This window comes from Amia ocellicauda, chromosome 2, assembly GCF_036373705.1.
Source record: "Amia ocellicauda isolate fAmiCal2 chromosome 2, fAmiCal2.hap1, whole genome shotgun sequence".
Lineage (NCBI taxonomy): Eukaryota > Metazoa > Chordata > Actinopteri > Amiiformes > Amiidae > Amia > Amia ocellicauda.
Window position 1 is genome coordinate 921,242 of NC_089851.1, and position 131,259 is coordinate 1,052,500.

Consider the following 131,259-nt stretch of genomic DNA (forward strand, 5'->3'; position numbering starts at 1 on the left):
TCCAAGACATTGACCTTTTTGTTTTTAAGTCTTCTCCCAGGTCTCTTGCAGACTTGGTTGCTTGCAGCAGGTTTTCTTCCAGGATTTCTCTGTACTTTGCTGCATCCATTTTGCCCTCTACCTTTACAAGGTTTCCAGGCCCTGACGCATCCCCATAGCGTGATGTTGCACCACCATGCTTCACGGTGTAGATGGTGTTCTCAGCATGATGTACGGTGTTAGGCTTGTGCCAAACATAGCGGTTAGCGTTGAGGACAGAAAGCTCTATTTTGGTCTCATCAGACCATAGAATCTTCCTCCACTTGGTCTCAGAGTCTCCCACATGCCTTCTGGTGACTCTAGCTGAGATTTGATATGAGTTTTTTTCTCTCCCATAAAGGCCTCGTTTGTGAAGCACCTGGGCTATTGTTGCAGTCTGCAGTGTCTCCCAGCTCAGTCGGGAGACTGGTATTCTTTAGAGCTGCCATAGGCCTCTTGCTGGCCTCCCTAACTAGTGCCCTTCTCGCCCAGATACTCAGTGTTTGAGGACGGCCGGATCAAGGCAGATTCACAGTTGTGCCATATTCTCTCCATGTCTTAATAATGGACTTTACTGTGCTCTGGGGGATATTCAATGCCTTGGAAATGTTCTTATAACCGACCCCTGATTGGTGCTTTTGAAGAGCCTTATTCCAGATTTGATTTGAATCTTCCTTCGTCTTCAGGATGTAGTTTTTGTTAGGAATTGTACTAACCAGCTGTGGGACCTCCCAGAGACGGGTGTACTTAACCTGAAATCATGTGACACACCTTCATTGCACAGAGGTGGACTCCATTCAACCAATTATGTGACTTCTAAAGACAATTAAGAACATAAGAACATAAGAAAGTTTACAATCGAGAGGAGGCCAATCGACCCATCGTGCTCGTTTGGTGTCCATTAATAACTAAGTGATTCAAGGATCCTATCCAGTCTATTTATAAATGTTCCCAAACCACATCGCTGGGGAGCTTTTTCATATTGTGACTACTCTCTGTGTCTCCTGTTTTCCATTTTGAATGCCTTGAAGCCCAATTTCCATTTGTGTCCCCGGGTGCGTGTGTCCCTGCTGATCTGGAAAAGCTCCTCTAGTTTGATGTGGTCGATGTCTTTCATGATTTTGAAGACTTGGATCATGTCCCCACGTAGTCTCCTCTGTTCCAGGGTGAAAAGGTTCAGGTCCCTCAGTCTCTCTGTAGGACATTCCCTTCAGACCTGGAATAAGTCTGGTTGCTCTCCTCTGAACTGCCTCTAGAGCAACGATATCTTTCTTGAAGTGTGGAGCCCAGAACTGTCCACAGTATCCAGATGAGCTCTAACTAGTGCATTGTACAGTCTGAACATCACTGCCCTTGTTCTCAATTCTACACTTTTGACAATATACCCTAGCATTGTGTTTGCCTTTTTATTGCTTCACACATTGTTTGGATGGAGAAAGTGAGGAGTCCACATAGACTCCTAGGTCTTTCTCATGCATTACTTCATCTAGATCTGTTCCTCCCATAGTGTAATTATAGTGGACATTTTTGTTACCTGCATGTATTACCTTGCACTTGTCCACTTTGAATTTCATCTGCCCCACTGGTTCCTAGTTTAAATGATTCTCAATTTCACTGCACATACGCTTTTCCAATGCATTAGCCCCCCTTCTGTTTCGATGTAGACCGTCCGGTTTGTACAGGTCCCATCTATCCCAGAAGAAAGACCAATGCTCCATAAACCTAAACCCCTCTTCCCTACACCAAGATTTCAACCACGTGTTAAACTTTCTAATCTCTGCCTGTCTCCCTGGCCTGGCACGTGGTACCAGAATTATTTCAGAGAAAACTACCGTGGAGGTTCTGCTCTTTAGTTTTGTTCCTAACTCTTTAAATTTGTCTTGCAGAACCTCTGTCCTACCTTTTCCTATGTCATTGGTTCCAATGTGAACCATGACCAGTGGATTCCCCCCGGCTTTGGCCAGTAGCCCGTCTACTAGTTTAGGGAGATCTGCAACCTGAGCACCAGGCAGAAAAGATACCATGCGGGTCTCCTTGTCACTAGAACACACTGTGTGATCTACACCTCTAAGAATTGAGTCTCCTACTATAACTACCTACTTCTTCTGGGGGGGAGTGGGCACCATGATGCTCTGGTGCTCAACTGCCCTCCCATCACCCTCTGAGCTGTCACTGTCCAACTCAGTGTCCAGCAGTTGGAACCTGTTGGGCAATTCAAGCTCTTGGGGTGTCTCTAGGTGTTGTGCATGCCCTTTTCTGCGCTTACGACCTATTGTAACCCAGCAGTTCTCTACACTGTACTGCTCTGAGGTCTGAACTCTCCTAGGTTTTGGCTGCACACCATCTCTCTCATGGGCTGATTGACCAATTCTTCTATATCCCTAATACAGCGCAGATCGACAAGCTGAGCCTCAAGATCATGAACCTTGATCTCTAGGATTTCAACCTGTCGACAACGTTCACAGATGAAACCTTCTTGGATGAGTTCATCCAGGAAGGCAATCATTCTGTAAACCTGACACTGTAGTGGCCACATGCTTCTAAATGGGTTGTGTGTTGTTGTTGTTGTTGTTGTTGTTGTTGTTGTTGTTGTTGTTGTTGTTGTTGTTGTTGTTGTTGTTGTTGTTGTTGTTGCATCTCTTGGTTCCTGTTCCCTGGTCAACTGCTTAACTTTTTTTGACCGAGAAACAGCGCAGCTCTTTCTCAACAGCTGCTTTAAGTAGCTTTTGTCTACCTGCCCCAATTCACACCTAACAGGCCCCACCTGGCTCCTCCTGCAACAAAATTCCTGCTAGTCCTAGACAGAAACTCCCTTCTACAACCTGTTTACTTTCACCAACTCAGCAGCTGAACTGAATTGACTTCAATTTAGGCAAACTACAGACGATGCTAACTTCAATTTAGACAAACTTAAAACAAAATGAGCAATGCTAAGTCTGAAACTAGTCAAACAACAAGATGGCTGCCTCTCACGTGTATTCTCCTTTTCTCTCTCTGTGGCAACTTGTAAATACTTCTGTCAATTTTATTTCACCACAGCGCAATCAGTTGTGTCAGTTCTTGTGTTCAATTATTTTCTGTTTTGTGTTTGTAATTAATTTAGAACAATTTGCAGATTATATTTTTCACTTGATGGACATTTTCTGTGTTGATCAGTGGCAACAACTCCTGATTAAATCCATTCTGATTCCATGTTGTAACACAATGACATGTGGAAAAGTGCAAGGGTGTGAACAGATATTTGATACACTGAGACATTAAAAATATATATATTATATTATATATATGTTAAGGGTTATTATAATCTAAATGATGTGATGTCAGCTATCAATTAACCTCTTTCAGCTCTGAGGGTATAGACAATAGAGTAGAACAGAGTTAAATCAAGAAGTTAATGTTGAATGTACTTACTCAGCAGGGGAGCCGAGTTATTTCACTTGTGACTGCCTATATAATGTTATTGATAATGATAATAGAAGAAGATTAACAACATCAACAATAATAATAATAATCAATCATCATCAACATCATAGTAATAATAATGAGATGAGTTTTAAACTCTATTGGTCATGGAGGAGAATTAAGGACAGACAATATTTGTTTTTACTGAACTGTGTGTTTTACTTTCTCTTCAGGGACGTATGATGAAATCCTCACTATACTGAGCACAGGGACTACATGCGGTTTTTAATTTGACACTGGTTTGGGTTTCCCACTTAATTTTTCTTGCTTTGCTCTGTTTTATTTGTTGTGAGAGAACTGCTCTTTAAACACTTAAAATAATGAATGTATCTTGATACAGGGACACAAATGGAAATTGTGCTTCAAGGCATTCAAGACAGATAACAGGAGACACTTCTTCACACAGAGAGTCACAATCTGAACAAACTCCCCAGCAATGTGGCTGAAGAGACAATTTGGGAACATTCAAAAACAGACTGGATAGGATCCTTGGATCACTCAGTTATTAATGGACACCAAATGAGCTTGATGGGGCGAATGGCCTCCTCTCGATTGTACACTGTTATGTTCTTAATCAAATCCGTTTTAAAGTCTGAACCTGCCATGTGAATTTATATTCCCCAGTCTGTTGAATTGCTAGTCCCCACTGAGAGGTGCCCCAAGGGTTTGATCTGTCTGCTTGAGCTGTAATATGGGAGCAGTTTCATGTCTGTGTCTACAGCATCCCAGGTGACTGAGAACGGGCATCAGACACTTGTCAAGGGGATTAAAAACACACCATGTTGCACACTGTTGCTCTATGGGCACTTCCACTTCCACATGATTCAAATAATAAGTTTGATAGAACTACCAGAACTACATATATTTGTGTTTGTTACAGATACCTTAAAAAACAACATGGATATAAATAAAGATGAATTGTGATGTCACAGGGGACCAATATCATGTGAGTACTGAACATTTGCCAGGGGTCTTCAGGACCCCACCCCACATACAACTCAGATCAGACACAAGCATTGCCAAAAACAGTTTATTACAGCACAAGGGCTGACAGTGAGTGACAGACAGACAGGTCCACCCAAGCAGGTTCCTCGACAGCAGCGTCTCCCCCCACCTGTCTCCTGCCATCTCTCTCTTCTCTCTATTCCCTGTCCATCTCGCAGATGAATGGCAACGTGTGACTGCAGTCCTGGTCATTCCAGGCGTGGTCGTCTGAAAGGTGAAAACATCTCTGTTAAGGATAATGTGTGTAAATATGAATATGAATATTGTAACACTGAGGGGAATGGAGCCACAAGCTGCACTATTTACTGAAAGGTAATGGACGGTCAGGAGGCAGTGATTGGTGGCTTCTTGATCCCCGAACCCTATTCCTGTTCATGCCACAATATACATATTATCCTTGGAACCGTTGTTTTTCCCACTTGTATAAACTCTGTTTGGAATTATTTGAACAATAACAAATAAAGAAGACAAAAAATAAAATAATGCAACACTGATATAACAACCTTCAAAACCTGTGTATTGTCCTAAAGAACCACTTCTGAGCTGTAAAATACAGAAATAAGAATAACAAAAAATATTCCTCAACACCTTGGATCTTAACTCTCACTGCACCTCTAAGATGCTTCAGTTGCTTAAAAACATGAAAGGATTTCACCCTGAGGGCAAGAATGACCTGCTAATGTCACAATGCCTGCCAGAGCACAGCCAGATATGGGGGGGCGGGGGGCTGTTGAGCGTCTTACTGAACAAACACAAATACATTTAAGAATAAAATCAAAGGATAATAATGGGTGAGATATGAAAAGACTCTGTGTCTCCGCATGGCATTCACTACTCTTTCCACTTCATAGTCAAAGCAAACTCTCTTTACCTCCGAAGTTCATTTCCAGGCAGTCCTGATGAGCCTCGAGGTTATTGGGCTCTCCAGCGCTCCAGTGGGTGTATTTCCACACGGAGCCGTCGGTCCACAGCCACTGGCCCTCCTGCACAGTCAAAAGACAGAGCAGGGGAAACAAGGCACAGTGGTGTTGTTTTCTGTTGTTGTTCATTTGGTTTGCTTTCTAATGCTCTGTCACATCTTCTCACATGCTAGACTTAGTGGTTTCAATTTCAGCACAGGGTTGTGTTTCTGAACCAGCTGACTGGGAACGAGTCGGAGGTGTTTTGTGTGTAGGGTTTATCATATTAAACAATCAGTAATGCATTACAGTTTATCACTTCCATTGCCACGGTCAGCTGATGACTTTGATTAACAATGTCAGGACCGCGCTCTGGATACTGGGCTGGACATGAATGAGAGTGTGTCTGGGTGACGGGGTAACTGAACGTCTACTTTCTGAAGTAGTAGTAGATTGATTTCTGTGCACAGTCCCAGTACACAGTCGTTCATTATAATATCTCGCTCTCATGACCAGAGCGTGTTTCTTAAGGGTAAATCTGCTAAGCTCAGCAATGTGGTTGAAGCCGGCAATTTGGGAACATTTAAAAATAGACTGGATAAGGATCACTTAGTTATTAATGGACACCAAACAAGCACGATGGGGCGAATGGCCTCCTCTCGATTGGACACTGTCTTATGTTCTTCTTATGTTCTTAAGTCAGCTCTCAGAACTGGTTTTGAAATATGAGAAACAGTTACAGAAGATCTACACAGAGCCAAAAAGTGTAGAATCCCACCATGACAATTCTGAGGGTGCATTCTGGGTAGAAAAAGGTCACGTAAAAAGCTCTTGGCCGTATGTGTATGGGAGTGACCAAGACCCTGCTACTGAATCTGAAGTGGGTTTGGTTTCATGTCACCCGGGCTACTGACTCACAGGATAACATTACCTGGTAATGGTCAGAGCCACCCAACCAGGCCTTGTCGTTGCTGCTGTTGTGGTGGTGTAACTCCTGCAGTAGGAACTTGTACTCCTCCTCAGTGTGCACTGAAGCCAGGTTGCCACCTAGACCTAGGCAGTGTAGCTGAGAGAGAGAGTGTGTGAGAGAGAGAGAGAGAGAGAGAGAGAGATACTGTAAAAATGCTCTCAAGAGACTATGCCTTTTTGTAAGTGCTTCTCACATATGTACAGACATTACTGGCTTGGACAGTGGTACCTGTGTGTTGAGTGTATGTGACCAATGAGAGGAGAATGCAGGGCCAAAGCTGTGACCCTCCACAGCCCCAGCAGTTTTAGCACTGCCTGCACCTGGTGTGAATCCAGAACTGATAACAATGTCGCCAGTTCTTCCGTTTGACTCAGTATTCTTACTCATGTTCAGCCGAGGAGCATAAATAAGTCAGTGTAAAATGTAATGTCTTATAAATCGATTAAGGTTTATGGATGGGTTCTACTAAAACTTTCAGTTAAGAACTCGTCTCCTTTCAGATGTTGCATGTTGTGGCCACTATATTTGCAATCACTGAAATTCTTTCAACTTCATTCTTGTTTGTCTCAAGCTAAGATGCCACTGATGGGAAACATTGCAATGTATGTCACTTTTAGTCTACTTGTAATTACCTCAGCATCGAGCCAGGACTTCTCATGATCAATAAATTCAAAGCATTGGTCCTTAAAAATTGTCCATTCCTCTGGACAGCCACACTTGCTGTAATCAGCTGTGGAACAACACACACACAGAGGAGCGGAGTGAGACGGGGCTCGTCCACATCTGGAGTTAACCTGCAGTCAAGGTAATTCAGAGAGAGTCTCGAACCCACTGGTGCCCCAGTTACAATCGCCCCTGTGGCTTCTGACAACACTGTGAGCTGTTTCTCCATAACTGGGAAATTACCAGTGAAATTGGGACAACAATGGTGATCCAGAAACAGGATTTTTTTCAAATAAGGAGAATTGTGAGAGTAAACAGCAGTGAGAGCTGGGCTGTAAGTCTGTGCTGGGGTCCCTCATAAACAGTAGCAATTAAATGTGATTCTTCTGCAAAATATACAAGACTGACTGGAGAAATGTCTTTTATTACCATTAGTATGTTTCCCATACCTACAGGACCACATCCTTCTTAAACAACCCTGCAACCTCCCCACCAGCCCTGCCCTTCAGGAAGAGGTGAAGAGACCGAGAAGCACTAACCTCTATGAAAATGTCCTGTAAAAATGAATTCAAAAGTAAAATTACAATCTAACAAATTAAGTAAAAATGTAAGTTATGTAATTAAAGTGAATGAGTCAAAGGTCAGTCATTCAGATGCAGCAGTAGTTAATTAACATGTCCTTTAAAGTGGGACAATGGGAGGGATGAAGAGAACCGGTACATAAAACAATCAACTGCCACATAAAACACGACCTGAGCAATTACAGGCAAACTGTACTGAGAGAAGGGGTGGCCTAGTTACAGACATCTTCCCTCTGCACAACCAGAGAAGGCGCTATAATGGAGCAGCAGCACTGGGTCCTTCTGGAGCCACAGCAGCACAGCCGCACTGAACCCCCTATCAGACATCACCCACAACGCTGTCAGGAAGAAGGAGACCGAGGGGAAAGCTCTCACCTCTATGTCTGTGTGATAGGCAAACTAAGAAATAAGATTAAAAAAAGTTAATTATAAGTTAACTACATAAATTAATTAATGAATTAGTAGTACAAGTACTAACCTGGTTGAAAAAAGGTAAAAAAACATAGGATTGATCTACACTAAGAGTTTAAATAACATAATTATGTCGTTTCGAGTGATAGCCCTTCTTCATCTGTAAGTTATGGCTTTAACCTCCAATGTCCTTTTTGTATCTATATACATCTCTCGGCATAAGATAGATACATTTATTTATTTTTAACAGTAAAAGCTGACAGACGCACTGAACCCCCCATCAGCTGCCCTGACATCAACGACACAGCCGATCAAGAACAATGAGACTGAGGGGAAATATCTCACCTTTGTGTCCGTGTCCATGTCCTGTGCCAACAAGGAAATAAGAAAGTCGTTAAATTTCCTAAATGGTTAAATTATTATACTGAATAAAACACTGAAACATGCAATTAAGAAACACACTAACCTGGATGTGCATCCCCTGTACAAGAAATGAGACAAAAAGGAAATAATGAGAGAGAATAGAGCTTCCTAACCTCACCCACACCTCCAGTCAGGAAGAAGGAGACCGAGGGGAAAGTGCTCACCTGAGTGTCCGTGTTCGTGTCCGTGTCCGTGTCCGTGTCCGTGTTCTGTGCCAACAAGGAAATAAGATAAAATAGAGTTAAATAGAAGTCAACTGATTCAATTAGGAATGTATTCACTAATTAGTTGAATAAGTACTAAAGGGCAAAGGGGACTAGACCAAATAAAAACTGATTGATGGAACTAAATGTGATTCTTCTGCAAAATGTTCAAGACTGGCTGGCCAAATGCTTTTGTATCCATTGCTATGTTTCTCATGGTTCATACCTACAGGAGCACATCCTCTTTAAAACAATCCCTCAACCTCAGCCATTATCAGCAGTGCCCTACAGGAAGAGGGAAAAAGACAGTAATACACTCACCGTCATGTCCGTGCGCTGTGACAACACAAAAACAAACAAGGGAAAAGTGAATATATAATCACCAAATCACTACATAATGTAAGTGAATGTTGATGAAACAGATTAAGGGCAAGACCTCATTAAAACTTATACCCACCCTTAAATCGGGAAGTACAAATCTGCACCCTTCTGTGGTTTAAGTTATTGTTAAAAGCCACTTCATACCATTTAGAAATCAAAACACAATGGGGTACAACTTCCCATTTTGTTATGCGCTGTAGGGTCAATGTTTTGATTTGGTTTAGTCCAGCAGCATCCAAGTCTTTTCAATACTGGGTTGCGTGATCTGAAATCCATATGTGTGTGTGCCACATTAATTAAACTTCAACAGCTCAAAATAATGTAATGAATTACATGCAGCTTCAGTTACAATTACTTATTGATCAACCCTGCTGTCATTACACCTGGCAGCAGTCAGTCACACAATAGAAGCGACGGGCAGGTGATTCGACCGTACTGCACAACCAGAGCATGTGTGCCCACTAATCAGGCAAGAAACAAATTGCTTAAAGTGTCAGCTGGGCCTCATGATGGAAACCCTTGGTCTAGCACTGAGTATGAATTAATTATACTGAATCCCATAAAGAAGAACTATATATTTATATATAATTATATATTGCAGTTTAGTTTAATATATTTGAAATATATATACAGTTAGGACCATAACGATTTGGACAGTTACAGAATTGTCATCATTTTGGCTCTGTACGCCACCACAATGGATTTGAAATGAAACAATCAAGATGTGCTTAAAGGGTAGACTTTCAAATTTAAGTTGAGGGTAGTTATATCAAATTTGGGTGAACGGTGTAGGAATTACACCCATTTACACATAATCATGAATTAAATTGTGAGTTTCAATACTTGGTTGCAAATCCTTTGCAGTCAATGACTGCCTGAAGTCTGGAACTCATAGAACCCAAAGAACATCTTGATTGTTTCCTTTCAAATCCATTGTGGTGGCATACAGAGCCAAAATGATGACAACTGTATTCTTGTTCAAATATTAATGGACCTAACTATGTATTTTAAGATCCATGTATTTCTCCACTTAAATGTGCCACATATGATGACATTCGTGAAACGAGTAATATACAATATATGAACACAAATGCTTTTGATTAATTTGAAATATTAATTTGAACATAGATTTTTGTATTTGACAAAATATTTGTGATATTTTAAATATATTGTTTAAAGTATTTCCATCACAGTCTAATTTATATGGGCCATGTCTTAGACACCAATTGCTAAAAGTCTCAGCTGGGTTGTATTTGGCCCGTATATATATATATATATATATATATATATATATATATATATATATATATATATGTATTTCAATGCCCATATATTTTTCCAAATTAACACAAACGCTTTTGATTAATTTGAAATATAAATTTGATTGTTTCTGTGTTTGACTAATATACCTATCCATGTATATTTTCATCCATCAACTGTATATAAGTTTGTGATATTTTAAATATATTGTTTAAAGTATTCCCATCACAGTCTAATTTATATGGGCCATGTCTTCAAATCTATGCTTTTCCATATATGGTTCTTCTGTAGGGGATGAAACAAGCAAATGTACTTCTAGTACAAGTACTGACCTGGATGATCACCCTCTGTAAGTAAATGAAAAGAAATAAAAAGGTCAAAGGTCAGTCATACTGATGCTGCAGTAGGTTAATAACATGTTGTTAATTCAAGTGAAAGTGTCCTGTGGGACAGTGATGGTGAATGAGAATCAGGAAGTGTTTCAAATGGGAGGCATGAAGAGAACTGGGAGAGTAAACTGGCACATAAAACACGACCTGAGCAATTACAGGCAAACTGTACTGAGAGAAGGGGTGGCCTAGTTACAGACATCTTCCCTCTGCACAACCAGAGAAGGCGCTATAATGGAGCAGCAGCACTGGGTCCTTCTGGAGCCACAGCAGCACAGCCGCACTGAACCCCCTATCAGACATCACCCACAACGCTGTCAGGAAGAAGGAGACCGAGAAGAAAGCTCTCACCTGCGTGTCCGTGTCCTGTGCCAACAAGGAAATAAGAAAGTCATTAGATTTCCTAAACGGTTAAATCATTATAGTGAATAAAACACTGAAATGCACGTTTAAGAAACACACTAACCTGGATGTACATCCCCTGTACAAGAAATGAGACAAAAAGAAAAAATGAGACAGAATAGAGCTTCCTAACCTCACCTACACTGCCGGTCAGGAAGAAGGAGACCGAGGGGAAAGTTCTCACCTGTATGTGCGTGTTCTGTGCAAACAAGGAAATAAGATAAAATAGAGTTACATAGAAGTCGACTGTATCAATTGATTAATGAATTAATTAGTTGTACAAGTACTAACCTGGATGTGCACCCCCTGTTGAAAAAAGGGAAGCAAGGAGAGAGAGCACACAGTTATCCACAGAGAAGTGCATGCTGGGACTGGCAGGTATCAATGGTATAAACAGAGGAGGCCATAGTCTCTCCATACGCAACATCAATATCTTTAATATACAGCACTAGTGATGTGGTGCCTCATGTACAGCAGATGCTGAATGTGATCCTACTGTGAGACATACAACACTGACCGGCCAAAAACCATTCACAGCTATTCTTACATTTTTCAAGTTTCAAATTAAGAGTTGTGGAATTGTAGAAAACAAACATATTTGAAAAACTGAATCAGTAAATATTATTTGTGAAGAGAGCTCTCTCTCCCCTGTCTACAGGAACATCCAGTTTAGGTTCCCAGGAGCACATCCTCCCTAAAACAACCCTTCAATGTCCCCACCATTATCAGCCCTGCCCTTCAGGAAGAGGGAAATGGACAGTAAAACACTCACCGCTTTGTCCAGGCGCTGTACAAAACACAAAAACAAAGAACAAGTTACACAAAGTTGAGCAAGTACAATGTACAGATTAATTACAGTAAATCCAACACTGAACCTCAGTAAGTGCCCCCTGTGAGGACACTCGTGCCAGTGTTCCCTTAGGTGGGAAATGACTCAACTGAGTCACGTGTATGAGGAATTACACTGGCTACATACAATACCAAACTTACATTGAATTAAGACACACAGGCTGTGACCCTGTGATTTTCCCTGGCAATACAGGAATTGGCTGAATAACCAGTGGGTCTCTCTCAGCATTATTGCCACTGCGGTTCATTGAGAAGGTAGAGAAATATGGTCACTGACCTGCGTGTTCGTCGTCTGCACAACACGGTGAATGCAAGAGAAGAGCAGAGGGAACACAGGGTGAGTGACAGAGAGACAGACACTGGGACAGCAAGGACAGCTGTCTCCAGCAACTAATCCATACTCCATCAGCACAGCTCCACCCCAAACAACACAGAAAACAAGTATTCGCAAACGTTTACTTATCGCAGTGGCATGACTTTTCATGTCCATAGTCAGATGCAGTTCAGATATTTCTAAATCAGTGCTGGGAGCTGGTCTGGCAGACTTACAGTTATAGTGCATGCTGTTAAAGTCTTCAGCCCATATTGCAGTGAATTTTCTGTGCACCCAGACTGTGCCCAGAAAACTGTGCTCCAGTCTCAGCAGTGCAGACATCCAGTTATCCTGCCACCCTCCCAGGCACACGAACATTAACGCCTATCCCAGCGTCCCGAGCGCAGTCCTTACCTGCCAGCGCACTGAGCGTGAGGGCGGCGCAGAGCAGGGCTGTGATCAGAGCTCTCATGTTGACGGCCTCCTAGAGGAAGGAGAGACAGGAGGAGAGTAAGCGCAGGGTGCAGGGCAGCCCTTTACAGCGGGGAACTTGTGCACCCGATGGACCATGTCTGCTCCCCTCTCCCGCTGATCACTGTAGATATAAAACACACGGGAGAAGCAGGACTGACTCGTCTCTCTTACCTGTAGAGTGTCTCAGTGGTTGTCTTTGTGTCTCTCTCTGTGTCTCTCTTTCTCTCAGCTGAGCTCTTTATCACAGATGGGGGGGCGGGGTGAGGAGGTTGCTGGGCAGCACTGGCTGGCCATGTCTAATGATCGTCAACATTTCTGGACTTTGTTGTTTAATTAAGTTTTTTTTGCTTCAGCAATATTGAACATTGGATTTATTTTCCCTCGGTTAATATGTTACTTTTAAAACCTGAGTCTTTCAAGGTTATGGTCAATTGATCGTTCTGTTCTCTAGGCTGTGAAATAAATTAACGTTAAATTTAAGATTGATCTGTCTATATTTATTACTATATCAGGACAATTAAACTTTTTTCACCACTGACTTAGGTACACTAATTGAATCCCAAAGACTCAAAATGCTTGCTGACCTTGGTGAAACATTAGTCCAGATTTAATATGTTCAATATTCAAAACAACGATCTTCAATGGCTTTAACCTTGGTCCTATAGCAGTAATAGGTAACCTCTGGGTTATCTTTGTTCCAGACAGCTTTGAAATGCACGTTCAACACGTGCCCAGAACATCAGTCCTTCAGCTCAGAAATATTTCTAATTGAAATTAAAATGTTTTTTTCTGCTCTTTGTCAGATACAGAGAATCGAAAACAGGCCTCTGGCATGTCTGCGCTAGATTACTGTAAATCAGTTATTTTGGGTAGTTCCAACTGTGTCCATCTTCAGTCTTCAGTTTGTGCAAAATGGTCAAATAAGCCACCAGGATTTGAACATTAACAAACAAATATAATCACATTACTCCAGCTCTGGCGTCCCTTCACTGGCTGCCAGTAAAATATAGCATAGACTTGGAAGACCTACTATTAAAGTGCTAAATGGGTTGCACTACAAGTGATCTTATTATTCACCTGGTTCCAGGATAGCAGTAATCTTGTAGTCCCTGAAATTGGTATGAAAATTACAGGGGCCTAATGTTCAGCTAAAGGGCCCCTGAGCTGTGGAACAATATACCAGTCCATGGTAAAGATGCCCTATTGGCATAAGCCTGCAAGACACATTTCTTAAAATTATTTTCAATTCAATTTCTTTTCTATATAGCGCCCTTCACCACGAGTTGTCACAGAGTGCTTTCCCAGATTTAAAACAGTCAAGGACATCATGATGCTGTCACTGGGAGCACAAGAGCCAATTTATAACCATCAGACATGGAGGAGAAAGAGATTAGTTTCCACAGGCATCACACAGCTGGTTTCAGCCGAAATAAGTGTACATTGAGGTTCATTTGTACAATATATACATAATATATCACATGTTTATCATACAAAAAGCTCAGAGTACTTTGAGTGCATAACATTGAGATGCAATCTTTTATTCAACATTCAAAACTATTTTTTTTTTTTAATGCAAAACATGAATTACATTACATTCCTTTCAAGACCTGATTGTTATCACTAAATGACAAAGCAAAAACGGGTTATCACGGCAGCCTGTCAACTTCAGAGATGAATACATGGAAAATGCCCAGATGTTTCTATATATTAAAGAACTGGGACAGGGGCTTTACAAAAGTCATCTTCTGTTTACATTGGCTGGGTTCTAGTTTGCCCAGCCCTGTGAGTGAAGTTCAAAGACTCCCAAAGCTGAACTGGACTGATGCCCGTGTGCAATCAGCGAACTGCTGCTCTGAGGGAGGGGAGCCGGTGGTGCAGGCTGGCCTCTGTGACCGCTGTGCCACACTCGCAGGTACGGGAGGCTGGGTGGAGGATCAGCACGCTCAGAGAGCCTTTGTTTAATCGGTAAACAGAGATGTTATCTGGAGGCTCTTTGAAAAGAATCTAGATTTCTATAGAAATTAGACGGGAAACAATCTTTACTAATTAACATCCCAGCAGTCACATTTTCTTATGTGAACACATTCAGTGCTCAAAGTGTATTTTTAAACATTGAGTGCCTTCAGCAGTACAGCAGCTAATGTGTGTTAAACGTTCACATCAGTATAAAGAAAACCCTTGATCATATTACAACAACTCAACCGACCTATAAAAAAATCACAGACAAGCAAGGCCTGTTCAGGGAAAGATACAGAGTAGAGAGAGACACAGGTGAATGTCACTCGCAATGAGCCAGTTGAATTACAGCTCACACTCAGTGTTTTGATATTGCTTCATTTGTTCTACTGTTATTCCCATTCCCAGACTCTTGAAATTAAGTTCCCTCGCCTGGACAAACAGGACCCCTCAGGCAGGTGGGATGGGCGTCCCATGTGCCAAAATCAAGGGACCATGGCACTCAGAAAAAACCCATTCCAAACTAAGGTAACTAAAGTCAAACAATATTCAAACACCTCCACATACGTCATGTTTGGTCTCGATTGAAAAGGCATTCAACCAAAGAATGACTAAGTAAAGGAAGACTAGCTCTCACATTTTTACTTCCCTCTATCTCTTAAATAATGGACTAAACAAACCCTAATCACCATCGCTGCCACAGTGTAACAGAGGCTCTCCCTCTTAGGAGGACAAGAAGACCCCTAGTGCCCAAGAGAAGGAGGACACTGCAATAGCCCTTAAATGGAAAAAAACGGACTTTCTTTTTAAATTCACCTATTACAATTTACCAAGATCGAAACCCTGCCTAGTATGTATATGTCTGAGGTCCAAAAGGGAGATTCTAAAGATAACACAATCTAAAACAGCTGGAATCTAAAAGCTAAACCTTTACGATGTCAAAACATGCCACCTTGTTCAATCTCAAATTAAAGAGGAGAATTTAAAGATCTCAAAAATGTAAAAACTAACCACACCATACTCATACTCAGAAAGTTATCCATAAAAAAACTATTCAGGGACAGTATCTAAAACTCATGAAGGCTGTAACTTTCAAATATACAGCTTAGCAAAAGGAGAAGCAGACAGCCAGGCAACAGGCCATCTGAATTTTATGACACCCAAACCAACCAATCAGAAATTGGAGCGACAAAGATTAAAATCTCTTTGTCTAAAACATATAAAAAACATGGTTGGAAACTAGCAATTTGGAGAAGAACCCAGGAGGATTGGAAGACAGTGAAGTGGAAACCCAAAAAGAAATCCGGACCAGAACTTCTCTACCAGATGAGATGGTAAATGACTGCTTTCTAACTCAATTTGTCAGGGAACCAACCAGGGAGAGCGCATGCATTGACTTGATATTTTCAAATGACCAAGATAGAGTCAGAGGTACACTAGTTAGAGAACAAAGGCAAATTGTGATCACAATATGGTTAGCTTTGTATAGTATAGTATATTTTAAGAATATACTACTTGAGGCTCAGGAGAAATTTGTACCAAACTTAGCAAATTGAGGACCAACAAACACTGGCCAAAATGATTTAATAGAAGTATGCAAAAAAATATCAAGAGAAAGAAAATGGTTGTATAGCACATCCAAAAGGGATGGAGATGAAGCAAAATACAAAGAATATGTTGAGCTGCAAAGAGATCATAAGAAAGGGATCAGGAAAGCAAAGAGGGAAATAGAAAGAAACACAGCTCTTGGAGCTAAAACCAATGCAAAGAGCTTTTTTCAATATTACAACAGCAAGCGGTCAATAAAGGAGGAGGTGAAACAGATAAAGGGCAAAAATGGAAGTATCTTGGAAAATGAACAAGATGTAGCAAATATTCTAAATGAGTATTTCACAGAGGTTTTTACAAAAGAAAAGACAGATAACATGCCACAGGTTGACAATCAGTCCAGTCAAACCCTAAGAGAGATCAGGATAAATGAGGAGGAGGTACTAAAGGGACTAGCAGAATTAAAAGCCAACAAATCACCTGGGCCAGATGGGATATTTCCAACAGTACTTAAAGAATTGAGGGAAATTATTTATAGGCCACTAACTCAAATATTCCAAATGACACTTAGAACAGGGGATGAGCCAACTGACTGGAAGACAGCAAATGTCATAACTGCAGCTGTAGGTCACGTGAAAGCATATGATATGATATACTTAGATTTCCAAAAAGCTTTTGATAAGGTTCCACACCAAAGACTGATCTTCAAATTGGAAGCTGTAGGCATTCAGGGTAATGTAAGTAGATGGTTTATGAACTGGTTGATGTCTAGGAAACAGAGGGTGTTGATTAGAGGAGTCGCTTCTAACTGGAGTGAGGTTGTTAGTGGAGTTCCACAGGGATCAGTACTAGGGCCTGTGCTTTTTCTAATCTATATTCATGATCTGGACTCTGGGATAGTTAGCAAACTTGTCAAATTTGCAGATGATACTAAAATAGGTGGCTCAGCAGATACAATCTCAGCAGCACAGGCTATTCAGAGGGACTTAGATAATATTCAGTTGTGGGCCGACACCTGACAGATGAAATTCAATGTGGACAAGTGCAAGGAAATACATGCAGGTAACAGAAATGTCCACTATAATTACACTATGGGAGGAATAGAACTAGATGAAGTAACGCATGAGAAAGACCTAGGAGTCTATGTGGACTCCTCACTTTCTCCATCCAAACAATGTGGGGAAGCAATAAAAAAGGCAAACACAATGCTAGGGTATATTGTCAAAAGTGTAGAATTGAGCACAAGGGCAGTAATGTTCAGACTGTACAATGCACTAGTTAGAGCTCATCTGGATACTGTGTACAGTTCTGGGCTCCACACTTCAAGAAAGATATCGCTGCTCTAGAGGCAGTTCAGAGGAGAGCAACCAGACTTATTCCAGGTCTGAAGGGAAAGTCCTACTGAGAGACTGAGGGAACTGAACCTTTTCACCCTGGAACAGAGGAGACTACGTGGGGACTTGATCCAAGTCTTCAAAATCATGAAGGACATCGACCACATCAAACCAGAGGAGCTTATCCAGATCAGCAGGGACACACGCACCCGGGGACACAAATGGAAATTGGGCTTCAAGGCATTCAAGACAGAAAACAGGAGACGCTTCTTCACACAGAGAGACGTCACAATCTGAACAAACTCCCCAGTGATGTGGTAGAAGCTGAAAGTTTGGGAACAGTTAAAGACAGACTGGATAGTATCCTTGGATCACTCAGTTATTAATGGACACCAAACGAACACGATGGGTCAAATGGCCTCCTCTCAATTGTAAACTTTCTTATGTTCTTATGTTCTAATCATGACAATCCTTTTTTTTTAATCATCTTCATTATTATATACAACTGACTTGTCAGATGGATTCTGCAAAGAGAAGTCTTCACTTTAAAATAGATTTTAATAAATACCACAATGTATTGAGCATTATTTTCAATTGGCAAAATGTACTAGACTCGTAAAGGTCAAAATCTGCCCCCTCAGGTGATTGACAAGCATTTAAAAGAAGTTCACTGAAAAATCAATTGGAAAATTAAATTGATAGATCACATGGCAAAGAGCACAATAAATTAATGAATGTGTAGATTACACAGTGTGTCCTAGTGACAAGGAGACCCGCATGGTATCTTGCCTGACTGGTGCTCAGGTTGCAGATCTCCCTAAACTAGTAGACGGGCTACTGGCCAAAGCCGGGAGTAATCCACTGGTCATGGTCCACATTGGAACCAATGACATAGGAAAAGGTAGGACAGAGGCTCTGCAAGACACATTTAAAGAGTTAGGAACAAAACTAAAGAGCAGAACCTCCACGGTAGTTTTCTCTGAAATACTTCCGGTACCACGTGCCAGGCCAGGGAGACAGGCAGAGATTAGAAAGTTTAACACATGGTTGAAAGCTTGGTGTAGGGAAAAGGGGTTTAGGTTTATGGAGCATTGGTCTTTCTTCTGGGATAGATGGGACCTGTACATACCGGACAGTCTACATCTAAACAGAAGGGGGACTAATGCATTGGGAGAGCGTATGTGCAGTGAAATTGAGAATCATTTAAACTAGGAACCAGGGGGGCAGGGAGCTCTGACAATGGGAGATGTTCCACTAAGGAAAGAAAACCAAAGGAAACTGCTAGTAGGAAAGTCCTGAAATGTGTGTACCTCAATGCCAGGAGTATAAGGAACAAGATGTTAGACCTAGAAGCCACAGTGCTGGCATGTGACTATGATGTTGTAGGAGTGACAGAAACATGACTTACAGAAAATGATGGGGATGAATACAAGTTGAAAGGATACACACAGTTTAGGAGGGACAGGCAAAATAGAAGAGGTGGTGGGGTAGCATTATATGTGGAAAATTACATTGAAGCAGAAGAACTCAAATTAGAGCCCAGTAACAGAGCAGAACCTTTGTGGGTGAAACTTTTTAACAAGAGATCTGGAGGATTAGTGGTAGGAGTGGGTTACAGACCACCCAAGTCAGATATTCAGAAAGATGTTGCATGTAGCAAGGATGTGGCTGTTATAATGGGGGATTTCAATTTCCCAAACTTAAACTGTGAAAGCCCAGTTGGAACTACAGACACAGAAATAGAAATGGTTGAGATGGTAAATGACTGCTTTCTAACTCAATTTGTCAGGGAACCAACCAGAGAGAGCGCATGTATTGACTTGATCTTTTCAAATGACCAAGATAGAGTCAGAGGGATACTAGTTAGAGAACCAATGGCAAATTGTGATCACAATATGGTTAGCTTTGAGGTACAGTATACTTTCAAAGAACAAGGACCAAGTCTAACACAATGGTTTACAATTATAGAAAAGCAAACATTGAAGGAATGAAGCAGCACTTAGAAGAGGTAGACTGGAGCACACTGGATACAGATTCAGTTGAAAATGGATGGTTATATTTTAAGAATATACTACTTGAGGCTCAGGAGCAATTTGTACCAAGACATAGCTAAATGAGGACCAAAAAAACAAAATGGTCAAAATGGTTTAGAACATAAGAACAAGTTTACAATCGAGAGGAGGTCATTCGATTTTCAGTTTCTACCACATCGCTGGTGAGTTTGTTCAGATTGTGACGCCTCTCTGTGTGAAGAAGTGTCTCCTGTTTTCTGTCTTGAATGTCTTGAAGCCCAATTTCCATTTGTGTCCACAGGTGCATGTGTCCCTGCTGATCTGGAAAAGCTCCTCTGGTTTGATGTGGTCGATGCCTTTCATGATTTTGAAGACTTGCATTAAGTCCCCACGTAGTCTCCTCTGTTCCAGGGTGAAAAGGTTCAGGTCCTCAGTCTCTCAGTAGGACATTCCCTTCAGACCTGGAATAAGTCTGGTTGCTCTGCTCTGAACTGCCTCTAGAGCAGCGATATCTTTCTTGAAGTGTGGAGCCCAGAACTGTCCACAGTATCCAGATGAGCTCTAACTAGTGCATTGTACAGTCTGAACATCACTGCCCTTGTTCTCAATTCTACACTTTTGACAATATACCCTAGCATTGTGTTTGCCTTTTTTATTGCTTCCCCACACTGTTTGGATGGAGAAAGTGAGGAGTCCACATAGACTCCTAGGTCTTTCTCATGCGTTACTTCATCTAGTTCTATTCCTCCCATAGTGTAATTATAGTGGACATTTTTGTTACCTGCATGTATTACCTTGCACTTGTCCACATTGAATTTCATCTACCAGGTTTCGGCCCTCAACTGAATATTATCTAAGTCCCTCTGAATAGCCTGTGCTGCCGAGATTGTATCTGCTGAGCCACCTATTTTAGTATCATCTGCAAATTTGACAAGTTTGCTAACTATCCCAGAGTCCAGATCATTAATATAGATTAGAAAAAGCACAGGCCCTAGTACTGATCCCTGTGGAACTCCACTAACAACCTCACTCCAGTTAGAAGCGACTCCTCTAATCGACACCCTCTGCTTCCTATACATCAACCAGTTCATAATCCATCTACTTACATTACCCTGAATGCCTACAGCTTCCAATTTGAGGATCAGTCTTTGGTGTGGAACCTTATCAACAGCTTTTTGGAAATCTAAGTATATCATATCATATGCTTTCACATGATCTACAGCTGCAGTTGCGTGTTAAAAAAACTCTAATAAATTAGTAAGACATGATCTGCCTCGTCTAAACCCATGTTGACTATCCCCAAGAATATGGTTTTCATTAAGATGCTCCTCTGTTTTCTGTCTAATCATTTTCTCCAACATTTTACAGGTGATGCAGGTGAGACTGATTGATCTGTAATTTCCTGGCTCAGTTTTGTCCCCTTTCTTGTGGATTGGTATGACATTTGCTGTCTTCCAGTCAGTTGGCACATCCCCTGTTCTAAGTGTCATTTGGAATAATCGAGTTAGCGGCCTATAAATAATTTCCCTCATTTCTTTAAGTACTGTTGGAAATATCCCATCTGGCCCAGGTGATTTGTTTGTTTTTAATTCTGCTAGTCCCTTTAGTACCTCCTCCTCATTTATCCTGATCTCTCTTAGGGTTTGACTAGGTTTGTTAATCTGTGGCATGTCATCTGTTTTTTCTTTTGTAAAAACCTATGTGAAATACTCATTTAGAACATTTCGCACATCTTGTTCATTTTCCAAGATACTTCATTTTTTCCCCTTTATCTTTATTTATTTTCTTTAATCTCTATCCCTTTTGTATGCGTTATACAGCATTTTCTTTCTCTTGATATTTTTTTTGCATGCTTCTATTAAACCATTTTGGCCAGTGTTTTTTGGTAAAAATTTCTCCAAGCCTCAAGTGTTATTAACAGACCCCAGTGTATTCAGGTTTCTATATAGGGTCAAGAAAACATTTTTCTCATTGACACCATGTCATTAAATACATTATTTACAGTATATTTTAGCCCATGGACAAATTAACTGTGTTTTAGATAATGCTTAGTCAGGCAATACCGCAGGATGTACTATAGAGGTATCAGTTGTTTTACAGATGTGTACATTTTGTTGTCAAAATGACAGAAAAAACAATAGGGTGAAAAGGATGCTTAAAAATAGAATGATTGCACTTCAATCTATTTACCTAAAAGATATATTTTTGGCAGAACTGATTTAATGAGGACTTGAGTGGAGTGCTTTTGATGAAAGTATCTTTGTATTATGCTGTTGATTTGTACATTGTAGTGGTGCTGACACTGGGGTGAGTCTCTTTAAACCCATTCTGCTGGGAGTCGCCACTCACCAAGTATAGTTTGTCTGCTATCAGTTTCTAATGGTTTATTTTTTCACTTTCAGGCACTGAATGGATGTCCTTTATGCAACACTTTCGACTGCTGGCAGCCCAGATTTATTCCTACACAACGCACTCTGGATACAGATAATGGTCAGTAGACTAATCCACTGGGGATTTGTACAAAGCTCTTTTCCTACTATACCACACCGATGACATGTCTAATTTTATTGTATAATTTCACTATTGTATAATACCCTGGGAAGAGAATATTTGTTCCTTGTTTTGTGACAAATGATGATATTCAAAACAAAAGTATTTGTGTTGCTTTCAGAGTTGCTGAATCAAGAAGCTGAACGAACGCAGTGTGGTGCACTACGCCACCAGTGACTCTCCCCCAGACAGAACCGGCTTCCTCTATAACAAAGGAGAGCGTAACACGGCCTACCACTGGCGCTGGTTCATCCTGAAGGGTACATGCTGTTCTGCTTCAAGGACAAGGATAGCGTGATCATCCTGGAGGGCTGCACGGTGGAGCTGTGTGAGTCTACCGAGGACTATGTCTTCGCCGGCTGTACAAGATGCTGCCAGAGAGCCAGGCAGGCATGCAGTCCTGGGTGAAGGCTCTGTTGTGGGCCAGCTTCGACTACATCCAGGTGGTGCGGGAGCTGGAGAAGCAGCTGGAGGAGATGCAGGCGGTGCAGGGAGGCCCAATCGGCAACAGGGCCCTCAAGAAACAGGCTGGTCGCAGCAAGGCCACCCCCTGCCCCACTCCAGGCCCGCAGGCCGCATACGGAAGGATGTGCAAGAGTGTGTTTTTTTTCCCTTCACTTGTTACAAGTTTACAGCAGCATGGCAAGAAAGATCATAATCCACTTCCTCTATTTATACGAGTGGAAAGGTGTATTATTGCTTGAAAACTGGTCACTTCTTCTCCCTGGATATTAGAACTGTTGGATGTTGAAAGAAACCTACCAGTCAGAAGTAGCAAGGTCATGTGTGGCTTCATACAGAAGCTTTACTTTTATTATGCCATGCCAAAAGGTGCCTTTTTGTCCCACCAAAGGCACATATTGTTTTATGTATTATTTGTTTTACAACAAGGGTTGGTGCAGGGAAAGCCAGCAAAAACACAGAAACGCTGCAGCTGAATAACAGCTGAAACAACACGGAGCTGTATGTGCAATCAGCATTATCCACTATAGAGATTGTATTTCTATTGAAAAACTAATGAAATGAAGGGCACTGTGAACTGTAACAGTCATAAACCCAATTTCAGAACAGTATTCAGTGCTGGGGATTGTATGGGTCTGACTCAGAGGAAAGAGCTGACAAAGAAAAGTTGTTTTGAATTATATACTGTATTTCACTCCTGTTTTATAGTGTTAGTTCACCTTGAAGGTCAAATTGGACTGTGGGTTAGTCTAGTCTTTAGTCAAAGGCCATTCATAGGCCTAACATACGTGCATCTGGGGTACTGTTAATTCCCATCCTCCTAATGCCAGGAATGCACTAGACCAATTTCATAATCCTAACATCGCTGATCCTCTGACATTAAACTACTGTCTTTCCTGTTGTTTTTTTGTCTTGCCAAAGTCAACCCTCAACCCCCACTTTTCTGAATCTTTGATATATTTTGACACTTTCTGAAAATGTTCTGTTACAAATTGCACATGTAATTTGGGGGAAAATAATAAAACAACAATTAAAGTTAATTAATATTGCCTAACAGAAATGTATAGGATATTAAAAGGTAAGATTTGGGACATATTTATTTTTCATCGGTGGTTCATTTTCTACTGCAGCCACCCATCCCATGCAACTTCCAGAAATTGGGCCTCCATCACCAAACATTGGGAAGCCCTGCTCTAGACAATGTGGCATAGACTGGGGGGTCATACATTACACGATTCTGCACTTACTCCTGTGGATTCTCGCTACCACTCTATCTCACGATAACAAAATGATGGATGGTATTTGTTGTGGTGTTGTTCATGTGGCTGTAACACCAATACAAGTTCCTAGCAATCACTGTGACAGTTCCCTGTTTCTGGTGTTTATTTACCCCCCCACTGTCATGTCAGGAGATGTCATGAGAAGAGGACCCAGGTGCGGGGCTATAGCTGGTCATGATGGGAAAAGGACTGAGAAGCAGGCTATAAGGGTTTAGAAGGGAAATCCAAGAGACTTAGTCTAAAAAGGCTGGCAAAAGGTCAGTCAATCAGCAAACAGAGTTCTAGGGGAAATGCAGGAGTCGTAAACCAAGGCAGAAGCAAGGTCAGGTACACAGAGAGTCATGAAACACTGAAAAAGGGCGTGGAATAGATTCACTAACGAACTCAAGACTTCACAATAACTGAGGGAAGAGAGGGATATATATAGAGAGAGCACAGAGGAAGCACAAAGCAGAGCAGTGGAGTGTTGATCCAATGGGAGGGAAGAATGTCAATTAATCAATCAATGAATCAATCAATTTTTATTTGTATAGCGCCCTTCGCAGGGTAGCCACAGAGCACTTTACAGACTAGTAAACATACAACAAATGTACAGCAAAATAAAATAATACATAGATACAATAAAGTAAAATAAATATAGACCTGTAAACATTTTACATGATCTAGAATAAAGTGAGTGAACATTTAAGTAAATAAACCATTTAGGCAAGGAGTAGAGAAAAACAAACACTCCTATGGATGGCATGTAGGAGAAAATGAATCTCTGGGGGTCCACGGCTTAGGGCCCAGGCCTAATGGCTGCCTCCCCTCCAGGCAGTATAGTTATTACAGCAGCAAGGAGATCAGAAAGCTCTTGATTGGTGCTGCTGGCTGTGCTCTTCCTCTGGAGGAGGCCTCTCGCTGGCCATCGGGGGTGGGGGGGTTGGACCATCAACAGACTTTGGGTGGCGATGGCTCGTCAGACCTTGGGTGTGGATGCCCCATTGGCCCTCCAGGTCGTGTTGAGTTCAGGATGAATGGAGTGTTTCTGCTGGGTAGATGCACAGTCCTGACGGGCAGGCTGGGCCAGTCGGTGGGCAGCAGGGAGTCAGTGGGCTCAGGTCTCGTGATGCAGGAAAACAACATCCCGGATTCTGCGGCTGACATCTGTGACTGTGTTCTGCTCCTGTGGTTGAATTTCAAAGGCTCTGTGTGTGTGTGTGTGTGTGTGTGTGTGTAATTATAACCCAGACTATGAAACACAATCTGCTAGACATGCCTGATTATTTATTGGGAACTGGATGTTTTTTGGGAAAATGCAAAACAATAACAACTGCTATTATTCTATTACAAAGAAATATATACGGTTCATAACTGCTATCACACCACAGTCACCCAACCCTCTTTGGTCAGTATAAAAGAGCTGGGCTCCGGGCACCACTAACCAGAGAGAAAGAACCTCTGACAGACAGACTGTCTCCACTCACCACTGCACCGACCCACTGACTCACTACCTACAGGTAAGAGAGACACCTGTCCTACATGTTCTTTTCCTTCAGAAATCCTGATTGATTTGAATCCACTATTAATATCTTTATTATACGAGAAAGGATCACAAATATTCAGAGTATAGTTAATAGATGTTACAAGAGAACGAGATACGAGCTGGCAGGAATAATGAAGCCAAAACTGCAGAACTGTTGCAGAATATGTGAATGGATTAATGTGGAGAGACATCTGGCAGAGATCACCGAAGCCACATTAATGACAAATAAAAGCAGACCGTAGCTGCAGTCCTAATGAAGATGAGTTTGATGATCTTCAACAAGTGTGCTGTGCTAGTTGAGGTGATGACGTCACTTCCTGCCCAGCTGTGTCCAACTGGTGACTCTCTTTCTGGGGGGTTGATTTTCCAGCTATTGCTCCAGCTGCTGCTGCTGCACTTGAACGTCGACACTGAATTAATCTTGTTAACAGGTAAACTGAAAGTGTGAAATGGGCACAATTAAACAGTGTTACTCATACACAATGCATGAAAAATTAATAAGAGTTAAAACATGATTTTAGTGTGAAAATGTAGTCCGCATGCTCTATTCTCTATCTGTTCTCTTTGTTCTTTTAATTTGAGAGAAACTCAGTTTGTTCTTCAGTCTAGTTATCAATGTCATCACTAATGTCTGAGGTCCTCGGGGCGCCTGCACCCTGCCCTGACTCTCCTCCTCTCTCTCCTTCCTCTAGGAGAACGTCAGCATGAGAGCTCTGATCACAGCCCTGCTCTGTGTCATCCTGTGGTGTTCAGGTATGAGCAGAGTGTGGAAGGAGACATTTTCACAATGGTGCGGCTACTAATGCAGCTCTGAGGAGCTGCTGTTGTGGACTTTTTACAGTGTTATGGTTCGTGATCTCCATATTAGACAGATGGGATACACTTGGTTGTGCAGTGAACTGTGGAGTCTGTGTGTGGAGCCTTACAGTGACTCCATCCCTATTCCTTGAATTATAAAGCACATTGAGAAACCAGCCAACCACAGAGCAGCATTTTCAAACATTCCTATACTTGTTATCTTGTGTATAAATGTCATCCCGTTCAGAGAATTATCAGGATTTTATAACTCTTCAGTTACCAGCAACATTTCAGGACACTTAATGCTAGCATAGAAACACAACACAGATCAGCTACAGTAGATCAGTTACAGCGGATCCTGGATCAAAACATTTTTAGATGGTGAGACAGGGGGGTGATTGTTAAATTTAACCAAATAAATGTAGTTTTTTTCATTATAAAGATATTTTTGTATAATCCTTACATGTGTGATTCATAATAAGTTTAAAGGTTGAATAATCTCTCTTATGCACCGTTTCCACTGGCGGACGCGTCCGTGTTTTGTGGAGGTTAAATATCTAATGCTGGACGCGTCCGTAAGCGTCCGTCCCACTGAGGACATGATTCACTTTCAGGATTGGAGGTGTGTGTTTGACTTGAGACACAGGGAGGAGATCAGAGACATTGTGTCATTGCTGTGTGCGATCTTGAAGAAATTATTAGCAGCATGGAGTGAAATCCACGTACAGAAACAATGACTGCTTACAGTTAATATCCGAGTGCATTAAAAACGTGGATTTCACAGGACCGGTGCAGCGCTGACCAGTTACAATAAACTGAAGGATAATAATGGTATTAATATTGTATGACAGCTGGCCGGTGTTCAGGCTGTGTGTGTGAATGTGTGCAGGACAATCCAGACACAGTCCGTGTGAAGGGACACGATTCAGTTAACGAGTCCATTTACAAGATAAATTAACGAATAAATTAATACAGCAGATCTGGGTTTCCTCTAAAACATTAAGGACTGGTTTAATAAATGCGTCCATAAACGCCATGACTGAGACGCGCGCACTTTAGTTCAATTATAAGCTGCTATATTGTATCTGGATGATTAATCGTGAAACGTGTGTATTTTGTTTCAGCTGTAACTTGCCCTGGTTAAGGATCTGATAAATACATTATAAATAATACTGCAAATAGTATCGTTTGCAGTTACAAATCTGTAGTAAGAGTAACACGTTAAGGGAGTCACGCTGTGCCGTTTAAAATACATATATACTATCAATACATATTCGCTATTTATGTTATTGTTGCGCATGGAACCGTATTCTTATGTGAACATGCGTGTGTGAATATAATGTTGTCTCTACACGTTCAGCTCTTCCTAATATCTCTAACAGAAACGTGTGTTTATTACGCTGTTTATAATCATGTAACGCACAAATAATAAAACAGACACAAAGTCCTGTCCAGTCAGGCTGTCGCTCGTACTGTTTCCTGTCTCTGTTTGAACCCGAACACAAACCCAACACACAGTCGCTGCTGCTCATCAGAGACGGATCTCAGCGGCTGGTTACACAGCAGCTCTGGACGGCACGACACGGTGGAACCGAGGCATTAGTCATTCTGCACAGTTTGGGCAGCCAGTTTCCTCTCAATCAAACTGCACTGGATAACATGTCTTATACAATAAGAGACACCCTTTACACGACGTATGAACGCACAGTAATATAGTCAGTTTACTGGTACACGTCCTGCTGTGACGCCAGTCTGTCCACCAGCTTGCTGTGCCGTCACACGCTATGCAGTCCCCCCCACGGACACTACCCCGGGCGCGTATGGATCGGGCATCGTGCCCAGGGGCTGGGTCTCTTTCAGTGGCCAATGCTTCAGGTACTTTGGAGAGCAGAAGACATGGGCTGAAGCGGAGGTAATTGTCAATAGAAAATATAGATGGGTAATGCATCACTGTATGTGCCTTTTGCTCTGCTCTGCATTGACCATCTGTAATTGCCTACCACTGAAACACTGCCACATTGGCCAGCTTTATAGCACCATTATGGAAGCAGTGATTATTGGAGAGGTCATGTAGTCATGCTGCATGTAAAGTAAAGTCAGGGACTGAATATTTCACACATGCTCTTAAGAAGTGACTTTCCATGTGTTCCCTCTGCGTTAAACTATCTCTGCTTAAATGCAAATGAATTGACAGACTTGGCTTTATTTAAATTATTGGGAGATACAAATACAATTTATTGTGCAGCTGTTGCCGAAATTGTCAAAAATAAGAGGCAAGAACAGGGACCTCACAAGATTTCCTCCTAAATCTGCATTGTAACTTCATGTGAAAACAAGCAAGCAAGGAAACTGACCCTGTGTTCGTTGTTTCTGATTTGTATTTCATTACTGTTTGTATTTTTCAGGAGTGTGCAATTTGATCATATTATTCATGTGTGTCTCCCTGTCTCTTTCTCTAGAGTTTCTGTACCCAACTGGGTGGGAATCTGGCCTCGATCCACAGCTTAGACGTCCACTCTTTCTTGATGTACTACACCAGGACAGTCACCTGGGTGGGAGGGACAGACTGCCAGCAGGTACAGTACTTGTCATGTGTAGCGTGCTCTCTGGATGGGGAAGCAGCACTGAGGGAACCAGTGTGGCTGAGACATCTTTCACTAGAGCTACTAGCTAGTTAACCAACTACAGACACCTGCCTGACTGACTCTCAGCTGACCCAGGCCATGCGCAGGTCCCCCTGGTAGTTGACATCAGACCCCATGGACATTTGAGCAGACTCCAACAGGGAATCATTTACTTCTGGCTGAAAATACAGTTTCCCCAGGGAAAGTAATTTGAAAATAAACTGAAAATAAATGTATTTTTATTTATTGTATCTATGCTATTTCCTGGTAACATTGTTGCAAATGCAAATTATAATGACAAGACCTCAGGAAAGAAGGCTGAAGGTTCTTTAAAACATCTTGGAGTCCCAACAATGACTACATGTACTGTTTAGCACAGAACAATACTCTTGAGTTTCATGCTGTCCTTCTGCTCCACAGAACGGAGTGTGGATGTGGAGTGACGGCTCCAAGTGGGGCTACAGCAACTGGAATAGAGGAGAACCAAATGACTCTAACGGAATCGAAGGCTGTGTCCAAATCAACTATGGAGGTGACATTTACGTGCTACACATGATCTGTTAAGGGCCCTTGGGGCAGCTTCACTTCTCTGAAAGTCAGGTGTGCTGTGTGTTGCCTAAACCATCTACTGCGGATGCCAGTATGTAATAATATATTAAATATTATACTGAGGCTCTGAGTCTATGTGAACAAGAATGCAGTCATTTTAATAATTATGAAGAAGAACACTATCCCTGCTATTTGATTCAGTATTGGAAATGTCTAGAAAGGTTGTACTTTGGTTGCATTTCTTGTTTTGACAAAAAACATTGCAGAAGTGTACTAAACGCTAAACTTCTTGTAAATATTTAATTCTCTGTATTTCTATATTTGCTAGTACCTGTTTCTCCAGAAGCAAGTTATATTAATATACATTTTACATTGCTGTTACAGCATCGCCTGGAGTTTAGAAATATGTCTTGCCACAAGGTTACAGTTCTGTGTTCACTGTATTACAATGTTGCCACAAAGTTATTTGGTAAGCTGAGCTGTACTGTATCTCCTGAGCCTTGACCTTGGATATAAGGCAGTCTATCATTGTAAAGCACTGGATTCACTTTCCCCTTTAACTTCTTCAGGGACACAAGGATGGAATGACGCACCTTGTTCTTTACGATATGCATTTGTCTGTGGCAAGAGGATGTGAGAAGAAGACTGAGAAGTTACTGAATAAGAAGAAGAACAAAACCATGTTTGCCGCCCAATCAGCAGCAGAGTGCTTGTCATTGTTGCAGTATTTCAGAAAAGTGCAGCAGGGTGGCTGCAGATTACCCTGGTTTTCTTATGTAAAAGATGAAAATCAAGTAACTTTGTGAAGGATTGAGAAGATTGATGAGACTGCTTTCAATATCTTCTGAGTAGTTATATTTAGTTTGATTAGAGAGATGACACATGTATTTGTTTAGGATTGTTTTAATTAACTTCTGTCTGAATGTGAACTCTTTTAAATAAACATTTTTTAACATTCACTTTGTGTAAGATGTGTTTGTCCTGGGGGTGTCTGTGGCAGTAATATGTACAAAGGTGCTCTTTCACATTTGTCTCAGTTTGAACTTGGAACAGTATTGTGTCCGACAGGCAGCAAGGCAGCCCCAGCTGGCTGACACAGGGCACAGGACTTTAATCGCCCACCCAGAATTACCACCTGATGCCCCGAGGTCAAGGGAAGTCACCCTGCAACACTGGGTTACCATCCAGATGTGACCAGTTGACACTTAATTTTTCAGCCAGCTACTCGACTCAGCTGCTGGTCCAGTCACTGGTCCTCTCCCGCCTGGACTACTGCAACTCCCTCCTGGCCGGCCTGCCTGCATCTACTACCTGCCGCTCCAGCTCATCCAGAACTCTGCGGCTCGTCTGGTGTCTCTCTGCCACGATTCACACACACTACTCCACTGCTCCGCTCCCTCCACTGGCTCCCGATAGCGGCACGCATTCAGTTCAAGACTTTGACCCTCACCTACCGCTGTCTGGACCACACTGCACCAAGCTACCTTCAGTCACTCGTCTCTCCATACATCCCCTCCAGACCACTGCGCTCCTCCAGTGCCAGAAGACTAACTCTGCCTCCTCTCCACTCTCCTTCCTCCAGAGCTGCTCCTTCTCATCCCTGGCCCCTAAGTGGTGGAACGACCTGCCCACCGAAGTCAAAACAGCGAGTCCTTGACCTCATTCCGGCGCTTACTCAAGACGCATCTCTTCCGACAGCACTTGTAATATTAGTCCTCTATCCCTGCTAGACAGCACTTCACAGTTTTATTATGCTTCTCACATTCTTGATTGTTTTCCTCCTTGCTCCCTTTCCCGTAGCCCCTGAGTGTGACCCTACATCTTGACAGCACTTAGCTTTCACCGTACAGGATGTAGGACCTCACTTACTGTACTTGTGTAAATTGTAAATTGGAAGTTGTAAAATGTATTATATTTTGAATTGCTATGTTTAATGTAAATTTAATTTGTAATGTTTGATGCCTTGTACTTAACTGTATTTTTGCACTTTGTTTTGCACTTATGTTGTAAGTCGCCCTGGATAAGGGAATCTGCCAAGAAATAATTTTAAATAATAATAATAATAAAAAAAAAAATAAAAAAAAAAATAATAATAATAATAATAATAATAATAATAATAATAATAATAATAATAATAATAATAATAATAATAATAATAATAATAATGGTAAGGAGGAGCAGGTGAGGTAATTGTTGCAATAAACAGGGATGATAATTCAATAATCAGGTGGATGGGAAACCAGGGAAAAACAAGTCCAAAACTGGGACAAGGGTGACATCTGGCCTGAAATGCTTGTACCTCAATTCCAGGAGTATAAGAAACAATATGTTTGACCTAGAAGCCACAGTGTTGGCATGTGACTTTGAAGTTGCAGGAGTGACAGAAACATGACTTACCGAAAATGATAGGGATGGATACAAGTTGAAAGGATACACACAGTTTAGGAGAGACAGGCAAAGAGGTGCAAAGAGGTGGTGGGGTAGCATTATATGTCAGAAACGATGATGAGGAGAACTCAAATTACATCCTTCTAACGTAACAGATTCTGGAGGATTAGTGGTAGGAGTGTGTTACAGACCACCCAGCTCAGGAAGATGTTGCACTCTATAATGTAATCAGGACTGCATGTAGTGTAATGGTTGCGGTTCAGTACCACAGGGAAACAAGGCTGCACACCAGCTGGATCGCTTCTCCTTAGTTGTGTTATTTGTACATCTGGTAATACATACATCAAAACAGTGTCAAAAGGCAACTCCCAGTCTGAGCATACGATACAACTTCCGTCATAATACACTTTTTACAGATTGTACAGTATTTTATGAAATAGTTATTCACACATACATATAAACTAAAAGTAATAATAGTAGAATAGTGTGCGAACAGGGCCCAGCATACAGTGCATCCGGAAAGTATTCACAGCGCTTCACTTTTTCCACATTTTGTTATGTTACAGCCTCATCCGAAAATGGATTAAATTAATAATTTTCCTCAAAATTCTACAAACAATACCCTATAATAACAACGTGAAAGAAGTTTGTTTGAAATCTTTGCAAATGTATTAAAAATAAAAAACAAAAAAAGCACATGTACATAAGTATTCACAGCCTTTGCCATGACACTCAAAATTGAGCTCAGGTGCATCCTGTTTCCACTTGATTGGAGTCCACCTGTGGTAAATTCAGTTGATTGGGCATGATTTGGAAAGGCACACACCTGTCTATATAAGGTCCCACAGTTAGCAATGCATGTCAGAGCACAAACCAAGCCATGAAGTCATAGGAATTGTCTGTAGACCGCCGAGACACATTGTATCAAGGCACAGATCTGGGGAAGGGTACAGAAAAATGTCTGCAGCATTGAAGGTCCCAATGAACACAGTGGCCTCCATCATCCATAAATGGAGGAAGTTTGGAACCACCATTACTCTTCCTAGAGCTGGCCACCCAGCCAAACTGAGCGATCGGGGGAGTCAGGGAGGTGACCAAGAACCCGATGGTCACTCTGACAGAGCTCCAGCATGTCTCTGTGGAGAGAGGAGAACCTTCCAGAACAACCATCTCTGCAGCACTCCACCAATCAGGTCTGTATGGTAGATTGGCCAGACAGAAGCCACTCCTCAGTAAAAAGGCACATTACAGCCCACCTGGAGTTTGCCCAAAGGCACCTGAAGGACTCTCAAAATTGGCCTGAATGGCAAGCGTCATGTCTGGAGGAAACCAGGCACCGCTCATCACCTGGCCAATGCCATCCCTACAGTGAAGCATGGTGGTGGCATCATCATGCTGTGGGGATGTTTTTCAGCAGCAGGAACTGGCAGACTAGTCAGGATTGAGGGAAAGCTGAATGCAGCAATGTACAGAGACATCCTTGATGAAAACCTGCTCCAGAGCGCTCTGGACCTCAGACTGGGGCGAAGGTTCATCTTCCAACAGGACAACGACCCTAAGCACACAGCCAAGATAACAAAGGAGTGGCTACAGGACAACTCTGTGAATGTCCTTGAGTGGCCCAGCCAGAGCCCAGACTTGAACCCAAATGAACATCTCTGGAGATATCTGAAAATGGCTGTGCATCAACGCTCCCCATCCAACCTGATGGAGCTTGAGAGGTCCTGCAAAGAAGAATGGGAGAAACTGCCAAAAATAGGTGTGCCAAGCTTGTAGCATCACACTCAAAAAGACTTGAGGCTGTAATTGGTGCCAAAGGTGCTTCAACAAAGTATTGAGCAAAGGCTGTGAATACTTATGTACATGTGCTTTTTTTGTTTTTTATTTGTAATAAATTTGCAAAGATTTCAAACAAACTTCTTTCACGTTGTCATTATGGGGTATTGTTTGTAGAATCGTGAGGAAAATAATTAATTTAATCCATTTTGGAATAAGGCTGTAACATAACAAAATGTGGAAAAAGTGAAGCACTGTGAATACTTTCTGGATGCACTTGTAAGATATTTGTTAGAATATATTTTTCTATGGGAAATTCTATACTGGTTTGGTAGAGGAAACAGACCTCCTCCCTTTGATCTAAGTTCCCTGGTAGCCCTAGTAGCCCTGGTAACCCTATCTTTATGACCAGAGACCAAAAGGGACCTGTCCTCTGATTGGCTCCTAGCCAAATTCGAAATGACCCCCACTTCTAAATTACTTTAGCATAAGGCACCCAAGTCATGGTGGTGGCAAAATGCTATTGGTTGGAAGGAAACCTTATAAAAGGGAAAACAAAGAGAATTTGAGTTCTCTTAACTTCTTCATCCTGCAACGAGACACAAGACAGAGCTGGAGGGAGACAGAGAGCGACACACCGCTTCCTGCCTGACCAGACTGGCTTATAAGCTGTACTGTGAGGAGAAAGAAGAAAATGGGTATGATCTGTTTCTTACTGTAATCCAGCAGAAGCTTAATATTACTTATTTTCAGTAATATAATTGAATGATATTAGTTTCCTATTTTTGTCCAAATAAATGATTATTGCACATCTGTGACTTGACCGCATCTTCCCTCTAAAAAGAATCTTAAAAGAGAAACCAATTGACCTATGAGTTTTCAGTTCAACTATTTATTTAGATTGACTGAAAAACCAAGCATATCTAATTCTCTTACATGCTGTAATTTTTTATGACGTGTGACGTCACCTTATGAAATATGCCTACGTCATATCCGAAAGGAAGTGTACACCTATTTCGCCCTCAGCCACAACGCTGCCCACCCCTATCCCCCTCCCCTCTCCTTCTCCATTGAACAGATAGTTTCTTAAAAGACTGCCAGCTAAAGCCAGCACTCAAATAATGATTTAAAGCTGTAAACATCCTAGGGTTCAAACTTTAGACTTAAACACTAAGACAGGGTCCTAAAACAGTGAACAGAAATAAATCTGTTAGATTGATGGGCATTTTAGATCTTTATAGTTATTTTCTTGGTCCAGGGTAATTTCTACCTCTTATAAATGACTGAAATAGTGTTAGTGTTAGGGGTCTATAGGGCTAGATGTTTTATTTAATTTCAAAAGTTTTTATTTTTTCATGGCCAAAAGGTTTTAATACAAGTGTCGGGTTGAGAGGAGAGAGGACGGCACCATCTTGGCGTCTAGTTGAAATTTGCCACGATGCAATTTTATTGGTTGTGGGGAGGTGACCGGGGCGTTGCAAGGGGGTAGGCATCCTAGGCCATTGCCTGGGGCCCCGGGCTGAGGGGGCCCCCTCCCCCCCGGCTCTCATGGAAGAAAACTCTGCCGTACCCGCCCCCGGCATCACTGTCGGGAATTATTTTGCCTGGAGCCCCCAGATACCCTAGAATCGCCTCTGGGTGGTGATATGTTAAATTGTCACTCAAATTCTGGCCCAGAACAAAGACTCACAAACACCCCAGCACTGTTCCATAGGTATAAGTATGAGGGCAAGGGGCTTCCGCTCAGCAGCCTCATAATCACATTTCAATTGAATTGAAGACCGTGTCTTACTGAAGATCCACAATGGCAGGAAACAGCATCAGAGATTTTGATATAAATGAGTTTTTCGGTAAGTCTTCAGATTCATTGCATTGTCACAGCATGAATTATGTACATGTTTTGTAAATAATGCTATAACATCTGTTTTAAGCTCTGCAACCTTATTAATTCCAAATGCCGAGGAGATTATCTGGAACACCTCTGTGACTAACGCAGGTAAGCTTTTTCTGTTTGTAGAGGTCTGTGTATGAAATGTCTGTGCGTGTGTGTTTTTAATCATTTCTTTAGAGTTTTTAAATGTTTTAAATTCTCAGATTATATATATATATATATATATATATATATATATATATATATATATATATATATATATATATATATATACACTCACCTAAAGGATTATTAGGAACACCTGTTCAATTTCTCATTAATGCAATTATCTAACCAACCAATCACATGGCAGTTGCTTCAATGCATTTAGGGGTGTGGTCCTGGTCAAGACAATCTCCTGAACTCCAAACTGAATGTCTGAATGGGAAAGAAAGGTGATTTAAGCAATTTTGAGCGTGGCATGGTTGTTGGTGCCAGACGGGCCGGTCTGAGTATTTCACAATCTGCTCAGTTACTGGGATTTTCACGCACAACCATTTCTAGGGTTTACAAAGAATGGTGTGAAAAGGGAAAAACATCCAGTATGCGGCAGTCCTGTGGGCGAAAATGCCTTGTTGATGCTAGAGGTCAGAGGAGAATGGGCCGACTGATTCAAGCTGATAGAAGAGCAACTTTGACTGAAATAAGCACTCGTTACAACCGAGGTATGCAGCAAAGCATTTGTGAAGCCACAACACGTACCGTACAGCCTTGAGGCGGATGGGCTACAACAGCAGAAGAGCCCACCGGGTACCACTCATCTCCACTACAAATAGGAAAAAGAGGCTACAATTTGCACAAGCTCAACTAAATTGGACCGTTGAAGACTGGAAAAATGTTGCCTGGTCTGATGAGTCTCGATTTCTGTTGAGACATTCAGATGGTAGAGGCGTAAACAGAATGAGAACATGGATCCATCATGCCTTGTTACCACTGTGCAGGCTGGTGGTGGTGGTGTAATGGTGTGGGGGATGTTTTCTTGGCACACTTTAGGCCCCTTAGTGCCAATTGGGCATCGTTTAAATGCCACGGCCTACCTGAGCATTGTTTCTGACCATGTCCATCCCTTTATGACCACCATGTACCCATCCTCTGATGGCTACTTCCAGCAGGATAATGCACCATGTCACAAAGGTCCAATCATTTCAAATTGGTTTCTTGAACATGACAATGAGTTCACTGTACTAAACTGGCCCCCACAGTCACCAGATCTCAACCCAATAGAGCATCTTTGGGATGTGGTGGAACGGGAGCTTCGTGACCTGGATGTGCATCCCACAAATCTCCATCAACTGCAAGATGCTATCCTATCAATATGGGCCAACATTTCTAAAGAATGCTTTCAGCACCTTGTTGAATCAATGCCACGTAGAATGAAGGCAGTTCTGAAGGCGAAAGGGGGTCAAACACAGTATTAGTATGGTGTTCCTAATAATCCTTTAGGTGAGTGTATATATATAGTCATGGTTCCAAGCCCTTACCCTCTTTCCCCACTAGTGGCCGCCAATGTTCCCTTGCCTTTTTCTTCTCCCTTCACTGCTTTCCTTTGTCACTTGTCACTTTGTCATTCCTCCACACTGTGCACTTCTGTTCATTTCCTCTACTCTTATTGGTCCTTCACCTGCCTTCCTAGTTTCGGCTTCCCTTTATAAACCCCTCACTGCCCTCACTCAGGGTGAAGTGTTGTCAGTTCTTCCTGTGCCACCAAGCGTGTGCGTGTGCGTGTGCGTGTGCGTTCCACCCTATGCCTGCTGGGATTGGCTCCAGCTTCCCCTTGACCCTCACCCGGATATACAGTTTTGAAAATTGATGTAATAGTTATTGGAAATGTTCCTTTTGTCTAAAGAAATGGGGCTTCTTTAAAATCAACTTGACTACAAGCGGGGGTGAGGTGGTATTGCAATGTACCTTCTGCTTTGAGTGAGTTTTCTCAATTTTTTTTAACTTGTTAGGCATCCAATTCCTGAAATACACATCAGGAAACAAAACAATAAATCAGAAACAAGTTAGAGAATGAAGTCAAACATCATTCACACTGATAATTCCCCTGGAAGGAAATATCAAAAGTGTGTGCAGTGAACAAGGATTGAAAACGATTGCATAACATCTGAGTTCCAGGAGGATTATGTTGCCTCAAGTGTAGAGTGCAGAGACACAATCCAAAGGGAGAAAAACATTGTACAGCAAAAGTTTGAGGCCAAATGGAATGAGTTTCAAAAGAGCATGACTTCACAGAGACAAGTGCAGGAAGCGGAGAAGCGGGTTATGTCACGGAATTTAAGAGTGCTCACAGAAGAGATGAATAACCTGCAACTGAACAAAGAGGGAGAAATACCAGAAACTAGAAGTGTCTGAGAAGCAGCGCAGACAGCAGGAGGAGAGAATGAGGAAGGTGATCGATGAACAAATCACCCGAGAGCTGAAAGAAATCGATGATCGATACCGTGTCGACTTGATTACAATATTAGGAAGAACAGATACCTAAAACCGTTAGGTTAGGTGCCAGAGCTATGGGTGGTGCCTGTCAGGCATGGGCTCATTGGGTCCGGGTGGATCATTCAATGGAATGCCATTTTTGATTGCAATGTCGTGGAGCACAGTGCAAGCCTTGACAAAGTTGCAAACCTAAAAAGGAATTTGCACATTGTATTACATTAATGTAATGGCATTGGAAGGAATGTCATTTCAGAGGCAAACCTTGCTAGGCTGGTATTGCAGTGTGCCTCCTGTCCCAGACAAGCACAGCCAACGCCCTTTCAGCAGGCCTATGGTGCGCTCCACTGTTCTAGTGCGTGTGTGGGCTTGGTTGAATCTTGCCTCTTGTTGGTTTGAGGGGTTTGTGAGGGGAGTCATCAGCCATGTTTTTAATGGGTAGCCCCGGTCTCCTGCAGTTATGAACACAACATTCAGATATTGTTTTTCAGTAGAGGTCTAACATAATAATAATAATAATATTTGCATATAAAACATAAGTCACTTACCAATAAGCCATCCATCCTCAACAGCTCCTTCCTGGAGGTTAAGGCAGATTGAATTGTTCTGCACAATTAATGAATCATGTGTGCCACCTGGCCATTTGGCCACTACATTCAACAAAGCCAAATGTGAATTTCAGATGACCTGCACATTGACAGAATGGAAACCTTTTCTGTTGACAAAGTTGAATTCATTCAATGATGGTGCTTTTATTGCGATGTGAGTGCAGTCAATTGATCCAATGACATTGGGAAATCCAGCTATGGTATGGAAATCCCTTTTCTCTCTGGCCTGTTGCACAGCAGTGTACGGAAACTGTATGTATTGTGGGGTCAATTAAATAATGCCATGAAGGACTGGAGGCAATATTCGGCTCATGGATGGTCGTGAAATGCCAGACCGATCCGCAATCTCCCTTTGGAATTTTCCAGTGGCCAAAAATCTCAGGGTGGAGGGGACCTGGGTATGCACTGAGATGGCATTGGTGCATTTCATCTCCCTTTCTAATACTGGAGAGAGTTGGTCGCAGAGATACAAAAATATGCCTTAGAAAACAAAATCTAGTAATAAACCAAGCGTTGCTCTCAGCAAAGAAATCTGCACGCTCATTGAAAACGCTCCCTGCGTAATGCAGCTTGTGCCAGATCCTACAGCAATGCAAGATCTGCCGTTTTGGACAAGTCACAATGCCTCAGTGTTGCCTTTTATATTATTTAACAGGTTTAACTAAATTGCATTCAACCTTACATTCCACTCTCTTTCTGTTTGACTTTATTATTCAATTAGGCTTAAATGGTTTCATGTTCATGAATTCGATAGCACCCTGAGAAAATTAATAGTAGTAGCTTAAGTGTCTATAAAAGAAATACATGAATAAACTATTAATGCATTATCTTTTTTCTTCATAGTTCATGATTTGGTCCAGTATGTCAGTCCTTTCTCCATTTGGTGGATGTTATTTCATTAGCAGTTTGACTTTTCTACCACAAGCTGCTGTGCGTACGCATGGTCAGAGGTGTGCTTAAATTTACACACATTCTCAAGTATAAGTACAAATTGATACATTATTATTATTTTCTACATCCCATTACAACACAGCACACCGACTTGTGTTTCTCCATACGATGAGCAATGGTCTTGTACCCCGACAGGACAGAGGCCCGTGGGGCCAGAGTTGACAGACTGCTGTGATCTGGTACGTGGTCATCCTCGCCCACTCTGCTCTGGTGAGGGACTGATTTGAAGCTCCTCTGCTCCCCCAGTGGAGTTCCTCCCACTATAATCTACTTTTTCTGACTGTTGTCAAGGTGTGTTCTGTAATTGAGTAGTTTATTCCCCTGTGTGGATCAGCAATTTCATGTGATATAAAGTTTTCATCAGCTTTTACATTGCTAGCACTCGTGTTGTTTATTTCGATTTCCCCTGAGCTCCGAACTGTGATACCTTGTCTGCACTCACCTTGTCTGTGAGCTTTTACAATCTAGGATGTAGGATTTGGATTTTATACTAACTATTTTCCTATGCACTCCTGTAATTTTGGACTTGTAATTGTATTATGTCTTGATCTGTACTTTTATACTGTTATTGCACTTCTGTATTGCTCTTATATTGTGTAGGTCGCCCTTGATAAGGGCATCTGCTAAGAAATAAATAATAATGATAGCAGTCTCAAATTACTGTGTCCTTTAAATGAGTGTGTTGACCGGTCACCTGGTCTGTGAACCGAGTTTGCATGATTTTATAGCGCATGACCTTAGTTAAACCTAGCAGCCGTGGGGTACAGAGTTACACAGAAGAAACGCAGCTGGAGACTTTTTGAGTAGTCGGAGTGAGTGATACTGGCCAGTGTTGCGCACTCACAGTTTCTCCCATATGAAGTATTTTACGAATCTAATTTATTTTAACATGTTATCTGTTTAATTGTGATTTGCACATTGCCATACAGTGAAGGAAAAAAGTATTTGATCCCCTGCTGATTTTGTACGTTTGCCCACTGACAAAGAAATGATCAGTCTATAATTTTAATGGTAGGTGTATTTTAGCAGTGAGAGACAGAATAACAACAAAAAAATGCAGAAAAATGCATTTCAAAAAAGTTATAAATTGATTTGCATGTTAATGAGGGAAATAAGTATTTGATCCCCTATCAATCAGCAAGATTTCTGGCTCTCAGGTGTCCCAGGCCGAATTGGATCTCAAACCCACATGATGCCGTTGTAGCCCTAGCAATGCATATACAATCGAGGTCCCCTGCGCGGGCTTAGTAATTAAATGCCATGGGGAGTCTGTAGAATGGAAAACAGCAGCGTATACATAACATGATTCATTAGTATATTGTCTAGCAGTGAAGTTACATATCGTCCACCACGCATTTCTTGAATGCAGCAAATGGTCATCAGGCTGAAAGTCTTTGTGGATCTGCAAAACTTCCATTGTTTTCTCTTCAGGGAGGTGGAGCGGCTGTTATTTGTGTCCCACCGTGGGACTGTGGTAGAGTTGTTGGCATTCAATTGAGCTGGATTGCTCTAGTCCCCGGCCATCATCGGGATTCAGCGATGTTCCTTGATTGGGGCGTAGGTGTTTCTTCTGGTCAGGTGGCTTTGTTCTCGCTGTCGAATACTCTGCTAAAATGGGTGACAGTCCTGCTGGGCTGGTTCAGTCTGGGTGACTTTCACCTGTGAATGGACAGCTTCGAATGCATGTGTTAGACCCAATCAAAAAATAAACAACATAGCATCTTCCTTACAGACAATGGAGGAGTGACAGAGAGTCTCATAAATCATCCCATAATAATCTAATTTGGAGATTGTTTGGATTCGCGGATGGCCTCATTGTCATTAGGACTATAGGAAGGGCTTCTGGACATTTGGGCCCTGTTCGCACATTTTAACCAGTTTATTCTTTAGCACCCCTTAACAGTAATTTTGCTACATCAGCCTTGGTACAGGGATAGGCTTCAACCCAATTTAGAAAACATTTACATTATTACAAGTATATATTCATAACCACAACATTTAGGCATTTTAACACAATCTATGTGCATATGAACAAAGGCATGATTTTATGATTTCAGCTCCCTTACCAGGATTATGAGCTTGAAAAATGTGGCAAGTTGTACATATTGCTGAGCTGTTACTATGAAACCTTTGGCAAACCAATTTAAAAAGACCGCTACACACATGCCCCCACACATCTCCCTCCCCTTGCCCGTGTGGTCAACAACATCCGCCAGACCGGCAAGCCAGGGAAGGAGTGCCCACCCGTGGGGCAACCTTGCCTTCGAAGATATTTGAGCTCTCTTATGGAAGGTGCAGTGGCCAGTTGAAAATTCCCGGAGCTTTTCTACAGCGCATCCCAGATTGTTTTTATCCTGTCCGAGTCATAAGGTTCAAATATCAGTTTCATTCCGATATGATTCGCAATGTTCAGATATATTCATAGGATCTTATTAATATCAGTAGTCATTACAGCAACTCGTTAGACAATATAGTAAATTATTATTATCATTTCAGTTTGTTTTAAAACACTCCCATAAACATACATTTGTAATTATTTTCATAGTATTAGGAACAATTCCCAATATAATATAGAACAGTTTTTTTCATCTACATTAACATCAGTGTTATTATTAATTATAATGCAACCATTACTATCTCTCTCTCTCTCTGTCCTCTCAAGCTGCTTGGCAGGCGAGCGGGGGGAGCCGAGCCCACAGACAGTCACTGCCCCCGCCCCCCTTCTCTCCTATTCGGGGGGGTTTCTTATTTCTTTTGTCTGCTTGATACTTTCTTAACCTGATAACTGCCAAACAGTTTCGTAACTTCAATCTTACTATGACTGTCTCGTTGAATTATTTATAAAATATTGCATTACTTTACACCAAGCAAATTCCTTATTTTCCTTCGTATTTTCTTTCTAATAACCTTCAGAACCTCATGTGCTGAAAACAGCAGCACATTATTTTCCTTTCAAAACAAATTCCTATTCCAGCTTCTCAAGCCTTATCAACTTTCTCAGACCCTCTTAAACTTTGGTTAATCGCTCTGCATCCCAACAGCTGTTTATTGATCGATTTGTATTATAACCATTTATACATACATTAATTTATTTATTTGTAAGACCTGTTTGATTTTTTTTTAATATAATTATATTATTATTCATTATTTATGACTCTCTTAATCTTATTCTGTATCATGCAATACAAACATACAAATAAACACATACTAATTTATATCCAAAGTAAATTTGGATACTAGTTCTGTTGGGCATGTTTTGTTGACCTGCAGTATCTCAAACTACCCTTATTTATTATTATTTATCTGTTAATTTCCCACAGTATCTTGAGGGTTTTCACTAATACTGAAGACTTATTTTTTTCATTTGTCTTCGGCTCAGACTAGATTGTATTTTGCCTTTTTCTTTTTTCTAATGAATGTTCTAATTTAGTTAGCTTTAGTTTCTCATTTCTTACCACTGTATATTACACATAGTTTTGAAGGTTTCGTTTGTGTCCTATACACAGATTATTTATTTTCAAAGTCGTATTGTTTAACTGATACAGTGTACTATGAGAGATAAACACATTAGCTTCTAGTCTTTCATTTACTCTTACAATCTTATTTTTCTGTCTTTGGCCATAAGTCAGGCTTCTGTCTTCATTACACATGTAAAAATCCTGTCTTGTAGTACCATTAATCATTCCCACCGATTCTCAGGTACTGCTTATTCAATTCCAATCATAACAGTCTCGACACATAAAGAGAAACAAGAAGAGTGATATACTTATAAACACAAAGATTTCCTGCTTCAGATGCCACACATCAGCACAGCGCAATATTGTCAACAGACAGCCCTCTAGTCCCTGGACTAGGATAACAGCGCAGTCAGTGCAGGATGGTGGATCTTCCACAGGATACGACTTTACACACTTTGTTTTCTCCTGCATCAAGTCTCAACTGCTATGCGCAAGATACAGTATCGTACATCGATACGGTCAGCCTTGGATTCACACCCAGTGAGCAGTTCTTAGGGTACAGCACAACGGCAATAAAGAGACTACTCACAATTTGCAAGGATACAATCAGGGAGCAGTTCTTAGGGTACAGCACAAAGGCAATTAAGAGACCACTCACCTGATTGTAATCCCGGATGAGCCCCCAATTGTTAAGGTACAAAGCTTCAGGTGAAGCAACCCTTCAGATCCCAGTGAATCAGGCAGTCAGGCCAGTCAGCATTTCAGCTACAGGGGAGACCGTTCAACAGGAGACGAGTGCTCGGGAAGAAAAATGCACAGAAGTAGTCCGTTCGTTTATCTTCCACTTATTGAAAGTTTCACACAGCCTTTATACAGTCTGACAAACATCTTCAGTGACAGTTACGGGGCAGTCCCGATACCTAGTTACACAACATAATAGTACTGATTAATTGGCTAATGTGTTTGGGAAAGAAAAAGGTTTGCAGTGTTCCCACAAGCAGGTGCACGTCATGCCTCATGGGAATGTTATTGTCCGAGGATGTGTGTAACCCATAATATATTTGTGTTTCGGGAAGGGGAAAGTGTAGCACATACTGTACGAGCAACATGTTTTGTGTCTGCCACAGCTGCAGGGATTACAAGCAGTTCTGCAAGCTATTTCAGCAGTGTGCATAAGACATAGATAATAAGAACTCACAGTTCCTAACTAGTAACCTTGTGGAAAGTTTCCTATATTTTCTAACAGTAATACAGTGGATATATACAATACATAGAAGGCAATTTTACCCCAACAGGTAATGAGCTGAGATTAGGAGCACTCTCTTAAAGGGACTGCTCCTAATCTCAGCTCGTTACCTGTATAAAAGACACCTGTCCACAGAAGCAATCAATCAATCAGATTCCAAACTCTCCACCATGGCCAAGACCAAAGAGCTGTCCAAGGATGTCAGGGACAAGATTGTAGACCTACACAAGGCTGGAATGGGCTACAAGACCATCATCAAGCAGCTTGGTGAGAAGTTGACAACAGTTGGTGCGATTAACAGCCCCTTCTGAAGTTTGCTAATGAACATCTGAATGATTCAGAGGAGAACTGGGTGAAAGTGTTGTGGTCAGATGAGACCAAAATCGAGCTCTTTGGCATCAACTCAACTCGCCGTGTTTGGAGGAGGAGGAATGACCCCAAGAACACCATCCCCACCGTCAAACATGGAGGTGGAAACATTATGCTTTGGGGGTGTTTTTCTGCTAAGGGTACAGGACAACTGCACCGCATCAAAGGGACGATGGACGGGGCCATGTACCATCAAATCTTGGGTGAGAACTTCCTTCCCTCAGCCAGGGCATTGAAGATGGGTCGTGGATGGGCAACAAAGGAGTGGCTCAAGAAGAAGCACATTAAGGTCCTGGAGTGGCCTAGCCAGTCTCCAGACCTTAATCCCATAGAAAATCTGTGGAGGGAGCTGAAGGTTCGAGTTGCCAAACGTCAGCCTCAAACCTTAATGACTTGGAGAGGATCTGCAAAGAGGAGTGGGACAAAATCCCTCCTGAGATGTGTGCAAACCTGGTGGCCAACTACAAGAAACGTCTGACCTCTGTGATTGCCAACAAGGGTTTTGCCACCAAGTACTAAGTCGAAGGGGTCAAGTACTTATTTCCCTCATTAACATGCAAATCAATTTATAACTTTTTTGAAATGCGTTTTTCTGGATTTTTTTGTTGTTATTCTGTCTCTCACTGTTAAAATACACCTACCATTAAAATTATAGACTGATCATTTCTTTGTCAGTGGGCAAACGTACAAAATCAGCAGGGGATCAAATACTTTTTTCCCTCACTGTATGAGCGCTGGATAGTAGTGGTAGGACTACTAATATAGACCCAGTGTTGTGTGAAGGCTAGATTGTGTGAGCAGTCTCATGGGTAATTCACTTTAAAGTTGTAGTTGATTTTATTTGTGTTGCCTGTGCGGCTAATATCCGAGTTGGGATCTCTGTCTGTGGGGAGTTTCACTTTGTGCGGTCTTCATTATTTTCGCATGGTGTGGTATTCATTATGCGGTTTAACCTTTTCTTATTGGGAGCAGTTCCTTGGTAACACTCCTGTGGGGTTGTGGGTTTCATTCACTCGTTTTCACAGGTATTATAATTGTTGGTTTAATTTTGCACCGGTAGACCAAGTTGTTTCTTCTCAGCTTGGGCATTGAAGAGACATCAGAGAACCGGAAAGTTCACTTTTTACTGACCAGACTAAACTGGGGTTTAACTGGCATTTTACGCTTAGTAGGGACTATTGTTTTTTAACTTTTGTGGTATTTCCGTGTAAAATACCTATACTTGTATTAGAAAAGGGGGTTCTTAAAGGGTTCTTTGCAACATTCTATGGTTTCATATAGAACCATTTTCATTCTCAAGTGCAGAGAGGGTTCTTTATACAACATACGGTTCTTTATGGAAGCCTTTCCATAAACCCAGCAGCATAGGGAGCCACCTCAACCACTCAGCTGCCAGGGCGCCCTGAACGGTCCACATTATTACATTAAAATAGATTGGTAATATATTAATAACGTTAAGTTATATTTGAGTTTGTTTCACAATTGTTAATACGTCTCATCTCTGCAAGAAACTATACAGCATGATCAACAGAAACAGAATTAAATGGAGTGTGGCCGGTACAAAAAGTGTCGTTATATTATGATTATAATTAATTTATGGTTACTAAGTTAATAGCCAGTCGGTGAAATGGCTTCAGATGTCAAGTTTAATTAAGTAACTGAAGTATATTATTAATGTCTTGTTATGCATTTCTTCCTGAGCTCTGGACCCCCTCCTGTGAGACACTCTTACCGCCGGGCTGGGCGGGTGAATGCAAATGATTGCACGGCAGTGGAGTGTGGGTATTGTCATCGTTGGATTTAAGCAGGCACTTAAAAGTAGCGTTTTATAAATTCCCTATTCACTGATACAATGAATTTAAGTAAGGCTCTTAGGAGTGTAAAATGCTGTGCGAACTCACAATTTGAATTTTTCTCAGTATTATTTAAATTATTTAAACAGATCTACAGTGGTAGATTTACAGTCTAGAAAATGTGTTCTTTAAAACAATATTTCCTGTCCTTTGAAGTGATTTATAATGAACCCTTTGGGTTTAATGCAATCAAGAAAAGTACTGCATAGGTCTTATTTAAAGCATATATATAGTATTATTATTAATAATAATAATACTGTTATGAATACTAATATTGCTGTTGTTAAAGGTAATGCTTATTTATGTATTTATTTATGGCTTAATTTATGTATATTACAGATTATGACTTCTTTCACACACTGGACACCAGATTAAGTTTGCCAGTGGCTAGAGGATAAGGGACTTGGACAGTTCAGAGATATATTTATTGGTGAGGCACTATGAATGGCATCACATTTGTATCAATGTCCATATTGTCCAAAAATGTTCCTATGCCAAATATCTCACTAATTTACAAGTGTACCATGAAAATGAACCCAATTTCAAGGCAGCTTGTGAACTCCCTCATATGGATTGGTTTAAGATAGGAGATGAAGCAGACTATCACTCACTGGACTGTCATGATGCAGACTAGAGTCTCTTCATCACACTTCACCACCGTCCTGCCAAAAGGTAAGTGCACCCCTTTTAGTCCTCTAATACAATCGAGTATGATATATGTTTGTATATTTTCATTATCACCCACCGTCAGTCTGTGAAATGGCCATTAGCTTTAACACACTTACCTGCATTGGTGACACTTGCCTTTAGCACAGTTAAAATAATTGACACATCCATATTAATGTCTGTATGCAACCACTAGAAACAATGTATTGCAGTTGAAAACTGCACCAGGCCACCAAACAGAGGTCATTTTACAAATAACATGATTTTATTTAACAAACCATTTTAATATGCCTTGGTCTTTTATGCAGAGTATGAAATAGATGGGCCTGCATTAGGAGTCATGACAGAGAGGATGACCGGATCAGGTCCGAAAGTGGAAATCATCCAGCCACGAGCCAGTGACACTCAAGCAAACTGGCAGCCTAGTCGTAAGTTTGCTACATGGCACGATTAATTCATTATTAACTGAAATGTAGATTGGAATGAGTGTGTGGAAGCTGAACATTGAAACGATAAATGTTTATTAATTTTAATTATTATTATCATTATCATTTGACTTAATCTGCACTTGCTGTTGGAAAACTGCAGGATTGAACATTTTGAAAATTGTGTGAAGTTGTGAATTAAATAGTTTATTACAGTCTAGAGGAGAGGCCAGGGACTTGGGAGAGGATGAGAGGAGAGTTGCAGGCCATATCAGAGCAATGGCAGCTGAGGCCCAATCTAGAGTTACTCCAGGAGAAGATGAGGAGCAGCCAGGGACTTCATAGCCAGGCCAGTGAAGTCCCTGAGAAATTCCCTTGCCTAAGAATTAAAAAATTGGTCATTGCTGGCATTTTATTCCATGTATGGAATGCTCCACCACATGTACAATATTGTGTGCATTGTAAGAACATTGTAAAACCTTATTTATTGTTAGTAATATTGAGGTGGTAAAGACATATTTTGGTGTGTGTTTTGTTCAATTTAAACACTAGCTTTGGTCTTCCAGGTGGACACTGACAGGATGGTAGTCACACAGCTGGACAAGACGGCACCTCAGATCCTGAACAGAGCGCTGACATCTGAGCTGAAGGATCAGCGTCTTTACCTTCTTCAACACTGTCTGGACAAACACGAGCAGAAAGGTTAATGTTTCTGATCAGTGAGCCTTATAATCTGTCTAAATACATCCTGATGTGTAATAGAATATGCAATACAAATTTCCAAGTGTTTTAAATATATCCTGTATATTGCTTTTCAGGACTACAATTGGGGGCTGCCATTTTACTCTTGCCATCCAGTGATGATGAGTCTCTGTTTACAGTTGAAGAGGTACGTATCAAACTCAATATTAGAAATAATTTAGTAGATTTGCACTGTTTAAAAAAATCATATATATAAAATGAAAACTATTGTATATTTTAAAAGTAAATACAACATTTGTTTCTCTAAACATGTCCAAGCTTACCTTTAAGGCACTACACAATCTTTTCAATTAGCCGTCAATCTGATCTGTATTGTGGCTTGTTAATAGAAGATAATGAGGTAGAACTCTAAACATTAACTCAAAACAATCAATATGTGACTCAATGTCATTTACTGACAGACATCACTCTTTATCACTTTCATTTTTGGACAGGTTTTACTTGGAAACGTGATTTTATTCTCAAAGTCAAATAGTTTAAATAAACAATCAATGTATTGAAATGAGAACAGCATCTTTTGGTTTCTGTACCAGATGTGCCGACTCCTATAATGAATCTGCGTAATTGTGCTGAAGGACATCCACTGAAGGCAGAGAGGATCTTGGCATGCATGTTCTCAGTGAGGACCCAGACATGGACATCTCCTTTGCCTTGAGTCCAGTCTTTGCACTGTATTATGTGTTTGGCATTGAATGCCCACAGGGGTTAATGAAAACTATGCAGTTTTTGGAAACTTTCATATTTAAGTTGAATGACAGCAAAAACATTCCAGTCACTCTGAAGAGAGAATACAGGTCACTGTGCTATGTTTAGTTTTTTCTATAATATTTGTTTATTTGTATTGATGGTGTGTCAGTGCGTTGTCTCTTTCTCTGTCTGTGATGCCTTGTACTTTGTGTTGTCTACCTTTCCCCTCCATGTTGATAATGACATTTGCCTGTTTTTCAGTACAATTCGTTGTCTGCTGCTTGTTAAAACTTTAGGTTGTTCTTGTAGCACAGACTATTGCTATTCTGCACAGATAATCTGTTTTGTAAAATAAATGTCAATCCAAAAAGTAAGATTCTTAAATGTCTTTTATTTTTCAACATAAAAATGTATGTATTGGGGGGGGGCATTTGAAATACAATATATTTGTTAATATTGTATATAATTTTCTGTGAAAATATTTACATATTATTGGTCATTTACTCATTGGCGTCCCCAGCATATTGTATGGGGGGTACGAAGACCGAGCGCCTGTCTCTATTGCATTACCCCCTGCCAATGCGCTGCACAAGAGAAGAGGTTATGCGGAGATCTATTCATAGGGGGGTTCTGTCAGTACCCTGAACCCCCCTGGGGACACACCTGATGTTACTTCACTAGTAGTGTGACGTTATATTCAATTGTGAGGGCATTTCTACAGTGTGTGTGTGTTTGTATATATAAACTCATAGATATTTAAAATATCGTATTTGGAAAACAAGTTATAGCACGTGTACCCCTTTGAAAGGGTTCTACATATAACATAAAAAATAACAGTTCTGTATCGAACGCTTTGTTTAAGGGGTTGTACATAGAACCATAAAGGGTTCCAACAGAGCGATAACTCAAAGAACTCTATGGTTCTGTGCAGAACCATTTTTTCTAAGAGTGTAGGTACCATTTTACAGTGCGCCTACTCTTTCTTCATTTAATTGGAGTTAATTTGTTGCGGGGAATCTTGGGGTATTAAACAACTAAATAACAATTAAAACAAAGTATTGAAACTAAAGGTTTCAAACTAAAGTGAAACACCGGATTTGAGGCCCAGCTAGGGGTTGCGCATGCTCCCAGCACCCCTCCCTGAAATGATCCTAACAATCCCTACGGCCATAGCCCCTAAATGAGCAATCGGCGGCAGCAGAGGTGGGGGAGTCCATCAATGTCCCCAGTCCACACAACTAGCTGGGTCTGCAGGTCGCTCTGGCCACTGGACCCCTCCCCTCCACACAGCCGACCCCGGGTAAGAGAGAGACCCAAAGGGGGCTCAGGACAGGACACACGCCGCGACCAGGTAGCTTGTCCGCACACTCGCACACCGGGCTGTGTGACTCCCACGTCTTGGTGTCACCCCTGTACCGTGGCCCTCTCCCCCTGCTGCCCAGGGCTGCCAAGCGCAGCGCCGGAGCATGATGGTCCGCAGACAGGAACGCCTTCCCTGGCCGTCGTGGGGGTGGATATGGGGCATCCAGGGCGCAGCAGTGGCTATGGGTCGGTGGAGTGCCAGTCAATGCTTTAATACCAAAATAAATCCTTATCTGTGGATGGTACCTCCAAGCCCGTCTTGCCGCCACAGCGTCCTGCTCTCTCGCCCTGCGCGCCTCCCGGGCGAAGGCCGGCTCTGTGCACCCGGAGGTCAGCAGGACACGGGCAGGGCAGCTGTCGGGGCTGCAGGGCGGGCGCTGGTGCCACCAGGAACTAAGGAAACTCCAGCAGGTAATACAAACACAAGTTCCTCCACAAGTGAGGAAACAAAGTATGCATACAGCAAATAAAGTGAGCAGTCCAATATATACAAATAAGTGAATGCGTAATAAACCAATCAGTGTAAATAAGAGAACCATAGATAAAGAGAACAAGAGTGATATGTTATATAGTTGCTCTTATATTTGGCAGTAAAAATCCATTGTTTTGGTCTTGGTTGAGCTTGTGTGTAAAAGAAGTTCAAGCATTTTAAATCTGTGTTAACTGTATGCATTTTGTATCAAAGCAACAAGAAATGTGTTAATTGTATAGCCTACACAGACGGATGTTCTGCTAACTGTGTTAAGAGTTTAGGAAAATTATTAAAAGTACTGAAAAAATTGTCATAGCAATCATACAAAACTGTAATGGACACCAAATGAGCACGATGGGTCGAATGGCCTCCTCTCGATTGGACACTGTCTTATGTTCTTATGTTCTAAATAAGCCAATTTAGATATATGAAATCTATAAGGATCCCACATTTCTACCACATGTTAGAAACATAGTTCCATACGAGTCCAGATAAGGTTTTGTTGCTGTATGTTCAAAGTACAGAGCGGGACCCCTCATCTTTTCAAATGGTATGTATCACACGTGTCCCATGTTCGCTCTCTCTGCCTTGAAAAGCAGTGATTGAGTTACATCAATCAAGCCTCAAAAGTCACTTTGCCGTGGCGCTGTGCGTAGCGTCTTGTGTGTGAATGTGCTGGCGTGTCGCACTGCGCTGGCACAGTGCTCGGGCTGCTCAGTGCTCCTGTGCGAGGAACGCTGTGCACTTTCCACAGAGGCAGCCCTTCCTGCAGCGCCAGCCCGTGGCATAGGCGGAATAGGCAAATGCTAGGAGTGCCATCCATCCATAGGGGCGCCCAAATGAGTTACTTTTACTATTTTTTACTAATACTATTAAATCGAAATATTAAAAAAAGCGAAAGCCCCCACAACAACATAACTACAGAGCTCATTAGGCCATATTTTCTGTGTTGCCTGCAGCGTCACCCCGTTCCTGTGCATAAATCCCCCCCCGCTCTCATAGTTAGACTGACCTGATTGTGGGGGGGGAGTTCAGTTATCTGAAGCAGTGAGTGACACTGAACTGAACTCGAAACTTGGCACTGTCAAAACGAGCAAAGTCCTCTGGTGCGCAGGGAAGAAAAAGAGAAGAGGAGGAAAAACGGGATAAGGACAGAGGTGATATGATGTGATGTGGTGAATTAATAGTTTATCTAATTGCATAGTTGCTGTTGGAGCAATGTTACTACTCAACAGCTTACTTTGAACGATACTAGTAACGTTCACTCATTTAAAGAGCTAGCTAGAGTCAATGTCAGATACTTGGTCAGGGCCGGCCCTGCCTTCCTGTCATGGCTGTGACCTGATAGATCGTTGGTTCCCCACTCTGGGCTGGAAGTACCTCTGGATCTTCTGCGTTGTGTTCTAGCTGAGCTCCCTGGTGCCTACAGCCATCGCGGGTTGACCAATTCCAGCTGCCCAACCACTGAAGAGAATGATCCTGTAACTGTAGCTCAGCACAGCGTTCCACAGGAGCTTAGCCATTTCGAACGCAGTTAGATGAGAAACCAGGAGGCACAGGAATGCCCTCCAAGACTAGGGTTGAGAACCACTGGCATAGATCACAGAATTACTCAAAATGAATAGATTTAATTTCTTTGTCTACAGGGAGGGCAGGTCCAGCTTTGGCAGAAGGACATGTTTCCTTGCCGGAACCCCCACTATCTGTCCCAGAGCAGCTGAGGATTGTGTTGGTGGGGAAGACTGGAGTGGGGAAGAGCGCCACTGGAAACACCATCCTGGGCAGCAAGCGGTTCAAATCCAAGGCTCAGTTTACTTCAGTGACACAATTATGTGAGAAGATAAAGGCTGAGGTCAGAGGGAGACAGATGGCGGTGGTCGATACCCCGGGGCTGTTTGACACATCTCTTACTCCTGAAGAAGTCATGTTGGAGATTGCAGGATGTGTTGCCCGGTCTTCCCCAGGACCCCACGCCTTTCTCCTGGTGCTGCAGCTCGGGCGATTCACACAAGAGGAGAGAGAAGCAGTGAGGATCATCCAGACCGTTTTCGGTGAGAATGCTGCAAGGCACACCATCGTGCTCTTCACCCATGCAGACGACCTGGAAGACGAGACAGTTGATGGTTTATTGAACACAGACCAGGCCGTCCGTGAGCTGATTGAGAAGTGTGGCAGCAGGTACCTGGCTTTCAACAATAGGAGCCCGGGGGATCGCAGTCAAGTGGAGAGGCTGCTGGGAATGATTGACCGCATGGTGGCCGAGAACGGCGGCTCCCACTACACCAATGACACGTTCCAGACAGTAGAAGAGGAGATTAAGAAAAAGCAAGAGGAGGTCATGGAGAAGAACAAAGTGGAAATGCTGAAGGAGCAAGAGGCACTGAAGGCACAGTACGAGAGAAAGCTGCAGCAGGTCAGAGAGAGCATGCTGGGTGAGAGGACCTCCGCAGGGCAGGAGATGCTCAGGAGGGAACCCGAAGAAAAACTCAACAGGGATCTGGAGGAAGTTCTCCGGAATTACAGGGAGAAGGCGAGAGATGAAGTAGAGAAATCCACAGAGATCAAGAAGATTGTTCTGGTGGCAGTAGCTTTAGGGATAATGGCTTCAGGATCATCTTTACTGGCTGCAGGGGTTGCCTGGTCTTCAGCCACTCAAGCTGCTGCAGCAGCAGAAATAGGGGTGGTGGCTACACTCATTTCTTGTGCATCAGCAATAGTGGTTGAAGCACCAAAAGTGGCAGCTGCTGCCATCGCACTATCCAAAACATTGTCAACCATCCAGTCGAGCTGCACCATCCAGTGACGGGCATCCTCTTGAGCAGTGGAAAGAACCGCACATGTGACAAAGGGAAGAAATATCCGAATGCACTGCTGCTGTCCTCATTTAATTATATAGTCACTCTTCCTGCATTAAGCAGTGCCAGCCATTAATGCTCATTGTTTATTAGAGCCTCAGTATAAACCTCGGACAGCAGAAACTCGTCTTATTTGCTTTTGCCTGTACCTGCACTATTGCACAGTTGAGAGCGTAATGCTGTTTTCCAAAGTCCCCACACACAGTTTTAGTTTTATTATTTGTTTTGGAAGCTGAGGGGATAGTTAAATGTTGATGATTTTCTCGGAGGCGTCCAGCAGGTGCGAGGCACGGGGCTCTGGATCGACCGTGCGACAGACTCTCGCCACCCGCTGGCTCCGGACTTGACACCACGTGTTTGACCTCCACCTTATTCCTACAAACAAAAGGTCTTTCTGATGTGCATGTCAAATCATAGGTTTTAGTTATGCTTGCCTGGAGGGGGGGCGGCTTTCAGATCTGGGCTTTTAACTATGGACCCCCAGAGGTCATTCGTATCCTTCTGTGGGGGGTTATATCTGTTTTCACCTTTTTTTGTGTTTTGTTCTAATGTATGAAAGCACTATACTAAATAAAAAAATAACTGATCCTTCATAACTGTGTTTCTTTCATAAATGACTATCCCTGACAGCTGTTGATCAGCTGCTACAAAAAAGAAAGTAATGATACTACTAATAATAACAAGAACAACAGAAGCTGTGTCTGCACAGGGGTGTGTAATCCCAGGCCAGTCTCTCATGTCCACTCCTGTCAGGCTTGGCAGCAGGTGGGTCATCAATACTATAACAGTAGTATTACTAAATATAAAGGTATTAATAGGCACAGTCGTATTAACCCCAGTGTTGGCTTTGACCGTGTCAAGCCGGAGCCGTGGACAGACATGGAACCACCTTTGTTATTAACGATAAAACATTATGTTGCTTATTTTTCTACAAATGGTATATTTTGTATTATTTTGGTTAAATGGGGTGCGTTGTGCAGGGTTGACCCCCTGGTCAAAGAGTGAGATTAAAATTTCTCACATGAAACTGGTTTGGGCATATTTGGAAGTGCGGGCTGGAACGAAACAAGATGACACAAAAATCCCAGACATTTCCTTTCTTTTCTTATTGGTCTTGAACAACCTGTTGTGTTTCTCCGTGTAATTGTGATGAGATACAGCGGTACAGTGAGGGAAAAAAGTATTTGATCCCCTGCTGATTTTGTACGTTTGCCCACTAACAAAGAAATGATCAGTCTATAATTTTAATGGTAGGTGTATTTTAACAGCGAGAGACAGAATAACAACAAAAAAATCCAGAAAAACGTATTTCAAAAAAGTTATAAATTGATTTGCATGTTAATGAGGGAAATAAGTATTTGATCCCCTATCAATCAGCAAGATTTTTGGCTCCCAGGTGTCTTTTATACAGGTAACGAGCTGAGATTAGGAGCACTCTCTTAAAGGGAGCATCGACACAAGGGCTCTAGTATCCATCCATAGAGGCATTCATAAACAAACAAAAATGTTAATTTACTGAAGAATGCATTTCAAATGAAAGGATTACATATTATATACTTAGGGTTCCATTTTTGTTAGGATATACAATACCGGTCAAAAGTTTTAGAACACCTCAATTTTTCCAGTTTTTATTGAAATGTACACAGTTTCATGTCTCAGTGTTCTCTGAAATTAAAGCATAGAAAAAATAAACAATTGGAGATAAAAAAAAATCATGGTATCATTTTGTTTAACAAAATTTAACCCCTTAAGCTGACAAACAACCTCTGGTACCCTTGAAAGGGCGCCAAATTCATGTGCTTCTCTTTAATGTGTTCTCTACACTGTTGTGTTATTGTTGAGACTCTCAGCTTTCTAATGAAGTGAAACATTCTCTGATGTGAAAAATGGGGGGGGGGTGGGGGACACTTGGTCTGAGTAGGAATACAAAATCTCAGAAACTATTGACAATTATGACACATTCTGGAACCAGACAGTCTACTGATCAAAACAAGACCATCCACGTTTTGGTAGAAGCAACACACACCCGTAGAGAGCTCAACATGTCAGGATGGAAAACTTTTTACAGTGAACTAATACACAGCGATTTTACATAATTGGATCTGAACTTCTCTGTATTTGATAGAACATCAAATAATGTACACTGGATTAATCGTTAGGTTGTTCTGAACAAAACAAGCCCATTTGCAAAGAAATCCGATCGAAACTGAGTGATCTGTGAACGTTGAATGAGACCCCCCATGGTGCAGACTGTGCGTTTCCCTCCTGGACTCTGAATGATGGTGGGTGACACGGACACTGTGAATTGGATGTGTTTGAAAATGCTTCAGAGGGTGTAGTAACTCAGCATATAACTCTGAAATGTACATTCTTTTTCAGTTTTTGGTAACCTAAACTTATGTTTTTAACCTCTAGCAGTTCACCGCTTACTTTTGTACCATTTCAGGTTATTCACTGGACTTTTCAATAAAAGCTGAAAATGGGGCTATTCTAAAAATGTTGACCGGTAGTGTATATTTTTATCAAATGGTGGATATTCTTTGTTCAGGTTATTATCTAGGTCCTGTGATAGAGATTATTTTTATTTTTTCAGTTTTATTTTGTGTACATTTCAGATTCGATTGGTTGGGCTAATTTAATAATTGCTAAAACAACTCAGTTGAAAGCTGACCCTGGACAATTATAAACAGTTACTCCATCAAATGTGGATTAAGACTATGGTGGCCTACTTTGTCACTGTACTGACGCCTTATTTGAGTAAGTAATGAAAGCTAAAACTCGCTGTTGGAAACAGAATGATCATTCATGGATCAAGTTTGATCTTTGATCTTCATTTACCCCTGAGGGGAGATGATCTGGCAGGAGAGGGAGCCCTGCCTGGGAGGAGACTTATGCAGCTCTTATCTAAATTGTCATGCAGCCAAGAAATGTGTCATTTTTAATTCAGCCACAGCTGGAATTTGGGGAGTTGAGATAAGCCAAGCATCCTGTTTCCTGTCACAGACACATGAACAAAGATCAGAACCAGTCATTGTGCATTATAACATCCGAGTGAATTAAAAAACTAAGAAAAGAAGAGCACACTTAATACATACCTGAAACATGTACGTATGTGCTCAGTCACTCTCTCAGTACATGCCGTTGTAATCCCTGTAAAGGAAAGAGCATTAACCTGACTCCTCTTGTCTTGCAGTCCTGCAGAGAGACACAGTGCAGACCACAGAAGAGCAGCCGCATCCTGCTCCAGCTCCTCACACCCATCCAGGGCCGGCCAACTCCGGTCCAGCCGGAGCAGCGCCAGTGTCCGGCCCAGGGGAGCTGAGGATTGTGTTGGTGGGGAAGACTGGAGTGGGGAAGAGCGCCACTGGAAACACAATCCTGGGCAGCAAGCGGTTCAAATCCAAGGTTCAGTTTTCTTCAGTGACGAAAAAGTGTGAAAAGAGGAAGGCTGAGGTCAGCAGCAGGCGGGTGGCGGTGGTCGATACCCCAGGGCTGTTTGACACGTCTGTAACTCAGGAGGAAGTCAAGCTGGAGATTGCAAGATGTGTCACTATGTCCTTGCCAGGACCCCATGCCTTTCTCCTGGTGCTGCAGCTCGGGCGATTCACACAAGAGGAGAGAGATACTGTGCAGATCATCCAGAGCATTTTTGATTCAAGCGCTGGTAATTACATCATCGTGCTCTTCACCCATGCAGACGACCTGGAGGAAGATGAGACAGTTGATGATTTATTGAACACAGACCAGGTGGGAACTTCAGGAGATGTACAGGGGATACGAGGAGAAGGCCAGAGAACAAGCGGAAAATTCTAGCGAGTTTGTGAAGAAAGTAGCCGTGGCACTGGCTGTGCTGATGAGTATGGGTGCAGGAGTGGGCATAGGGATGGCTGGAGCCGGGTTCTTCTTCGCCCCGGCAGCTGCACCGAGATTAGCAGCCACGACAATGGCGGCGGTCCAAGCCTTGCCAGCCCTGGCTGCTGCGAGCTGCTGTGTGCAGTGAAGGGGCTCCTCCTCGCACACACCGCTCTGACAGGCAGGGACCTGGCTGTGGGGAAGCGTGAAAATCTGACCACCATCTTCAATGTTAGGGTGTTCCTAGCGAGTGTGTGCATGCGTTTGTGAGTGTGTGCATGTGTGTGCGTTAGAGTGTGTGTTAGTGAGTGTGTTTGTGTGTGTTAGTAAGTGTGTCTGAAAAATCAAACTGACAAAAACACACAATTAGAAACAGCATATAAAAGGCTTTGATTCCTGTGGGTCCTCTCTGTGTCAGTCTCTTTTGTGCGTTAATACCTCCTGTAATACCTCCTGCTTCAGCTTGTGCACTAAACCCTCAAACCATCCTCCGTGTTCTGTGTATTTCTTTCTCCCTCGTTAGTTACCAGATTACACTTCCTAGGCGAGGGATGCCTATTGTCTTAAAATGAAAAGGGGGTGCAGTTGAGTAATTATGTCTGTTTAGTAATTAAAACGTTTTTAGATGGGTACAGTCAAAATAATGTACCAAATAATGTGTTGCTTCGATAAGATGGGTTTCTGCATCAGCCAGAATCTCCCCCCCCTGCAGTACACAGTGATTGATCAGTGCTGCTCTCCTATAGGTTTCTGTGATGAGTAAACGCAACAACAATTATTATTCACAGTACAACACTGCATGATGTTACTGTCAATTGCCCTGAGAGAGAGAGAGAGAGAGAGAGAGAGAGAGAGAGAGAGAGAGAGAGAGAGAGAGAGAGAGAGAACGAACGAATAACTACAACAACAATAAAACTACAGCTGATAATAGTTCCCTATAACCCACTTATTTATCCAGGCACAACTTATTTATTTGATTAGTTATTTTATGTGAGTCTTCTAATTCCTGCCCTGTGAGGCTGCCGGTGTTGTAGTTATTGTTCTTGCTGGTCACTCATCCGCTCATGACAGCAGACAGGTTTGAACAGAAGGAACAGCACTGAGCTTGACTTGCTTCTTGCAGCTAAAGAGGTCAAATTGCCAGACTTCAGGGGTGAAAGAGTAATGTAATAGTCAATTATCTAGAGTTTTAAATCAATTTTATTTTGAAGCGAAATCAATGAAATACTCAAAGCTTTCTGTGTAGCTACATGTCCGTGTAACTGTGTAACAGCACATTCAAGAGTAGGGTTTATTCTCACCCAAGATGGCGGACTGTATTCTCACTCAGCGCCGCAGGAAGACGAGCGGGGCGCTCTATGTGTATCATGTGTCTATGGTGACCTTCCGGCTCAAGGCCTTGTGGGATAGGTGGGCGCCGCGTCGCGCGTTGATGACGATCATTGTTGTGGTCCGGCGATGGAGGAGCGAGAGGCGCTGCGGAGGCAGATCGCGCTGCTACAGAGTGAGTGTCGCGGCTGCTTTATTAATACCGTGATCTTCACAGTAACGAGCGGACAAACAGCGTCGATTGCGCGGCCGTGTGGATCAGCGTGTGTGTTGACCGGCCAGAGGCGGCGCAGTCCTCACCATTACAGCCATAACACACAGCTATACCGGTTATAAGCCGCTGACCTGCGCCGGCCTGAGCCGCTCCCTGCGCGGCCAGTGTCTGTGCGCCGCCCGGTCGCCCTCTGGCTGACGTCACCGCTGCGGATCTGACTGCTGATCGTAATTGTGCCGTTTCTGAGCGGGTCTGAGAGTGATGATCCGGGGGATGAAATGCACTTTTTTGGCCACTAGCCACTGTGTCTGGTAGAAGGAAAAACTTACCAGCCACTTGGTATTCTTACCAACCAAAGGCAAACATCACCAGAAATGCATGAGGGTGCGTACATGTGTGGTGAACATGTTAAACATGACATTTATTCAGGTATTTAATCAATCACAATAACAAAAGCTAATCGCACACCTGCATAGACTAGACTGGTGTGTTTGAGGGAAAAGGATCTGGATAAAAAAACATGCTCCCAGTTTTTACTTGCAAGATTTATAAGGTCTTTGATCAAAACACTGCATTCTGTTGAATTATAACACTTGGTAGAGACTGTGCGGGAGCATCTTTTTCAAATATGCAATAACATGGCAGCTAATGGGGATCTGCATAAACACACTAAACTAACACATGAGAAGGGGTGCTATATGGTGACACACTCTTCATGCTCCTCTTGCTCTTCACTGCTACTCCCTTCTCTGGTCTCTGCACGTCATTAAAAGTCATTACATTTCGAAGTATTTTCTTAAGGCCATAAAAAGTCATTAAACTGAATGTTTTCATTAAAAGTCATAGTTTATAAGCTAACCTGACACCTGCTTTATCAGCTGAGAGCGCCAGGGCTGAGAGAGCTGCTTTGGATTGGCTCAAAAATATCATCTCTAGGGATGATGCCAGACCGCAGTGTCCTTTCCATTGCTCAACACCATGCCTATGTTCTGCAGTCCCACACCGGCCAGCAGAGACGCGATGCAAACAAACCACACGTTCTCTTCAGCAGGATCTCTGCTACCAGCAACAAATGCACGTCTCTATCACAAATCGTTTCCCCATAATTAATGCTCTGCAAACTTATTTAACACAACAACATTGTTAAATAAATATCTATGTAAAAATGCATTATTAGAAGACGTATGGAAATGGCATCATAACAGCAGACCTGTCACCTCTTGTATTATGATTGTTGCCTGACCTTATCACAACTGTTTATTGTCACAATTTCATTTTTTTATTTTATTATTATTTGTATTTCTTCTTATTTCAAATGAATTATAATGGTTGTGACTATTTGTTTATAAAGGAATATTTATAATATATCTAACTGAACGACCAATATGTTTTTCTTTTTCAATTTTTATAAATTTTAATTCAATTGCAGTTTAGCAATGTGAGCTGCAATGAAAATGCCTTAACATTAGCGTCCTTGTGGCAATGTTATCCGGTCACAACAGCGAAGTATAAAATGTGTAAGACCTATCTAGCTAGCAAATTTATACAACCTACTTTTCCAAACCACACTCAATACTCAGACTGCTATCTACGTTCAGAAACACACCTGTACGTTCGAATTACAGCGGATAAAAAATAAATAGCAGTATCTGGCTGTGTATTAATGTGTTTGATGCTCCTCATTCCTTTTCTGTCATTGCTAGTTTCGCAGAAGGGTATTTGGCTTTTTGGTGGGTTAACATCCCAGCTGTAGATCTGTGGTAGTTTCATTGCACTGCACATATTATACATGTATGTGCTTCTTTATAAGGAAGCCATGGGGCGTGTTGTAGCGCAGATGTCTGCAGACATGCGCAGACCTGCAGAATCCCACTGATTGTGCGTGTATGGACTTTGTCACACTTTGATCCAGGTCATTAAAAAGTCAGTAATTATGACTATGAAAAGTCATTAAAAGTAATTATTTTTCCACATCCTTAACCTGCAGGAAGCTTGCTTCTGCTTCATTGCTCTCCATGAAATATGTCCTCCTGGACCGAAGACTGTCCAGATGCCATATATTTAAAAAAACATGATATTGCGGTTTGCCAAATCAACTAACATACCAACACTACAACGTCAACAAATGAATTTGTATTTTGAAACATATCGACCAATACGCTAGGAGAAATTAAAACAAGTCGAGTTCCCATACACTTGTTGAGAGATTTACCCACCACGGGCTAAATCGATCTGCATTTTCCGGGTGTTAATTTTATTCCCTGGTGATGATACCAGCCCTATGAATACTCTTCCTGCTCAACACACACCCACACTCACACACTCTCTCTCTCTCTTTCTCTCACACTTTCTCTCTCTTTCTCTCACACACTCTCTCACACTCACACACTCTCTCACACACACAATCTCTCACACTCGCACTCACACACTCTCTCTCTCTCACACACACAATCTCTCACACTCACACACTCTCTCTTTCTCTCACACACTCTCTCACACTCACACACTCTCTCACACACACAATCTCTCACACTCGCACTCACACACTCTCTCTTTCTCACACACACACTCTCACACACACACTCACAATCTCTCTCTCTCTCTCACACACACATACACACTCACACGTACTGTGATGTCACTCCTCACTTCTGCTCTCCCCCCCCAGATCTCATCAACAACCACCGAAGTGTCCACGGCGATGTGCCTTCTGCAGCCAGGGCTTGGCATCCCTCCAGAGGAGCCCCTGTGGGCCACAGCCAGACGGCAGAGTTCTCTCACCCGTACCCGGCCCAGGGCCTGGCCCGCCCCCCCGGCCACTGGAGGAAGAAGTACTCCCTGAGTAACAAGCACATCGTGCGGACGGGCAGCACAACCACGGCAGCCCCTGACCCCGACCCTGCGGCTACTTCCTCACGGAGGGCAGCCGGGGCACCGGGGCAGTGCCCCCCGAGACGGCCTGGCGACCCTCCCTCGGCTCCCTGTGTGCCGGCGGCCCTGCAGCCTTGCCCCACCCTGGCCGCCCCTGCGCCAGGGAGCAGTAAGTCTGTGCCATCTGTGCCCGCTGCCAGGAAGCAGGGCAGGGTGCAGGGCAACTCCGCCTCGTGTCCCGCTCTGTCAGCTTCCTCGGACCCCCGTCAGCAGAGCGCTGTGCTGCGGGGGGGCGGCAGGATGGCCAGGACTGTGCCAGCTCTCCGGGCTGCCAGCGAGAGCCCTCCTGCAGATCCCGTCTCCGTGGCCCCCGAGTCACGGTCCGCTGGCGGGAACTCGGACACGGGGCAGAGGAGCCCCCCGGCCCTGCCAGTCAAACCCGTGGCCCTGCTGCTTGGGGGACGGGCAACTGAAGCAGAGTCCCCAGGACACCGGTGTGGCAGACAGGCCAGAACCCGGCCCTCGTCTTCCAGAGCGGCGGGGACGACCGCCAGCACCCAGGCACTGCCTCTCACCCCAACCCAGGACGAGCCCTCGTTCAGTGCCTGTGTCCCCCCCGCGCCACGGCTCCCCCTGCCATGCCGCAGTGCCACCACTGCTGCCGCCTCCGGCTCCCCTCTGGACCCCGAGCCTGGCGGCCCCCCCAGCTCCTCCTGCTCTGACTCAGGAACAGCGTCAACAGGTCCCAGCGCCCGCCCCCGAGCCCCCCCGGGGAAGCGGTCCCAGTACACCTGGGTGAAGACGACCCAGGAGGGTCGTGCCAGACTGAGCCAGGCCGGGACCGGTGCCCCCCCACACTCTGAACCGGCTCCGGTGCCACCCCCACCCTGCCTGACCCCCTCTCTCAGCAGCAGCAGTGGGACACAGACAGTGACTGCCAGCAAGTTCACCAGCCCCTCGAAGCCCCCCCCTGCCCCGTCCCCTGCCCCGTCCCTTGCCCCTGCCCTGGCCCTGGTGCCCAAAGCAGCCAAGACCCAGTACACCTGGGTGTCCGCGTCCGCACGGCCCAGCAGGCCCGGCAGGAAACCACTGTCTCCGAAGGCCCTGGAGGGGCCCCAGAAGACGCCCGGGGGTGGGATCGGCAAGAGTCCGAAGCTCCGGCTGAAAGCCACCCCCCACCCCCTCCATGCTGCCAGGGGCAAGAAAGCAGTGTCCGGAGCCACAGCCCCCCCCCGGGGCCACAGCAGCAAGTACAGCTGGAGGGCCGGGCCTCAGAGTGCGAGGGCAGCCGCTCACGGGTCGCTGTATTGCTGGAAGGCCGAGAAGGAGAACGGCACTCGTGGGGGGGGGGGCTCTTCAGCCACTGACAGCGGCTCGGCCCCCCCTTCCGCCTCCCCCGGTGCCTTCAAGCTGAGGAGCAGGATGAAGATCGTCAGGAGGAAGAGCGCGGGCAGGTGGGTCAGGGAGAAACAGACTGATGTACAGAACGGCTGTAGCTCTTTCTTTCCTGTGCCACAGGAGGGCAGCAGAGGGCCAGGAACTGGCTTACTGTAGCAGAGCAGCTGTGCGTGGCGTTGCTGAAGCTGTCCCCCTGTGAAGGGCGCTATAACTAATTAAGCTTGATTGACTGACTGACTGACTGATTGCCCAGCCTGAGAACTGCAGCAGCAGAGGTTCTGGTTCTTCCCCGTGGCACCGAGGCCCAGTGGAACTAGTGTTAGTGTTTGCTCAGGTGGAGTCCTCTGTCCAGACAAGTCACCAGTGGGAGGCGTTAAGAGCTCCATTATCACAGAGTCCCTGAAGCCCAATGCCTTTGAACCCAGGCCCGACCCACACAGAGCTGTGACTCTCACAGCGCCCCATCAGAAGCACTAAGGGATTGGAGCGAGGGCCTTGCACAGGAAATGATTTTAAAGAGAAAAAATTAAACAACAAAACACCTGACTCTCTCTCTCTCTCTCAGCACGGGGCCGACAGAGCGCAGGAGCGGGGCTGGGCCCGGGCCCGGGGGCTGGCTGACGGTCCAGACGCGCTTCTCGCTGCGGCGCCGCAGCCAGGCGGCAGGCAGGAGTCCGTTGGCCACCAGGAGAGCGCCGGCCAGAGGACTGGTGCCCATCGGCCGGCACAAGTTGCGCCGCCTGCCCGACGCCGGCGCCCAGGGCTGTGCCAGGACAGGTAGGTCCTATCCTGGGGGGACGGGACGTTCACCACCGCTGGCCTCAACTGCGGAGAAACAGGATAAATACCAATGATTATGCAACGGCACAATGACGAAAGGAAGGTGCCAGGTCATGCCAGCTTTAATTCAGACAGCAGGGCAGTCTGTGACGTGTGTGTAGGTGTCTGTTTGGCTCGTCAGCTGGGGGTCATGTGATGAACCTGAGGGGAGAAAAGGAAGTGAAAGCTGGAGTGATGGAGAGGGGTGTCAGGTCACTATCGAGAGGGTGCGTTGTGTGGGGGGAGGGGAGAGCCCTGGAAAAGCTCAGGTTTATGCACTCCAGGGGGTCCGGGCTGCCAGTGACCCGAGCAGTCGCAGTGAAGGGTCTGTCAGTCAGTGGGGGCCTCGGTCGCCGCAGGGAACCCCCTAGCGGCCGGTGTGCCGGAGGGTCTGCTCAGGGGCACTCTCCGCGGCGGATGCCGCTTGGGGAAGGGCTGGTGAGCGACAGCGTGTGATTAGTGAACGGATATCTCAATAAAGCCGCAGCGCCGCGCTCCAGGCACCAGGGGGCAGCCTGGCCTCCCGCCTCCTGCGCTGCTGCGTTGGTAATTGATTGCCCAATTCGTCTCTGATGGGGAACAAGTGCCGATAGCGGTAATTTGCAGCCGCGGCCGACCGGCGCGGCGCTCCCTATCAGCCCCTGGCATTCGCTTCGCACCACAGATAAAAAGCCGCTAATACATAATTATCCTTTTGCAAATTGGATTGTTTTAGCGGAGCGAGCGTGGCCCCCCCGGTGCCTGGCGCAGTGTAATTGCCTCGACTCGATGGGTTCCGCGGCGCATTAGAAATTCCATCACAATCAACATTAACTGGCCATGATGGCTGAGACGCGTATCTGTCTCCACCCCCCCACTGACTGGCAGAATTAATCAGCAGAGGGATTTTAAACATTTACTGCGGTGAGTGGGGCCCTGCCTGTGTATCGCAGAGCCGATAAGAGCGCTAATAAAGAGCAAATTGAATTACTAATGATGGGGGCTGGAGATGAGCAGGACGGCTCTGTGCAGGGGTCTCGAGTGTGGACATCGATCCCCCCCCACCAGAGCTCCTTAATCCCCTCTCGGCTGTCTCTCTGTTGGGAACGCACAGTCAGTATGTTGTGTTCGTTGTTTATCTGCGGTTTAATTGAACTCGGACATGTGCGGCACCGCAGACCCCACACGCAACTCCCCCCACCCTGCAGACGCCCGAAAGAGAGAAAGGACTTCATCCTCCTGCCCCCCCCCTTATAAATGCCTTTACATTTTCAGCCCCCAATCTCCCCCCACATTTTTTTATGATTTTGTGTATTTCTAGCTCCAGTCCTCCCCCCAGAAATCAGCACGGGCTTTACAGTAGCACAGAATTGTTCATGGCAGAGGGATTGTCATCCGGGGGGGTACAGTGATAGCGAACAAGAGTGGAGGGGTGGGGCATGTGCACTTGTGTTTTAGTGTTTTGTTGGTCTTTAAGTGTTTTTGCCGTTCACGCGTGTTTGGCACACAGTGGGGTCTGAGAGGGAAATGTGTCGGTATGAGATAAGGCCGACATTCAAGGCAGCAGGTACCATAGGGAAGACACACAAATCATATAACATAAAGAACCTGACAGAGTCTCCAGAGCGGGTCGCTTACACACACAGTTGCCATGATCTTGTGTTGCTCCCCCCGTCTCTGCCCTGCCACACCGATACTCACACTGAACGCTGTGTGTTATTCGTTTCGTCTGTGGTCCCGTGATGTCGTTTCTGCTGAGATTGATGTTACACAACGATTGTGGGCGTCTGCACAGTGTGATGCCCTTTGCCCTGTCCAGACCTGGCTCCTCAGTTTAGCCTGTGGTCTGCTGGAAAGGCAAACCCAGACATAAGATGAAAGACCTGACCTATTACCTCGGGGGTTGGCGCAGAAAGTGTCAACCATGTTTGTTTTTCCAGAAGGGTTAGGCAAGAGGAACACACCGTTAGGGGCTTGCTTACTGTGAGAGCGTGTTTGTGTGCGTGTGTGAGAGTGTGTCTCTGCGTGTGTCTCTGTGAGTGTGTCTGTGTGAGTGTGTGCATGTACAGTGAGGGGAAAAAAGTATTTGATCCCCTGCTGATTTTGTACGTTTGCCCACTGACAAAGAAATGATCAGTCTATAATTTTAATGGTATGTGTATTTTAACAGTGAGAGACAGAATAACTACAAAACAATCCAGAAAAATGCATTTCAAGTTATTTCAAAAGTTATAAATTGATTTGCATGTTAAAGAGGGAAATAAGTATTTGATCCCCTATCAATCAGCAAGATTTCTGGCTCCCAGGTGTCTTTTATACAGGTAACGAGCTGAGATTAGGAGCACTCTCTTAAAGGGACTGCTCCTAATCTCAGCTCGTTACCTGTATAAAAGACACCTGTCCACAGAAGCAATCAATCAATCAGATTCCAAACTCTCCACCATGGCCAAGACCAAAGAGCTGTCCAAGGATGTCAGGGACAAGATTGTAGACCTACACAAGGCTGGAATGAGCTACAAGACCATCGCCAAGCAGCTTGGTGAGAAGGTGACAACAGTTGGTGCGATTATTTGCAAATGGAAGAAACACAAAATAACTGTCAGTCTCCCTCGGTCTGGGGCTCCATGCAAGATCTCACCTCGTGGAGTTTCAATGATCATGAGAACGGTGAGGAATCAGCCCAGAACTACACGGGAGGATCTTGTTAATGATCTCAAGGCAGCTGGGACCATAGTCACCAAGAAAACAATTGGTAACACACTACGCCATGAAGGACTGAAATCCTGCAGCACCCGCAAGGTCCCCCTGCTCAAGAAAGCACATGTACAGGCCCGTCTGAAGTTTGCCAACATCTGAATGATTCAGAGGAGAACTGGGTGAAAGTGTTGTGGTCAGATGAGACCAAAATCGAGCTCTTTGGCATCAACTCAACTCACCGTGTTTGGAGGAGGAATGACCCCAAGAACACCATCCCCACCGTCAAACATGGAGGTGGAAACATTATGCTTTGGGGGTGTTTTTCTGCTAAGGGGACAGGACAACTGCACCGCATCAAAGGGACGATGGACGGGGCCATGTACCGTCAAATCTTGGGTGAGAACCTCCTTCCCTCAGCCAGGGCATTGAAAATGGGTCGTGGATGGGTATTCCAGCATGACAATGACCCAAAACACACAGCCAAGGCAACAAAGGAGTGGCTCAAGAAGAAGCACATTAAGGTCCTGGAGTGGCCTAGCCAGTCTCCAGACCTTAATCCCATAGAAAATCTGTGGAGGGAGCTGAAGGTTCAAGTTGCCAAACGTCAGCCTCGAAACCTTAATGACTTGGAGAGGATCTGCAAAGAGGAGTGGGACAAAATCCCTCCTGAGATGTGTGCAAACCTGGTGGCCAACTACAAGAAACGTCTGACCTCTGTGATTGCCAACAAGGGTTTTGCCACCAAGTACTAAGTCGAAGGGGTCAAATACTTATTTCCCTCATTAACATGCACATCGATTTATAACTTTTTTGAAATGCGTTTTTCTGGATTTTTTTGTTGTTATTCTGTCTCTCACTGTTAAAATACACCTACCATTAAACTTATAGACTGATCATGTCTTTGTCAGTGGGCAAACATACAAAATCAGCAGGGGATCAAATACTTTTTTCCCTCACTGTATGTGAGCGTGTCTGTGTGAGTATGAGTGTGTCAGAGCATGCATGTGTAAGAGCATGAGAGCTCTGTGTGCATATGGCTCTGTGAGTGTGTCTGTGTGAGTGTGTGCGTTTGAGAGCGTTTCTGAGTATGAGTGTGCGTCTGTGAGAGCGTGTCTGTGTGAGTGTGTCTCTGTGAGTGTGTGTGCGTATAAGAACATGAGAGCGTGTCTGTGTGCGTGTAAGAGAGCGCGTGGCTGTGTGTGTGTGTGTGCGTGATTGAGTGAGTGAGTGAGTGTGTTTGTGAGGGCATGTGTGTATGTGTGTGTGAGAGTCTGTGTTCACCCCCAGGCAGTAGAAAATCAGAAGCCCCCTCCCCTTCGCAGCCCTGTGCCATGTGCTGAACAGGTTAACGCTGTGGGGAGAGCTGCCATGGCTTTATTTGGTGCTGTGTCTGCGCTCCCAGCACCCTCTCTCCCTCTCTCTCCCTCTCAGTTTGACTCACCCTTTTCCTCCTCCTCCTCTTCCTCCTCCTGGCAGTGGGGGCATGGGGGGTCAGGCTTTATTAGGGGTTCTGTTGTCACTTCGCCCAAAGATTGACTTCTCTCATAAATCAGCCCTCCCCCTCCCCCACGCCTCCATCGGAGCTGCCCCCCCCCGCCGCACTCCCTCCTGACCCCAGAAGATGCACAAATGTTTGAGTGTTTGGCCGCTGGGTACAGAAGTTCACATACTGGGCGCCGGGCTGCGGTATCAACACTCTCGCTGCCTCAGAGTTGGGTTACCGGCACCCGGTCCCCACCGGCCCGGGCCGCCCCGGCCGCCGGGATCCTGTTACTGCGCCTGCCTCTCACGACTTATTTATTCATGTGTCAATCGATCCTGCGCAGATCTTTATATACTTGTGTGTGTGTGTGTGTGTGTGTGTGTATATATCAAATGAATGTTATGGATGTAAACTGTGTTTGCAGTAAGGTTGACAGTTGTTATATTCCCGTGCTCCTGGGCAAGTGTAACTCTGAGCTTTGGCCTCCAGGAGACGCAGGTCTGCTCAGACTGCTCACAGGTCTTTGAGTTTCACATCCAGATGAATCCTAGAGCGAAGACTGACCGTCGGCAGGCTTACTGTGTGCGTCAACAGCGTGTCTGTCAGAAAACCACCAGTATGTTTCTAAACGCGTTGTGTGAAGCCTGCGCTGACCCCCAGAACACAGCGGGGCGCTTCCTGCAGCCGCATGAGGGTTCGTCCTCTCCTCCGCAGGGACGCCGGCGCCCTCCTGGGTCTATAATCCCCTGCACTGAGATCCACTGTGTCTATAATCCTCTGCACTGAAATCCACTATGTCTATAGTCCCCTGCACTGAGCTCCACTGGGATCCACCGTGTCTATAATCCCCAGCACTGAGATCCACCGTGTCTATAATCCCCAGCACTGAGATCCACCGTGTCTATAATCCATAGCACTGAGATCCACCGTGTCTATAATCCCCTGCACTGAGTTCTGTTGGGATCCACTGTGTCTATAGTCCCCTGCACTGAGTTCCGTTGGGATCCACTGTGTCTATAGTCCCCTGCACTGAGTTCCGTTGGGATCCACTGTGTCTATAGTCCTCTGCACTGAGTTCCGTTGGGATCCAATGTGTCTATAATCCCCTGCACTGAGATCCACTGTGTCTATAATCTCCAGCACTGAGATCCACCGTGTCTATAATCCCCTGCACTGAGTTCTGTTGGGATCCACTGTGTCTATAGTCCCCTGCAGTGAGCTCCACTGGGATCCACCGTGTATATAATCCCCTGCACTGAGATCCACTGGGATATACTGTGTCTATAATCCCCTGCACTGAGATCCACTGTGTCTATAATCCCCTGCACTGAGCTCCACTGGGATATACTGTGTCTATAATCCCCTGCACTGAGCTCCACTGGGATCCACCGTGTCTATAATCCCCTGCACTGAGTTCTGTTGGGATCCACTGTGTCTATAGTCCCCTTTACTGAGCTCCACTGGGATCTACTGTCTATAATCCCCAGCACTGAGATCCACTGTGTCTGTAATCCTCTGCACTGAGATCCACTGTGTCTATAATCCCCTGCACTGATTTCCCTTGGTATCCACTGTTTCTATAGTCCCCTGCACTGAGCTCCACTGGGATCCACCGTGTATATAATCCCCTGCACTGAGATCCACTGGGATATACTGTGTCTATAATCCCCTGCACTGAGATCCACTGTGTCTATAATCCCCTGCACTGAGCTCCACTGGGATATACTGTGTCTATAATCCCCTGCACTGAGCTCCACTGGGATCCACCGTGTCTATAATCCCCTGCACTGGGATCTGCTTTGTCTATACTCCCCTACACTGAGATCCACTGTGATCCACTGTCTCTACTTGCGAGCCACACTGGCCCAGCCCAGAGCGCACTGCCTGGATGCACTGTTGTCTGTTAATCAATCAAACCCCAATCCCAAAGCCATCTGGCATTTGTCCTGACAATCGGCCTATTCAATCAGTGGGGCTGCGCTGATGAAGGAATGCGTGCAAGTGCACAGCGCCCCCCCGCCTCACCCGGCCCAGACTGGGCTCAGTGCTATCCATGTATGTCTGCTGGAGGGGGCTAGGGTTACAAACAATGACAGCTGCAAGGGGGTCTGTTTTCATAAATACAAACTAATCTGCACATAACGTCCCCTCAGAGCCTCCTGGTCTTGGACACGCAGCGTCTTACAGAGCCTGCCCACGGCCCTCTGCCAGCGCGGTGCCAGAAGCTGCTCCTTGTGCTGGGGGGGGATGCTGGGTGGGAGATTGCGTCTGGTCTCTCTCAGGAGACGGGGCTCTTCTGGTAGTGCCCCCCGTGGGTGTGAGGGGAAGGGAAGCCAGTGGGCTACAGTGGTTTGTGGAGGTCCTGCCTGGAGCTCGGGAGCTTGTGGGGGTCCGGCCTGGAGCTCGGGTGCAGGGCAGTCGTAGCACAGAGAGTGGTTATGTGGCTGTCATGCTCTTTCATATTGGATCGTGTTTGTTGTTATGTTTGTGTGTTTATCTGTTACTTCTTTTCTTTGAATAAGTATTGGTTTGTTTGTTCTTGGTCATGTAGGCATCCACATTATACTGTATGAGTGGAGATGCTTGATCTAATGCAATATACAATATACAATATACAACACCACAGACTACATGAAGAAGGGCCTGTTGTCCACTCCCTCAGCACTGTTTTTTTAAGAGTGGGGTTTCCTTTGTCTGTTTCTTGAATCTTATTGAAAAGGGTGAAATTAAGATTGCTTGTGAGTGACTGGGCAATCTCGGTGTAGGCTCTTGCTCTGGGAGGTGGGGGGATACTGTTTTATTGAGAAAGTAGTTTACATTACAAGATAAAAACAATACAAAACAAATTTTAATACTTTAATACTTCTAAAACCTTAAAATCTTAAAGTAATTAGCAACCAAAATATAAGGTGGATTCAAAATAAGATGAATTAAAGCAATCAAAATGTGTTATGATGGCAAAACTGCCAAAAGAACAAAATTGAACAAAAACAGTCAAATGCATTGAAATTGACAGAAAATGCACCAGATAAATAAAAAAAAACAAGCAAAAACATCAAAGAAACAAAACCAAAACAATCTGATGCATTTAGAAAGAAAATTTAGAACGGTCAATGCATTTGACAAAGAACAAAACAAAACCACCGATTTTAAACAGTTAACTTCATTAAAAGCAATTAAAATTGTTTTTAAATACAAAGGATTAAAAGCACTTGGACTTGGGCTCCAGCAGGGGGAGTATCCATCCTTAGAGGTGGGGTCCCATCATGGGATCCTTAGCTTCCCCAGAACAACGGACAGAACAAGAGCCAGACCCTGCAAGCGGTGGGGCAATCCCTAAAGATGTGAGACTCTGTCTCCCTTCCCAGGCAGCCCTTGTAGGGGCAGGTGTCAAACAGGGCCAGACCCCTTCTGTACATGAACACTCGGGTGGGGAGACACCGACTCACGGCCATCCAGGAGACATCTTTCTGCGTGTTTGTGAGACAAACGTGCTTAGCGTTAGCCCAGATATTCCGACAGGTTTCGGGAGGAAAATCTTTTCTATTCTGCGTGGCTTTGTGGAGGCCTACTTCGAGTGCGACGTCTCGGAGCGCCCTGTAGAACAGCGGGGGATCCCATGAGTGCGGCCTGGTGTTGTCCATGGCGCAGATGTTGTCCTGGATGTTCTTAACCACATACACCAGCTCCTGTGCTTTAATGAGCCGCACAACGTCCGGGACCCCCCTGCCTCCATCCAGGGCGCCCTTCACCATCCGCACTCTTTTCAGCCTCTCCATTTTACTCCCCCAGACAAACCAAAATATAATTCTTGTTATTAATTTACTCGTATGCCTGTCTCTGGGAAGTATCATGCCAACGTAGAGAAGTATCGGGAAGAGGATGGCCTTTACGACCATCACCTTACCAGTCATTGTCAGGGTCCTTGTGCTCCAGCCGTGGATCTTCCTCTGTACTTTAGATAAAGCTTCCTCCCAGCTCTGGATGCCCGTGTTGGTCCCGTCGATCGTGATCCCCAGAACCTTGATGGACGGCTTCACAGGGAACACGGTCGGTGGGCCCCGGCCAACAGGCAATGCCTGAGAGAGGTAGACCTCGCTCTTGGCCTTATTCACAGCAGCCCCCGTCACACACACGCAGTCACACACACACACACAGTCTCGCGTGCACACACACACACACACACACACACACAGTCTCGCACATACATGCAGACACACACACACACACACACTCTTGCACATACACGCAGTCACACATACACACACACACACACACACTCTATCTCACACACATACACACACACACACAGTCTCTCACATACACGCAGTCACACACACACACACACACACACTCTCTCTCTCACACACACACACACTCTCTCTCACACACACACACACACACACACAGTCTCGCACATACATGCAGTCACACACACACACACACACACACACACACTCTTGCACATACACGCAGTCACACATACACACACACACACACACAGTCTCGCACATACACGCAGTCACACACACACACACACACACACACTCACTCTCTCTCTCACACACATACACACACACACAGTCTCAAACATACACGCAGTCACACACACACACACACACACACACAGTCTCGCACATACACGCAGTCACACACACACACACACTCTCTCTCACACACACACACACTCTCTCTCTCACACACATACACACACACACAGTCTCAAACATACACGCAGTCACACACACACACACACACACACACAGTCTCGCACATACACGCAGTCACACACACACACACACTCTCTCTCACACACACACACACTCTCTCTCTCACACACATACACACACACACAGTCTCACACATACACACAGTCACACACACACACATACACACACACACAGTCTCACACATACACACAGTCACACACACACACACACACACACACTCTCTCTCACACACACACACACTCTCTCTCTCACACACATACACACACACACAGTCTCACACATACACGCAGTCACACACTCACACGCACAGAGAGCAGGCTGGTTTGTGGGCAGCACCAGGCCAGGAGCGCAGACTCATGTTTTTCTGCTTTTCTTTCCATTTCTCTTCTTAATTATTGCTATTATTTTATTGTTAATTATTTCAAAAATGTACTTATTAAGAGTATTGGTAAAAAGAAAAGATCCTTCATCACCCAGAAACTCCCGTAAGTGCAGCTCGGTACGATATACAGCATTCGCCCGATTTAATGGAAACTAAAATCACTACAAGAGATGCAATTGACCTTTCACAAAAGCCCCGCCCACCTTAGTTGCTGTTGCTGCACGCGTCAAGCTGTGCTGCTCTGTCAGCGGGAACTACTGTAACAGCCGAGCGTGGAGGGAAGAGCAGCACATTGCCCTCAGTGTAAGTGATTTTTTCTGGAGTAATACCTCCCTGATATCCTCCAGATCAAGGCAAAAGGGATTGCAATATGCAGTGGAAGGATATGTTCAGAATATTCCAATCAATAAGGAAGGGGACACAACAGTAATTGAAGCACAAGCGTACAGATCTCAATCAAAGAGTGAGAAACCCCATAAACTCATCCTAACATGCAGCCAGCACAGCCTTGTGGAGCAGCCACGCTCTTGCACTCCTGGGTCAGCTCTGTTTATACAGCTATTATAGAAATCTTCTATCAGTCAATGTCATCCTATCAACCTCAGCAGAAAGTCACCTGTTAAAGTTAAGCCTGCGAGCAGCGGCCTGTCCAGAAAATGTTCAACGGTGTGGCCGAGTGGGGGCACAGGGAAAATTGAGAGACCCCTGGGCCCGTGTCTCTCCCTGGGCACCTTGATCCGTGTCTCTCCCTGGGCACCTGGGCTCGTGTCTCTCTCTGGGCACCTGGGCCTGTGTCTCTCTCTCGGCACCACGACCTGTGTCTCAGTGGTTTTGTGCAATTGCAGGGCTGGGTGATGCTCGGTGGCGGGCAGGTAGGATTTGGTGTGTGCCTGCAGGGATGGGAAGGAGACTCGCAGCGCATGGCAGTGTGGGCATATCCGGCGCCGCCTGCAGGCTCCTATGTTCTGTTCTGTTTGGGGGCATTCGTGACTGTTTGCTGTACTTTTATTTCTACGCTCTAATTTTCTTCCCAGAAAACCCTGCTCTCCTCCTCTCTCTCTCTTTCTCTCTCTCATCCTGCATCTGTGTGTGTCTCGCCCTCCTTCAGCTCCCCCTGTGCTCTGAGAGGGCGGCTGGCTGCAGGGCCCCCGGTCCCGCGCTCTCCATGCCTGTATTTGGAGAAATCGCTCCACGTCTCCATGTTGGGGCCCTCCCATGCAGCAGGCCCGCCCCCCGCTCAGTGGCCCAGGTGCTAAAATGCGACTCCGGGGTATCGCTGTGAAATCAAGAAGTTAGACCTGGTGCTGACAGCCCATCAATCTGGATCCCTGACTCCGGTCCCCCTCTCTCCCATGCTTGTTTTGGCTCCTCTCTTTTAATAGTTTGTTTGTGTGTTTGTTGGTCCCCCTTGCCATGTCAGAGTTTCTCAGCACTGTATCTCCTTGCCTCCCCCTCTCTCTCTCTTTCCCTCTCTCTCTCTCACACACTCTCTCCCTAGCCATCACAGTCTCTGCCCTTTCTCGCCCCCACGCTGTCTCTTTCACTCTCTCCTTCACCGTCATGCTCTACACCTCCCATCTCTCTGTCTCTCTCTCTCTCTCTCACTCCCCTGCTCTCAGGGCGCGGCCAGGGCGTGAACAGCTGCAAGCTCCCTGAGGCCTACCTCCTCCTCTTCCTCCACCACCTCCTCCCCCAGCTCCTCACATCACATAGTTATCAAACTGACATCCGACATCGTGCCGTTGTGCTTCTGACCTGCAGGCCTGTTTTTCATTTTTTAAACAAAACCTCATTCAGAATAAGCTCTCAGACGGATTTGTGTGTGGAAACCTGGCATGGCCTGAGCCCGTCCTCCCCAGCTGTCCTGCGTTTTCATTCCCCAGAGGAGGGCGGGATGGGACGGCCGCTAAGCCCAGGTCTTTATTTTGATTTTCCGCTGCCCAATGCCGTAATAACAACCTAATTAGACGCCGTTCCTTTGGCCACGGTTCCAAAATGGGCCCAGAGCATCTCGATACCAATAAGCCCTCAAATGTGAGACTGAACGGTGAGCACCACAGCGGCCTCGGCCACCGGTCCCAGCCCCGGGCTCGTTTCTCAGAGATCCGGAGTGTTGTGTCACGGCTCTGTGTTGTCCGGCCCGGTGAGTGCCGCAGCTCTGTGCGATTGACCCCCCAGCCCCCCACCCTCCCGTGCAGGGCTGGTCCAGCTCCAGCTGCCGCCCTGCACAGCGCCCTGCCAGATTCTGCTCATTCCTGCAGCTCCTTTCACTGCCCTGAGGGCCAACAGGTGTGCAAGGACTCTCACTCACAGACACATGATTACCCCCACACACACTCACACACACTCATAGACACAGACCCTCACAGACACAGACACACACGCACACTCACACTCACACTCACACACACACACACACACACACACACACACTGACAAGCACTGAAACACTTACACTCACAGATATGCGCGCACACACACACACACTCTCACACACTTATTCACCACACAGACGCACACACACACACACACTATCTCACTGGGGCGGTTATGGGAGTACAGTGACTGTAGTGGGTTTTAACCTTAAATACTTATATCCCCGAGACCACCCACGTCTTGTGGGCGAGTCTGGAGCCGCAGGTCTCAGTGCTGGCCAGGGGACACCCGTGGGGCGCGGAGATGTCCTGCGTTCCCATGTCCAGTGTTGGAGAACCGGCTGCTCCCTCCTTAAAATACTCTCTTGTTGTCATTAAATATGTCATAAAAATTCTACTTGTCCTTTTTCCTCTGGACTTGGCTTGGCCCCTCGACGCGCTCCAGAGACCCTGCCCAGCCCTGCTTTCTGTCTGCGTTTGAGGCCAGCTCTTGAGTGTGTCGGTCGGAGGACAGACAGGATTGCTCTTCTTCCTGCTTTGTCCTTCCTGGGCACAAATCTGGTGGTTCAGCTGGTCAGTCAGTTTCCCAAAGGAGCAGAGACAGGGCTGTGCAGTGTGAGGGGCTCTGTCCCACTGCTCCCAGGCATGCTACAGACCACAGAGCCCACCAGCACCTGAGACGCGTGTGATATTGTGGGTCTGGATGTTGAGCAGTGATCAGGGGGTTCCAGGCCGTGGCTCGCCTCAAACCGGTGCCACGCTGCACCCGGACACAGCCGCCACCGACGGGAGGGGGCACAGCTGATAGTGACTGGGATGAGTGCCGACTGGAACTGTCGTGGCGGGAGCACGGCTGTGCATCACTAATATCACCGCTGGTGTCAGGTCTAGATGCTTGTTCAAAATTAGTTCACAAAGGTCGACCACTCGCTGTCGTACAGTGTCCTGCAAACACACAGACGCGCAGGGGGTGTAAAGGCATCCCTACGCTAACACGGCCACATAGTGCACTGCAGAGAATGGCGATCTGAGGGAGGGAGCGAGAGACAGAGAGCGAGGGGGATAGAGCGAGAGTGAGCGAGGGAGAGATTGCTTAAGGACCACATTCTTAAGACTCTAATGTCATGTTCAGTTGGCCGTCCATTTGTTTCTCGAAGATGGGAAAATTTAATTTGCGTTTGATTTATGTGGCGCTTCCTCTCTTGTGTGCCGGATTTTCTCAACAGGTGTCACCTTGCGTGACGGTCGAGCACCATATGGGTTCAGCTCCGCGGGTGACGGAAACTCAATTTATAAACACTTAAATAGACAGCCAGCTCCGGGGGGCAGCACAGACCCAGGTGTGGCCGTGTGGCTTGTGTGGGGTGCTGGCGGCACAGGGGCGCTGTGCCAGTGCGTGGTGCTCTCAGCAGGGGTGACCCAGTACGACTGCCCGGGCGTCCCCTGCCCACTCCCTCGCCAAGCTGTCAGCTCTCCATATTTAAAGCGGGGCAGAGCCACGGGACGGCAGTCTGCCCCTCCGCATCCTGCACATAGTTTCCACTGGCGGGGGCGGAGCAGGGCTGACGTCAAGCGGCCGTTCCTTCTCAGTGCTGGGGAGTGAGACAAACTGCCCCACGCCTCCCCTGTCTTTAGACGCACAGCTGGCCCCGATGTGTAAAAACTCTCACCAGGCTGCGGGGGTTGACTTATTAATTCGGTTTATTTATGTTATTTGTAATTTGATTTTAGCTTGTCCCCCCCATTGACGTCGGCATTCAGAAGCCCTTTGCGCAGCACCCTTAGTCTTCTGTCTGCCTCTGTCAGCTTCCGCTAAAGTCTGTTTCTTTGTTTATATTTGCTGAAGGTATCTTGTGGTCCTGGTGGCGCACCGTACTTTTATAACCCTTTTCTTTTCCTCATGTGGTTGGATGAAAGTCCCCTTTTCCTCCCCCTCACTAGGAATATAACTCATTTAATCCCTCTCTCTGCGGCTCACAGCGTTCTGGGCTCCGTGAGTAAATTGTCAGAAACGTAATCCCTTCCCGGGTGTTTTTTGGGCACAGGGCGCAGTGCAGCGACGGTGCCAGCGCAGTCCTGTCTAGGACGCAGATTGAGAGAGAGAGGATGCTCAGCCTGGCCCGTCCCCCATGCAGACAGCTGCCTCCGCAGCCCTCGCCAGCACTGCTCTGAGAGCAGGGGGGCCTGGCACAATCGGCCCCCGTATGTCTCTTCACTTATAGTGCATCAGTAGGGTGCCATGTGGAGTAGTGGGGGAGTAGAAGGACAGCAGTGTGGAGTAGTGGGCCATTAGTTGGGGAGTAGAGGGGCAGTAGTACACAGGGCTCTGATCTCCTGAGTTGGGGGATGTGGGTTCAGTTCAGGTGGGGGACACTGCTGTACCCTTGAGTGAGGCACTGTACCCAGAATGCACCAGTACAAACCCAGCTGAAAGGTTCGACAACATACAGCAACAATACGAATAGGTGTGTCCTGCACTCGCCCCAATCCCTGCACTTCCTGCAAATGTCCGGGGGAAACACTGTACGCTGTACAGCAATGCATACTCTCACACAGACAGACAATAATGTGCATTCTCGCTCACAGACACAGACAGCAATGCACACTCTCACACACACAGACGCACACAGAGAGCAATGCATCAACTTTACTGTTCATAGTGCTTAATGTTTGGGAGTGAGAAACTTAGAGGAATATGAGTGAATAAATCCATAAATCAAATGAACAGACAAAAGGGTCGGCATGTGTCTGTCGCTGCTCCGCCGTGGTGTGGAATGTGACCCGGGGGATTTCCTCACCAAACGTTAATGGCGTGAAGCTCGATCTGACTCTCTCCTCTCTGGCAACTGTTCTGCGGCTCCATGTCTGAGCGGCCCAGCTGACTGCAGGCGGCCGGACATCCCACCCTGCGGAGTTTCACTGGGAAACTCAACGCCAGCAACAGCAGCAAAGTGAAACACAAAATAAAAGTCCAGAGAGTTTTGCATTTAACATTTGGAAAACAAGTTAAACTGTGAGCAAACTGGGCCCTGTGCTGTCAGTGTCAGGAGCAAATTGCTCTCCTCCCTCAGGCCACTTTCCCTGTGTGAGTATTAAAGTGCTTCCTCTGGTCCTGAGAGACACAGTCCAGTCCAGCAGGGTCTCGGCCCTGGTGCTGCAGAGAGACAGTCCAGTCCAGCAGTTTTTATAGGCAACTTCATACTCTGTGTCAGTAGCACCCTCCCCTCCGCCATCCTAATTGACCTTTTCTGTATTTGTGTTGTCATTGTTCATATTGTTATTGGAGTTATGGTTGCCGTTCCTGGCGGGTCGAACCCTCACCGCGATCACCCCAGCTCTCCCAGCATTCCTCGTCTGCAGTCTGATTGCTAATGAATGGATCAGTGTATTTATCTCAGCCCACTTGTCCCGATTTAGGAGAAAAATCTTACGTACCGCTATAACCCTCCTGGACAGCAGCCAGCAGGTCGAGCTCAGGAGGTGGGTATTTTTATCCGTCCCTCCTCCCCGCCCCGAGCTCCATACACATCGCTCTGTCCCAGCCCGTGTGTCCTGAAAGCACGAGAGTGATGAAAATTCCCAATTAACTGCCCCCCCCGTCTCCGGCCGGGGGCCAGCTGGGACAGCCAGGCCTGGTTTGACGTGAGCAGCGCAGGTTGGGGTGAGCGGGCCACCCTTGGCCCCCAGCCCAGCCTGGGAAACTCGATCCCCTCTCTTAATTTTTCCTTTCCAACTTTCCATTTCAGTCCCACAGCCCGGAGCTGCTGGGAAACCCAACCCCGAGTCTATTCTTGAGTGCGAGGGGCGATCCGTGCCCCGCCGCCCCCCCCGGACCCCAGGGAGCAGTTAAGGTTTCTCCAGCCCCCGGGCCGGCAATTATTTAGCTTGAGGTTCCAGCTGTGCTTGGTATCTTGGCATTGGCTCATCCGACTCCTCCTTACTCCCTGACCCAAACCCTTCCTTCCCTCCCTCTCTCAGTCTCTCTGTCACTTTGTGAGCTATGTGGAGTATCTGCACAGGTGCCTCTCCAAATCTGATATGTCATTTCCAGGGTGATAAAATCTGAGCGATTTGGAGACAGAAGCCATATGCCATTACTATACATTTCTATAGGGATTTTTTTTCTTCTGTATCTTGTTTATGCATGTGTGTGTATATATATTACATCTGCCTTCCTCTCTCCCCCCTCCCTCTCTCCCTCTCACAATGATCGTTCCCAGACGATTGTGCAGTATTTAATTATGGATGACTGTTGTGTTAGGCCGCCTCAGTTGTTAAGGGATTTTAAGATAACTGCTAATTCCACTCGATTCTCATTGATCCGTCAGGCTACCGGCCTTTGTTTTATGACAGGCTCCCTCACCCGCCCCCTGGCCCGGGATAATTAATCCATCATTTATTTCATTATTGTCTCGCACACAATGTGTGCCCTTTGACCCAAGGCGGGGCGTGTGTGTGGGACTGGGAGGCGGGTTGATTCGGCCCAGCGCACGCACACGGGCTTCTGGCCGAGACAAGTGGGTCTAAACCCAGAGGCGCTGGCCCAGTGAAGTTCCCTTCAGCAGTGTGGTGTGCGTCCACAGTGACATTGTGAGATGTGCGGTGCGCTGATCCAGGAAACGGTCCACAGCCTGTCCAGGCTCAGGCCCGGGGGGGGTAGGGGATTAATTGATATTGCAATGAAGTCTTCGCAGCTGGACGAGTATTGCACACGACAATCATGTCTGTAAGGGATTTCATCGTTTACTATCGCTGTCTCCTCTGCATCTCCCAATGTGGGGTTTGAAACGGTGCTGTGGGAGTATCAGGCACCAATCGGTGCTCCCGCGGTCAAGACATGCCAAACACTCCGTCACTACACAGTGTTTACACAGTACTTACACCCCCGAGGACTTCGGTGCTCCAGGCCCTTCATGTGAAGTGTGGTATCAGTAAGGGCTGAGGTCTTGTTAGTGTGTGACAGGAGGCACCGGCCCTACCACAGGCAGCTGACACCCCCCCGCACACTGGCCAGGCCCTCAGCGCGGACAACACGTGTGCACAGGGCAGGACACGCACTGCCGGGCTGGCTGGGATACTTAGAGAGGAACCTGCAGAAAGTACAGGGAACATACATGAACACACCCAGTCATGCTAGGTGATGGGGCCGTCTCTGAGGAGTCCACACAGATGTCCCCTCAGACTGCGCTGCTGCTCTGGAGCCCGTTTTTGGCTCTTAAGGTGTTAAACACCCAATTATACATGTTGTCAGAAAGAAGGGCGCACTTAATTAATCCTTGCCAGCCGAGCCCCTCAGCCGCGTGGAAGCCAGCGCAGGGCCGCACGTCCTCGGAGACAGGGAAGGCGCGGCCCTCAGAGGCGGCGTGGTCTGCTCTGGCAAGAGCCGGCTTTGATGTGCAAATGAAAGCGTCAGGCGTTCCCTTCAGTAGGCTGTAAACAAACAGCAGTGTTCCCGCAGCACGCTGCAGCCGTTGTGCCGCTTCAGCAAGTTCCCCGGTGAAGTTTTGCGGCTGCCACAGTGTTTGTCATTGCATCGCCGGACCGACACCCCCGGGTCCCTGCGCCCAGTGTGTGCTGCTCCGCCCTTCCGATCTGACCCAGTCTCCCGGCACAAGGGCCTCTTGAAAGAGGTGATGTGTTGAGGCGCTGGCCCAACCCGACACTCTCCTGGGAGTTGGGCCGATCCTCCTGGAGAAAACCCGGCTCCACTTCCTCATCCGCTGGTTCTTTCTGGGCCTCCCTGCTGCCCTGTGATGTTATATGCTGTGTTTGTGTGTGTCCTCTGGTCCTGGTGCTGTGAACTGAGAGCCTGTGTTTCCACTGGGTGTGTGTGTGTCCGGCTCTCAGTGTTGAACCGGCTGCTTTGTGAGTGTTGGTTTTCAAACTTGCTCCGTTCATGTCCAGCACATCAGAGGCAGGCATTCACTGACATACACACACACACACACACACACACATTCAATGACTCACACACTCACTAACACACACACACACACATTCACTGACTTACACATTCACTAACACACACACACTCACTAACACACACACACATTCACTGACTTACTCATTCACTAAAACACACACACATTCACTGACTTACACACTCACTAACACACACACACACACATTCACTGACTTACACATTCACTAACACACACACACTCACTAACACACACACACATTCACTAACACACACACACATTCACTGACTTACTCATTCACTAAAACACACACACTCACTCACACACACACACACACACATTCACTGACTTACACACTCACTAACACACACACACACACACACACACACATTCACTGACTCACATTCACTAACACACACACATTCACTGACACACACACACATTCACTGACTTACACATTCACTAACACACACACACTCACTAACACACACACACATTCACTGACTCACATTCACTAACACACACATTCATTAACACACACACACATTCACTGACTTACTCATTCACTAAAACACACACACTCACTAACACACACACACACACACACACACACATGCATACACTCACTGACACGCACACACTGACACTCACGCTCTCTCTCTCTCTCTCACGCTTTAGGCCTGGTAGCCGGCCATACAGAGCGATGGTACTCGGGGGGGAATGCGTTTTGCTTAGGCAGGAACTTCTCCAAAAGGGCTGATCTGCACAATCGGCCTCATTATGGCAAGTGAGTGCCATCCTGCTTACCGGCCGCTTGCTCACAGGGGCACCGCGGCCTGAGCAGACGGGTCAGACCTGACCCGCTGCTGCGCCTGGCGCCCAAGGGGAACGGGCCGACCCCCCACTGCAGGCCGCCTGGACTTGGCTCTGTTGTACCAGAGCGGAAGAGCCCGTTCGAGGGTTCACAGTTCAGGCCCAGTTCTGCTCTCACACGATAACGGGCCTGGAAACTTTCAGGCAGAAGTCTCTGAATTAAAAACTGGGCCACGCTGTACCGCTACCCCCCCACCCCCATTTATAAAAAGCCTCCCGCTATCTGTCACAGGCAACACTGTACGTCACTTTTAATTTACGGATTAAGTTGCAGGTCTTCATTTCATCGCGGCCCTGCGGTTCTGACACAGAGGTGTGCGCTTTATTAACGCAGAGCTATTTATACCCCAAAACTGAGAGCGGCGCTGATCTGCGCCAGCAACGGCTCTCTCCACCTCCCTCCCTCCCTCTCTATCTCTTTCTCCCCCTCTCCCTCTCTCTCTTGCTCTCTCTCTCTCTCTCACACACACTGTCTTGACCGCACTTCCCCAGGGGGTCTGCAGGGGGAGCTCTTCACACGTCGTTACAACACAGTCGACACATTTAGGAGAAACACGGAGGGGAGAAATACAAGTTGAATAATAACAGATGTTTATATGCGTCTAGATAGATATATATAAATCTGTATAGTCATTGTTTTTGTTCATTCGATACATCAGTTAAAGTTTTTGTGTTTTGTTTTGACTTCTCTGTTTGGTTTGGGTTCTGAACCGGTGGCTCTGGGCCAGACTGCCCACGCGAGGCCGGTTCTGCTCTGCTCTGGGACAAGCTGTCCGCGCACTCATCTGTAACGCTGACGGCACCGAAGTGCTCGGCTTTATTCACTCCAGACGGGAAACAACGGTTAAACCCAGAATCCGCTGATAGTAGATATTTGTTCAGTCCAGTCTGGTGAGGCCCTGGTCCTGTCTGAGTGATGCGGTTTTGCCTGCGCGGTGAGGTTCGAGGCGTTAGGGCTGGAGGGCCGTAGGGGGAGGCTCTGTGGCAGCGCTGGACCCGGGATCAGCGCAGTAAAGGATCCTGACTCGCACATTTCTCGCTTTTTTTTCTGCTCCACGGCCAAATTGATTCCATATTTTATGGTTGTAAATGTAAACTGCTGAAGCTACAGAACGCCGGCTTACTGTACTGGAGCTGCTCTTCTTTATTTCTTTATTTCTTTACGGGCTGTTGCCTTTTGGTTTGTGTTGAGTCGAAGTGTGTTGCGTTACCGATGGGGCCTTTAAAAAAAACAACAACAAAACACATTTATATTTCCTCCTCCTTCCATCATTTATTTTATAGGGGAGAAAACAAAAGTGTGTGGAAGTATTTTTAAGGGCAAATAAATCTGTAACTGAACAAAGAAAGGACGGAGGCAGAGGGCCTGTCCACACGCAGTACCGCACCCCCCCCGCGTTCACGCGGACCACCCTTCCCCGTGCCCTGCCACTCTGAGCGTTGCGCAGCTGCTGGTCACCCTGTTGTCAGTATTGACTGCACAAGGGTTCTTGCCGGGGTGGTGTTTATTTCCACGCCCTCTCCCCCCAAGGCAGCCCCTCCGTGCCGATCTCCCCCCGGTGAACTGCTCTCGGGGTCTGGCGCATTGTGGCTGCTGTACAGCTGCAGTGATCAGAGTTCACCCCAGTTACACTACTTAGTTTGCATGCATTACTTTATTTAACAAACATATAATAATAAATACAGTTAACATAGAGTCTCCCAGAAAGTAATGTCCCGCCGTCCTCATCTCATGGGAATGAGTGGCTATCAGCAGTGTGTTCAGACTGTGTGGGAGCAGCTGTACTGATCCGAGACCAGCTGAGCCGGGCTTCGGACCGCCGGTCTCGTTCCTCATCAGCAGTCAGGGCTGAAAGTCTCAACTCGCTTATACACGTGTATTTCACACACGGTGGAAACTGTGCTGAGCTCAGCCTGGGGGGTCTGCGCTGTGTGAGTGAGGTCTGGAGCGCTTGGGCAGCCACCAACAGCTCTCTCTCTCTCTCTCAGCCTCTCCCTCCTCTCTCTCTCTCAGCCTCCCTCTCTCTTGCTGCTGTTCTTCTTCTCGGGGCTTTTCCCGAAAATGAAAAAGAAAGAAGCTAATGCCCGCTGTCAGTGGCGGCGGCGGTGAGCGATGGGCGCGCAGGCAATCCGTCTGTGTGCGATTGCAGCGCGCGGTAATGGAGTGCCAAAGCGTGTGTACTACAGCCGGCTCAACAACAACACGGGCGCTGTGCACTACATTGTGAAGTAATGAGCTGGAAATGAACTCCACTCTCTCTCTCTCTGGAGAGGAATGGGGGGTGGAGAGAGAGGGAGAGAGAAAGAGAGGCTCAGGTACAGACTGGAGCAGAGGTTATCGATGGGGCACCTTCAAATCCACGTTTCCGGGTCTCCACTCACTTGAGCTCTTAATTAGTTAATTGAACTCTAGTTACACTCTCTGTCGGACTGCCCTCCCTGTTGCAGGTGCTGATTTAGAGAGCCCTGTGGCCCTCAGGACTGGGTGTGGAGAGCACTGCTGGACTGCGCTGGACTGTGACCCTGTCCCCGGCCGTGTCTCGTTCACCTCTCGGCTTTCTCTCCCTTTCACTCGCTCAATTTGTATATCTCCCTCCCTCTCTCTGTCTCACTCCCTCTGTGTCCTGTTGTCTCCCTGCCCCTCTCGTCCTGGCTGCGTGTGCCTGAGCCGCAGCAGAAGTGGCAGCTAGGGCCACTGTAACACCAGCGACGGCCTCTTCGTCCTCGTCCTCGTCCTCATCCTCGTGATAACAGAATCCAGGTTGAGGCCCTAACACGGTCACCAGGAAGCTCCTGGTCACCCCCCTCTCAGTTGACAGTCTGAGCGAATGTCTTTATTTTCGTGCCGTATATATAAATATCCCCGCAGTGTATAGGGCCTGTTGGATATTTTAGAGTTCGGTCGCAAGGACTCAGAAGGTGTTGAAACAGCCATTGGATGAAACGGAGAGCTGCTGCTCTAAAGTCGGGCCTGAGGGGCAGGGAGTGCGTTACTGTCCTGTTGTGAGCTGTGGTGTTGGAGGAAGCCAGCGCAATTGAATGTGTGTTTTTACAGGGAGCAGTATTTTCTCCTGGCGCGAGTCTCACTCAATGCGGTGTCGGGTTTTGCGGTGTTTGAAGAAGACCTAAAACATTGACTCAAGCTGATATCCAGGCGTGATTGATGCCGGCGCTCGTGCCGCTCGGCCACAGCGACGCGTTCAGCTGTGCCGGTCCAGGAATAGTCGGGGTCGTGGGATTGAGCCGCTCGGGCGATTTCTAGTTCTCTGTCTGTCTCTCTCTTTTTCTCCATCCGTCTCTCCTCCTGTCCCCCTCTTGCTCGGCGTGGGAGGGCTTATGCTTGCTTTGACAACAGGTGTGCTATTTTTGAAAGTCACTGTTTAAGGACAGGATGTAGGTATTCTGACATGTAGTGTGCTCAAGGTCTTCAGCGATGAAGGGTTTCAGAGGGTCCAAAAAGCAGACTATATAACACTGTCTTCCCTGCCCTGAGTAACTCCCTGTCCGTCCTGTCTGTGTGTTCAGCGCATGTTTCTGTCCACAGGCAGTCCGGAGTGTCTCAGGCTGGTGGGGTGGCCGGCCGTGTTCAGTGTAGGTGTGACTGGACAGCTTTGGGAGTCTTCCTTGCTTGTAGTTGCGGTGACGTTGTCTGAGTCGCCTCTATAATTGACAGCTTGTTGGGCTGGTTGGCGCGGGTGTCTGTCCCCATGGGCGATTCCCTTGGCCTCTCTCGTTTTCCACTCCCACTGTGATGCCGGTTCACTCTGCGCTGCCTGGTTCTGGTCTGGACTCGTACACTTGATTGATTGGTTGACAATCCTTTCTCTCCCTGCCTGCCGTTCCCTGCTGCTCTGTGCTGTGGCTCTGCTCAGTCGTTTTCCAGTGTGTTACTCTGTGTAAATGCTCATGGTTTAAGATGCCCTGGAATCAGCTTCGTGCTGCACAGTTTTACAGCTAAGCAGCCAAGGTGTGAATCAGGCAGTTCTTTATTACGGTTTTACTGCCTTTTTTTTTGTGTGTGTCCCAGCCCTCCCCAGAGGGAGGTGACTGACTGATTGACTCGACACATTGGTGCGAACAGGTGGGGAGCGTTGTGGGTTATTTCCTCAGTTCGCCTGGGCCTCGCCTGTGCGCTCGTGTGACTGTCCTGGGCCTCGTCTGTGCGCTCGTGTGACTGTCCTGGGCCTCGCCTGTGTGCGTGTGTGACTGCCCTGGGCCTCGCCTGTGCGGCCGTGTGACTGTCCTGGGCCTCGTCTGTGCGCTCGTGTGACTGTCCTGGGCCTCGCCTGTGCGCTCGTGTGACTGTCCTGGGCCTCGTCTGTGAGCTCGTGTGACTGTCCTGGGCCTCGCCTGTGCGCTCGTGTGACTGTCCTGGGCCTCGCCTGTGCGCTCGTGTGACTGTCCTGGGCCTCGTCTGTGAGCTCGTGTGACTGTCCTGGGCCTCGCCTGTGTGCGTGTGTGACTGTCCTGGGCCTCGCCTGCGTGCGTGTGTGACTGTCCTGGGCCTCGCCTGTGCGCTCGTGTGACTGTCCTGGGCCTCGCCTGTGCGCTCGTGTGACTGTCCTGGGCCTCGTCTGTGAGCTCGTGTGACTGTCCTGGGCCTCGCCTGTGCGCTCGTGTGACTGTCCTGGGCCTCGCCTGTGCGGCCGTGTGACTGTCCTGGGCCTCGCCTGTGCGCTCGTGTGACTGTCCTGGGCCTCGCCTGTGCGGCCGTGTGACTGTCCTGGGCCTCGCCTGTGCGCTCGTGTGACTGTCCTGGGCCTCGTCTGTGCGCTCGTGTGACTGTCCTGGGCCTCGCCTGTGTGCGTGTGTGACTGCCCTGGGTCTCGCCTGTGTGGCCGTGTGACTGTTCTGGGCCTCGCCTGTGCGGCCGTGTGACTGTCCTGGGCCTCGCCTGTGCGCTCGTGTGACTGTCCTGGGCCTTGCCTGTGCGCTCGTGTGACTGTCCTGGGCCTCGCCTGTGAGCGTGTGTGACTGCCCTGGGCCTCGCCTGTGCGCGTGTGTGACTGTCCTGGGCCTCGCCTGTGCGCTCGTGTGACTGTCCTGGGCCTCGTCTGTGCGGCCGTGTGACTGTCCTGGGCCTCGCCTGTGCGCTCGTGTGACTGTCCTGGGCCTCGCCTGTGCGGCCGTGTGACTGTCCTGGGTTTCGCCTGTGCGCTCGTGTGACTGTCCTGGGCCTCGCCTGTGCGCTCGTGTGACTGTCCTGGGCCTCGTCTGTGCGCTCGTGTGACTGTCCTGGGCCTCGCCTGTGCGCTCGTGTGACTGTCCTGGGCCTCGCCTGTGTGCGTGTGTGACTGTCCTGGGCCTCGCCTGTGCGCTCGTGTGACTGTCCTGGGCCTCGCCTGTGAGCGTGTGTGACTGCCCTGGGCCTCGCCTGTGCGCGTGTGTGACTGTCCTGGGCCTCGCCTGTGCGCTCGTGTGACTGTCCTGGGCCTCGTCTGTGCGGCCGTGTGACTGTCCTGGGCCTCGCCTGTGCGCTCGTGTGACTGTCCTGGGCCTCGCCTGTGCGGCCGTGTGACTGTCCTGGGTTTCGCCTGTGCGCTCGTGTGACTGTCCTGGGCCTCGCCTGTGCGCTCGTGTGACTGTCCTGGGCCTCGTCTGTGCGCTCGTGTGACTGTCCTGGGCCTCGCCTGTGCGCTCGTGTGACTGTCCTGGGCCTCGCCTGTGTGCGTGTGTGACTGTCCTGGGCCTCGCCTGTGCGCTCGTGTGACTGTCCTGGGCCTTGCCTGTGCGCTCGTGTGACTGTCCTGGGCCTCGCCTGTGAGCGTGTGTGACTGCCCTGGGCCTCGCCTGTGCGCGTGTGTGACTGTCCTGGGCCTCGCCTGTGCGCTCGTGTGACTGTCCTGGGCCTCGTCTGTGCGGCCGTGTGACTGTCCTGGGCCTCGCCTGTGCGCTCGTGTGACTGTCCTGGGCCTCGCCTGTGCGGCCGTGTGACTGTCCTGGGTTTCGCCTGTGCGCTCGTGTGACTGTCCTGGGCCTCGCCTGTGCGCTCGTGTGACTGTCCTGGGCCTCGTCTGTGCGCTCGTGTGACTGTCCTGGGCCTCGCCTGTGCGCTCGTGTGACTGTCCTGGGCCTCGCCTGTGTGCGTGTGTGACTGTCCTGGGCCTCGCCTGTGCGCTCGTGTGACTGTCCTGGGCCTCGCCTGTGAGCGTGTGTGACTGCCCTGGGCCTCGCCTGTGCGCGTGTGTGACTGTCCTGGGCCTCGCCTGTGCGCTCGTGTGACTGTCCTGGGCCTCGTCTGTGCGGCCGTGTGACTGTCCTGGGCCTCGCCTGTGCGCTCGTGTGACTGTCCTGGGCCTCGCCTGTGCGGCCGTGTGACTGTCCTGGGTTTCGCCTGTGCGCTCGTGTGACTGTCCTGGGCCTCGCCTGTGCGCTCGTGTGACTGTCCTGGGCCTCGTCTGTGCGCTCGTGTGACTGTCCTGGGCCTCGCCTGTGCGCTCGTGTGACTGTCCTGGGCCTCGCCTGTGTGCGTGTGTGACTGTCCTGGGCCTCGCCTGTGCGCTCGTGTGACTGTCCTGGGCCTCGCCTGTGCGCTCGTGTGACTGTCCTGGGCCTCGTCTGTGCGCTCGTGTGACTGTCCTGGGCCTCGCCTGTGCGCTCGTGTGACTGTCCTGGGCCTCGCCTGTGCGCTCGTGTGACTGTCCTGGGCCTCGCCTGTGCGCTCGTGTGACTGTCCTGGGTTTCGCCTGTGCGGCCGTGTGACTGTCCTGGGCCTCGCCTGTGCGCTCGTGTGACTGTCCTGGGCCTCGCCTGTGCGCTCGTGTGACTGTCCTGGGCCTCGCCTGTGCGCTCGTGTGACTGTCCTGGGCCTCGCCTGTGTGCGTGTGTGACTGTCCTGGGCCTCGCCTGTGTGCGTGTGTGACTGTCCTGGGCCTCGCCTGTGTGCGTGTGTGACTGTCCTGGGCCTCGCCTGTGCGCTCGTGTGACTGTCCTGGGCCTCGCCTGTGCGCTCGTGTGACTGTCCTGGGCCTCGCCTGTGTGCGTGTGTGACTGTCCTGGGCCTCGCCTGTGCGCTCGTGTGGTTCACGCTGGCGTTCCCACGCTCCTGTGCTTTCACACTGCAGTGCTGCAGGCCACTTAAATAGGCGTGGTAACCCAGTATTCACTCCAGCTCTGTTTTTATATATATATATATATATATATAATATGGGGGAGGGGGAGTTGTTTGTTTGGACAGTGTCTTCTGTCCGCTGTCCTGGAAACATGTCGCTCGTATGTAGGCCGGGAGCGTGTTTGCTACACCACAGCTCTGTTCCCTCTCTCTGCGCACACCAGCACCGGCCTGGGCTGCCACTGTGGCCTCATGCCGTGGGGGCATTGGGGTTTATTTCGGATTGGTACATTACCGGCACCCTTGGCATTCCTCTGGGACACCCGATCCCACTCTGTGCTCCGGCTCGCATGTCACAGCGTTCTGGGATTAACGAGTCTATAGATATTAATGACGAACCTGAGGTAACCACTCTAAAGTTACTGCGGGGGGGAAGAGGGGCTGTGGGGTAAGAGAGGAGGACAGGGGTCTGTGGGCGGGTGCTGTGACTGGCCCCGTCAGCCCTGTAGTGGACAAGGACAAGGGGCTTGACTGCTCTCTTTCCCTCTCCCTCTCTCTCTCTCTTTCTCTCTCCCTGCATCCTTCTTCCCATCTCTTCCTCCCTCATCATCTCTCCTCCCTCTCCCCCTCTCTTTCTCCCAACTTTTTCCCCATTCTCTCACTCACCATCCCTCCCTCTCTCTCTTTCTCTCTCTCTCTCTCTCTCTCTCTCTCTCTCTCTACATACGTATGGTGTCTCACCATACCTCTGCCCATCTCAGTCTCTCTCCATCTCTCTCTCTGCCAGTGCAATGTCACATAGTGTCGGTCAGTGGGTCTGACAGAACGCAGTGTCAGAGTGTCAGTCAGTGAGTACGAGAGAACGCAGTGTCTGAGAGAATGTAGTGTCAAGAGTGTCTGTCGTTGAGAACGCAGTGTCAGAGTGTCAGTCAGTGAGAGCATGGTGTCAGAGTGTCTGTCGTTGAGAACGCAGTGTCAGAGTGTCAGTCAGTGAGAGCATGGTGTCAGAGTGTCTGTCGTTGAGAACGCAGTGTCAGAGTGTCAGTCAGTGAGAATGCAGTGTCGGTGTCAGTCAGGTAGAGCACAATGTCGGAGTGTCATCAGTGTGTCAGAGAGAACGCAGTGTCAGAGTGTCAGTCAGTGAGAGCATGGTGTCAGAGTGTCTGTCGTTGAGAACGCAGTGTCAGAGTGTCAGTCAGTGAGAGCATGGTGTCAGAGTGTCTGTCTTTGAGAACGCAGTGTCAGAGTGTCAGTCAGTGAGAATGCAGTGTCGGTGTCAGTCAGGTAGAGCACAATGTCGGAGTGTCATCAGTGTGTCAGAGAGAACGCAGTGTCAGAGTGTCAGTCAGTGAGAGCATGGTGTCAGAGTGTCTGTCGTTGAGAACGCAGTGTCAGAGTGTCAGTCAGTGAGAGCATGGTGTCAGAGTGTCTGTCGTTGAGAACGCAGTGTCAGAGTGTCAGTCAGTGAGAATGCAGTGTCGGTGTCAGTCAGGTAGAGCACAATGTCGGAGTGTCATCAGTGTGTCAGAGAGAACGCAGTGTCAGAGTGTCAGTCAGTGAGAGCATGGTGTCAGAGTGTCTGTCGTTGAGAACGCAGTGTCAGAGTGTCAGTCAGTGAGAGCATGGTGTCAGAGTGTCTGTCGTTGAGAACGCAGTGTCAGAGTGTCTGTCCTTGAGAGTGCAGTATCAGGGTGTCAGTCAGGCTCAGTGTGTTGCTGTGTGTGTCGGTGAGGCACAGCACGGTGACTTTGTGTGAAGGTCAGCGCTGGAGATGCCAGTGTGGTCTGACAGCCGGCGCTGGGCCGTGTGGGCCTTAGCAGGGCAGGGCCGCAGAGCCGGGGGACCAATTAGAGGCAGCCGCAGCTGTTAACGTGTGGGGCTCCGTCCTGCCGGGCTGACAGCAGCCTGAGTGCCGAGCCCTGAGCGACGAGCCCTGAACACTGAGCTCCGAGCCCCAGCGCTCTTGCTCTCTTCTTCTCTTCGCTCTCCTCAGAGACCTGCCCACACTCTTCTCTCTCTTTCTCCCAGACAGGCACCTGTAACTCTATCCCATTACCCCCTCTTATTAAAAACCTCTGAGGTCATAACAGCTTTTAATAGCCCACCCATCCCCCCCAGTGTGCCCAGTGGTATACAGGTGTGAAACCCCAATTAAGCTGGTCTGTAATTAATTGAGTTGTGTGTGGTGAGGCTCTGTACGCAGTGGACAGCAGAGTGCAGTGAGTGCGAATGGGACGAGAGGCCGCTTAAACAGAAGCAGGGCCAGTGAGATGCAGGGGGGCAGCTTGGCAGTCAGGGGGCAGCAGTGCAGAATAAAGGTGAATCAACAGTGCTAGACTGAGCAAGGAAGAACGGGTGGGGGCAGACATATCTCAGGTACAGGAGTCAGTTTTCTTTGATTGGTATAGCATCTTGTCCCTCCTGTCTGTGAGGCCCCAGCAGCCCCTGCCCTGCCCCTAATCTCCCACCCAGGCCAGGCTGGGGTCACAGGTCACCTGTTCAGCGTGTGCTGCCCTGCAGAGGTTCAGCAGAGAGGATACTGCCCTGCGTCTCATACTGCACTCGTTTGGTCTGTGGGTATCACAGGAAAATGCAACATTCACATAAAACATCACAAAACTCTTTTAAAGAGCCGAGCTGGTTCCGCCACAGGAGCAGGGCAGCGCAGGGGGGCTGGCAGGGTGGCAGCTCATAACGAGTCACCGGATCCCTGAGCCTCGCTCCGACACGGCCAGTGCCCGGGTCCAGTTTCTCCGACGAGGCCGGGGAGCTCCGTCTGCCCTGCCAGAGGATGTGGGAGGGGCGGGGGGTTGCTGCTGTCCAGAACATGTCCAGGTGATCCAATCAGCTCTCATCTTTCCTCCGTGACCCCGCAGCGGTGTCCGGCGGTGTTCTCCTCCACCGGGACCCCCGTCCCCCTCCTGCGCTCCTCACTCTCCGCTGCCTCGCACTCAGGAAACAGGATGCCCCACCTGGGGATACATGCAACCGCACATATATATATATATATCCACACACACGTATGTATTTATAGAGAGAGAGATGTGAGCAGCTCCCAACCCAGTGAGCTCACTGCCACCCCTCGAAATAACCCGCTTCACCCCTGACCTTCACCCGGAGCCCGGGCCTGCAAGGTGCTGGGGGCTGTGGGTTTAGCTGTCCGTCTGCCTTTCTGGCACTTTTTACAGCGGTGGTTGTGGTTGGGTTTTGGTTGTGGTTGTGGTTATGCTTGAGTTTGAGGTTGAGGTTGTGGTTGTGGTTGTGGTTGGGGTTGTGTACATTTCGGCCTCTTCTTGCTCTCTGTTGGGGATGGTCAACAGAGCAGTCTTGCGCTGTCCAGCCTCCCCCCGTCGGCGTTGAAAGACATGTCTCCCAGACTCCTAGTCTCCCTCCGGACAAAATAATACATTTTAATAGATTAGATCAGTTAATACAAATTAAAGTCTCAGGGTTCATCCAACAGGAAGCACTCGACACAGAGGACAGCAGAGTCTCAGCGTGAACACAGTGAACCGGTCCCGGGCCCACTAGCCTGGCAGCTTCAGACCCAGGCTGTGCCACCAGCTGCAGCTTTGTGTGATCTGTGTCTCCGAGGCTGTCTGACTCTGTGTATCGGGGGCAGGCGAGGCGAGGCGAGTCCCACGGCACACACTGCTGTGTTTGGGATCGCAGGCAGAACCAGGGCTGGGTCCAAGTCCTCTTGCACTCTGGAACTGGAATTTGTAACCAAAACATACATATCAAAGTTCAAGAACTGGAATGGGGTTTAGGTCCGGAACTGGAGTTGGAACCAGAACCGAACCAGAGGATTCCCAAATTGGGTCAGAGGCAGAAGCGTTCCTGGTCCGGCTGCTCTCTCTTTCTAGTGAGTAGCTCTCGCAATGTGGGGGGTGCTTTTAGGGAAGAGAGAGAGAGATGGGAGGCAGAGTGAGGTGGATGGTTGGGGGTTGGGGGAGTATGAGGTGGGATTCTCTCACTGTCAATAAAAAGATTTATTAGCTGACAGATAGACAGGGTGGAAAACGGGAATTTATCAAATGCTGCCGCTGCTCGTTGGAATTGCTTGTCAAATTTGGAGAAAAGATTAGAGCAGCTCGTTCTGCACAGCGATGACATTATTTGATAATCCCTGAGAGGATACAGGCAGTGCGCTGGGGCAGCCTGTCACTCAGCGCCTGGGAAGAGCCAGCTCCGGGGGAGAGGAGAGACCCCCTGCCTGACCCTGAGGAGAGAGGAGAGAGGCGATTAGACACAGGGGCCACAGTGTGCGTCCCCCCAGTTTGCTGTTGCTCAGAAGTTTTTTTTAATGGTTTTGAGCTTTTTCCCTGATCTTTGTTTACCTCAGAAACATGTCTGGTGATCTCCTGCTCCCCAGCAGAGGCGTTTGTGATAGACTGTGGGAATTCCTGCACAGGAGACACTTTTGCCTGTGCAATCATTTGGGCTTCCTTAAATACTCAGAGACGCACACAGACTCACACACGCTCACATAGACACCCAACAGACGCACACGGACGCTCACAGACACACAGGCTGAAACACGCCAAGCCTGGCGGTCCTTAGCTGTCCCTGCGCAGGAATATTCCCACGGCCAGCTGGTAATTCGTTCCACTCACGGACAGTTAATCTGGTGACTGAGGGCCGTTAAGGAGCCGCTTGTGTCCAAGGCTGTGAATTGCAGTGGAGAAGGAGGCTCTTCCGAAGTGGCCGGCCAGCACTCGGACCGGGTTGGAGACAGCTGTGGACCGCACACCAGGGCTCAGGTCCCCGTGCTTGCTGTGTCTCTGGGGTTAATTGCTTAATCGCGCTGATTACCGACTTAATTGGTCAGTTAACCTCTTTTCCAGTCGGTGAGTTGGGGGCTGGCGTGTCAGGCTGGCCCCGGCTTCTGACATGGGTTGGCCCACCAGGGGACACGGGGCTCACTTCCGTATATCCAGCGCTGATGGTTCGGGAGTCGAGACTTTTCTCAGGGACCGTTTAGACTCCAGGCAGATTGACGGGTCAGAGAGAGCAGAGCTATAACTGAACTCTCCATTGGGGTTGTGTCAATAGACACATGGTTAGGTAAATAATGCTGCCGGCACTTCATCTCCTCCACAGCGCCGGTTCCCCTGTCCGTCTCCTTTACAAATAGCACAAGTTGAGGATAGGTGCGTTGTTGTGTTCAGTTTATTTTCTGTTAAGGTGAACCAGTTCTCGGGGGGGCGGGGGATCGAGCAGGAGGACTGTTAACAGAATGAGAGAGAGACGGAGGGTGAGAGAAAAGCGTTCAGTAAATAATCTATAGTGAGTGTCTGCTCAGAAAGCGCTCTCATCTCACACAGATAGGTTAAGTGTCAGCTGGGGATCGATGGCCCCGCTGCAGTAATTATAAAAACCACCAGCTTGTGTTGCTTGAGTGAGTTTCCGCCGAGCAGGGTCTCAATCTTCCCCGTAATGGGCCCCGACAGCCCGGCCCCGTTCCACCGTAGAGCCGCTCCCCACCCCCCCCCCTCACGACACGCACTCACACGCTGAGCGTCTGACAGCACTGTCATTAAACAACAGGTAAAGTGGAACAACATAGTGAGGCGGCTCGGGGCCCGGCACAACACGGCGCCGCTGACAGCCCGTATTTGTCATGTGCCAAGCCGCCCAAATAGCTTCGACCGCAATACAGATGAGCGCTGGGGGAGAAAGTGACTTGCAGCCAGCGAGCTAATACACACACACACACACACACACACGCAGGGCTGTCTGGGGTCCGCGGCTGTGATTTGATAATCGGTAAATGTTTGTCAAGATAAATCCTCGGGCTGATGCGGAGGTGAGCGTCCCTGATGGATGGGGAGGCGCGGAGCCGAGTGGCGCACAGACGGGCCAGGGAGGAGAGGAGGTTCAGCCTCAGCAAGCCCAAATGAGCTGCACCCCCCTCCCCCACGCCGGGCCGCACTTATTAGGAAGACGGAGTGTCGCGACGAGCCGAAAGAGTTGGGGAGAGAGAGGAGAGAACAACGGGAGGAGGAGGAAGAAACACTGGGAGAACAGTTGTCTGGATGGGATAAAAAATCTGAGAGAGGGAGAGAGCGAGTGATTTATATGGGCTCCGGTTTTTCATTTCTCTCTGCAAACAAGCCGACTTGCAGTCCGCCTGTGGAGGGACACGGCACCGAACCGGCCTGGCAGTGCCGCGCTGGCCACTGATCTCAGTTTGTTGTTATTATTTTAGTGAATTGCTATACTTCTCAACCTGCCCTTGTGACAGTCTCGGGATGCGGGCGAGTGGAGGGGGCCGAGAGCAGCCCCCACACCAGACACGCTTTCATGTGTCAGTGCGTCCATCTGTCCACAGAACCGCGTCCGAACCCTCGCTGTTTGCATCACAGATGGGGTGATACAACCACTCGCACCCGTTCACAATCACGATTTTTTAACTGTTGAATTAGTAAAGCCCGTTCCTTTTGCGGAGGATTTGCTACATAGTGAAGAGGGCCAGTTGGGCTCTCAATCATCCAATAATAATCATAATGATAAGGAAAAGATGGACAGATTATGGAGCAATAAAGGCAAAAAGATATCATGTGCGACTGAAAACATAGTCACATGGCAGCACAAACCATCATCTCCAGGTAGCAGCATCAGTGGCCAGAGGGGTGTGAGAGAGACACACTAACACTTTGACACAAACACTTTCTCAACCGCACACCATTACTCAGTCCACACACACGTTTTCCGTTTTCCACACACTTCGACAATCACAAACACACTCACACAGACACGCACACGGATGTTGGCAGGACTCATCCCACGGGACCACAGGGCGTTACCTTGGATGACTTTGGCCACTGACTGCCCATGGGAGCATCACAGTGAGCTGTTAATGTGTTCGTTTAATTCTCCTAAAGAGCAGAACCAAGTGGAAAAACCAGCACACATCTTCAAAATCCATAGCTGTACATGATCTGGTACAGCCCAGAGTTTGATATAAAAAAGGAGTAATTCACTCAATTATAATAATGAAATTTGATCGTTTGAGTTGCCTGGATTTGACTTTGTTCAGTCCAGCGAGTCCAGTCTTCTGTATTGTAGGGTAGCTGATGCTTGTGAGTGTATATGTTTATACGTATTTAAAATCTATACATTTCCTTTCTTACTTTTCTTTCTTATTATCCCTCTACTTTTAACACCGATTCCCTCCAACGGGTTTGAAACGATATAACGGATGAGACTTAAAGAGAGGGAACGAGAGAGAGGGGAGACAGAGAGAGTGATTTATTAGCCTCATAAAAATTCATGCTTTGTTATTCCAGTCCTTTTTACATGTGAAGCTTGTTAGAGGAGCATCCTGGCAGCTCAGAGCGAGCGAGGATGAGGAAGGGCTGTGGGGGCCAGCTCTGAGCGAGCGAGGATGAGGAAGGGCTGTTAGGGGCAGCTCTGAGCGAGCGAGGATGAGGAAGGGCTGTGGGGGCCAGCTCTGAGCGAGCGAGGATGAGGAAGGGCTGTGAGGGGCAGCTCTGAGTGAGCGAGGATGAGGAAGGGCTGTGGGGGCCAGCTCTGAGCGAGCGAGGATGAGGAAGGGCTGTGGGGGCCAGCTCTGAGCGAGCGAGGATGAGGAAGGGCTGTGGGGGCCAGCTCTGATCGAGCGAGGATGAGGAAGGGCTGTGGGGGCCAGCTCTGAGCGAGCGAGGATGAGGAAGGGCTGTGGGGTCTGTGTTGGAGCTGCAGGTTGATTCTGGGTTTGATTATTCTGAACTCTCTCTAATTTCCTCCTCATCCTCCCGGCCCCACAGGGACTCCCCTCTCCCCTCCCCTAATTTTCTAATTACAAAGTTTAGTGCCCCGGGATGGGAGTGGGGGCTGGGCTGGGACTCCACATTCATCAGCCGGATCCCAGAGTCAGCAGAGAGAGAGAGAGGACAGAGGAGAGGAGAGACGAGCTGAGAGAGGGTACAGAGGAGAGGAGAGACGAGTAGAGAGCTGCTGAGAGAGGGGACAGGAGTGGAGAGACGAGGAGAGAGGAAGTGAGATAGAGAGAGGACAGAGGAGAGGAGAGAGTAGGTGAGAGGGGACAGAGGAGAGGAGAGGACGGATGAGAGGAGATAGCTGAGAGAGTGGATGGAGGAGAGGAGAGACAAGGTGAGGGGACAGAGGAGAGAGGAGCTGAGAGAGGGGGCAGAGGACAGGAGAGAGGAGCTGAGAGAGAGGACAGAGGAGAGAAGCTGAGAGAGAGAGGAGCTAAGAGGGGACAGAGGAGGGGAGAGACGAGCTGAGAGGGAGGGGACAGGAGAGGAGAGGGGAGAGGATAGTAGCTGAGAGGGAGGGGATAGAGGAGAGGAGAGAGAGGGAGGTCTCAGAGCATAGAAAAGGAGAAGGGATTTTTTTTTTTAAGAATCTATTCTTTTTTGTACGATATTAAGCTGAACTTCCTCATGAGTTTTCATATTTCACCTTCAGAAATAAGTATCGGAACATTGAAAGTCCTGTCCTGGCTCTCCTGCCCTGCCCTGCTGTCTCCTGTCCCGTGGGGCTCCTCTTCTACACTGCCTTCTCATTTGGGTCCTAACAGACCAGGGCGACTTCACTTCCAGGCATCTGATTGGCTGATGGGCCGAGCATCAAGAACACGGAATTCAAGTTCTAACCGGTTGGAGCGCTGGTCGATCAGCCAATCAGAACCCGTTCCCACAATCCCAGCCCTGGCACAGCTTCATGGCTGCTCTGTAGGGTTCATCAGCAGTGAGAGTGAAGAGTGGGGGTCTCGAGTACTTGTGTGATTCCTTCTCTCTCTCTCTCTCTCTGCAGGCTCCTCCTCCTTCCTCTCTTCCTCCCCACGGCCCCCCACGGCCCCCAGGGTCATCAAGACGCGTTACAAGATCGTGACGCGAGGCGCCAATGTCTCGCCCGCCCTCCACACCAGCTCCGCCCTGTCCTGGAGAGCACGCCGGATCCACTCCGCCAGGTACCCCCACACCCCCAGGGTCAACAGCTGCACAGCACATGACCTAGTCTGCGTGGTCCATGTCTGTGTCCGTGTCCATGTCTCTGTGTCTCTGTGTGTCTGTGTCCTTGTGTCCGTGTCCGTGTCCGTATCTGTGTGTGCCGTGTCCGTGTGTCTGTGTCTGTGTCTGTGTCTGTGCAGGCCGAGCCGTACACATTGCAGTATATTGTACCATGTAGTGAATACATCATAGTGATGAATAGGACAGCGCTCTGACTGTGCTGAAGCAGTAAAACTGTGATTCTGGGAAGAATGAACAGCAGCTACAAAGTGTGGCTGAGATTTTACTACATGTGCACGAGCAGATACTCACACTCTCTCTCACACGCACACACAATGACACACACACACACATGGACACACACTCACACACATACGCACACACACAGACTCACACACACACACGGACACACACACACACACAATGACACACTCTCTCTCACACACACACACACACACACACACACTCACACGGCCACACTCAACACACACTCTCACACACACACACACACACACACACACACTCACACGGCCACACTCAACACACACTCTCACACACACACACACACACACACTCACACACATGCACACACTCGCACACACTGGTTCTGTCTGAGTCGGGGCACCGAGTGCCTCCGTCGCCCATCCTGTCTGAGTCGCGGAGGCTCTGTCTGCACACGGCCCGGGCAGGAGAAGGCACTTCCTTTAATTCGCCTGTATTCTTAATAATATAGAATATATTCTCCTTTTATATGGCAGAGATTTACAGCGGACAAGAGGGCCATTGACGGAATTTATGAAGATCATTTTTACACTGTAGATAACTGAAATTTACCCCTGCCGCTCTGCATTAATCCCTCCCTCCCTCTCTCTCCCTCCCTCTGCTCATCCAAGTATTTGTCTTGGTTTGGTTTCTGAATCAGACCGGTAATTTATAATAATTCCAGTCATGGATTTGCTTGTTAAAGCACCCATCAGAAATATTTAAAACACACAGTAATAACTGTAATAACACTCCTGGTTGTGTCATAGGGTCCCTGTTGAGCAGAACTCATTCAAAGTGCCAAAGGTGAACTAAACCACTTCATTAATTTACTTAATCTTGAATTCATTCATTCATTCATCCGTCCATCCATTCATTCATTATTGATGTGTAGTTTGTCGTGTAGGGGGCTTAAAATAAACATGGTGTTTGTGTGTTTAGTATACGGGGGTTGACCAGGTGGCATACGTTACACCCTCCCAGGCCCCCTTCAGCTGGAGTCTTCACAGGGTCCTGTCCGGGGCCACACCAGTTAGAACAGGGTCCTGTCCGGGGCCACGCCAGTTTGAACAGGGTCCTGTCCGGGGCCACGCCAGTTTGAACAGGGTTCTCTCTGGGGCCACACTAGTTTGTGCTGCTACCTCTGAAGATGTATCAAAGATAAATACGTAGAGTTGAACGGATAGTATTTATTAAACCATGGGTTCAGATTAATGAATACAAATCCCTTCGACCCTTCGCTCCTCATGTAGAGAGAGAGAGCTGGAGAAGCTGGGGCCCCTGGGAGCCGGGCGACAGGCTGCCAGCCCTCTGCTCTCTTGACCTTCAGCTGCTGGGCTCAGTGCCCAGGACATGCTCTGTGCCAGCTGTGTCCAACATCTGGATGGCCTCTGGAGCCCCACATGCACACTTTCCTTTTCAGACGCCTTCGTTCCCTCTCTCCTCTCCCCTCTCTCACGCTGTCCTTCCCCCTCTCTCTCTCTATCCTTCCCTCTCACTGTCCTCCCTCCTCACCCCTCCAAACATTCCCTCCTTCCGTCCCACTACCTCCTGTGGGAATGGCACACTCTGCCTGTTTGCGCCACTGTGTTGATTTGAGACGATGTGTCGCTGTAGCCGGACAGCCAGGGTAGCAGCTTCTCACGGGGCGTCTCGCAGCGGGACGGACAGGTGGGCGGAGACTCGTCCAGTGTGTTCGACATGGCCCGTCTCGTCCCTTTTCAAACACCTTTGAGTTCCGTGCGCTGCCCCACGTGCATCGTGTGTATTTATTCAGTCGGTCTGGTGTGTTATTGATCGCTGCTGGAGCTGCGTGTCGTAATCTAAAGGAACGCAGCTGTTGTTAAAGCACAGAATATAGTGTAATAAATTGTGAATTAGCAAAGAAGCGGTTTAGTGTGAGTTTCATTAAAGCAGGCTGTTTAATGTGCAGCAGGGGGATTGAGAGCAGTGAAGCTGTCAAAGCAGATAACCCCGTCAGTCCGTCAGCGCAGGCGCCGAGGCGCTCCGGTCAGGATCGCTGTGTCGTGTTGCTTTTGTACGGCTGCTGCATGCTTTAAACACACACATGCACTCACAGATGCACTCTCTCTCACACTCTTGACGCCGGTGCTGTCAGGAGACTGGAGTTGAGCCCGGGCACCGCACTGGAAACACGCAAGCGGATCATACCTCTCCGCACGCTTCAATAGGGGGTTTATATCGGCTCCCGGGCCACGGGTCGCACGCGGCGGTGCTGAATAGATGCCTTGTGTGGGTTAGCGTGATTGAGGAGGAGAAGAGTGCGTGTGCGTGTGAATGTGCACTTTACGCTCATGCCAGCTGTCTGTTGCGTTGTCTTCCGTGCCGGACGCACTCAAGGTGAGAACAGGACGCTGGCCCTGTGATTTGTGGACAGCGGTGACAGTTATCATTGAAGCCCAGATTGATGTGATGGAATCACTGTGTTTGGTGTCAGTTTCATTTGTTTTTGTCTGTTTGGGGTTTTTGCCTCCTCACACTGTCAGATATTTCACAGTTGAAGGAGAGGATAGAGGGAGGGAGAGGAGGGGTGTGGGAGGACAGAACGCACGGCAAGGAGCATCTCATGTTTGGCAGGAGAGATCAGACCGCCCTCAGCGATGTGGCTCCCTGTCTCCAGGGGACCGGGGTCTGATCGCACAATCAGTGTTTCTCCCAGGGAGAAATGAGAAGCTGAAGCCCAGCCCTCCATCCCTGCCCTCCATCCCTTCTCTCCATCCCTTTTCTCCAGCCCTTCTCTCCAGCCCTGCCCTCTATCCCTTCTCTCCAGCCTTGCTCTCCATCCCCTCTCTCAGCCCTTTTATGGGTGAGGAGCCCGTCCCCACCGGCTGTAAAAGTTAATGTGATGGTCGCTGCGTGCCCTTGTTCATTTTTATAATTTTTATTTTATGAAACAGGCAGGGGAGCTTAGTGACTTATTACTATTCATTTAGCTGGATGCAGTAAATATTGATTCAGCGGGGGGTTTTCAATTTGAACCTCTCTGCGATTATATAAAATATTACTGGACTCCAGAATTAGGCTCAGCGATCCCCCCCTCCCTCGGCTCGTTAAAAACAAGATGCAGCGCAGCCCCCCATCGTCATCACTCTCTGATATGTGCGACGCCCCGGGACTGTAGGGTCAGTTCAGCACAGCACTGCTGAGACACAGTAACACACAGCACGGGGCCCCACTGTACCACCCCACACAACACACTGCAGTGCCAGGGTCCCACTGTATCTCCCCCCATCTACACACTGCATGGGCCCCACTGTACCACCCCACACAACACACTGCAGGGGCCCCACTGTACCACCCCACACAACACACTGCAGGGGCCCCACTGTACCACCCCACACAACACACTGCAGGGGCCCCACTGTACCACCCCAGACAACACACTGCAGGGGCCCCACTGTACCTCCCCACACAACACACTGCAGTGCCAGGCCCCCACTGTATCTCCCCACACAACACATTGCAGTGCCAGGGCCCCACTGTATCTCCCCTCATCAACACACTGCAGGGGCCCCACTGTACCTCCCCTCACAACACACTGCAGGGGCCCCACTGTACCTCCCCACACAACACACTGCAGTGCCAGGGCCCCACTGTACCACCCCACACAACACACTGCAGGGGCCCCACTGTACCACCCCAGACAACACACTGCAGGGGCCCCACTGTACCTCCCCACACAACACACTGCAGTGCCAGGGCCCCACTGTATCTCCCCTCATCAACACACTGCAGTGCCAGGGCCCCACTGTATCTCCCCTCATCACCACACTGCAGGGGCCCCACTGTACCTCCCCTCACAATACACTGCAGTGCCAGGGCCCCACTGTATCTCCCCTCATCACCACACTGCAGGGCCCCACTTTGACAGTAAACACTGAAAAAATATCTTCACGCTTAGCTGGGAGGCCGAGAGGAAAGGAAACCCACAGACACGCACTCACGCACACACACACGCACACGCACACGCACACGCAATCCCCCAAAACGTGAGCCTCTTCCAGTCCCTCTCCCCCACCCGCAGAGACCAGGGGATCCGAGGTTATCCATATCTCCCAGGATCTCATCCCATTCCCCCAGTCAGCAGTTAATTGGCAACCCGCTTGATTTAACAGCCAGAGAGGCTGTGTGAGGAAAAATGGCCGCCATAAATCACCGGCCGCCACCAGAAAATAGATATAATCTCAACATTAACTACATTAATAGTAGCAGGAGTTGAATTAAGAAAGCTATAAAGCATAGGCAGAAGATTATAAATTATCCAGCCACCCCCGGCCCCCCCGCCCCCCTGCCTCCGAGCGAGAGTCGTCCCATTGACGGGCTGGCGGGCGGCGCGGCGCGGGGGGGGCTGGGGCTGTTAATAACTCCTGTCTGCTTTACGGGGGCGCGGGCAGACCAAGGCTAATCAGTTTTAGTGCTTTAATATTGATTTAAACAGGATATGGAAGCTAAGATAATTGCTCTGCTATTGTAATAGTGTACTTCATTCTTTTTTTTATTTTTATTTTCACCCCAAAAAAAGAAAAATGTATTCTTGTGGTGAGGGAGAAGGGGCGGGGGGGTTGTGTGTGAGTCCTCACTGTTTGATGACACGCATTGGGGTGAAGATGTCCCTCCCAGACCAGACAGGATGCCGAGAACCCCCCTGTTGATGAGCAGAGATCCGATCGACCCCACAGAGTGAATCCCGAGATCGATGTGGGCGTGACTCGGGGGAGGAGCCGGCTTATTTTCTTTTAGAGCACGTTCATTAAGTGTGGAAATTCTTAAATCTGACCTCTTCTAGATCTTATTATTGGAGTCACAGTCCCAGCTCGCCCGGGCCGTTGATGGTGGCTGACTGAGAAACGAACCCGCTCGCCTGCTCTCCTCTCCTTAATCAGCCTGGGCAGCGCAGATGTAAACGCACACACACCCTGTAATCTTGCACTGTGGGTTTAATGCATACATCCACCTAAATACAGCGCACAGCCTAATGCCATCCTGGGGGCACTGTGTTCATTACAGCCTGCTAAGCAAATAGTCCATAAATAGGCTATGAATGTGTTTTTTGTTATCGAAAGCTCGCCCTACTCTATCGACCATATTTGCGAAACGACAGGCGCTGAAGGTGTTTATGTATGTCTGAAATTGATTCCAGGGCCAATAAAAGAAAATCCTGCGACTCGCCTAATTGCGGTGCCTACAAAACTGAGGAGCTATAGTCCTCCTTAAAGGGGTTTAAACGCTCTTTTACGGGCCGTTCATAACTCAATATAGCTTGTCAATAGAAACGATTAATGCGCGTCTCCGCAGCCCTCCAAGATCCACGGCGAGGCGTTGAACTTTTCCTCCGCAGTCAGCTGTTGTGTTTTGTGTTTTATTTGTGTTTGTTTGTTGAGTTGTCGCCCCTGGGCTACTCACATCTGCAGATGAGACTCGTAATGACGTGCGCTGGGAATGGCTCATCAGCCATCCGTGGTTTACAGAGAACAGGGAGGAGGTGGTGTGTGCGTGAGAGTGTGTGTGTGAGTGTGAGTGTGTGTCGTTAAATGGGTGCTTTGCAGGGCTGCTAATTTGGGATCAGAGGCAATACCAGGGTTTCCACAGATATAAGATCAGTGCCGGGCGGACAAACCAACGTGTGAATGTCGAGAAAAGTAGTAGTGTCTATTAATTTGAGGCTATTCTCTCCCTTTTTTCGTCTCCTTTCTTGTGTCCCTGACATTCTTGCATCCTTTCTCTCTCCTCCATTTTAATATCTTGTCTTTGTTGTTCTCTTGTTGTTCTGAGAAAAACAAATGCAATGGAATATTTAATATAATACGTGCATAACAGTCATACGAGGCAGAGAGAGCCTTTTATAGTCAGATGTCACCATCACATTCCCTTTCTCTTTCACAGTATATTGCGCTCTTTCCCTCTCTCTCTCCCTGCCTCTCTCTCTCTCGTGAGTCAGGTAGCCATGGGGTCAGAGGGTCAGGTGAGGTGAAGCCCCGCGTGGCTTTTCTCTCTGTTGTATTTAGAGGGCTGGTGGGCTGTGTGAACAGGACCCCACTTCAAGTCCAGTGAGCTCTCATATGACCCCTGCGCCGGGCCCTGGTGTGACACGTGTCTGTGAGCTGTGTGCATGTGTGTTTGTTGTGACAAATGTAAAGTCTCTGTGGCAAAGCGTGTCAGCCAAGAAATTAAAATAATATTTCTACTACTACTAATAATAATTATAGTTATTAATAATGGTTGTGCTCTCAGGGGCGTGTTTTGTCTCCTGAGCTCCAGTGCTGGGGCCTGCATGTCTCCCCACTCACCTGCCGGCCCCTAGACAGGCTGTGGGACACACCTCACCAGCACGGCTCTCCCAGCCACTCGCTCCCTCTCTCTTTCCCTCCATCTCATCTCTCTCTCCCTCCCTCTCTCTGTCTCTCTTTCCCTCCATCTCCTCTCTCCCTCTCCTTCTCTCCCTTTCCCTCCATCTCCTCTCTCCCTATCTCTCCTCCCTCTCTCCCTCCCTCCCTCTCTCTCTCTCTCAATCCTTCATTAGGCTGGAATGTCTCTGGAGATGTGATTGGTTTATAATAGAGCTCCAGTGTGCTGTAATGGCTTTGCAGCTGGGAGAGGGCAGCCGGCGACGGCCCGGCCAATTTCCCATCATCACAGTCACTTATACACATCCTGCCTCCCACGGGCACTGACACACGCCGCCGGGGGGGGCTGTACTGGCTGCGCATCTCTGATGGGACAGGGCCCGTCCTGCTCTCCCAGCGGCAGCTCAGACGGTCTGCAGGGCTCGTGTGTGGCTCTCCAATCAATCCCCAATGGGATGGTTGCGTGTCCCGTGTGACGGGGGTCCAGTCTCTCCCTGCGGTGGGGGGCCGGTGGAGGGGTGCCGCGCTCCTGTGCTCAGGGCTAATAGCTCATTAACCTGCGCTGAGCCACGCTGCTCTACTGGTTAGAGCTCAGAGACGGGGAGACAGGCGGGCCGGCCTAGAGTTGTGTAGCTTCCGGATGGAGGACTGAGAGACGGAGAGAGAGAGAGAGGGAAATGGAGTGGGAAAGAAAGGGAGAGGGAGAGAAACTGAGAAATAGAAGGAGGGAGCGGCAGAGAGGGAGACAAGAGAAACACGGAAAGAAAGGGAGAGAGATGGAGGCAGAGGGAGAGACGGAGGGAAGGGGAGGGAGAGAGAGGCAGTGAAACAGGGAAAGGGAAAGAGAGTGAGAGACTTATGTGGGGGTGGTACTAGTACTAGTGGTAAGAGCTGAAGGACTGAGAGACAGGGATGGGAGGAGGGAGGAGAAGAAAGACAGTGGTTAATTGGTTTATATCCTAAATTAACCTTATTGTGTTTTAGGAGGAGAAATAAAGCTTTTCATATTCAAGTAACGTATTAATTACACAGAGATTGATTATTTAGGCACATTGGTTTCCGGTGTGCAGCCTGGTCAGTTGTGAGGTCAGACCCGAGTGCCGGAACTCCCAGAGAGCAGAAACAGGGCCACTTCTGGGACCATGTTCATTAGTGAAAGAACAGATACCTTTGAGTTTGTGACCGGGGTGTCCCTCTTAGAAAGACGAAACCTGAAGCATCCAAAACTGTCAGTGACCCGAGCTGATAACTAATAACACCAGCGCCACTGTGACATCATCAGCCAGCGCCAGACAGACAGCTCTGCCCGGTGCTGCCTGTGTGTGGAGAACGAGACGGGTTTCAGCTCGATCCGTACCACCGGTGTTCGGCGGCGCTATGTGAATCGGGCCAGAGACGGGTCTGGCGGCCGGGTTCTTGCCTCCCATTGATCTGAGGGCATCCGATTCAACCAGCAATCCTGTCTTCTCCACACACTGACACACAAACACACACACACACACAAACACACACATATACACTTCTCTCTCACAAACTAAGGTTTTCAATTGGACACTGTTCACCCAGAGGTCCTGCGTCCTGCGTCCTGTGTCCTGTGTCCTCTCTCTTTCTTGTTCCTGTAGCTCCTGCTGTAAACCTGTGTGTTCAGGTGTGGCGGGGGGGGTTGTGGAAGTGTGTGTGGTGCAGATGTCACCCCCCACCAGCCCGGCACTCCAGTCTCGGCCCCGGCTATTATCTCATTGATTTCCTCCTCTCCTCTCCTCAATTCCCTCCATTTCTCCTCCAACATTCCTTTCCATTAGGGGAGCGATATTGCAGTGCCATGACACTGACAACAGCCAGGGCTCAGAGTGAGAGTGGAGTGGGGGGGGAAGGGAGGAGAACAGGAGAAAAGAAGGAAGAGAGGTGAAAGACAGAAAGAAAAGGCAGTGAAAGTGAAGAATGTCTTCCATCCAGTCCAGACTGGGAATGGTTTATTTTGTGTCCTTCCAGACAAGCACAGAGCTGAAGCACAGAGCTGTCTATGGGCACACACAGTGACACACAGATACATATACAGTGACACACACACACACACACACACACACACACACAGTGACACACAGCGCACCGTGATGTAAAACTGCATTATAAGGGTGAGGTAGGGAAACTGTGTCTGATTGGATCAGGTCTCTGTGCTTTAAGCACTTGGACTGGATCACTTAGATATTAATGAACAACAAACGAGCACGATGGGTCGAATGGCCTCCTCTCGTTTGTAAACTTTCTTATGTTCTTCTTATGAACATAAGAACATAACACAGTGTCCAATTGAATGGAGCCCATTCGCCCCAATGTACTCGTTTAGTGTCCATTAATAACTGAGTGATCCAAGGATCCTATCCATTAGGAACAAAAATGTAAACAAATTACACACATATCTGTTTGTATTGGTGGGGATGTGTACCCAGAGGTGCTGAATGTGTGACAGTGTTGCCGTTTCCTCTCCATGTCTCTGTCAGGACTCTGCTCCAGAGCCGGCTGAGAGCCCCCCAGGACCGCCCCCTCCCGCAGCGACCCTGGAGAGGCAGGGGCATGCGCTGGATCGGGGGGGCGCTGTACAGAGTCTCCGCCAACAAGCTGTGCAAGACCCCCGCCCTTCCCAGCCCCAGCGGCACCCGGCACCGAGCAGGCACTGTGTCATACAGAGGTGTGTGAATCTGTGTGAGCTCTTGTGTTTCTCCATCTGTGTTAGTGTACGTATGTGTGTGTGTGTTTCTGTTTGACACTGTGTATATGCGTGTGCGGCGCTGGCATCATGTGTATTCAAACTCGGCAGCTGATGGCTGGGGCCGGGGGGGCAGCACAGGCCAATTGCACCTATCTGAAATAATAAAGGTGTCATCTGTCAGTTCAGCGGCCGAGGCTCAGCTCCCCGAGCGGGCAGATTAAACGGGCCGAGGCCCGGCCGCGCCGAGCAGCACCTGAATTAGAGCAGCGCGGCCCGTGACCGGCGTGCTGATGGCCCCGGGGTCTGGTGGTCAGCAATGTGGCACGGCAGCCGTCTCTCAGGGCTCACAGTGAGCAGTTTGAGGGTTCTGGCCAATCACTCGCTCTTCACAGCCTGGTTTACAGACAGAACCCCGCTGATTCAGTTTCTATCAGAACCACAGAAGAACACGGGACACAGAGGTGTGTCTTCTGCAGCGCAGCGAGCATTTCATCGGCCAGACCCTGACCTGGACCTGACCTGAATGCTCTTGGTGTTCTATGACGCTGGCCTCAGCAACACTCCTTAAGCAGGACAGCTAGACACACACACACACACACACACACACACACAGAGACACAGACACACAAACACACACAGACACACACACACACACACACACACACACACAGCCCTTGCTCTGATTGCCTGGGGGTCGGGACCGGGGTGAGCACAGCCTTTATTATTGCTGTGGCAGTAAAGCAATCTCACTCCCCTCCCTCTGCCTTTCATTTCAGCCTCTCTGTGAGCGGGGGGGGGGGCTGATGGTTGGAATTAAAGCCAATAACTTGTTACAGGACTAAACCCCCCCCCCCACACACACACACACACACACACACACACACACGCACACGTGCTACATACAGCGCTGTGCACAGGAGGAACGCGGCGCTCTGGGACCCTCACGCACTTTGTTTGAAGTCTCATTGGGACGGTATTTGTCCGTCAGTGGTGGATCGGTGGTTCTGACTCCACAGGTCCAGTCAGGTCTCTGCTCCTTCAGCCCAGCCGCACTGACCCACTGCTGACCCCTTGAGTCAAGTCTATCAGGACTCCGTCACTCAGGCAGCTCTCCGAGCCGCTAACAGAGTGCACACAGTCTCACACAGAACCCCCCGCCCCCTCCAGCCATCCCAGAGGCAGCGGCTCGACTCCCTTTAAATCAGTGCTCTATTAGACAGCAGTAAAACTGTGTCAGGGCCTCGGCGGAGTTGTCATCTGGCCAGATGTTGGCGATGGGAGAGCACTGGGGCTGTGAGGGACAGATAGCAGACGAACCCCCCCCTGCCGCCAGGGAGGAACAGATAGAAACTGACGGACTGACAACTCTATCTCCCCCGCTGAACAATCACGCCTCACTCCATCACCCTGCTACACTGAACTCCCTCCCTCTCTCTCTGACTCAGCCTTTCTCTCTCACTGTCTCCGGCGTCTCTTCTGAATGTGGAGAGGTTTTTATTTGTGTGTTTCCAAAGTACAGTTCGCCTCCCGACTGAGACGCACACTTTTCCGGCTCCACAGCCCCAGAGCAGAGCCCCGTTTATTCCAGGGCTGATCCAAATGGGCTACAGATACACAGATCAGTCCCAGAAGACACGGTGACCAAGTGTTTTAAAGCACAGTCTGGCCATCAGGACTTGATTGACAGACTCTCCCCGCCTGTCTCTCTCTCTCTCTCTCTCTCTCTCTCTCTCTCTCTCAGGAAAGTGGGCGTATCCTCACTGCAGCCCCGTCCCCGCCTCCCCCACCAGCCTCTCTCGCACCTCCAGCAGCCGACACGTCGCCAGGTGAGACAGCGGGGGGTTCTGGGGGTTTTCTGTCACTGGATCTGATCATTGGCTGTGGCCTGCTGCAGGGGCAGTGGGAGTGCTTGTGCATGTGTGGTGCATGAGTGGGTGTGGGTGTGAGTGAATGTACGTGTGTGCAAGTGTCAGTGGGTGTGTGAGTGGGTGTGGGTGTTTGTGTGCTTTTCTGGGTGAACGAGTGCCTGGCTGTGAGTGTGTCAGTGTGTGTGTGCTCAAGTGAGAGTGACTGTGAGAGACTGTTTGATTGTGCGAGAATGCTTGTGTGTGTGTGAGTACGAGTATGTTACTCGTGGGTATTTTTCTCCTCTCCGTGCTGCTCACCACTGTCTCCCCATCCCCCTGTCCCTCCTCCAGCCGGGCGGTGCAGCGCAGTCTGGCGATCATCCGGCAGGCGAGGCAGAGGCGGCTCCAGGGCCGGGGCTACTGCATGTACTACAACCGCTTTGGCAAGTGCAACCGCGGCCAGAGCTGCCCCTTCACCCACGACCCGGACAAGGTGGCCGTCTGCACCAGGTCAGCATCGAATAATGCACAATCATACACAATCATAATGATAAAAATACACAATAAACATAATAAAACACAAGGAAGATGATAATACACAATAAGATCTGACATGAACATATCTCATTCACACACACACACACACACTGACACTCATACACTGACTCACACACACACACACGCACTCACACACTGACTCATACACACACACACTCATACATTGACACACACTCACACGCGCACACACACTGACACACACACACTCATACACTGACTCACACACACACTCACACACTGACACACGCACACACATGCACACACACACACACACACAGACATTATTCTGCTATTAATTACTGCGCTCTCCCAGTTAATTACAACCCATTAATCGGTCACAATGAGACCCCCTGGGGAGCAGCGTTGTCGCGGGCAGCACTGTCTGGAACCAGCCTGGAATTAATGAAGAACCTGCCCCCCCACGACACACACACACACACACACACACAGCACCCGAGAGGAGGAGGAGGGGAATACTCAGACTTGTCTCTCTCTCCCCTTCCCTCTGTGTGTGTGTGTCTCTGTCTGTCTGTCTGTCTGTCTGTCTGTCTGTCTGTGTGTGTGTGTGTCTGTGTCTGTGTGTGTGTGTGTAGGTTCCTGAGGGGCACCTGTAAACAGACTGATGGCACTTGTCCCTTCTCTCACAAGGTGTCCAAAGAAAAGGTGAGCATAACTCTGCCTCTGACCCCCTGAGGGACACGCAGCGCAGTGACCCGTCTCACCTCTCTGCAAAGTGACTGTTACAGAGGGATTGTTGAGCGTGTGACATGTTTCTAACCCTGGCCATCTGAGAACCGAAGTGTGGACGCCTGTAGGTCCACGTCAGGAGTGTTGGAGCTGCTCACAAACGCACCAAACCCACACTAAGAGTCAGAAGAGCGCAGAGAGGCCCTCCTGAGCGAGGCACCCCCGTGTCCTGGCACATGTCCCATGGGCGGCAGGTGTCTCCTCGCAGGCCCACGCCGGGCCACTGGCCAGCCGCGCCGCCCCACCCAGCCCGGCGCTGCACCTGTGCGCGTTGTCACATTCCCCCACGCGGCGGATCGGGTGTCCGTCTGTCCGTCTGTCTCACAGCAGGCGCTGCCCCCCCCACCCCCTCCAGACCTAATTTAGCCCCTCTGCGCCGTCACATGTTCGCCCTGCAGGGCGGGGTCAGTGGGAGAGAGCTGGGGGTATTTGATCACAATCCTTCACTGCAGGGGGGACCGCGGAGACCTGGGGCAACCTGAAACACTACCCCCCCAGAGCACAGCCAATCCCCTGCCCCCCCCACCATCCTGCGCATAAACACATTGGTATCGGCAGCACAGTGCCTGGCTAAGTGTTTCTGTAGCAGGTAATTGGGTTCATATGATATTCCAGCTGGGTGCCCACCCTACCCTGTCCACATATATAATGTGTGTGTGTATAATATATGTACACAGATGTATATAACAAAAACACAATCAAACAAGCTAACGAGCAGCGCTGCACTGGGGAAATCCAATTACCAATGTAATTATGTTCTTAATTAGCACAGAGCGATGCTGGAGAGACTGAGACCTCGACTTAATATGCAGAGAGCAGGTCTTATCTGTGACCCTGCGTCCACAGCCGGCTCTCACTCAAAGAGGCACTGACACACACACACAAACACACACGCACACACTGTCACACACACTGACACACACGCACACACACGGACACACACACACTGACACACACACACGCACACAGACACACATGCATACACACAGTCACACACTGACACACATACACACTCGCGCACACACTGTCACACACACACACTGACACACACACAGACACATATGCACACACACACTGACACACGCACAATGACACACACACACTGACACACACACACAGTCAGTGGCTCTCTGGTCTGTCTCCGTGTCCCTCTCCTGTCCTCTGACCCTCTCTCTCTGCCGCTCTGTTTCTCTCCCAGATGCCCGTCTGCTCGTACTTCCTGAAGGGAATCTGCAACAACAGTAGCTGCCCCTACAGCCACGTCTACGTGTCCCGCAAGGCCGCCGTGTGCCAGGACTTCGTCAGGGGGTACTGCCCGCTGGGAGAGAAGGTATCGCCCGCCGCCCCGTTTCACAGGCCCAGCGGGTCGTATCGGTACTCCTTCAGGGACAATAATCTAAAATGTGCCTCCATGTCTGTCTGGGGTGACAGGTACTCACCCTGAGAGTCACGCCCCACACCACACACACTGTCAGACAAGAGAGAAGTGTGCTCTGGTGGCACTGTGGAGGACGCAGCTGGGGTGTGATTTAGGACAGGACAGCAGTGTGTGTGTCTGTTTGTAAGAGAGAGTGTCTGTGTGTGTGTGTGTGTGTTTGTAAGAGTGTGTGTGTGTGTTTGTAAGAGAGAGTGTGTGTCTGTGTGTGTGTTTGTAAGAGAGTGTGTCTGTATGTGTGTTTGTAAGAGTGTGTGTGTGTTTATAAGAGAGTGTGTGTTTGTAGAGAGTGTGTCTGTGTGTGTTTGTAAGAGTGTGTGTGTGTGTGTGTATGTGTAAGTGTGTGTGTGTGTGTTTGTAAGAGTGTGTGTGTGTGTTTGTGTGTGTATTTGTAAGTGCGTGTGTGTGTTTGTAAGAGTAACGTGTGTGTGTGTTTGTGTGTGTATTTGTAAGTGTGTGTGTGTGTGTTTGTAAGAGTAACGTGTGTGTATGTGTGAGTGTGTGTGTGTGTGTGTGTGTTTGTATGAGAGTGTGTGTGTGTCTGTCTGTGTGTGTATGTAAGACTGTGTGTGTGAGTGTGTCTGTCTGTGTGTGTGGGTGAGTGTGTATGTAAGAGTGTGTGTGTGTTTGTGTTTGTAAGAGAGAGAGTGTGTGTGTGTCTGTCTGTGTCAGACTCCGGTCCCGGGGGGGGGACAGTGCTGTCTGTGATTGGTTCCCACAGCAGCTGTCACTCAGTCAAGTCACTGTGTTCAGCGTCAGTCACCCTGATCACATGTTCTTGTCCCGGCTGAGCAGTGGATGTGCGTAGCTGCGCTTGGGACTGCGTCGCCACAGAGCGTCCGACTTATCGGTTCATTAGACCAATCAGAGAGCAACGTGGCTAACTGAGCTCGGGTGTCCCTTGTGGGGCTGTAAATACCCTGAAACCCCTGTGGACGAGGCGGGCGCAGCTCGGGGCGTTTGATCCGCTCTGTTCCCACACGCGGCTCCGCGCTCGGTCACTCGCCCTGCGCCGGAGACCAGCGACAGCCACATGTTGTTTGTGTGTTTTCATGGTTTCCTTAGTCTTTCTCTCCCTCGCTTCCTCTCCTCCTCTTTCTGTGCATTCCCACACTTGTCAGGGTACATTTAAATATACCAGCTGAAATGAGAATATATAAAAGAAGAGAGATTAATATTTATTCTATTAGTGAAAGTGCTTAGTCTGTAATTTTTGGTGTGCCACAAAAGCACTCTCCCTGATATGATGGATAGCAGCCTGTAATTATATATGGGGAAAAACGCTGATCCAGGCAGTCTGCGCAGGGAGCACGAATACCAGCCAGCAGCTCACGGGTTAACTCTCCCCTCAGTAATGTAAAATGTGCTGATGCTCCCGTTTATACCGAGCAGAAAGGGCCCTAATGGGCTCCGGAGTTACCCATCCTTCCTGAACCAGGAGGAGAATCTGTAACTTGGCCTGGTAGGAGGATCTGCCCTCTCCCTTTGTGACGCCCTTGTGCCACATCAGTGCCAGATCAGCGCCGGATCAGTGCCGGGCCCCCGCGGGACACACACCGCGCTGCTGCGCCTCCCTCAGTACATACCTGCACATACAGAGAGATCTAGTGCATAGAGGGATGGATTCAGGGACTTTGAATGATGAGTTTGATGGCGCCAGGGAACGCCCTGGCATCGACACCCCTGAGCCAGCAGGTCCGGCATAACTGTGTGGCAGCACAGCGCCCCTCTGTGTTAATCTGCTGCGGGTTTGACACAGTGAGCTCAATCTCCTGAGTGTCTGGTGTGTGTCCAGTGTCTGGTTTGTGCCAGCTGTACCCAGTGTCTGGTGTGTGACCTGTCTGTGCCCAGTGTCTGGTCTGTGCCCTGTCAGTGTCCAGTTTCTGGTTTGTGCCCAGTGTCTGGTCTGTGCCCTGTCAGTGTCCAGTTTCTGGTTTGTGCCCAGTGTCTGGTCTGTGCCCTGTCAGTGTCCAGTTTCTGGTTTGTGCCCAGTGTCTGGTCTGTGCCCTGTCAGTGCCAGATCTGACATGTCAACAACGCTGGGCGGCAGCCTTGCGGGGAGGTTGGCATTCGCGCAGCTGGCACTCCCCTGTACAGCAGCACCGTGTCTTGACTACCTGATTCAGCGGGTTGCCTGTCGGACCATTGTTCAGCCCTGCGCTGCTCCTGCTGGACAGGCGCTGCCTCCATTACTCTAATCACGCTGTCAGTTAGACACTTAACTGACATTGTTTTAAAGTCCTTTACAGCTGATGGGGAAAAATAAGATTAATTTGATTCCAGGTGCCAAGCTTGTCTGCTAATTAATTAGCCAATTAGACCAATTAAGTAATTGGCAGCTGTCTTGGAAACAACAGGAAGAACTGTGCATCCTTCCAGGAGGTGTGAGAGGCCGGGTCTCGGGGGGCGGTGGGCCGTGTCCTGCAGGGGTCCGTGACCTTTCACACGGACACGTGTCGTATGTTTAATATACACAGGCCGGGTATTCACTCATATATTTACATCATAAATCTGACCCGCCTTTTATTTGTTTAGTTTTGTTTGTTTTCTTGTTTATCTATGTATGTATGTATCTGTTAGTTTGTTTGATTTATTCATTTATTTATTTAGGTATTAATCCATCCATCCAATTAATGATTGTAATGACTGGCTCATGTGGGCGTGATGTAGCCGCCCTCACTGGCGTTACAGACGCAGGGAACAGACAGACGCACTAAATTGAGGCATCATGGGACTGGAGCGCTGGTGGTTCTGGGCCCGGCCCGGTCTGCCTGTCTGGTGCTGCAGCCCCCTTGTCCCACAAGTGTGAGGGCTTGTTTGTGTGTGTTTGTGCAGCCGTGACTCCTCCTGCAGTAACACTATCCCTCTCTTCACGGGTCAGCCTGCTCCCCCCCGCTGTATAATTAGCTCCTCTGACAGGTGGAAGAGATTGAATCTCCTGAAGAATGAGGCTGAGGACTGAGAGCAGGTCTGACACACACACACACACTGAGACACACACACTGACACACACACTCACAGGCACACACTGACACGCACACACACACACACTGACACACTGAGACACACAAACACACACTGACACACACACTCACAGGCACACACTGACGCACACACACACACACTGACACACACACACTGACACACACACTCACAGGCACACACTGACACACACACTCACAGGCACACACTGACGCACACACACACACACACACACACACACACACTCACAGGCACACACTTGACACACACACTGACGCACACACACACACTCACAGGCACACACTTGACACACACACTGAGACACACACACTCACAGGCACACACTGACACACACACACTGACACACACACACTCACAGGCACACACTGACACACACACTCACAGGCACACACTGACGCACACACACACACACACTGACACACACTGACACACACACACTCACAGGCACACACGCACACACACACACTAACACATTTATTTTAAAAAGACCATCAGATTTATTTAAAGTTAAAAACCAAACCATGATTTGAGCATTCTGAGTGGGGTGACCAGTGTGTCAGTGGGGTGACCAGTCTCTCTGTGTTGACCAGTCTGAGTGGGGTGAACCGTACTGTGTGTTTTTCAGTGCAAGAAGAAGCACACCCTGCTGTGTCCAGACTTCTCCAAGAGCGGTGTCTGCCCCCGCGGCGCCAAGTGCAAGCTGCAGCACCGCCAGCGCACCAAGCGGGCCGGACCCAGCACCACGGGAGGAGTGGGCAAGAGAGCCCGGCCCGAGGAGGCCCAGGACAGGTGAGCTCCAGCAACAGTGAGGCCCCCCCACAGCCCAGCCCAGCAGTCCTGTAGAGCAGGTCTATAGGGACAGCCCCATGGTCACGGAGGACTGACCTGGAAACTAATCTTCTAACCAAGCAAATCCTGTGACCAGAGATGTCAGAACCCTGTGTAGGTCTGTAATCTGCCCTGCGGAGCCGTCCGCACAGCCCAGGGGCTGCTGGGAGTTCTTCTGCACAGAGAACAACGCAGAGAGTGTTGAAGAGGATTGTGTTGTCTTTAGTGAGAGACCGCGGGAAAGAGGTTTTATTGGCTTTCACATCACGCTGGCTTCTAAGGGGTTAAATTGCAAGTGATTTTTTAATTATTTGTCTTCACTCTGAAGGGTGTATAAATTACTCTGGCTCTGAAGGGTGGGGGCTGCACACGTCACGCTGACTCCACTCTCTCTTGCCATGTCCCGTACAGCGCCGCTCCGGCCATCGCCCCCAGTGCTGAGCCGGAGCCGGGGGCCGCCGCGTTGGGTCCTGAGAAGATGCCGTCCTTCATCTCCCTGCGCTCGTCGCCGGGGGGGGCAGAGGGCAGCGGTGAGCCGGAGGTGCCGGGGGAGGAGGGGGCGGAGGTCACAGGTATGACCCGGTCCAGCCTTTCCACACTATAAATGTTGTCCCTGACAGTGTGTGAGCACTAGGCCACGCTCACTCCATCTCCCTCTCTCTCTCACTCTCTCACTCTTGTCTCACCGTATTTCCATAATTCATGCTGGGGCCAGTTCACACCACCGCTAATTAAATTAGAAAGACCCCTCTCCACTGTCTGCTGCAGGAGGGTGTTGGGAAGCTGTCTCTCTCTCTCCTCTCTCTCTCTCTCCCCCTCTTCCCTCCCTCCCCCTCTCCCTCGCTCTCGCTCTGGAGAGAGGGAACAGATGTTTGCCGCTCAGTGGATGGATGTTTAGGGGTTTGTAAACGGCTGCAGCCCGCCTTGTTTAGGAGAGGAAGGAGGGTTTTATGGGCCGCAAACGACCCGTTCTGTAAACACTTTACGGCTCTCTGCTCACTCGAGCGGCGATTAAACCGCGGCAACTCGGCAGGAAAGCAAATTTGCCACCATACGCCCATCATTTTATTGTCATATTTCACGGTCGTAACGTTAATGGGAGATGCTCGGTGCAGGGTTTTAACGGCTCCGCTGAACACGCTTAACACTCGAGTGCGCTTCGAGCTGGGGGGGTTGTTGTGTGCTGGAGGAGGAGGAGGTGGGGGTGGGGGTGGGGTCTGTGTTGATGCAGAGGCGTGGGGACGAGAGTTTGTGGGTAATTGATGTCTTTGGTCCCCCTCTTCCCCCTGCCTGGATTGTTTCTGTTTTTGTTTGTTTTCTGTCAGCCTGGGGAGCCACTCGGGCCCTGAGAGCCAAATCAGTGGCACTCACTCTGAGAGGGAGAGGGAGAGGGAAGGAAGGAAGGAAGGCTGGCGCAGGGGAGGAGTGGGAGTGGAAGGTGTGGGAATTTCTAGTATTGATCAGAAATTCTATTGAACTTATCCCAGTTAATGCATTTTGGCTCATTTAGTTTTGAGACACAGACAGAAAGGCAGAGACAGAGACGCACGCTGGTCCTGACTGGCCGCCAGGGGTTCCATGTACCAGTTTTCCCAAGCTGCCCCATGTTCACATGTTAGTGTCCGATAGGTTAGTTTACTTTCATTCCCGTCGCAGGCCGAGTCACCATGCAGCACATGAAGCCGGTGTCTGTGTGAAGCCGAATGACTACCGCGCTGTGAGACTGCAGGTGTGTGGAGCTAGCAATGACAGACACAGCGCTTGCGAGACTCTGACAGATTGAAATGCTCGGCTTAGAAACAGAAAACAATTGCAATAGTGGGCAGGGCAGTTCTTCATACACACAAACAAAAATAACACCACACCATCTCAGAGGATGAAAACCTTAAGCGTCTGTGATGGAGCTTTGTGTCCTGACTGAGTCTTGTCAGCACAGGGAGATGGTCCTTGAAAAAGACATAAATTACGCAGAGTTGAAAGTAGATTTGTGTTTTATTGTCTGGGCTGGGGAGCCAGTGGAAATCTCTGGGAGCTCCGTTTATCTCTTCAGAAACGGGGATCTACAGCACGCATGCACACACACGCACACACACACACACAGACACTTTGACACACACATGCATATACACTCATCTCATTGAAATATACATATATATATGTAATGACGTGTTTCATTGCGTATGTTGCAACCCTGGGGTGTGAGAGCTGAAAACAGTGTCTCTGCCCTGGGTCTGGGAGCCCTCGGGCCCCTGAGAGTCACACCGGACTGGGGTCCCAGACAAAAGCATGCTGAGACCCATCAGAGGAGATCTGGAACACATAGATATTGTGACTCGTTAAACCCAGCTCAGTTAAGCAGTTAATGATTTGGATCAAACTAAACCCATAAACCCTGCAGGTTTACACACTGACGGCCGTGAGACCTAATATCCGACCCTCAGTGTCACAGACAGCCGGCTCCTCCCACACTTGTTCTTCCTGTAATTGCTCCCTCGTTGACCCTGCGGACCCCTCCATCCGTCTGCTGCTGTTGAGTCCGTGTCGTCCGCTTAATAATCATTACGGCCGCGGTGCCGGGGGGGCGTCTCTGAGGGGCTGACAGGCTGACGGATAGGAGATTAGCGCTCAGTCTCGCTCAGTTCAACTGGGCTTTATTGGCACGACCGTCAGGAGCAGAATTGACAGAGCAGTGAACATCATAATAAACACGGGTGAGCACGGGGGAGGGGAGTGTGTATGTATGTATGTATATATATATATACACTCACCTAAAGGATTATTAGGAACACCTGTTCAATTTCTCATTAATGCAATTATCTAACCAACCAATCACATGGCAGTTGCTTCAATGCATTTAGGGGTGTGGTCCTGGTCAAGACAATCTCCTGAACTCCAAACTGAATGTCTGAATGGGAAAGAAAGGTGATTTAAGCAATTTTGAGCGTGGCATGGTTGTTGGTGCCAGACGGGCCGGTCTGAGTATTTCACAATCTGCTCAGTTACTGGGATTTTCACACACAACCATTTCTAGGGTTTACAAAGAATGGTGTGAAAAGGGAAAAACATCCAGTATGCGGCAGTCCTGTGGGCGAAAATGCCTTGTTGATGCTAGAGGTCAGAGGAGAATGGGCCGACTGATTCAAGCTGATAGAAGAGCAACTTTGACTGAAATAACCACTCGTTACAACCAAGGTATGCAGCAAAGCATTTGTGAAGCCACAACACGTACAACCTTGAGGCGGATGGGCTACAACAGCAGAAGACCCCACCGGGTACCACTCATCTCCACTACAAATAGGAAAAAGAGGCTACAATTTGCACAAGCTCACCAAAATTGGACAGTTGAAGACTGGAAAAATGTTGCCTGGTCTGATGAGTCTCGATTTCTGTTGAGACATTCAGATGGTCGAGTCAGAATTTGGTGTAAACAGAATGAGAACATGGATCCATCATGCCTTGTTACCACTGTGCAGGCTGGTGGTGGTGGTGTAATGGTGTGGGGGATGTTTTCTTGGCACACTTTAGGCCCCTTAGTGCCAATTGGGCATCGTTTAAATGCCACGGCCTACCTGAGCATTGTTTCTGACCATGTCCATCCCTTTATGACCACCATGTACCCATCCTCTGATGGCTACTTCCAGCAGGATAATGCACCATGTCACAAAGGTCGAATCATTTCAAATTGGTTTCTTGAACATGACAATGAGTTCACTGTACTAAACTGGCCCCCACAGTCACCAGATCTCAACCCAATAGAGCATCTTTGGGATGTGGTGGAACGGGAGCTTCGTGCCCTGGATGTGCATCCCACAAATCTCCATCAACTGCAAGATGCTATCCTATCAATATGGGCCAACATTTCTAAAGAATGCTTTCAGCACCTTGTTGAATCAATGCCACGTAGAATTAAGGCAGTTCTGAAGGCGAAAGGGGGTCAAACACAGTATTAGTATGGTGTTCCTAATAATCCTTTAGGTGAGTGTATATACAGCATGGAAATCAGTAGGGATGATCACTGCAGACAGGGGAGCGACTAGAAGTGAAATGAATAATACATGACTGAATCGAAAAGAGAATATTTACAGAAAAATGTATACAGTAGGAATTACATGATATAAGAATAGAATGTACCTCTCAATTCAAAATGAGCTTTATTGGCATCACAGGTTTACACAGGTGCCAAAGCACACAGACACAGACAGACTCTCTGCTGGAGCTGACCCCTCCTCCCTCTCTCCCTCCCTCCCTGTCACTATCTCTCTCCCTCTCCTCCCTCTTTAGCACGATGGGCCTCCTCTCGTTTGTAAACGTTTGTAAACTTTCTCCCTCCCTCCGTCTCTCTCTGCTGTAGCTGCCTCCTCCTCCCTCCTTGGTCGCTGTCTTGCTGCTTTGTCTTCCTCCTCCAGCTCTGTTCCTCTTCTCCCTCTCTCCGTCTCCCTGTCCGTCTGTAGTGCCGTCCTTCATCTCCCTGCGCTCGTCGCCGGGGGGGGCAGAGGGCAGCGGTGAGCCACCCTGCCCGTCTGTCTGTCTGCCTCTCTGTCTGTCTGCCTCCCTGCCCGTCTGTCTGTCTCTCTGCCTCCCTGCCCGTCTGTCTGCCTTTCTTTCTTTTTCTTTCTTTCTCTCAGTCTTCCCCTCTCTCATCTTTTCCCTCTTGTTCAGACTGGATATTGAGCACAGAGGGGTTTGATTGATGTATTCACTCATATTTCTTTGAGAGAACGTCCTCCGGGCTGCACTGTTTCTTCTCCAGGTGACTAACTGTGCATCCGTCTCCTTCTTCCTTGGCCTGCGCCGGTTCTAGAGAAGAGGCTCCAGATCAAGCCCAGGTTCTAGAGGGTCTCGAAGTCCTCCGGCCTCAGGAGCGGCCCTCACCGGCCGGGCACTGCCGTTTAACTGTCCAGGACTCTATTTTAACGCATCAGGGCCACCAGACTGGTAGAATAAAGCCCTTATTTAACCCCTTCTGTACAATCTATAGCAGAGAAATAAATCAATTCTGCACAAAGGAAAGAATAAAGTTCATTATTTTATTGCACACCATGTCTGTGTTGAATTTGTGTTGTGTGTGTGTGTTAGTGTGTGTAGGTGTCTGTCTGTCTGTGTCTGTGTCTGTCAGAGTCAGGGGGACACTAGTTAGAGAACCAATGGCAAACTGTGATCACAACTTGTCAAATGTGCAGATGATACTAAAATAGGTGGCTCAGCAGATACAATCTCGGCAGCACAGACTATTCAAAGGGACTTAGATAATATTCAGTTGTGGGCCGACACCTGGCAGATGAAATTCAATGTGGACAAGTGCAAGGTATTACATGCAGGTAACAGAAATGTCCACTATAATTACACTGTGGGAGGAATAGAACTAGATGAAGTAACGCATGAGAAAGACCTAGGAGTCTATGTGGACTCCTCACTTTCTCCATCCAAACAATGTGGGGAAACAATAAAAAAGGCAAACAGAATCCAAGTCTTCACAATCATGAAAGACATCGAGCACATCAAACCAGAGGAGCTTTTCCAGATCAGCAGGGACACACGCACCCGGGGACACAAATGGAAATTGGGCTTCAAGGCATTCAAGACAGAAAACAGGAGACACTTCTTCACACAGAGAGGCGTCACAATCTGAACAAACTCCCCAGCGATGTGGCTGAAGAGACAATTTGGGAACATTTAAAAACAGACTGGATAGGATCCTTGATCACTTAGTTGGGCTCCTCTTGATTGGACACTTTCTTATGTTCTGATGTGTGTATATACACCGATCAGCCATAACATTATGACCACTGACAGGTGAAGTGAATAACACTGATAATCTTGTTATCATGGCACCTGTCAGTGGGTGGGATATATTAGGCAGCAAGTGAACATTTTGTCCTCAAAGTTGAAGCAGGAAAAATGGACGAGCGTAAAGATCTGAGCGACTTTGACACGGGCCAAATTGTGATGGCTAGACGACTGGGTCAGAGCATCTCCAAAACTGCAGCTCTTGGGTGTTCCCGGTCTGCAGTGGTCAGTACCTATCAAAAGTGTCCAAGGAAGGAAAAGCGGTGAACCGGCGACAGGGTCATGGGCGGCCACGGCTCATTGATGCACGTGGGGAGCGAAGGCTGGCCCGTGTGGTCCGATCAACAGATGAGCTACTGTAGCTCAAATTGCTGAAAAAGTGAACGTTGGTTCTGATAGAAAGGTGTTAGAACACACAGTGCGTCACAGTTTGTTGCGTATGGGGCTGCGTAGCCACAGACCAGTCAGGGTGCCCATGCTGACCCCTGTCCACTGCCGAAAGCGCCTACAATGGGCACGTGAGCATCAGAACTGGACCACGGAGCAATGGAAGAAGGTGGCCTGGTCTGATGAATCACGAGTTCAAGGTGTTGACTTGGCCTCCAAATTCCCCAGATCTCAATCCAATCGAGCATCTGTGGGATGTGCTGGACAAACAAGTCCGATCCATGGAGGCCCCACCTCACAACTTACAGGACTTAAAGGATCTGCTGCTAACGTCTTGGTGCCAGATTATTATTATTATTATTATTATGATTTCTTGGCAGACGCCCTTATCCAGGGCGACTTACAACATAAGTGCAAACAAAGTGCAAAAATACAGTGAAGTACAAGGACAAATTCAATTTAGCTAAAACATAACAATTCAAAATAATACATTTTACAACTTCCAATTGACACAGGCAAGTACAGTAAGTGAGGTCCTACATCCTGGACGGTGAAAGCTAAGTGCTGTCAAGATGTCGGGTCACAGACGAGGGCTGCGGGAAAGGGAGCAAGGAGGAAAACAATCAAGAACGCGAGAAGCAAATAAAACTGTGAAGTGCTGTCTAGCAGGGATAGAGGACTAATATTACAAGTGCTGTCGGAAGAGATGCGTCTTGAGTAAGAGCCGGAAGGAGGTCAAGGACTCGCTGTTTTGACTTCGGTGGGCAGGTCGTTCAGGGATGAGAAGGAGCGGCTCTGGAGGAAGGAGAGTGGAGAGGAGGCAGAGTTAGTCTTCTGGCACTGGAGGAGCGCAGTGGTCTGGAGGGGATGTATGGAGAGACGAGTGACTGAAGGTAGCTTGGTGCCGTGTGGTCCAGACAGCGGTAGGTGAGGGTCAGTGTCTTGAACTGAATGCGTGTCGCTATCGGGAGCCAGTGGAGGGAGCGGAGCAGTGGAGTAGCGTGTGCGGCAGCAGATTCCAAATGCAAATGCCACACTTCAATTAAATCTAGACCTTTTATCTGCTTACCTGTAACTGAACTAATGAAGGAATAACACACACCTGGCCATGGAACAGCTGAGACAGCTGAGCAGCCAACTGTCCACTTTTTGAGCCCCTAAAATTGGGGGGACCACATATACAAATGGGTGTAATTCCTACACCGTTCACCCAATTTGGATGTAACTACCCTCACATTAAAGATGAAAGTCTGCACTTAAAGCACATCTTGTTTCCTTTCAAATGCATTGTGGTGGCGTACAGGACCAAATTGATGACAATTGTGTCACTGTCCACATATTTATGGACCGAACTGTATATAGGCAGGTATATGTGTGTGTCGAGATGTGTGTGTTTTGTTATGGAACAATCGCTGTACCAGTGTAGACGCAGAGCAGAGGATTGGGCAAGAGTTGCGGTTTGGGATGAATTATCCAGCTGTGTTCGGAACACAGGTGAGCTCAGTCACAGGGACTTTTAGTGTGAGTGTGTGTGTGTGTGCAGCCTGGTGGCGCACCCCTGAGCACAGTCCAACCACTGCAGTATTAATACCCCTCAGCTGTGGCTCCAGTCTCATCTCAGAGACCCCCCAGCGGAGGCCAGAGCAGCACACAGGCCGGGGGGTAGGGAGGTGACACAGTAATTGTTAAATCCATTGATCCAGTTGGAGGGAAGCACTATCAGTTGAGCAGCTCTGAGTGTGAATGTGGTTGTGTGTGTGTGCGTGTACGTGTGCGTGTCACTTTATACAACATAGCTCTCCCTCTCCCTCTCCCTCTCCCTCTCCCTCGCTGTGCTCCTCATCCTTTAGCAATAAAACGAGCAGCAGCCAGAGATGGAGAGTGAATCAGGGAAAGCCGATTATCTGATATAAAACCCATTCATTACCAGTGATGAGAAGTGCCTGATATTTAGACTATTAATACGCTATTTAGTGAAGGTCTCAACCCGCTGACAAACGACTCCCGCACCGAGTCTTGCAAATTAAATGTCACTGACAGGTAGCGTTAATAAGGCAGAACCCGCCGCTGCACGCGCCGCGCCGCTCCCACAGGCTGACTGGCAGGCGGGGGGGAGACGCTTTAAACGATAACATAAAACGCAATTATATATAAATAAGATATAAAATCAACAGCGAAATTGCACATTCAGAAGCCAGCCGTGTGAGAAGGAACGTCTCCAGCCCCAGAGTGGAAAATTGATACTCGTTTTCGTTAGTAAAGTGCCGTTAATTGTGAGAAAGCACCGCGATGAACGAGAGGGTGAACAGAAACAGACAAAGCCCAGAGTGAAATAGTCTTCAGGTTTAGAGTATCGCTGGTGTAGTGTGGTTGTTGGTGGTGTTGGTGTGTCAGGTTTTGTTCGTGTTGTTGGTGTCAAGTGCTGGTCTTGTAAAGTGTAGCTCTTTTTTCCAGGTACTGGAGAATCTTTTAATCAGGGTACAATGCATCCCGATGACACGTTATTAATATTATAAAATAGTCCATTGTCATTGTCAAATAAATGAGTAAATGAATGCCCGAAGGAAAATGAAAAACACTGCCATTGTCTCTGAGTCCCTGGGCAGACAGTGCCCTGTGTCCTTCCCTGGGTAAACAGAGAGCCCTGTGCCCTCTGCCACAACCATAGACTTTGCCCCAAACAGTGGACTGTCCAGTAAAGGGGAGATCAGTGCGGTCAATTTTCACTACTTCCCCTTAATGGGAACAGTATGTATTACACTGCTCATGGTTTGTGTGTAAACTAGGTCATACTAGGAGATACAGAAGTGAACAGCACATGCACAGCACTCTGTACTAGACACAGTCCTGTACGCTTGTAAACCATTCAGAGTGAACTTTCTCCTCCTTCAGTCGAGTCCTGTGTGACTTTGGGAGAGCGATGCAACTCAACAGGAAACTTGCTGATTACCACGATTGTGCTCGGCTCGCAACTTTTACTGTGTTAAGTGCACTTTTCTAGCTGCCTGTTTAGGAGAGTCGCTCATTTGTGCTCCCCGGCTGCAGCAGCGGCGGCTGTGAAGTGAAAATTGACTTGAAGTGCTCAATTCGTCTCCGCTTCTTCTCCCAGCGCCGCTGTTTCCCGCCGTGATGAGCGGGATGTCACAATGAGGGGAAGCCTACTTTTACCGTAGTAATCCACATGCATAATTAAACCAGAGTAAACGGAGGTTTGTCAGTTAAATATTTAAAGAGCAGAGCGGGAAAGCGTTGAAGTGTTTTGTCCAATTACAGTTGAATATCGTTAGGGGAACGACACAAGCACACGCCAGACACGGATAAACACAGGCGTGGGGCCCAACACGGCTGACGCTTCATTTCAATCGCTCCCTCTCCCTCTCCCTCTCTCCGCCCCGCGCTGCTAACTGCGGCACAGAACTGGGACAATTAAAGTAGAAAAAAGAAAAGAGAAAATTAAAAGCCTCCAATTAAAAACTGCTGCTTAAAACCTGCTTACAAACCAAGAAATAAACCGCATTCATTACATGGGTGATTACACTGGCTGGACAGCAACCAGCAATTGGAAAGAGTAACAGACCCAGTGTGTGTGTGTCAGTGTGTGTGCATGTGTGTGTGTGTGTGTGTGTGTGTGTGTGTCAGTGTGTGTGCATGTGTGTGTGTGTGTCAGTGTGTGTGCATGTGTGTGTGTGTCTGTGTTTATGTGTGTGTGTGTGTGTGTGTGTGTGTCTGTGTTTATGTGTGTGTGTGTGTGTGTGTCAGTGTGTGTGTGTGTGTGTGTCAGTGTGTGTGCATGTGTGTGTGTGTGTCAGTGTGTGTGCATGTGTGTGTGTCTGTGTTTATGTGTGTGTGTCAGTGTGTGTGTGTCAGTGTGTGTGTCAGTGTGTGTGCATGTCAGTGAGTGTCTGTCTGTCTCCAGGAATATCATTTCTACCACAGGACACTGTCCAAACAGCAGTGCAACGCCCTGGAGTGTGTCAGTCTCTAGAGTGCTGTAAGACATGGGGGGCCATGAGAAGAGTAGCAGTTAAAACCCACCCGTGCCTGTGATGAGCGTGGACCGCTCTGGTGACTCCCTGGCTGCGGTGTGTGTGTGTTTTGTGTTACTGAGAGGAGTAACTGTCTCACTGTTCATTCTGACATTATGAACACCAGGACAGGATTTGTAGCACTACTGCTCCCCCACCCTCAGGAAGTCCGGTCTCCCCGGGAAGATGGATCTGCTCTGCGCTGGGAGGAGAGAGCGGCGCCCGATTCTGTTTCCCAGCAGCGACACAGTGACGGTAATGATCCTGTTCCCGGGCTCTCGTCCCCGGCAGGGCCTCCTCCTCCAGCGCGATGTGAAATCAGACAAATCCCAGCGGCAGCGGCACCGCGGCGCGAGGCTCCCGAGAGCTGCTGAGGTCGGCACTCTCTAATTAAGATGAATATTTCACAGTTTCTGAAGCATCCGGAGCCGCCTTGCCTGCCTGAGACAGATCCCGCCGAACAAGAGAGGAGAAGGAGAGGGAGGTCAATCATAACTCCCCTGTTCCTCACACAGCATCTGCCCCGTCAATTAGGATCCTCTCCCCCCCGCCAGACACTCTCGGCAGCTTCAGTGCCGTCCTGCAGGGCGTGGCGTTTGGGTGAAGCAGGACCTGAGCAGCCCAGCAGGCCCGGTGCAGCCCGGCACTAATCTGCGGCCACAAGACACCGAACAATAGTATAGGGGACAAACTAAGCCTGGTACTGTGCAGCGGCAACCCAAGTGGTACAGCACACTCTGTCCAGCCAGGGTCGCCGAGAGGAGCCGCAGTCCACCTGCAGCTGCCCCCCTCAGCGCGAGAAGCAGGGTCCGCACAATCCAGCGTCCGACCCGGATGGACTGGAGTCTCGCCAGGCTCCTCTAGTGGGTACGCAAGGCTGGATGAACTCTTGTCTGTGAGGCTCTGTGAGTCCCAGGACGGCCCGGCACTGGGAGGCCGGCCCACACGCGTGTCGCAGGGGCTGAGCACGGCCAGTGATAGGAAAGTGCTGACTGCCCCCCCGGCCCACCCCGACAATAAAAATTAATTCCTCCCGTTGATCACAGCACGGAGCCATGACCGCGGCGATCCATCGTGCTCCGTGGAGGCCTCTCCAGCGCCATTAACGCGAGGTGTCCCGCCCCGTGATGAAGAGCCTGCCGCCGGAGCGGAGCTGAGCAGGGCGCCGGGCCGGGGAGCGCTGCGTCTTCGTTAGCAGCACTTTCCCGGCCTAATTGTCTCCATCCATCGTCAGAGCGGACAGGAGGGGAGGCTGGGGCTGGCCTTAATGAGGGCCACGGCACATGCGCTGGGCAGGCCCCCACAGGCCACCTCCCTGGGGCCACACTGCCGAGGCCACGGTCTGGCCACATTTTCCACTGGCCTTCGTGGGAGAGAGAGGGACCCCCGACCCCTATACGACCCCCGATACCCTGACGCTCATGCCCCAGGCCGGCGGCACAGCTGCTTTTCTGCTGCCAGGATGAGGGCAGTGCAGTCCAGCCAGACACTGGATTGGGCCGCCCCCGACTGTGTGTGCTGCGGAGGGGCACCAGCAGAGTCAGGGATGTGAAGAGCTGGTGAATGGGGTACAAGTGGCGGAGACAGTGTGAATGCCCAGCGGGACCAGCTTCTCTGGACGCCCAGCACAGTCACCCCACGGGCCTGGAGCCGGTTCTGTCCACATCCGCGCACACAGCCCAGCCCACTGGCTCTGTGATGAATCTGTTAATTAAAAAAATGCTACAAGGGCCACACTGACCCCTGGCACCCACAGAACGCCACGGGTGTCAGAGGGGGTGCAGGATGTCTGCTACTGAGCAGCACCGTTGCCCAAACAAGAAAAAGGAATTGTCAGATCTGCTAGGGGTCCTGGGGGATGAATCCCAAGGCACAGAACGGCACACACTCCTACACACTACTACACACCCCTGCCACTACTACACACTCCTACACACCCCTGCCACTACTACACACTCCTACACACTCCTGCCACTACTACACACTCCTACACACTCCTGCACATTACTACACACTGCTACACACTCCTACACACTACTTAACACTCCTGCACACTCCTACACACTACTACACACTCCTGCCACTACTACACACTCCTACACACTACTACACACTCCTGCCACTACTACACACTCCTGCACACTACTACACACTCCTACACACTCCTGCACATTACTACACACTCCTGCACATTACTACACACTGCTACACACTCCTACACACTACTTCACACTCCTGCACACTACTACACACTCCTACACACTCCTGCACACTACTACACACTCCTGCCACTACTACACACTCCTACACACTACTACACACTCCTGCCAATACTACACACTCCTGCACACTACTACACACTCCTACACACTCCTGCACATTACTACACACTCCTGCACACTACTACACACTCCTGCACTCTACTACACACTCCTACACACTCCTGCACTCTACTACACACTCCTACACATAAACGCTGGCGAGAGCAGGACGGTCTGTACGGACATCTGTGCATCTAAGCAGCAGGGAGGCACAGTCCTCGAAACAGTGACCTCTAAAGGAGACGGGGGACACTGCCATCGGTCAGAGTCTGGGGGTGTCACCCGGCTCAGCTTTCTCTAGAGGTGAGAGCTCTTAAGTTTTTTATTTAAAAGGTTAAGATGGATTTGATTAGGTTTTTTGTGCCCCTGTCCATCACCACTATGTACCTGAGGACTCTGTGCCCCTGCCCGTAACCCAAAAAGCCGCCGTCCTGTCACTTCTTTATTTTTACTTTGTCTTCCTTATCCGTTCTGCCACTTCTTCTGTGTGGTCTGGTTTCACCTGAAAAGACAAAACACACCGAGTCAGAACCGCCCACCCGGCGCCACGGTGTTTCAGCCGCCCCCCTGGGCCGCAGCCGCCCCTTGCCCGCTTTGAACCACGCGTGGCTGGCCATGGCGTGGCTGTGGTTGGTGTTTGTGTTCTGGCTGCGTGGAGAGCGCGGGTCGGGGGTTAACGCTGAGAAGTGCAGTCCTGCAGAGCCTGACTGTGCTGATGACCACTTTACTCAACAGGGAAAAGTGCACCCACAGCGCGCCTCCAATATGCACCGGCACAATGAAAACCCTGACTTTAAAGTTTGTGTATTCCCCCCCAACCCCCACACACACACTCCCCACAATGAAAGCACGGTGGCAGATCTTCTTAAATGTGCCATTTCAATACAGACTGCTTACCCAGGAGTTTGGGCTGCTCTGCTTATGTGATAAATACCTTATTATGGTCTCCGCGCACCTTAAACTTTAAATCCCTTGTTATGATTCGTCCCTCATCTTTTTTCTTCTTTGCAAGCAGATCTGAGTTAAGAGGCGGCCGTGTTCCACTGAAGCCGCAGTTTTGGGTACAGTGGCGACACACAGGTTTGAGGGGGACGTGGTCCTGAAGGTGGGTTTTCAACATCTCCAGTTTAACTTCCCCAAACCTCTCTCTCCCACCACCTCCCCCCACACACTCAGTCATGCACGTCTGTAACGCTGGACTCGGACACTTCCATAAATAAAAGCTCATATAGATTTTCACTTACATTTTAAGTTAGCTTTCAATTACACGTAAATAGCAAGTCTATAGCCAGGGCATTGGGGAGCTTCAACACTCCCCCACACGGAACCACACGCGCACACACACACACACACACACACACACACACACACACACAGACTCTCACACAAACACACTCACTCACACACATGCGCACACAGACTCTCACACAAACACACTCACTCACACACACACACACAAACACTCACACACACACACACATGCACACACACACTTACACACACACGCAGACTCACACACGCGCGCACACACACACACTCACACACACTTACACACACAGACTCTCACACTCACACACACACCCACTCTCACACACACACGCGCACACACTTACACACACACGCGCGCACACACACACTCACACACGCGCACACACACTTACACACACACAGACTCTCACACTCACACACACACCCACACACTCTCACACACACACACGCGCACACTTACACACACACACACACATGCACACACACACAGACTCTCACACACACACACACACACCCACACACACACTCACACACAGACTCTCACTCACACATGCGCACACACACTTACACACACACACAGACTCTCACACTCACACACACACACACACATACCACACACACTTACACATACACACACACACGCGCACACACACTTACACACACAGACTCTCACACACACACACACACACCCACACACACAGAGACTCTCACTCACACACGCGCACACACACTTACACACACACACAGACTCTCACACTCACACACACACACACATACCACACACACTCACACTCACACACACACTCTCACACACACATACACACACACACATTTTTAATTTACACTTTATGGAAGGAGAGCTACATGAGTTGCTATCAACACCTTGTTTCTAATGTGCTAGAGGGACGCACTGCAGTCCAGTCCAGTCCAGTAGGGTTTACAGGAGCTATTAAATGTGTCCATGAAGACAGTGATGACGTGACACAGGCAGTTAGGAGCTCAGGGTGGACTGAGAGGCACTGCCGCTCCTGCAGCCTTCGACACATGGACACAAGCTATCTCACTGCTGACTGAGTCTGTGTGACTGGGATTGTGCATTTCCAACAATATTTACTGGCTATGCTTTGTTTATAGAAAGAAAAGCTTAAAAGGATGACACATCTGTGTGTCTGTAGTGTA

At 48.0% G+C, this 131,259-nt stretch overlaps 3 protein-coding genes, 1 long non-coding RNA gene and 1 pseudogene across 6 annotated transcripts; 3 read left to right on the forward strand and 2 right to left on the reverse strand.

Moving 5' to 3' along the window:
• Nucleotides 1–4,496: 4,496 nt before the first annotated feature.
• LOC136761103 (lactose-binding lectin l-2) lies at nucleotides 4,497–12,982 on the reverse strand. 3 transcript variants are annotated; one of them, XM_066716139.1, is made up of 19 exons: nucleotides 12,875–12,982; nucleotides 12,644–12,713; nucleotides 12,194–12,208; nucleotides 11,840–11,854; nucleotides 11,359–11,373; nucleotides 11,252–11,266; nucleotides 11,132–11,146; nucleotides 11,017–11,031; nucleotides 10,609–10,623; nucleotides 8,957–8,971; nucleotides 8,597–8,641; nucleotides 8,476–8,490; nucleotides 8,355–8,375; nucleotides 7,974–7,997; nucleotides 7,557–7,571; nucleotides 6,987–7,084; nucleotides 6,316–6,450; nucleotides 5,357–5,468; nucleotides 4,497–4,692 (listed from the first exon to the last, which is right to left on the reverse strand). In XM_066716139.1, the coding sequence occupies exons 2-19, from the start codon at nucleotides 12,699–12,701 to the stop codon at nucleotides 4,622–4,624; spliced, it is 714 nt and encodes a 237-aa protein (XP_066572236.1). In that variant the 5' UTR covers nucleotides 12,702–12,713; nucleotides 12,875–12,982; the 3' UTR covers nucleotides 4,497–4,621. The 3 variants fall into 3 exon arrangements, with proteins under 3 accessions (XP_066572236.1, XP_066572237.1, XP_066572238.1); XM_066716140.1 differs by lacking the exon at nucleotides 7,974–7,997; XM_066716141.1 differs by lacking the exons at nucleotides 7,557–7,571; nucleotides 7,974–7,997.
• Nucleotides 12,983–14,525: 1,543 nt separating this feature from the next.
• LOC136712022 (sesquipedalian-1-like) lies at nucleotides 14,526–29,235 on the forward strand (annotated as a pseudogene).
• Nucleotides 29,236–40,427: 11,192 nt separating this feature from the next.
• On the reverse strand, nucleotides 40,428–43,970 carry LOC136712381 (uncharacterized). Its single transcript, XR_010804825.1, has 2 exons — nucleotides 43,544–43,970; nucleotides 40,428–41,100 (listed from the first exon to the last, which is right to left on the reverse strand). It is a non-coding gene; the product is annotated as an uncharacterized LOC136712381 (long non-coding RNA).
• Nucleotides 43,971–44,367: 397 nt separating this feature from the next.
• On the forward strand, nucleotides 44,368–57,921 carry LOC136712039 (GTPase IMAP family member 8). Its single transcript, XM_066688691.1, has 5 exons — nucleotides 44,368–44,398; nucleotides 50,527–50,666; nucleotides 51,794–51,884; nucleotides 52,374–53,516; nucleotides 56,869–57,921. Exons 1-5 carry the CDS (start codon nucleotides 44,368–44,370, stop codon nucleotides 57,393–57,395), a joined length of 1,932 nt encoding a protein of 643 aa, XP_066544788.1. The 3' UTR covers nucleotides 57,396–57,921.
• A 938-nt stretch (nucleotides 57,922–58,859) lies between these two features.
• zc3h3 (zinc finger CCCH-type containing 3) lies at nucleotides 58,860–121,326 on the forward strand. The gene is made up of 12 exons (XM_066716142.1): nucleotides 58,860–58,938; nucleotides 61,646–63,302; nucleotides 63,812–64,023; nucleotides 98,341–98,497; nucleotides 107,665–107,852; nucleotides 109,615–109,699; nucleotides 110,072–110,230; nucleotides 110,872–110,941; nucleotides 112,224–112,355; nucleotides 116,089–116,252; nucleotides 116,703–116,863; nucleotides 121,093–121,326. Exons 1-12 carry the CDS (start codon nucleotides 58,893–58,895, stop codon nucleotides 121,122–121,124), a joined length of 3,063 nt encoding a protein of 1,020 aa, XP_066572239.1. The 5' UTR covers nucleotides 58,860–58,892; the 3' UTR covers nucleotides 121,125–121,326.
• The last annotated feature ends 9,933 nt before the right edge of the window (nucleotides 121,327–131,259 follow it).

Excerpts from the sequence above, each read along its gene's own strand:
- LOC136761103 (XM_066716139.1), bottom strand. The coding sequence starts at position 12,701 with ATGAGAGCTCTGATCACAGCCCTGCTCTGCGCCGCCCTCACGCTCAGT. Across the intron at positions 7,998-8,354 it reads ACATGGACACGGACACAAAG|TTTGCCTATCACACAGACAT; the intron begins GTGAGATATTTC and ends CTTATTTCTTAG. Across the intron at positions 4,693-5,356 it reads CCTGGAAATGAACTTCGGAG|ACGACCACGCCTGGAATGAC; the intron begins GTAAAGAGAGTT and ends TTCACCTTTCAG.
- LOC136712039 (XM_066688691.1), top strand. The coding sequence starts at position 44,368 with ATGGGCTACAAGACCATCATCAAGCAGCTTG. Across the intron at positions 44,399-50,526 it reads GACCATCATCAAGCAGCTTG|CGTCCTGCTCTCTCGCCCTG; the intron begins GTGAGAAGTTGA and ends TTGCCGCCACAG. Across the intron at positions 51,885-52,373 it reads AAAACGGGATAAGGACAGAG|GGAGGGCAGGTCCAGCTTTG; the intron begins GTGATATGATGT and ends CTTTGTCTACAG.
- zc3h3 (XM_066716142.1), top strand. The coding sequence starts at position 58,893 with ATGGAGGAGCGAGAGGCGCTGCGGAGGCAGATCGCGCTGCTACAGA. Across the intron at positions 63,303-63,811 it reads AGGAGGAAGAGCGCGGGCAG|CACGGGGCCGACAGAGCGCA; the intron begins GTGGGTCAGGGA and ends TCTCTCTCTCAG. Across the intron at positions 109,700-110,071 it reads AGCAGCCGACACGTCGCCAG|CCGGGCGGTGCAGCGCAGTC; the intron begins GTGAGACAGCGG and ends TCCCTCCTCCAG.